The 144179-nt window shown below is 33.9% G+C and overlaps 10 protein-coding genes and 1 non-coding gene across 12 annotated transcripts in view; 7 read left to right on the forward strand and 4 right to left on the reverse strand.

Annotated features, from left to right (window-relative positions):
- The first annotated feature begins 8535 nt into the window (after positions 1–8535).
- On the forward strand, positions 8536–21547 carry LOC134274386 (general transcription and DNA repair factor IIH helicase subunit XPB-like). The gene is made up of 21 exons (XM_062756667.1): positions 8536–8714; positions 10999–11079; positions 11750–11868; positions 12516–12596; positions 12702–12857; positions 12974–13048; positions 13315–13422; positions 13672–13871; positions 14024–14095; positions 14404–14510; positions 16129–16232; positions 16490–16562; positions 16735–16854; positions 17435–17637; positions 17722–17787; positions 17920–18056; positions 18297–18393; positions 18549–18666; positions 20147–20295; positions 20558–20674; positions 21110–21547. Exons 1-21 carry the CDS (start codon positions 8687–8689, stop codon positions 21242–21244), a joined length of 2346 nt encoding a protein of 781 aa, XP_062612651.1. The 5' UTR covers positions 8536–8686; the 3' UTR covers positions 21245–21547.
- Trnac-gca (transfer RNA cysteine (anticodon GCA)) lies at positions 11361–11433 on the forward strand. Its single transcript has one exon. It is a non-coding gene; the product is annotated as a tRNA-Cys (tRNA).
- Positions 21548–25223: 3676 nt separating the features above from the next.
- LOC134274382 (uncharacterized protein DDB_G0284459-like) lies at positions 25224–27568 on the reverse strand. The gene is made up of 2 exons (XM_062756664.1): positions 25982–27568; positions 25224–25377 (listed from the first exon to the last, which is right to left on the reverse strand). Exons 1-2 carry the CDS (start codon positions 27479–27481, stop codon positions 25372–25374), a joined length of 1506 nt encoding a protein of 501 aa, XP_062612648.1. The 5' UTR covers positions 27482–27568; the 3' UTR covers positions 25224–25371.
- Positions 27569–27992: 424 nt separating this feature from the next.
- Positions 27993–51636, forward strand: LOC134274388 (CCR4-NOT transcription complex subunit 2-like). Its single transcript, XM_062756675.1, has 18 exons — positions 27993–28127; positions 34738–34889; positions 35515–35550; positions 37726–37819; positions 38178–38270; positions 38498–38558; positions 38859–39027; positions 39859–39942; positions 40155–40264; positions 41029–41145; positions 41730–41834; positions 42055–42095; positions 43050–43161; positions 43948–44107; positions 44430–44491; positions 45652–45701; positions 48054–48154; positions 50938–51636. The coding sequence occupies exons 2-18, from the start codon at positions 34816–34818 to the stop codon at positions 51161–51163; spliced, it is 1695 nt and encodes a 564-aa protein (XP_062612659.1). The 5' UTR covers positions 27993–28127; positions 34738–34815; the 3' UTR covers positions 51164–51636.
- A 3833-nt stretch (positions 51637–55469) lies between these two features.
- On the reverse strand, positions 55470–56942 carry LOC134274375 (tachykinin-like peptides receptor 99D). Its single transcript, XM_062756658.1, has one exon. It carries the CDS (start codon positions 56821–56823, stop codon positions 55585–55587), a length of 1239 nt encoding a protein of 412 aa, XP_062612642.1. The 5' UTR covers positions 56824–56942; the 3' UTR covers positions 55470–55584.
- Positions 56943–69258: 12316 nt separating this feature from the next.
- On the forward strand, positions 69259–69684 carry LOC134274383 (octapeptide-repeat protein T2-like). Its single transcript, XM_062756665.1, has one exon. The coding sequence runs from the start codon at positions 69259–69261 to the stop codon at positions 69682–69684; it is 426 nt and encodes a 141-aa protein (XP_062612649.1).
- A 15592-nt stretch (positions 69685–85276) lies between these two features.
- LOC134274376 (uncharacterized) lies at positions 85277–87740 on the reverse strand. The gene is made up of 3 exons (XM_062756659.1): positions 87558–87740; positions 86198–86330; positions 85277–85566 (listed from the first exon to the last, which is right to left on the reverse strand). Exons 1-3 carry the CDS (start codon positions 87671–87673, stop codon positions 85465–85467), a joined length of 351 nt encoding a protein of 116 aa, XP_062612643.1. The 5' UTR covers positions 87674–87740; the 3' UTR covers positions 85277–85464.
- A 2557-nt stretch (positions 87741–90297) lies between these two features.
- On the forward strand, positions 90298–102644 carry LOC134274389 (uncharacterized). Its single transcript, XM_062756676.1, has 9 exons — positions 90298–90481; positions 90952–91989; positions 94802–95024; positions 98706–99101; positions 99457–100197; positions 100396–100665; positions 101019–101208; positions 101510–101849; positions 102309–102644. Exons 2-9 carry the CDS (start codon positions 90994–90996, stop codon positions 102531–102533), a joined length of 3381 nt encoding a protein of 1126 aa, XP_062612660.1. The 5' UTR covers positions 90298–90481; positions 90952–90993; the 3' UTR covers positions 102534–102644.
- A 4375-nt stretch (positions 102645–107019) lies between these two features.
- On the reverse strand, positions 107020–116376 carry LOC134274390 (rho GTPase-activating protein gacU-like). 2 transcript variants are annotated; one of them, XM_062756678.1, is made up of 7 exons: positions 116147–116376; positions 115346–115505; positions 113748–113831; positions 111283–111431; positions 110799–111091; positions 110355–110492; positions 107020–110102 (listed from the first exon to the last, which is right to left on the reverse strand). In XM_062756678.1, the coding sequence occupies exons 1-7, from the start codon at positions 116278–116280 to the stop codon at positions 107665–107667; spliced, it is 3396 nt and encodes a 1131-aa protein (XP_062612662.1). In that variant the 5' UTR covers positions 116281–116376; the 3' UTR covers positions 107020–107664. The 2 variants fall into 2 exon arrangements, with proteins under 2 accessions (XP_062612662.1, XP_062612661.1); XM_062756677.1 differs by having other exon boundaries at positions 113748–113837.
- Positions 116377–117407: 1031 nt separating this feature from the next.
- Positions 117408–121959, forward strand: LOC134274392 (tryptophan--tRNA ligase, mitochondrial-like). The gene is made up of 6 exons (XM_062756679.1): positions 117408–117452; positions 117938–118019; positions 118350–118430; positions 119716–119795; positions 120156–120274; positions 121481–121959. Exons 2-6 carry the CDS (start codon positions 117954–117956, stop codon positions 121927–121929), a joined length of 795 nt encoding a protein of 264 aa, XP_062612663.1. The 5' UTR covers positions 117408–117452; positions 117938–117953; the 3' UTR covers positions 121930–121959.
- Positions 121960–143257: 21298 nt separating this feature from the next.
- LOC134274385 (ficolin-2-like) overlaps positions 143258–144179 on the forward strand; it is an 11458-nt gene continuing 10536 nt past the window's right edge. Inside the window, exon 1 of the mRNA XM_062756666.1 lies at positions 143258–143416. Within this exon, the coding sequence (XP_062612650.1) occupies positions 143258–143416 (159 nt within the window). The remainder of the gene's footprint in view (positions 143417–144179) is intronic.

Here is a 144179-nt window from a genome sequence, read left to right on the forward strand (position 1 = left end):
AACAGATAGAAGACACTCAAGATCTGTTTATGTATAATTTATTAAAATAACGAAGAAAGAAAACATATAACGAAAATTTTTATAATTATTTAAGAAGTCAAACGTTAATAATCCGATCTATTCAGTCGAAGTCAGTTGTCATTAACGGCTTCGTCTTCAATGCCCTATCCTCCTTTCACGGTATGTATTTTGGTTTATTTACTGTTGTAGAAGTTAATACATATAATACTTAGCATCCATTGCCAATGTTATATTGTCAATTTTAAAATTTCTTCCAACCTAGTGGTGTATTCTTTTTATTTCATGCAAATATCTATAAGGTAGATGTTTTCTTACGATACGCTTTACGAGGTCTAATTGCCCATTGACACCTATGATGTTTCAGTACCACATGACCCCTATCTAATTAGTGGAGATTTTTAATCTGAAGACCCTACATTACGGACATATTATGGCTTAAATACGACAGTTTAAAACATTATTTTATAATTAAACGATAATTATATGTTACAAGAATATAATAGTGTTTAATTTTTAAGAAATTTCGTTGCGTGATAAAAACCCTTTAAGGGGGATGTACAAGCCATATTGGATCTAGTCTGGTGTAAAATAAGAAATACCAAGAATGCGCTTAATACTCCACTAAACTAGCCCAAAGTTACTCAAAGTGCGAATGCATTAATTACCTACTGTTAGAGACCAAAATTAGTAAACAATTAAGTTTATTTTGTTTTAATTAGGAGGAAATTAATCATGTTAGAACTGCGCAGCTACAGCATTTACGAGATGATAAATGCCTTGAAAATGGTGTAAGTTTGATTCATTGATAATATGGCTACAACCATTTGTTTCGCTTTTTTCTTGTCATTATCCATAATTCTTGAAAATTTGATTTTTCATATGGGTGTCTTCCTGAGGCAATGTGTTTATTTCGTCCGCCATTCCTCTGTCACACAGAGTTCGAATAACATTGATTTTATAATAAATGCGACCATAATAACATCAAGACAAGAAATTACTAAGTAATAATCAATAGGTTATATTACTTACTACTTTTATTTGTTGCATCGCATCATCTGATTAATGAAAAAACGCGATTTTAACCCCACTCCAGCAAATCGGGAAAAACTGTTCTGTTTACAGTTCGAGTTTCCTCGATAAAATTATTCCACTGAGCACGTGGTTGGCATGTGCATATATCTGCTGTGGATAGATCCGTTTATTACCATGATTATATTTAATTTTTCATGGAACAAGTCTTGATAATTTGTTGGTTTCTTTAAAACTCAAGAAAAAAGATATAAATGTCCTAAACATATGTGTTTACGGCGGGTCTTTTTTCTGTGGCGACAGAAGTTATTTTCAAATGGGGCACTGCAAGGAGGATGCTTAGCATTTAATTTGAAAATGTTAAACAATATGCGGTGCATGAAAAACAAATTGTAATTACATGTCTTACATTCGAAAATTGGTACATATGTATATATATTGTTTAGAAGTTATATAGAAAAAAAATAGGCAGTTATAGGATTTCCTTCAGGCACCTCACATAAATAGCTAGATTGTTTGCAATGACCAACACATTGTATGGAGTAATGTTTGGACATAAAAACGCATCATGTCTCATTATGTTGACAACGTTGTAAGCTCTCGCTCATTGAACATACGAAGCTTGATAAAATATATTAAGTTGTTTCTTTGAAATTTAGAAGCGAGTACAATGTTTGCAAAGAAAGGTCCATTGCATATGCTAAGTCTATCATTGCAAAAAAAAGTGAGAGCCCCCCCCCCCGAAAATCCTATGTTTGTTTTTCAAAATAGTGCAAAAGATTAAAAAATTTTGCATTACTAAGTACGTGATGGAATATGTACTAGCCTTATAAGACCACTTGTTATAAAATATTTGGTTGCCCTCTCTCCCGATCTACTGCCTGGTCCAAATGGCCCGACTCTTTTCTTTTTTTTTTTTTTTTTTTTTACATCCCATTAAATGATATTTTTTTCTTTTTCTTCCGTCAACAATTATGTTTGAATTTTAAGGAATTTCTTTCTCACCTATAAATACGGACCCAATAATTTTTCCCTGAGTTTAGAGGACCACCAAACGTCATTTTAAAGATGGTATAAAATATCTAATTATGTTGATTTTTTTCTTTGTAAAATTTTAATTTTGACAATATGGGCAAATAGAATTTTCGTCACAAGTACCTGCATGACGTCATTTTCAGACTGTGACATCACAAACAAGGAACAAAACATCAGCATGCTATTTATAGAACTTGTGTTTGGCTATGTTTCTAATCTGAATTGTGGTTTTGTAGATATAGAGATAGTTCGAACTTTTTGATCACCCCTCGTACTAGTAGGTATTAAAACAAGGTCATTCATATCGATTATATGTGTCTTATTTCTTTTGTGTTTCATAGGTGATAATTAAAATTTTGATAGATGATATACTAGTAAGTTATCTATGGCAAACTTACAAACTCTTAATTTTTAACTATGATGGTGCTTATTTTTCCATACCTGGAATCAAAGACTTTAAGATTTTTTTTTATATCAATACGTACACTATTTAACAACTGTTCGATAATAATACTAAATAAATTACTTCAAGCAACACTATAACATCTTTCCTCTTTTAAAAGTGTTCATATTATTTGAAATATTTTGCAACTGTAATTCTCTTCTACATTTAAAGATAGTTATGTCCCTCCATATTAAGAAGAGGTCTGGAAAACAAAATTCTGTGCTAAAAATAGACCACGTGCTGCTATCAATGAACTACTTTCATGGTTCTTTGCACTCTTTTTGAAGACAACGGTGCCTTGTTTTGAACTTTAAATTATCATTTAAAAGTGCAAAATTTAGACATTTTCTCAACAAATGGTTGTAGAGAGAACATTAATGCACAGTTTGCATATTTTTATGGATTTTTTAAGGCTCTGCTGAATTCTGTAGCTGCGCAGTTCTAAAGAGCATATCAAAAGCATTTTTCTGCAAAAGTATAGATTATATATACACACAACATGCATTCAGTTATGCATATTTATTGTATCTTTATCATAAGGACTTAAAATTTGATCAAAATATAATGTATTTTAGCCATTTGAAGAAATGTTTACATTTTGTTCTCACTTCACTAAAGGTGGCCGGACATCCCCCTTAAGTTTTCTGAAAATATTGGGATAGAAAGGAAAAATATTGTTATGATATTAAAATGTACATATTGATCAAAATACTTTGAAATAGACTGATAAATATAAAATTTAAATGAAAATTGTCCTGGATACTTGCAAATTTTTTAACATAGGCCTCCATATGATATTACATTGCAATTGGGTTTTAATTTTGAAGCAAACTTGGATATTTTAGACAAAAGTCAAGAAAAATTAAGTGGTATTTATATTTCATCCTCTTTGATTTTCTTGTTTTGGTGTGACATCAATTTATCACATTCACACGGTACTATAAAATTATTTTTAAAAAAACTCATATTTTTTTATATAGTTGGTATGGAATTCCATATACATGTATTAAGACAGACAAGTGCTTACTGCAAACTGCCACTGTTCAAAGATGACATTGCCTATTTTGTTTTCTTTAATATATTTAATTGATTAAACCTTAAATGCAGAGTCAATAATAACATAAATTAGCGGATTCGGGAAATTTTTAACAGTGGGGGAAGGGAAGGAATAAATAGGAGGAAAGAGTATTAATTCCCTTTAGATACAATATATCTAATTCCCACATTAATTGCCAGCAAATAATTCAATTTTTTCCGTGGGGTGTATAAAAGGCTTGTACAGTGCAGGGAACTAATTTTGTTACATAAACCAGCATCAGGATCAGCATAAGTAGGATCAGGATAGAACTAGCATCAGCATCAGCATTTAAAAAAACAGCATTACTTGGATCAGCATCAGCAAGGAAAGGATAGAACTAGCATTGACCAAAGTGAAAACAGATAAAGGAAAGTCATTTAATACAAATTACAAATAAAAACTACCCCAAAAATTATTTTTAATGGCTTAAAATAGTGATGCTGTTTTTGAATTATCCACTTCCGGCAGGATAATCCTACTTCTGGTAGCATTACTAGCATTGACCTAGTTTCAAATCAGCATCAGGATAAGGATCAAACCAGGATCAGGATAAGGATAACTAGCATCAAAATCAGCAAGCAAAGGAAGCATCAAAATCAGCAAGCATAGCACCAAAATCAGCATTGATGCTGTAACAAAATTATTTCTCTGCACTGTATACGTCAGAATACGGGGCAATATTTTAGTAGGATGTTGTATCCCGCTGAAAGTGGGGGATATTTAGTAATTTCGGTCTGTCTGTCCGTCTAGCTGTTGTCCTGTCTGTGCGTAACGCTTTCGTTTCCACGCGATATCTCGAGAGGCATTTGAGTTTTGCAATGAAATTTAACACAATAACTCTCCATGGGCTAAAGAAGATCTATGTAGATGTTATGGTCAAAATGTCAAAGGTCAAGGACACAAATCAAAAACTTCTGTCTGTTCGGTGGAGTGAGGGAGAGATGAGTGAGAGTTTAGTGAGAAGGAGAGTGGGAGGAGAAATTGAGGGTGAGAGAGTGAGGAGAGAGAGAGTGGGGAGAGAGAGAAAGGAGAGAGAGAGTGGGGAGAGAGAGAAAGGAGAGAGATCGAGAGAGAGCGGGGTTAAAGAGAATGGATGACATTGGGGGAGAGTGGTGGGGAAGTATACCTATAAAAATTGTAAAAATAAAACAAGTATATACTGACAAAACGTCAGAAATACTCAAGCTGTAGAAAGTCAAATAGGAAGTATCATTATATCCTAAAATGGTTTTAAGATGAGGGCTACATATTGAGTTCAATCCTCTGTTGAATAAACTACATGACTGTATACATGAAACAACATTCATATATTGAATTTTATTAGAAAAAAAACATTATTAATCGTACTTACAATGTAATTACTTTTTAAGATGAATTTACGTGACACACTTTCAGGAATATTTTATAGAGCATAGTAACGTTTCCGTTTCTTAATGAAATATTTTATGTAGACATTTAGTATACATGTACTTCAAACTATATACGTTTTTGTATTTTTTGCTTAATGACGTACATCTCATTCAATACATACATCAATTAAGATAGCTTGCTAAAAGCCTGTAGAAAAGTTTTTCAAAGTGAAAGGGGGGGGGCTCCAGGCTCTAAAAAATCCACGTGACTACGGGTTCATCCATCGTTGCAAACCACGGACAAAATGTACGATCCTCTCCTACTTCGGACCGTGGCTTGAGACGATGGGGTTCATCTGTCTGAGCGGCATGTCCAATGCATATTCGGTACGAACCAAAAGAAGTATATAATTTCCGGTACCAAAGCTTAATACGAGAATTTAACATTGATTTTGTGCTTGTATTTTACTGTCTCTCAAATTACACATCATTTGCAGGCCCGTGAAAAGCAATTTCAGTTGGGGGGTACAGCCATACATTTTCTGGCCATGCATCGTAGAATTTGTTAACGATGGGGTAACCTGCGTCACCTTTCAGAGTCTGCAGTGGACTCGTCCAAGGATGCTTTGTAGGCGACTGTAAAAAGTTACCTGAGATTCATGTATGCAAAGGAAAGCGTGAAATCTCTGTATAGAAACTGTTGCGGCTGCGACGCTTCACTCATTGTTCATTCGACATAGAAAATAATCCGCTATTTAACACTTATATCTTTGAATATACAGACGTTTTCATGATAAGCTTCATTTTTGTTTCTAGAAATATTTTTATCTACAAAAATAATATATTTTTGTAATTTTAAACTGAGTAATTCGATGACCTAGCATCGTTTTAGATAACTCAAGCCCCTCTAGGGCTTGAGTAAAATCAAGCCCCTCTAGGGCTTGAGTAAAAAAAAGTTTTTTTAAGTAAAACAAAGCAAAACAAAATGTACTGATCAAAATCTGGAATAGGGGTGGAGTGGGGATGGACCGCGGAGACCCCAAACACAAAAACAGATCGTTATGCACCACTAGGCTATACACACACAACTCATTTGAAGAGTTCAAATACTTCAGTAAAGTCTGGAACTGTGTACTACAGCTACATTTTAATGTTTACACTTTTTCCAAATCAAGTTTGGATTTTTGTATATCTTACTTTGCATTATACAAGAATTTTCATCGATTGATATTTTCGTCTCCGTTGATAGTGGCCCTGGGAGAATGTCAATTTCGGTCTGTCTGTCCGTCTGTATTTCTGTCAAAAAGTCAAAGGTAAAGGTCATAAATTAATACAAGCTTACAGTTTTCAGAGAATTTTTGTCCCCCGCTTAAGGTCAAGATCTAGTAAATAAAAGGTGCCTACAGATTTATCAAATCTGAGAAATAAATTCCTTTATTGATGCTTTACAACTTTAGCTGGTCAAATAAGGTGTTTCGGGGCATAATTTGTAGGTAAACAAGATGTAAAACTGTATTTTAAACTGCCATTTTCAATGAAAAATTAAGAAAACCAGTCATTAATATGGGAGTTTTTGTCATATTCGACAAAGGAAATGTATCAAGATTGCCTACAGTCTCTCAGAAAACGGTAATTAATATGTTCATGGCCTCTTCTTTAAATCAATATCAAATTTAATATAGGTATCCGGAATACTTTTCATATGATTTCAAATTTAATGTCATGAAAATACTCTATTTTTCACATAATTCTGCTAAAGCCGTAAAGTACGGGAAAAAGAAAGTTGAAATTGATTATGACGTCATAATGGATCTAGCAACAAAAAATTAGTCTAAAGTTATTTACTAGATCTTGACCTTAAGGAGAAAGAAGAGCATGCGCAGTTCGGGGGAGGGGCCGGGAATCGGACCCCCTGCATTTGTAGAATTATTAAATGTAAACATGAATATTGAAGGAAATAAAAAAAAAGTACCAATGTGGATATAAAGATTTGATTGCTTATTCTTTATTAAGTGTATAGAAGATTCTTTTCATATTGAATAATTATCACACTGTAATGATGATTTTATGATTTTGTACAAACCAGATCTATATTTAGACGTCATAATTTTTTTTTCATTTCAGCTTGTATTTATTACTAAATGATAGTATTTAGCATGAAACATATGGAGATAACGAACGGTATTCAAGATATTAAAAGTCCATAAAACAATATTGTCTTTTATTAATTTTCAATCTGAAGTTGAAAATGATTACTATACAAAATAGGAGCACACAAAGCAAACACGGGCCTCCAAAACAAACGAAGAAGTTATGACGTGTACAAACTATTATTATTGTGTGATAAATATTTTATATTTTATACTAATATAGGATCTTTTAAAGAATAAGCAGTAAAATCTTAATACCTATATTCAAATTGGCATTTTTTGTTTATTTCGGTACATGCATATGATTATTCTGGAAATCCTCGGACCCCCCCCCCCCCCCCTCCACCCCACCTTCTGAGTATCCTTCCCTGTTTCCTTCAGCGGGGGACACAAATTCTCTGAATCAGCTAGTTGGTATGAACATTTATATTCAGATATATACTTATAAAAATCGTAAAGGCTTTCTATTGTATATAAAAACAGTTGATCTCAGGCAAAGAAAAACAATTCAGTGCGGGGAGGGGGGGGGGGCAATCCAACATAATTCCCTTGACAAGGAATAAAAAAGGTCACAGACGTTTTTATTGATGGAGAAAGGTATGCCCATCACCACTATAACCACGAATGCACGAATGTTTACATTTACATGAAACATGGCTAATGTATTAATTGATATCAATTTTACACTCGGCAAAAGTAATATCTTATTATAACTTTCAGTAATATTTCTAGTATAAAAACATATACCAACAAGTGTTATTCAAGACCATTCAAAAAGTTTGGTCTTTTGTCGTATGTACCCCCCCCCCCCTTTTCGATCCGCGTCCAAAAAAGCTACCATATCATTTGCCTGCGGCGAAATGCAGAAATTAAATGTTTTGTTTTTAAGAGGAAATACACCTTCTTCCTATTTACTCCTCCCTTGCCTTTACAGTTTAAAAATTCGCCCAAAGTTTAATCATATATAATTATTTCTCAGTATAGAAACTGAATCAGCGAATTGGCATGTACATGTACATGTATATCAACAAATGAATTCTTTAATTAATTTTAATGGAAACATTATTATTCATTTTAAAAAAAATGGTTTTCTGACTCTTTTTGCTCTTCTTTACGTGTTTTATTATGATAGTCATGCGACGCAGCGTACTATGAAATAATTGGTGGCAAATTTTAAACCCCATAATTATGACCTTATTTGCAAATAAAACAATTTTGACATTTTCTTTTTAAAAAGTATGCAAAAATCATATTGAAAAAATATTAGTGTTCAGAGTTAATATCAATCTTTCCATGCTAAAACTATATTTCAAAAGACATTTTTTGGAGACCCAGTTCAATTTACATCCTCCCATCCTCCTTGAAATCGGGTTTGGTTTTAAAGTAAATACGTCGGGTACGTCATTTCAATATTACAATTGGAAAACACCGCGGAGTCCATGGGCATGATCATGGGCATGGATGAGCAGAATATTATTGCCTTTTTCCTCGATAAAGACGAGTTTTTCTTTTGATTATCTTTTATAAAGTGATGTAAGAAACAATTGTTGCTTATGGAGACGACTTAAAACCAGGGAGAATGGGAAAGAAGGACAAGAAGGATCGAGGTAACTCGTGAAATATTCGTGAATGAAAAAAGTGCTGAATAGTGATAATTTCACCCACCAGTATATTCGTCGGTGATGAAAAAAATATGTTTGTGATAATTTTACTGAATGGAAATGACAAAAGTTCTATAATAATACACCACCAAACCGATATTCGACAACAGGCTTGTCATGATTATGATACAAGTATCCTTTGTATATTAGTTATTCCTAATGTTAAAATTCATAAGGTTTAATTTAACGACGATAGCCTAGTATGTGATTCATCTACAAAAGAAAAGATAGTGGATAGCTCTGTTGGAGATAGATGTCTTGTTTGGAAGGTCCAAGTTTGCCCTCTCCGTAACAGATTCAAAAGTCTAAGCAATGAGTGACAGTCTAGTGGAACAATAGCTAATGTATTGGCAGTGTCTATATGCACGACCGTCGTGCACTTACTTTTTCAACGGCTATTCGCACGACCGTCGTGTACATAATTTTTCAGTGACTATTTGCACGACCGTCGTGTATATAATTTTTCAGTGTCTATTTGCACGACCGTCGTGTTTATATATAATATTTATCAGCTGTTCGCAAGACCATTATATTTCTTATTATGGCGTTCGTTTTTTCGTACCCAGTTAAGTTCGGCACGCAGTAATTAAAGCCCCAAAAGCCTTTTGGTAAGAAAACATCGCAAAAACTTTCTTTCATGATGTTAATTTATACAATAAAATGACATTTAGGTCCAATGGACAGATCATTGTAATGTAAATCTGTTTCTTTTAGAACTACCCATGTATTTGTATATATATAAACAAGTCATTTTAATAAAATATTGACTTACTATTTTGGTAGGCCTGGGTTTACCCTTTCCACCTCAACCCTTATCCCAACAATTAACACGAGCCAGGGCGCATTTGATAAGCATTTTCACCTACTCTAGTACTGAATTCTTAATACACACTTTTATAACGGTAAACCAAAAACTTGTCATAAAACCTTAGTTTTATACTGTTATACTCGTGAAATCTCAAATTAAACAATTATATTGATATTTAAATGTTAATAGTTCCCTTAAAATGCTATTTATAAAAATCATCAAGTTTTTATGGAGTATGTAGTAAATATTGACGTATGTATCTCAATGATGATAAACTGTTGATAAAGACCACATGTGCTTCCCAACCCCACCCCACCCCCCTCCCCAACCATGTTCTGTACTATTTTTCTATGACATATTTACAAAGTATTACTTCTAAAAAAAAATCAAAAATTTAAGCTAAAACTTGCCTTTTATAAAAATCCATACCCTCTGATACCGAAGCAGAAGTGTTTTAGTATCAGAGGGTATGAATTTTTATTCCCCCGTCCCGTCCCCAAGCACCTGTGATAAAGACGACCTTTAATCAGAAAAAAAAAACACATTTGAATAATTTTGTGTATGGCGGCACTTTATTTTGGTTGAAGGTGGCTTCATCTTAAAAATGGTGAAAAAAATTTTTTCCCAATTTTTCTTCTCCTATTTTAAGATTTGGTATAAGATTCTTTCTTGATTAAATTTATCCATCCAATATCGATGACTTCATGGTGTGATTGCTGAAATTGTGATTCCAAATTTTATTTGAAGATTTTTTAAGTTGTGTATTTTTTTTTCTATGATTTCTTTACTACTTTTAAGAAATATATAAGATGTCATTTCAAGAGTTTCATTGTTATACCTGGGTGATCCGTTATTTTTGGAAGTGCATATTGTCGTTTACTAATTATTGAATTAGAAATCCAATTAATGAGTACACGACAATTAATAAAAGACAATATTATTAAGTCATGAATTTGAGCAGGCATATGATATAACATATAACATTTTATCTTAAAGTTAATAAATAAATAAAAAAAAAACAAAATGTGATATATTTAAAATATAACGTGAGATGTTGCGCGCTGAAATCGGCGCGAATCGTCCTGGTGCGAACCATCTCGGTGCGAAACAGAATCGGTGCGAGACATCCCGGATTCGTGTATACAATATTATCGTCGTGTGCAAATCTCTGGCATATGCGATTGCAATTTGCACGACGGTCGTGTAAATAGATTTTTTTGTAACCTATGTGCACGACGGTCGTGTATATATCTCAGCAATTTGCATTAGCTATTCGCACGACGGTCGTGTAAATAGAGTTTCTTTACTATGCGCACGACGGTCGTGTATATATCATCGGCCTAATGTATTAGAAGAAACACAATAAAGTACAATATGATGAGTGATTTTTAGTGGTCTTCAATGGTTTTCTTTATTTTACAGAAGAGCGAAGATCAAAGAAAGCCAAGGTTGAGTATGAGGAGTATGTGGAAGAAGAATCAAATGATGCCGACCCGTCAGCAGGTACGTCTAGGACTGCATGAGGAAGGCTGAGTTTATAAATATTACTAAATTAAGTCCAGAAGTTCAGCCTACAGCCATTGTGTAGCCTTTAAACAGTAGGAAGTGTCATGATTGACTGTAATCTAAGAACAGATAAGCTCTTCTATAAGGGGTAAAGGAAATAAAGCTAATAGATTTGACCTGTTCATCAAGATATGATCTTTCCAGCTTCTAAAGTTTAAGCCACCTAGTTAGCTGAAAGGTGATAGAAGTGTGGCGGTCAGTCGGGTTCGATCGCCAGTGGCCAGATAGCTCAGTTGGTAGAGCACCTGACCGCAGTTTCAGGGGGCCCGGGTTCGAATCCCGGTCTGGTCCGCTGCATTTTCTCCTCTCTCGTTACAGAAGATATGCAGGATTGTAATCCCCCAATTTTTCAATCTTTTTAGTGACAGCTCAGTTTAATGAATTGTATAGTTTTATTCTGTATGAGTTTTGAGTCTGTAAAAAGGTACTTAAAAACATTAAATATGCAGTGTATTACTGCGAGGCTTTTTTTTCTTTTTTCTTTTTGGTGAAAATTGATATTTTTCATTGTGTACCCATTCATAAATGTTCAATTTTTCAAAATTGTTAAGTATTCTGTAAAATTTTTGTTTTTGTTCTTGATTTAAAACATTTATAAATTCTTCAGTTCCTGAGGCTGCTACTCGTTCAGTAGATGATGCAGGTAAAGAAGATGAATTTGGTGCCAAGGACTACAGATCTGAACTGGCACTAAAGCCAGACCACAGCTCCAGACCCCTGTTTGTGGTAAATTAGAGAGCTTTACACTCAGTTTCTTTAATCCCTAGAAGTAAATTTTGCCGTAAAAGTGCTACTAAGTCTTAGTATATTTGTACTGTGTTATCTCAAATACTGACATCTCAAATACCATGGAAATGTCTCAGAGATTTAAAAGAAGCAACTGCTAATTCTTTTAGTGTTTTATCCTCGGATATCTGAAATCATTGGAAATCTAAAATGTTTTATTTTGATCCAATCCAATACAAATAAATTGACTGTCTATTACATCTAGTAAAATGGAAAAAAAGAACTGTGAAGTTTGAAAATATCAACATAATCAATTCTCCTTCTCTTTTTAAGTACTTTTTTTGCATGAACATGTGCATCTTCAAATATTGTGAAACCTTGTATTGGAATTTGATATTTGTTGATTCTTGAGATTCAGATATTAATGAATTAATGTCATCCACAGAATGTTAAAATCACAAAGTATTTCTCAGACTCTCAGTTCTTTTCTTCAACAGTGTAGTTATATTTTTTTTTTCATTTAATCCACCAAAGTTTCACCCATTTATAATAAGTGGTCTTACATCCATTCTTTTTAACTTCTATAATATTATTTAATTTATTGCTATGTATTATGCAGATGATGAATCATTGTTATTTTCTTTCAGGCACCCAATGGTCATATATTTCTGGAGTCATTTTCTCCAGTATACAAACATGCCCATGACTTCCTAATTGCCATCTCAGAGGTAGGTTTGAATGAATTAGGAATCAACAGAAGGTACAAATGTACGTACATTTATAAAAATAAAAGAACATTTATCCTCTTATCTGATAATGACTTGATTTTTCAGCCTGTGTGTCGACCTGAGTTTATACACGAGTATAAGTTGACGGCCTACTCTCTGTATGCTGCGGTGTCGGTCGGCCTGGAAACCAATGACATCATAGAATACCTCCGACGACTTTGTAAAACATCGCTACCTAAAGGAATAGAGGAATTTATACAGGTACCAGCACTGAATAGGCAGCAATTGTTTTACAAATTGGTGTTGATATATCCATACCAGTTGTAAGGAATAATTTTATTTTCAGATTCTTTACTTCCTTTTAAATATTTTTTTAGCTGTGCACCTTGAGTTATGGGAAAGTAAAGCTGGTGCTGAAACATAACAAGTATTATGTGGAGAGCCAGCACCCAGTAAGTATCACAGTGGATAGTTAAAAAAAATATCTGGCATAAAAAATTAGCTTTTCTTGTATTTATCAACCATAGATTAAGAATATTGATTGTAAGTGTTATTAAACAATTAACAAAGAACTATAAATTCATTCACTTTATGGTTAAATTTTAATTTTTTTTCATTCATTTTTTATAAAGCTTATACATACAAGGCATGGGTTCTCTGTGTTACTTCTTTTAGGAAGAGATGCAGCTAGTCATGTGATCTCTGTTACTATTTTTAGGAGGTGATCCAGATTCTCCTGAAGGACCCAGTCATACAGGAGTGTAGATTCAGGGTAGATGAGACTGAATTACTTACTGACAAAGTGTCCTCAAAGTCTGCTCTACAGGTCAGTGCTAATGATACTGAGGAGAATTTTCTGTGAAAATTGTATTCACTTGAGTTCAAGAAATTTTTTTTAATTTTTGAAATGTTTAAATTGAGATAATTAGTACACCTGAGCCAATCGCACATTTGATGGATAGGCATAAAAAAGATTTAGCTATTGAAAATTAGAGGACTTGTGTGCTTATTGATTCAGTTATAATAATGCTAATGGTATAGTTCAAATGATGGTTATATCCTCCCAACTGTTTAGCTGGCCAAACCTGGACCCAGTACCTCCTCTAGTGCCCCAGCAGAAGGGGGGACGAAACCTGAGGAGGCACCAGAGGAGGAGGTGCCGGACGATATCTACGCTTACTACGACAAGATGGACAAAGACGAAGATGAGGAGGAGGACACCAAAACCGTGTCATTCGAGGTCAAACAGGAGAAAATAGAGGTCATACAGAAAAGGTCAGGGGTCAATATTTTGAAATTATTAGATTTTCTTGTATTTTAAAGCAAAGTTTGAATAGAAGTATAAGATCTTTAAAGTAGAATGCATTTGAATCTTTTTTATATTTAAAGAAAGATAGAATACAGTATATTTGCTTTTGATTTTTCAGATGTATAGAACTAGAGTATCCACTACTGGCAGAATATGACTTCAAGAATGACACAGTCAATCCAGACATCAAGTAAAAAAAAACTATTCCTTAGTAATATCTCATCTAGTAAAAATTTTTTAATTTCAACAATATTTTATTCACAGATGTAAAAGTGAAAAGGATTTGGCAGCAGGCCTCTCCCTAGTAAAAAAATCTTTATGATATCGAAAATACCGGTATTAAAGAAGTCAAATAAGATTCAGTGTGACATTAATTCTAAATAATAACTGGGTTTTTTTCAAGAAAATAAGTGTTAATTAAAATAAAATTTTATTTAACAAATTTGAAAACAAAATTAGTTTATGGAATCTGTAAATATTGTGGGTTTTTTTTTCCAGCATTGATTTGAAACCGTCCACGGTCCTGAGGCCGTACCAAGAGAAGAGCTTAAGAAAGATGTTTGGAAACGGTAGAGCCCGCTCAGGAGTCATTGTACTACCCTGTGGTAAAGTATCAAAGAATATACAGGTAAACTTCGGTATCTCGACATCGGATATGTCGACAACCTGGGATATGTCGACATCCCTCCGCGGTCCCGGCATTATTTACTATATAAATGATTTGCAAAAACTCTGATATGTCGACCTCGGTAATGTCGACTACCCCGCTTATCTCGACGTATTTCACAGGCCCAAGAGCTAAATTTACCTGGTATATGTCGACATCGGGACAATTTTCTGCTCTACTTAACCTAATTGTTTGTCAGATGGTCGCTCGTCAAGCACGGACGACTCCGTGTATCTCGACGTCGTCAGAAATTCACACCTTTCACACCCATGTTTTGATTACATACTGCTCCGTATGTTTGTAGAGGAATCCCAAGCCCCCTCGGCGTCTTTAATACGTTAATTATTTAATGTTCAGCTTGGGTAATTTCATTGATAAATCTTCTCAATTCTGCATAAATGCAGGGACCTTTACACTAGTATATAGGTCCCATGTAAATGTAAAACCGTCAATTCATTTATGTCGAAATCTGACAAAACTTAAAACATGTTATAAAAGAACAAGTTACTGAATTATAATGAACAATATACACATTGAATTTAAATTAAAATAGAAATTGTGGTAAAAATGCATTCAACAGGAATCAACAGGAATCAATCAAATCTACGACATGCACGACTATTGCATCAGCCTATATGGATGCATAAAGCTTGTTATTTGCGCAATTCGAATTAAATTTGGTTTCAAAATGAAAGGAAAATAAATGATGAATGATTATGAAATTAAAAAAAAAGTGAAATGAAACAATTTTAAAAATATACGCGTTAATTTTTTCCGTATCTCGGAAGTCGACATTGTACCGTTCCGGTTTCGAGTTTACAGAGCGGATTTTGTATCCTGTTCTGACAGCGCTAGTGGCACGCGGATCGAATCCTGGATGGAAAACGGTTTTTAAAAAATGAAATTTCGATAAAAAAGAAAGCAGTTTGTAAATAATATTTGTTAATAACTTTTAGATTTTCTAATAAATATAGAGGGATGGCTGAAATAAATGAGCTACAGTCTAATTGAAGACATGTAGGTACCTGTAGTTACACGTATGTCCAGTTTAGGTTAACTTATGGTTTTACAGTTAAATTAAGGACGTCGAGTCTCAACTCTGATATCTCGACACCTCGGATATCTCGACATTTTCCGACTGTCCCGTCGATGTCGAGATAACGAAGTTTACCTGTATTATTATTTTTGTGTAAAGTCTAGCTATCTTAAGCTTTATATAAAACGAACCAAAGCTTAAATTTTTTATTCAGTTTGATATGTAGTGTTTCATGCTTACATGTACATGTAATTGTTATGTAAAAGCAACCAATGTACAAAGAAATACTGCTGCCTTAATTCTGATGAGAAAAAGGTTCTCTATATTTTAGTTTTTATTATGTCTATGTGATGAATTATCCATTAAGTTTATGTACACTTGTAGCTATATTTACACTAAATACACATATACCAATTTGAAAAGGTGCTTGTAATACCTACATACATATTTACTGGTATATTACATGCATGCCTGTTATAGCTAACATATATATAATGCTGGTACATTGTATATAACACAGGTGCTGGTAAGACTCTGGTGGGGGTGACAGCTGCCTGTACTGTGAGGAAGAGAACCATATGTCTGGCCACGTCAGGGGTCGCCGTGGAGCAATGGAAACAACAGGTAAACCCAGCACAAACAGAGAATGGCTGAAACTGTTAGGTACTTGTATGTCCATTTATTCATGAAAGCCATAACAATGTTCATTGGGAATTTGAAAGGATTCTTCTGAATGTGAAAGAAAAATTCTTTTTGGGTGTTTAATCACAAGAAAAAAAATCTCTATAAGGTTTCTCTTCAAGACGAAATATTTATTTACATGTAAAATGTACATTACAAGATATGAGGATGTAAAAACAATATGATGTATTTTTTGTTAGTTTAAGATGTGGTCTACAGCTGATGACAGCATTATATGTAGGTTCACATCAGATGCTAAGGACAAACCAATAGGTAAGTGAGCTATATTCACTTGTCAATTCAAGTGCTTAGATATTGGGCTCAGTCAAATTCTTTTGAATCTACTGATGGATACACAATGAATCTGTCAAACACAAGTCTGACATTATTTTACTAGATTAATGATGTTAAATGCAATGACTTAAATTTTTATTTTGGTGATCAGGGTCATCTATACTCATCAGTACCTATTCTATGTTGGCCCATTCCACCAAACGCTCCTGGGAGGCAGAAAAAGTCATGGAGTGGATGCAGAGTCAGGAATGGGGAATCATGATCCTTGATGGTAAGTGAAATCACAAATTTTTGTGGGGGTTAATTTTCGTTGTTTTTGAGGCCCACGAATTCATGTCCACCACGAAATGTAAAAATGTTACATAAGTACTCAATAATTCTTGATCCACAAAATCAAATCCCAACGAACCAAGAAATTTTCCTCAAACCACAAAAATTTGACCATACGAAAAATACGTGATTTTACAGTAAGTGAATTCTGATGAAATCAGAAAATTTGGGTAAAACACAAAGTTAACTTGAAACCTACTCACCATTAATCAGGGTTAGACATATAATTGTTCTCAAGCCAGAGTGTCTCTTTTAAGTGTGTGGTTTGCAGATTATGCTTAAAAACACTTAAAGGTTACTCTGGAACAAAAAAATTATTGTTAGAGAATATCTGTGGACTTTTATGCTTTTTAAGGCAATTTGTTTTCTTATTATCTTACATTTCTCTTATTTCCTTACATTTGAAATATTTCAGTTTTAGTTCTAAAGACGTACTTAAAAATCTTAGGTCGCATGTATTTCTCATATTTAAACACATACATAAAAATATCACATCATATGTATTGCTTGTGTATTAACAGAGGTGCAGACAATACCTGCCCGTATGTTCAGAAGAGTCCTGACTATTGTGAATGCCCACTGTAAGCTGGGACTGACCGCCACGTTGGTACGAGAGGACGATAAAATAGCAGACCTTAACTTTCTGATTGGTCCAAAGCTGTACGAGGCAAATTGGATGGAACTGCAGAATAATGGATATATTGCTAGAGTACAGTGTGCAGAGGTAGGAAGAAAGACTTGTAGAAGTTTACAAAGGGATAATAACCTAGTTTCTTAAATATTTAACATTTTCATGTGTGTGTTTTAGGTGTGGTGTCCTATGGCCCCAGAATTTTACAGAGAGTATCTCAATACCAAGTCTCAGAAGAAATTGGTGAGAATATTCAAATTTTTCACTAACATAAAGCTTAAAAATTTGTGCCATTAGTATAGTGTACATATTAATAAGTAAATGTATATCCCAACTTTTTACAATTATAAAACATGAAGTAATTTTGTCTTTTAGTTGCTGGCAGTGGTTAATCCTAACAAGTTCCGAATGTGCCAGTTTCTCATAAGATACCATGAAAGACGTAATGACAAAATCATCGTCTTCTCAGACAATGTCTTCGCTCTGAAGAGCTATGCCATTAAACTAAATAAGTAAGTAGTACTGTCTATGTTCTTATATTTGTCAGTCTATATAGCCTGCTTATATGAATAAAATTACAAAGAACTGGATGGAAAATGTATAGAAATAATACATGTGTATCAGAACAAAGAGTTCTGTGTTTTCAAAAAAATTCTGAAAAGAAGCTAGTTGTAAGATGTTTTCCTAACAGCCCCCTCTGGCAAACTTTATTGTTAACTTATTAAATATGTTTATAAAATATGATTTTTCAGGCCATACTTATATGGGCCAACTTCACAAGGGGAGAGAATGCAGATCTTGCAGAACTTTGTCCATAATCCAAAAGTCAACACCATTTTTGTCTCTAAGGTGCGATACCAGTCTTATGCAGAATTTATAAATTTTAACTGTATTTTTGATAGGCAGCTTGATGAAATATTTCAAATATAGCATGCGCTAGGAAGAGACTGAGCGTGTAATGATTCAATCATATAAGGCTCAATCTTTGTTTAAATTCTTTGCAGGTGGCTGACACCTCATTTGATCTCCCAGAGGCCAATGTATTAATCCAGATTTCTGCCCATGGGGGCTCTCGGAGACAGGAGGCCCAGAGGATGGGGCGAATTCTGAGGGCCAAAAAAGGTACAATATAGAATTCTAATGAGTGGGGCAGAATTCTTTATTACATTTATTAGCTCACCTGAGCCGAAGGCTCAAGTGAGCTTTTCTGATCACATTTTGTCCGTCGTCCGTCCGTACATGTTGTCCGTCCGTCTGTCTGTCCGTCTGTAAACTTTTCACATTTTCAACTTCTTCTCAAGAACCACTGGACCAATTTTGACCAAACTTGGTACAAAGTATCCTTGGGTGAAGGGAAATTTAAATTGTTAAAATGAAGGGCCAAGTCCCCTCAAAAGGGGAGATAATCAAGAAAAGACAAAAATAGGGTGGGGTCATTAAAAAATCTTCTTCTCAAGAACCACTGGGCCAGAAAAGCTGAAAGTTATGTAGAAGCATCCTGGGTTAGTGTAGATTCTAAATTATACAAATCATGACCCCTGGGGGTAGGGCGGGGCCACAATGGGGAATCAAATTTTTACATAGAAATATATAGGAAAAATTTTTGAAAATCTTCTTCTCAAGAACCACTGGCCCAGAAAAGCTGAAACTTATGCAGAAGCATCCTGGGTTAGTGTAGATTCTAAATTGTACAAATCATGACCCCCGGGGGTAGGGCTGGGCCACAATGGGGAATCAAAATTTTACATAGAAATAAATAGGAAAAATCTTTGAAAATCTTCTTCTAAAGAACCAATGGGCCAGAAAAGCGGAAACTTATGTGGAAGCATCCTGGAGTAGTGTAGATTTTAAATTGTTCAAATCCTGACCCCGGGGGTAGGGCTGGGCCACAATGAAGAATCAAAGTTTTACATAGAAATATATGGGAAAAATCTTTGAAAATCTTCTTCTCAAGAACCACTGGGCCATAAGAGCTGAAACTTATTTGGAAGAATCATGGGGTAGTGTAGATTTTAAATTGTTCAAATCCTGACCCCCGGGGGTAGGGCGGGGCCACAATGGGGAATCAAATTTTTACATAGAATTATGTGGGAAAAATCTTTGAAAATCTTCTTCTCAAGAACCACTGGTCCAGAAAAGCTGAAATTTTTGTGGAAGCATCCTGGGTTAGTGCAGATTGTAAATTATTCAAATCATGACCCCCGGGGGTAGGGCGGGGCCACAATAGGGAATCAAAGTTTTACTTAGAAATATATAGGAAAAATATTTGAAAATCTTCTTCTCAAGAACCACTGGGCCAGAAAGCTGAAACTTTTGTGCACTTGGAAGCATCCTGGGGTAGTGTAGATTTCAAAATGTCTAAATTATGATCAGTGGGGTAGGGTGAGGTCGCAATATGTATTAAAAGGGAGAAATCTGGTAAAGAACAGAATGGTCAAGGCTTCTCAGGTGAGCGATGTGGCCCATGGGCCTCTTGTTGGTTTTGTTACATATATCTACCATATGTAAAAAAAAAATTTAAAATGTGGTATACTTGTATCTTATGTAGCAACTGTAATGGAGACTTGAAAACATATTTTAAACTGTTGTATACTTTTGGTAGGAGCTGTAGCTGAAGAATACAATGCCTTTTTCTATTCCCTGGTTTCACAAGACACAATGGAGATGCATTTCTCATTGAAAAGACAGAGATTTTTGGTGAATCAGGGCTATGCTTACAAAGTCATCACAAAGCTTGAAGGCATGGATAAGGTAATTTTATTTAAATTTAAAATTAAATGATATATTCATCAGGTATCCTCTTAAAATGTTCTTCTCAAAAGTAGATCCAATAATATGAGAACAAAATCAATTTTATGCAGCATGCCTGTACTTCAATCAATCTGTTTCAAGCTGTGAAGTTTATTAAACTGCATGAGTCTTGTACTTAGAACTATAAGAAATTAAGCATTACAAAGAAACGGGGGGAGAATCAGTTATTTTTTTGCTGACAAAACTTATTGTATTTAATTAGGAGAATCTGGCATATGATACAAAGGAGGAACAGGCTCAGTTGTTACAGAAAGTGTGTGCTGCCACAGAACAGGACGCAGAGGAGGAGAGAATAGCCGGGGAGGGGGGATTCTCACAGGTAACAGCCATCGGGGGGAGTGAGGTTATTACCTGTAATAGCCTGAGAGGGTGGTGGGGAGGGAGGATTCTCACAGGTAACAGCCATCAGGGGGAGTAAGTTGATAAACTGTAATAGTCAGGGAGGGAGGATTCTCACAGGTAACAGCCATCAGGGGGAGTCAGGTTATCACCTGTAATAGCCAGGGAGGGATGATTCTAACATGTAACAGTCTTGAGAGGAGGGGGTGTAAGTTTCTCAACTCTAATAGCCATTACAAAGTGAGTGGGGGAGAATTCTCACATGTAACAGCCATGAGGGGAGTATATTTCTCAATTGTAATAGCCAGGAGAGGATGGCTGGGGAGGGAGGATTCTCACAGGTGTCCATATTCTCCATGTGTTTTGACATACACAAACTGTCATTAATTTTTATCCCTCTTTTCTCCATTGTTAGGTGAGCAGGAAAGTTGGCAGCATGTCCTCAATGTCAGGAGCAGACGACAGCCTCTATATGGAGTTCAAAGGTAAAAGGTCAGCCTTACCTAGCAGCCATGCCCACCCACTGTTCAAACGCTTCAGGAAAACTTGACAACAGACTCAGGACTGAAGATTGTTAAACTTTGTTAAACTGGTACACCTTGAAGTTTTTAGGAAAGAAATCAAACAGAGGATTGTTGTTCTGTTGTAGTTGTGAACAATATTTAGGTTCAATAATTCTTTCAAAAATGAGGAATAAAAGATTGATGCTGTATCGTGGATAATCTTATATGAGGAAAATGTGATTTCATATGATTATGTGTATGTGCCAATTACAATTGATATTTACAAGTACATTTTGCTAAATTCATGATTTATAATTGCAACGATACATACAGACATGATGGAGAAAGTTAAATTCCAATTTTAATGAACAGCATATTATTCATTAATCACGTAATGAACATCTTATTCAGAAATCATGGTATTAAACATTGAATTCATATCTGGTGTTTAGGTTGTTGTTTTTTTTTAGATCATTTTTATACAAAGGTAATTGGAAAGATCTTTAAAATATCTTCTCAAGAACAGCACAGATAGGATAAGTCATTTGAATTGCCAGCATCCCTTATTTATATGGCAATATACAAGATACCATTATTGTCTGAATGGGGTATGGTTAATAATGTAAGCACACGTTACACAAGTTACATGTACATGTGTGTATGATCAATTTCTGAAAAGAGACAAGCTATTGACAAATAAGGCGACAATACAAGGATATCATGGATCTTGTTTCAAGTCAACACTTCACAAATTCTCTGTTTAATGTAATGATGCTGTTGGCAACTACATGTACAATTTATCAATAAGTTTATAGATGGCTGACATAGGTTTTGCCTTTATTTTAACTCTAAATTGTCTTTGGAGTTTTCCCTTTACCCTGTCATTACAAAGTGCATGCAGAAGTGACCAATCAACAGGGGATGCTGGCTTCTTCAGGGTGCCTGATCCCACCTGTAAGGTCCATGTTTTCTCTGCCTACAATTTGTATTGTTTTGTAAAGGAACTTTCAGCATGACGACTTTGTTATATACAAAAGCATCCTCAGATAGTGTATAGATTCGTGTTTGTACACATCACATCCCATGGGGGGTAGGGCATGACCACAAAATAAATAAATCTTTTAACAAAGCGATGTATAGGAATTTTTGTTTTGTTTTGAAAAAGCCATGGTTAGTTAAATAAATACAGAAGCATCTTTTAAATAATGTAGTTTCAAGGTTGTTTAACAATTGGAACCATTTTTACATGTATATTTAATTTTTTCAGTAGTGATCTCTGCTTTTATGAAGTTAAAAGTCTCAGGTGGGAAATGCGACCCATGAGTCTCTTTATGTATTTCAAAATTGATATCTCAAACTTACGTTTCTGGGTTTTTTTTTCTTGGACACACCAATATATTAGGAGGATTGGATAAAGAGGACATACTGTGTAGACAAGAGAAAAAATTACAAGACAGTTTATGTATATTAATTTTTTTTATTGGTGTCAGATAGGACATTTTATTCCAAAAAATAAATTATGCTACAGAAATGTGAGTATCATATAAAACCCCTAAAAATGTAGCACCATTCACAATATCAGGTTTTTTTTTATCTAAAATGTAAACACCATAACTATTAAAAAGGAAGTTACATGTACATGTACTAAAATTACAACAATTTTAAGTACAATAACTTTATTATAAATGTTAAAAATATTGCATAACCATTTAATTACATTTGGTGACACTTAAGTTTCACTTAAACACTTTGAAACATTTGTGTTGTACATTACAAATTTTATTTTTACAAGTTGTCTTGCATCATGCAGATTCAATCAATGTGATTGTACAACTGTAAGCTGACATTTAAAAAATCCACTTGTACATATATATGTATAATAGATTATCTCTGAAATGTGACACCTTGTGTCAGCATACACTAACCAAAAAAAACTGGCCTAAAGAAAAAAAACTCCCTTGATCTTTATTCTAGGGTTCAATACATGGTTTGTTAATACCTCGCCAACACTGAAGGTACTTTACATAGTAAAAAAAAAATATATTGTTTTTTTTTTTGTTTTTTTTTGGTATATCTTATTAGTTTTTATAGAAGGTTTTTTTTATTTTATAATTTTTTGAATATTTTTTGTGTATCTTTAATTTTTTTTGTTTGTTTTTTTTTTCTATAAAAATACACTTTTTCACACAATTCCACACACCCTTACAAACTCAACTCACATATTTACATATTTAACTTAATATTTTATATTTTTTATTTGCATTTTGTGTATCTTGTTATTTTTTTAGAATTTTTTTATCTTAATTTTTTTATAATTTTTTTCATTATTTTGCATATCTTGTGATTTTTTTTTTTACTTTTCCTTTTTTTTTATTAATACACATTCATACAAACATTCATACTCCCTCTTATCCAAACACTCACACCCTTTTCAAACACCTAAAAGTTTACAATAAAAGCATAAATTTTAAATTTAAAAAAAAAAATGAAAGAAAAAAATTTATGCACCTTTTTCACCAGTCACCTCACCCCCCCCCTCCCCCTTCCCTTTTTCATCCAGCTCTCCTATATATAAATGTATATTTATTTAGGGCAATACAACAAAATTCATTTCAGCAAAGAGCTTTACAAGCAAAGTTTTTTCCACAGACCCAATTACATTTTGTATTTGCTTCTTTGCCATTTTATCGGAGGGATAGAGGGGGGGGGGCTAGGTGGATTTTAACAGTCGGTTTTTCGCATATGAAGAAATTCAATATGTCATACTGAATTTACTGGTTTCCAGCAGCCGCTAAGAAACACATTTTTTTCACGAATCTACCATACTGGCATGTACCGACATTGTTGTGCGAGAGACACAAAATCAATTGCTGACACAAGAAAAATCCACAAAAGGTACATATATAAACACATAAAATACGTAAAAAATAAATCCAATATATAATGCTTTGGGGACTTAAATAATCGGTTCTTCGCATAATGAAGAAATTCAATATGTCATACTGAATTTACCGGTTTCCAGCAGACGCTAAGAAACGCGTGTTTTTACGAATCTGCCATTCTGACATGTACCGACATTGTTGTGCGGCAGTAACAAACACAATTTACACACACAAGAAAAATCAAAAAGCACAAAAGATATACATAAACACATGAAATACGAAAAAAAAACCAAAAAAAAAACAAAACAATATATAGCGATATTTTGTGTTTGCATGAAGAAATTAAATATCTCAAATCTGTACATTTCGGTTTCCAGCAGCCGCTAGGAAACGCTATAACAAGTTCATTGACATGAAAAATTAATGAATGAAATTGCACATGTACCACAGTGGCAAAACAAATTATCAATAAAAAAAAACAGATATATATGTACTGCTGTAAGCACATGAAATACGTAAAAAATAAATCCAATATAATGCTGGAGGATTTAAATATACTTCAATTAAGAAACAAAACAATTTCGGTTTGCGCATGAACTACGTGTTTTAAATTTGATTGAATTACAAATAGCCATACTGACATGTACATTGTTGTAGAAACAAAAAAATTAAAGTGACACAATAAAAAAAAAAAAAAATACAAAAATATATTTACACTTAAATTTTCACACATAATTAAACAAAATTAATTAACAGGATAATCGCTGTAAAATACAAAAAATATTTTCTCCACCAGCTTAAAATGTGTAAAATCGTGTAAAAAATTTTCAGTAATTAAACGTTCAATACACAAACACCAACAAAGCTATAAAAAAAAAGATATTTAAAAAAATGTAAGTGGCTCTAAATTTTTCTAGATATAAAGTGTTGTTACCCATTTAAAAAATACTTAAAATATAAAATACATTTTCATATACTTCTAAAAATAAGAGGCAGAGAACAAAAGGAAAATTTTACATAACAATTGAAGGGATGTTGAACAGGCAAGTGGTTTAAAATTTAAAGGCATTAAAAATCCATAAGAAGTAGATGAATAAGAGATGCAGTAAAACCAAAATCAGAAGTTTAACACATTTGAGCATCCTATAAATATATAAATTGCGTCCATCTAGCCGTAGAGCTGACTAGGAAATGTTCAGTCTGCAGTAAAAACAGGAGCGGATCAAGGAATTTCATCTGTGTGCTATTGGACAAATTGTTGACTGTGTGTTGAAATTATGCCTGCTACTGACCTAGTTCTGAAAATATTTATTAATAAAATATAGCCATATAAACAAGAAATGATAGCAAACATGTATTTATAAAATAAGAATATATAATCTGTTTAGAGTCATACTTTTATTTTTAAAATTTATGAGAAATTAGTAAATATATAGTTCCTTTAGATACTCATATTTACATGTATTCATAAGAATACATGACAAAGATTGTTACCTTTGACATTAAAATTCATGAAAAATATTATTTGTATATTTAAAATTCAGATTGCGCAAAAAAACATGCATGTACAGAAAAATAAGTCTTCTGTGTGGCGTAGTGGTAATTAAGAGCGTCTGTTCTATAGTGCCGCGTATTCCTTATGTCGCGGGTTCGAATACACTGCCGGATGTGAAGACCGGTCCGTCGAACGAGACCGTATAAACCGAGGTCCCGTATATGTCGCAGTAGATGCAGGCTCAGTGCACTGCGCTCTCATTTAAGTGTAGATATTTCTCCATCGGCAAGTGGTGGCGTCTCAATAATAGTGAAAACGTCCTCGAAAGTGGTGTTAAACACTAACAACATCATTGTTATATTTAAAAACAAGCTTCTTGTAATTTATGAATAATGTAGTTTGCTTACCTTGCCCCTTCCTCTGCGCTTGCCCTCTTCCTTGTCCTCATCGTAATCTCTGCCCTGGTCCCTGTGATCTCTGCCCTGATCCCTGTGATCTCTGCCCTGATCCCTGTTATCTCTGCCCTGATCCCTGTCCCGTCTCCTCTGCTCCTCCTGGTTCCTCTGGTACTGCGCGAATCTCTCCAGAGCGTCATGTTCGGGGAGCCTCAGCCCTGGCATAGTAAGCTGGGGACGCAGGCTGTAGCTGCCGCTAGAAAAGCTCCTGGTGTTTCCGCAGATATCGGTGGTCTGCAGGGTCCTGACGCCGCGCGCTGCTTTGGGCCGCTTGTTGATGTCGTAGGGCTTATCGCTGGGTTGAGTCTGCTGAGGCTGGGATTCAAACAACCTGTCTACATCTCGGTTGAATTCGCGCACACAGCTTTGCAGATTGCTCATTACGGCCGGTGCACTGGTGCGAGATTCAAGCGGCGGCTTGCGGGGGCCCTTAGCTGCTTTTGGGCGGATTTTCACATCACGAGTATCGATGACGTAGGAAGGGCGGTGGAAGGGTTTATTTTCAGCGGCCAGAAGTGCCATTTCTATCTCCTTCCTGGTCTGCTCACGGGAATTCCCATACATCTTGGGACTGCTCCAAGTGGATGGGCCAGCACCGGCATCCATTGGGATGTCATAGCTTGTAGAAGCTTGACCACTGGCACTTGTTCCTGCTCCCTCCACACTGTTCCTGTCTTTACCGCTATCCCATGCCCTTGCAGACTCCTGCTTGAGATCTCTTGTTGCAGATCCATTGCAGTAGCTTTTGTTTGCCGCTTCACAGGCGTTGCTCCTCTCGACATTTCCGCTGCTAGTCTTCCTTGAAGTTCCCGGCTCAGCTGTTACACTGATGTCTTCCTCGGAAGGAATGGCGCCAATGCAGACAACTCGTGAAGAATCAACTCGATAGCTTGGGTCGTTGGACTTCAGCTTCTTCTCGTGGCTCGGCTTCTCCGGTGGCGGTTTGTAGTTGATGCGGCTTTCTCCAGACCTGCTGTTTTCTTTAGGCATGTTTCCCTGTTCTGCCTTGGACTTGCGGCGTTGTTTTTTCGGACGGGGCTGATCGAAAGCTGGGTCATCTCGTTTAGTGGTGGAAGTAGTAGTACTAACAGTTTTCTTTTTCCTACTCTCTTCAAAAATGTCGATCATCCCTGTGATAGACACATCAGAATATGTCCTAGTGGGTAAAGGAAGCTGAGGAGTTTTCTTCTCTTGGTTACCATCAGGCCCGTTATTCTCAACTTGAGCATTCACTGAGGCGGCCTCCTCCTGGTTTCCATCAGGTCCGCTATCCACAACTTGAACAGCCACTGAGACGGTCGCTTCGTCCGCCCCCTGTTGTGGCCCTGGATCCTGATTTTCTCTTCTTCGGTCATTTCTTCGAAAAAATTCAATGATTCTTTCCTTGATAGTACGTCGCCTTTGGCGAATTTCCACAATGGGCACTGCCTCGGTTGAGCAAGTGCATCCCATTGTGGAAGTACTTCCGTAAAATGTTTTTATCTGGTTATAAACGCTCTTTCCTTGTTACAATGGAATCAACAAACTAGATAATTCGTTTTTCCCGAAATGCCTACTCGTCTGTGACGTTTCTGTTCTATGACGTCACAATGAAAGTAAATATTCATACTCGAGGTTAAAAATATATTCCACAATAAAAAAAAGTACCCATCTACTTCATACCCAACTTAGATAAACTTAGTACATGTATGAATCTTAAAAAAGAATGGGAAAATTTTTTTACAGACTCGATACAAAATTATTTTAGAGTATTTAACGCGTACATACTTTTTATGGAATATTCGTTAATAAATGCATTTGATAATTTCAAATAGATATTTTAATGCAAGTAAAACAATTTAAAAAATGAAGTATATGATAAGTATAGTAATTATCTGGGGAAAACACGAAAAAACGTTTTGTCTTTCAGGGAAAAAAGATCTTGTCCCTTTTTCAGTTTTGATTCTAACATTTAGAATTTTAACTGTTTCATACCTTCCAGCGAAAAAGAGTTCCACTGAAAATCTGAGAAAAGCCAGTTACAAAAGTGCTAGTTTTTTTGCCATTATTGTTTGACTTTCACCATGTAGTTTCACTAATTGTTATTATTCGTTCATGGGTAAGTAAAAAAATATGCGAATATGACTGCTTTGAAGTTTTTTGCAAGAAATATCGGGTTCTTTTCCATGAAAGGTCAAGGACTTAAATATGGTTGAAGCTATTTAAAGTAAGTTGTACTATTTGTTCTGTGATACAGAAAATGCACGACGAGTTTTGATTTAATATTTGAAAGTATATTTATTTTATTCAACATTTATTTAAATGTTATTCGATTGAGTTTTCAGATGATCCGTGTAATACACGATCGTTGATTAAATGGACCTATTCTAAATCATGTTCACACTGGTCAGTTTGGAGCCAATAACCCAAATTGGATATGAAACTTAGTAAATAAAACTAGAATAAAGTCATTGACATTTGATATAATAGATCTTTGAACATCAGAATGGATCACACTGCATTAAAAACAGCAACTTTTGTATTATCTAATTCCTTTATGTTTACAGTTTAGGACATTGTTTATCATGTTTTATCCCACAAACATCAAGTGAATGGAAATCAATAAATGTAAAAAGCTTAAAACTATTATATTCATTGCTTATTTTAGATTTGCGTTACATGAAAGAAGATTAATTTTCTTTATTAGGCCAAAATAAAAAATAGACTTGTTTCCTGCTACCCGACCTACCTATTTTTTTGCACCCGACCCTAAAGTTTTTTTTAGCTTTTGGGGAAAAAATTCAAAATTTTAGGAATTTCATGTTTCAAAAGTGAAAAAAAATATACTCAAGTTGTATTACATGAAATATATTTATAAAATATGGACTTACATGAAATTCCACTTGAGTTGTGCATCAAAAGGTATGGAATTTCATTTTAAAAGATATCTACCTAGCTACAGTACCGACCGGACACAACCTAACAGAAAGCGAACCCGGAGCAGACCCCGGGTTCGCTCTCTGGGTTCGCTCCGGGTTCGCTTGGGGTCCGCTAGGGCTGACCCCGAGCGAACCCGGAGCGGACCCAAAGCGAATCCGTAGCGGACCCCGAGCGAACCCGAAGCGGGCCCAGAGAGCGAACCCAAATTTCAGTAGCGGTCCCAGAGAGCGAACGCGGGTTCGGTATTTCTGTATAGAGCTGTCAATCAGGATTAGCGATTAACCAATCAGCGCATCAACCAATCAAAATAGCATATTGATCTGTCGATTGGGATATAAGATTGAACGTGTTGATTTAATTCGATATAAATCCAAACACAGTACATACAAGCAAAATGTGTGAATGTGCTGTGTAAATCTATTATGAAAATTAAAATATTATTTAATATTTATTTATTTTAATTCTCCGGGTTGTTTTTTATATTTATATATTTATTTTCTTATTTTATAAACGCAATTAATTAATTATATGTTTTAAATTTCCACGTAGAATTAAACATGAATATTTACGTTTTTATTTTCTTTATTTTTTTATACCAGTATTTAAAGTCCATTTGGTAAATAAATTGGGTAAATACATCAGTCAATGCATAAAAATGGAAATCAATTGAAATTACAATTTTTACTGACAAAAAGAGGATAAAAGAAATATGGTTGGTCTTCGATAATTATTGTAAAATTTCATTATCTCAAGATACTAACAGTTCAGGAATATTAAAGTACCCAATATTTAAGTATAAATAGATACAGGAAACATCAAGACGAAAGAGAGAGAGAGAGAGAGAGAGAGAGATCATAACTGTGAATTCTCATCATTAGACTTGATTCTGATAATAAAGCCTGATGACTTTTACTTAAATTTCTATGAGTCATCCTCCCAATACTGTACTCAAGTTGTTTTCTATAAGACTGTTGCAGCAATTTTTTTTTTTCAAAAAATATACATGTACAGGAAGATGTATATAAAGCACAAAAAATGACCAACAGTTTTCGGGACGCTCTGTCCCTTCCTCAGGATAAAGAAAAAAGTTAAAAAGTCATAAGAACAAAGGAAAAAGAGAAACCAAAAACAACTAGTACTACTACTAAACACTATATCTATTTACATAGTTACATAGTTGAATTGGAAATTTATATAAACACTATTAAAGAAAGAAATCCGGACAGCTATGAAATACGTCTGGTTTATCGGGGTGTACTCAGGTGAAGTGCGATTTACATAATTGAACGAATTAATTACGCTAATTAATCACGACATTTAGTAAATCGTACATTGTTTCATTCTCTCAAAATGGCGTAACTATACTTGACAAAGAACAATCAGAGAAATATAATATAGAAGGGATATTTTAACATGTGAATTATGATCTATTATAAATTTTGAAATGTTTTAGGACTAATTATTTTTGAAAAAATAATTAATAAAGGCGTAAGCAATACATAGTTATGTGGGTTGTTCGAAAGTTGGTAACGCAAACTAACTGTAGAGTTACAGTAAATTGAAAGAATAATCTTGTTAAGTATCATCAGGAATTGGGTCTAATTCACGTTCATTCTGGTGAAGTCATTCAGATTGTTAATACCATTAGGGCAGAATGACTTCAATCTGTGCACCCAGAAGGAAGATTTTCATATACACGCATTTTTTTTTCATGTCCAAGAAGATAAAGATAATTAAGAAGATCAATCATTTTGATGTAAATTTTGAATAATTTAACGAAATACGTAAATTGAGAAATCATAAATAAAATAATTAAATAAGGCCATATAAAATTAATCTTTAGATTCTCATCCCCGCCCGCCCCTCTCAAAATGTCCCGCCCCGATGTTTCTTATTTTGATTTTAGGGTATTTTCATGTATTTTTATTCAGTAAGAATTTGGGTCAAAGTGTAAGAGTTATCTCCCGTCTGTATTAAAAGTCGCGTGTCGCTATTTATATAGCAAAAACGCCATGTGAAGAATGGAGAAAAATCGGCAATAAAAGCAGTTTAAATGTGTAAGGAAAAGATAATTTGTCAGTTTAGAGAAGGCAGAGAAGAAAAAATAGCATAAACACATATAGATACCATCACTGGCAGGAGCAAGTATGTAGAGAGATTGTAACTAAGTAAAAATATACGAGGAAAGTCAAGTTATATATAACGATCTCCAGCTGTGTGACTTAGCTTTGAAATAAAAAAAAAATCTACAACATCGTAGACAGACTTAAGAGAAGGCCTAGATTTTTCAGTAGAATAATTATTAGAACATTTATATAGCTTATGCAAAATAAGAAGTCACACATACACAATTTATTGGTATCCCCACCTCATTTTGTTCAGGGTGTGCCGTCTAATGTGTACTTGATAATTTGTTAATTAATATACACCTATTTACTGGCTATGAGGACAATAGCAAGTTTATCGTTCCCCAAGACAGCAAACTATTTCCCGAGGCGCAGCCGAGGGAAATAGTTTGCTGTCGAGGGGGACGATAAACTTGCTATTGTCCGAATAGTCAGTAAATAGGTGTTTTATTATACCGATGCTGACTTAACTTTTGTTAACTTTTGGGAGTCCAGGGTACACACAATTATGATTTGCCATATTATACCGATGCTGACTTAACTTTTGTTACGTCATAATATATACGCGTCACAATCCGAATAAAACCAGAAGTTTTCCGAGATGAAAAGCGAGGGAAATAGAATGCTGCCGGTGAATAGTTTGATGACTATTTCACCATGGGCAGATAGCACAAAAACTATTTCACGGTAGAGGCTGTTTGGAAAAAATAGCATGTTTATTTGTCATGTTTTTATATTGAACAAATTCACAGAGGTATAATAACAATAAATATTTAACTTTTAAAGCAAAAAATTTCTTTAAATATTTAAAAGAATATGAAAAGAATTAAATCTATTCATATTTGCATTAAGGTAATGAAAAAAAATGTGTACGGGGCGTCCATTTGTTTTGTTGATACTTAGGCCTATATATAAATTAACAATTATAAAAAATAAAAAATAAAATCCGCCCACCCGCCCCAATTTTTTTGCAAATTAGGATGAGAATCTAAAGATTAATTTTACCTGGCCTAATTAGAATTTTTAAAGACAATGTGTGTGTGAAATAGGGGGCATATATTAAAATATTCTTATCGGGTCGGGAGAACAATTATTATTTGCCCTTTTCTTTATTCTGAAAAAAAAAATCATACTCGATCCAAAGTTCTGACCGTGAAAAAGATCTAATATACAGTGTAATTTTTTTTTAGAAAATGTCCAGTAAATATCTATTACGAACTTTTAATGTGTAACTGCTATAAATGAAATCTAAATATATCAGATGTACAAAAGTTTACATGTAATTTATAGATGCGATATCATAATTCACGTGTTAAGCAAACATTTAAACTACGATTTAGCAAAACGTAAGGAATAACAAATGTATTTTTAAACTATATAAAGCATACATTTAAAAGGTATTTAGTTTAGATTTATTTCGTCAGTTTCACTTGTACACCATTCGATACACTGAAAATCAATTCAACACTCTTTTCTTCCTCTTCTTTTTTGTTTTCTCATTTTAACTTAAGAAAAATAAATGCCTTATAACCCGCTGTTAAATTAGTTTGAATTTCTCGGGATCGAGAAATCAAGGAAATCAATTATTCATCTACATGTAAATCTACGTCGAATTTACAGTTGGATTTTAGAAAATTTATCAATGTTCTCCATTATATCACTGTTTACATGTACAGTGTACGTGTCCGCATCGTCGCATAAACAACTATGATCGATCCACAATACCATTACTGTATTGGAATATACAAGGGGCGGGGCTTACTGGCGGTGAGATTAAAGCAGGGTCCGCTTCACGCATCAGTGCGTAAAGCGGTCCCAGGAAGCGAACGCCGGGTTCGCTCTAGCGGACCCAGAGCTGACCCCGAGCGAACGCAAAGCGCACCCGGAGCGGTCCCAAAATTTCTGAAAGCGGACCCCGAGCGAACCCGGGAAGCGAACCCGGAGTCCGCTTCGGGTTCGCTCTGGTGTTAGGTTGTGTCCGGTCGGTACTGTATGGCATGTTTAATTTGGTTTTGTAGTAGTTCATATCCAAAAAATACCATTGGAAAAATTAAATAAAATTAAAAAATAAAATAATTTTCCTACCTACCTACCCTATTTTTTTCTGGCTGGTAGCAGGAAACAAGACTATTATTTTTTTTGGCCTTATATTGATTATATTTATGTATTAATATGTATAAATTAGGGATGTCAAATCGGTCAGTTTTCAATACTCGGTTACTCGGACGTTTTTCCGATCAAGTACCCGGGTACTCGGTAAAAGTGTAAATAAATATGAACAAGTAAATTGAAGACTGTCATTGTAAACTCTTGAAGAAATAAAACCAGATGCACTGATAGGAGGCTTACCCGTAAATGTATTTCTGTTGTAATAACGATGAGCACTTCGTGCCCGACAAAGTTTAATATAACAGTTTTTTAAATTCAATTTATTTATTAGATAAACACAAGAAATAAAATCATAAGTTGTTCAAGTTGTTTTTGTTTAAAAAAAATAATCTGCTCCATAACTGTAATGTAACTCTTTGTCGCGTTTGACGACCAGGTATCAGTCGTCATAATCCGAGATTCCTCTGACTCTAACCCCTGCTTTTATATTGTGACTTGCGCAGGGGAGAGACTCTCTCCCCTGCACAAGTCATAATATAAATGCAGGGGTTAGAGTCAGAGGAATCTTGGATTACAGTCGTCAGAGCTACGAACAGTATCAACTTGAACTTGATCAAGTTCTCCTAACAGAGATGATTGACGATTTTAGTACACTTGTTCGATCCGAGATTTATATAGTACTGTATTACGGGACGGTATTTTGTAGTTTGATGCAACGATGGACATCAGTTTTTTTTAAAGCCTTTGCCTTCAACCAGTTTTATTGGCATGTAATCAAACACAACCACATCAACAATCGCACGTGTAATATCATCCGCTCTTTCCCCGAGAATTTACGGCTTCTCGGAGAATTGACAAATTTTTTAATTATCTAATTTATTTAAACATAATGGATCTTAAACGATGTTCAGTTAAAACAAATAATTAAAGCCAAACAAAAAATAAGGGAAGAAGGCAGTCGAAGGTGAGAAAAGCCAGGTACCCCAGGTACTTGGTCACGATAATTACTGTATAAACACTGCCACAGGCGATAATGGTCATTTAGAGTCGTAGTAAACCCTAATTACTGTATGTACAAGTGAAATGAGCATTTTAAGTTTTTAAACAGATTGTTTAATGCATTAATAAATAAGATTAGAAATATTCAAAAATATACATCCGAGTAACCGAGTACCGATTTTAGTATTCGATACTCGGACGTTCGATCGAGTACCTGGTTAACCGGGTACTCGTTGACATCCCTAATATAAATATTAGATGTTTATATTTACATGATTATATTTTTTGTTTTGCATTGAAAAATTACATTCAGGATTTAATGTTGAATATAAAACTGTAAGACTACTATTGGACATACTCATAACTTGTTGTTGATTTCTGGTTTTCAGATAGATAGGATAATTCAATATTGGAGTTATTGTTGCTTTGAATTGATTAAAATCAAGTTTTGTCCAATTTTGAAATATGATTTTCTTCAAGTTCTTGCCTGTTCATGACTTAAAAGAAGACATTCAGATGCCTATTTGAAGTAATCTTACAATATTATAATTTCAGTTGTACCTGTTTAAGTTTTGTCACATTTGAAGAACATCGCCAACGCAGACTTGGGATAAAAACCATCAACACGTCTTAATGATACCAGACGAGCAAGCAATGGCGTTCCGTAATCCCCTGGAAAACACTAACATGTCCTCAGGAATAGGGCAGTAAGTCGCTTAGTTAAAATATGTTTCAGTTTGGGAAAAAAACAGTAGATGCAGTGATTATTTTCTGGATATAATGAATAAAATCAGGTTTGGATAGTGAATATAAATCTATTGTTTTTAAATTAGGGACTGGTAAGCCACTAAAGGTGAAATGTTAAGCATCCTTAATGATACATACTTCATATGTAATTTTGTTATGGTTCGATTATTTTTGATACCTTTTGAAAGAAAAACCAAATTCAAAGTTGTGTTTAGTCTAAATTATTTTGAAACTAAAAGTTGTAATTTGATATACATGGAAATTGACTAAAAGAATTTGATTTGCATGGATTGACTCACTGAATAATTCTACAATTTAACTATTAGTCCTAAAAAAATCACATTTTTAAGCTCTATTCATCATCATTTATTTATGATACAGTATGTTTTTTCCAATGCCAAACCAGACTAAATATAGATCCCGAAGGAAAAATGAACCAGATGCAAAACCAGAATATTTTGAACCAATATTACAAATTGACATAACTTACACACAATTATGTACTTAGAACATGTAGAAAAAGTTACTGTAGTGATGCAAGAAAATAGAAAATCTGTAGTAGTAATGTTATGATTTATTATTTAGAAGGTTTATGACTGACCAATTATCGTGGAACACACAGTAAGTATACACTCCGCCCTCTCAGTTTGATTCTGTCACAGTTACAGGGTTGTCCAAAATCCACAAGCATTCTCTGATAGGTATAGTTATAGGGTGAGCTTAAAATAAATGAAAGAGGAGTTTATAAATTAATGACCAATCATGAATAAGTTGTAGAGGAATGTACCTAGAATTTTTGTCATGTTGGCAGGTTATTCTATCAAATCATGATTATGTCTTATTCATATATGTCTTAATACATTACATACATTATATAGTATATATATACAAACATGCACAGTTATAGGATTGCCCCAAAATTAGCATTCTGACATGTTTGCATAGGTAGCCTAAATTAGAAAAATTTCTTTTCATATGAATTATTTACAATATTTACAATCAGTTTTTCCATCAGAATTCCTCTTATTAGCTGAAAAAATTTTGAAATTAATTTCTATTTTTTTAAATTTTGTTTAGAGTTGAAGTGTATGATTTTTTTTTTTTCATGATGTTTTTGACCAACTATTCATTGCAGAAGTTCTCAACATTTGATTGAATTCATCATCTTTTTTCTTTTCATGAATGTCAAAATTTTGTGAAATTCTTTTATAGTTGTATGAAACATAGAGACTACACTTTTCAGATTTAGTATTTTAGATTTTCTATTCCTTTATAAGACATCTCTGTCATGTTTATAAAAGTTGAAAGCTTATAACTATTCTATGATATACATGATTGTATATATGAATTCAATTTTATATTGTCTGAAGCAAATTTATTTCTTTTTACAATAAAACAATGTATACCACACACTGCATTTTGAAAATCAATTAGAAGTCACAAATACTGATTGATATACACATTTGCATGCTGTTTAGACAATAGATATTCTGTGACAATTTCAAACTTGGAACTAGGCAAGAAAAACATGCTTTTTCTGGTTCATTTTGTGCAAAAGAGTTGCATGTTTCATCCTGTTCATTTTTCATTGCATGCACTTTTGCCCAGGGGAGAGAACTGCTCATGAGACTGCTCATGTCATAATGTTGCACAATACCGACCCTACCTCTTGGTATCCCGTATATAGTTATGTTGACCCCGTCTGACCCAGTGATTTTGTTATATTTTGTTAAAAAAGTGAAATCATTATAATTCAATCAACTTAATTTATAGATTTGCCTAATTTCATACATTTGCAAAGAAGAGATTTATAGAAAAGCTATTTCATGGGCATCATTTTTTGAGAAAAATATGATTGCCTTTCAAATCAATTATCATTGAGATTGAATACTTGTGTATAAATATCATAATTATATCAGCAAAATTCACAAAAAAATGAACAACCTTAAGAAATATGATGATTTCATAGTCCATGTTATACTATACGTTTTAAAACTATATGTTATATTTATTATATTTATACTCATTTGAGTGGCATATCTCGATCAAAATCAAGACCACAGAGAGTGACCTTCTCAGTTTACCATGTTTACTTTTGAAATTGACAATTGACAAGTCCTTAGCAATTAAAAAGAGGAAAATATATTTTATCATTTATTACATATACTGTAAACGTATTACATTTGGCAGAGTATTCTTTTTAGTGCTTTTGGCAGAGTGAAAATCCCGCTAATTCAAGTACAAAGCTTAAAGTCTTGTACAAATACACATAAATAGGAACACTGAGGAATGCGCTACATCAAATCTATGCTAACTTGTCCAAAAATCAATTTCCGCCAAATATCGTACACACTAAATATAATACATTTACAGTAAGTGTAAATTGTGCACCCACAGGCATTTAATGAATTGATTTTGATATATTTTTTAAAGGTAAGTAGTCAGACCAGTAGCTAGAATCTACTGGTCAATTACATGTGTCTGAAATTTTTGGCATGGCCAGATTTTGAATTGCTCAGCTAGTTTTTCAGAGGAGTATAGTGCTACTGGGTATGTGCCAACATCTGCACATAATTTTCCTCATTTTTTTTAACGTTTACTGCATGTCATATATTGACTGTGACTTATCTCGGTCAATATTGTTTGTGTTCAGTTGTCTTGGAGAGACTTTTTAGAAAATTGATGTTTAGTTGCATTAGAAAGTAAAGGGAAAAAAGTTTTCATTTAAAAGATACAGGTTTCAGGATAAAAATTGAGAAAAATCAGACGAAAAAAGATTTTGATTGTCTATTTCAGGTACGGCTTGAGCCGGAAGGGGACAGGGGAATTATCCCCAGGGTCCAGAAAGATTCTGGGTCAACAAATGCCCCCAGGGCCACCAAAGCAAAATGTGAGTTGCATACACTTTCATACACCTTGCAAAGAAAGAAAGATCACCTTAAACTTATTTAAACACCAAATTAAGGCAAATTTTTCCTTGAAGTCTATGTAGCATTGTGTGAACATTCCTGTGCTGTGAATTTGGAATTCAGCATGATGATTTTATTTTACTATGTTCAAGATTTATAATTTTTCCATGAAATAAAATATGTGTTAAATATAGGGCTGTCAGATCACATAATAATTTAATGAAGAATCTTTTACAAAACACAAAGATAGCATGGAATAAAAACCAACTGATTGGTTCGATTTTAGCACTAGAGAATTAAATTGACTAAAAGTATAAGCAAAGATTTGACTGTTTTCAGATTCTTGCACTTAACATTGATGATGATGGAGAACTAGATCTTGGACAGGGTGCCATGTCAAATTCTGCCAAAGTGTTTCGGCCCGATAGAGATGTAAGAATATCATGTTTACCATTAGATTCCAGCCAATATTTAGAATGTTGTTTATGTTTCTTTGAATTTACCTTTGGAATATTTGTTATAGAATATGTTGGATTTACAATTCATGTTGATTTTAAATCAGAATTTCACATCTAATAGAAGTTTTAAACAATTTTAATAAACTTTGTTTTTTTCGTATCTTGGCATTGTTACATTGTTGAGTGATATTTTTTCTATAGATGATGTCTCAATCTCCTTCACAGCTGACAGGATTCGGCCCGTCCAACTTCTACTCACAAGGTAGGTCCTACTTTCACTTTTAGATTGCATAAATTAGAATCATAGCAATGTCTCTGATTTATTTTTCTGCAATTTCTTGGTTGATAAAATTCCGAATAAAAATTTTAAAAATGGTTAAAAAAGGCTTTATGGACGAAGAATACAAGGGACATAACTCTTCATGTGACCAAATGTTTAAAGAATCTACTTCAGTAAAAGGAGGAAGTGGTCACTTATTAAGACATGTTCTTTATTTTTTGTAAACATATAAATGACAAAATACCATGCACCATGTTTATGCTTTCTGTTTTGTTGACACAGGTGGAAGTTCAGGCCTGGGTACCAATGCTAACCTGGGAGGAAACTTTGCGGCCCTACCTCAGAGAGGGGCAGTGTCAGGGCCCCAGTTCAGGGGCAACAGCTCCACCCCCACAAGTATGAACCTGCCCTATAACCTACAGCAACCACAGCAGCAGCCCTCACCCAGCAGGTAATGTCAATAAATCAGGTACAGCCCTCACCCAGCAGGTAATGTCAGTCAACCAGTAAATGTCAGTCAACCAGTAAATGTCAGTCATCCATGGAATATCAGTCAATCAGTTTATGTCAGTCAACCAGATAATAACATACGTGTAATTTGAAAACAGCCAAGCTGATTTCATCCTTGCAATGCCAAGTGTCCTGATTTAACACATTGCCACTGGATACCTGGCATATTTCTTTCAATTTTCATGAGTTGCTTCTCTCATTAATTAGCACCAATCAAATTAATATGGTTTGATAAGGATTCAGTTGACATCAAATTTCAGACAAAAAGTCGTCCTCCCAAGCCAGGGGTTCTGAGTTAACACTATGCCTTTGGATTCCTGACATATGTCATTCAAAAATCGTGGACTTGCTTTTCTCATTAAGTAGCACCAATCCAATTAAAGCTCTCATAAATAGTTACAAAATAGTAAACAAAAACGATTCAGTTGATACCTCAAATGCACATGTTACACATTGTCTATCAAAGAATGGCTTCATGCGATTGGCTGAGGGATAAGAAAACTAATCATGTTTTGCTATTTTTCCAACAGACTTTGCTACAGTCAGTCCATGAAATATTGAATGAAATATGCCAGAGGTCGAATGGCAACGTGTTAACTCAGGATCCCTGGTATTCTAGGATGAGCTGATTCTATTTTTCAATTATCATAATGTGTATTCAACTAGTCATATCAATGATTTGTTTTATTTTACACATTATAAACTCTATGTTAAATTTTAAGACTAAGTTTATCAAGTATTGTTGTCACTTATGTATATATATTTTTTACAGAAGTATGATATCTGCCATTGGAGGTCAAAGAAATGTCATGTCTCAGAGTCAAACAAGTCAGTCCATGCCTAAATTACAGAACAGGTAAGTTACAGAATGCATGCATTACATAAAGATTAAATTACAGAACATTAAAGTTACATGGTCATAACAAGAGTCAGATAGAGGTCCAAATGAATTTGTCATTGTTGAATGCAGAGTCAAACTTTGTCAAATATTTGTAGTCTGAGTTGTTCTAGACATTTTGTCTGAGCCTGTGTGATTTGTCCTGAGACTGATGTTACTTGTCATTTCAGTGGTCCTATGTCCAGTATTAACAACAACTTTGTGTTTGGTCAGAGTGGTAACCGCCAGAGCAAGTACTCCACAGTGTATAACAACCCCGAACAGAAGTTCATGAACATGTGTAAGTATGACCCAGAATCATGAACATGTGTAAGTAAAGCCCTGAACAGAAATTCATGAACATGTGTAAGTATGACCCAGAATCATGAACATGTGTAAGTACGACCCTGAACAGAAGTTGAATTGATAACAATTCTCAAGTTACAGTACACTTGATGATATCCTTGCTGACTTTGAGCGTGTTTCTATTTCGACAGTATTTGGTAAAGATACTGATGTACCGTATAAGTAGAATTTTTAGCGAGGATTTAATTTTGGCATTATTAGCGAGGGTGCTGACATCGCTAAAATTGAATATCGCTAAAAATTAATAGCTTATTATTTGTAATAGATTCTTTAGTAAGCATTTTAAAATCGCTAAAATTACTTATCGCTAAAAATAAAATGCCAGATTTTAGGTAGAAATCGCTAAATTTTCCACTTATACGGTATGTCTTAACTTTACGTTTCTGTTTTGACATGTGTAAGTAAAACTGAGAATATTCATGAACATATGTTAAAACAACCTAGAAGTTCATGAACATGTAAAAGTACAACCCAGCTGTTCATGAACATGTGTAAGTTTAACCCTGAACAGAGGTGGAATTAAAAACAATTCTCAAGTTACAATGCACTTGATGATATCCTTGCTGACTTTGAGCGTGTTTCTATTTTGACAGTATTTGGTAAAGATACTGATGTATGTCTTAACTTTACATTTCTATTTTGACAGTATTTGGTAAAGATATTGATGTATGTGTTAACTTTACGTTTCTGTTTTGACAGTATTTGGTACAGATGCTGATCAGCCCGGTTTAGATTTGTCTGAGTTCCCCACACTGGGAAACAGGAACCTTCCCTCCACGCCGATTTCTTCTGTCAGAAATTACGGTCAGTATGGTGGTAGGTGTAAATATGTGTCCATTACAGGGGGTCAAGGTCACTTTGGCATTGATAAATTTGGGGCTTGGAATAATATACAATGTATTTATATTAAAAGAGAAAGAGAATATTTGGAGACGAGAATGAGGATTTTAATTTATTGTTATTTAACCTTTTTTTCAAACTGGAGCTGCCAAGGTGACAATTTTGTGGATCATGAAAAATTTTAAAGGTTATTTTACTGCCAAAATGACCCATCCTTCTGTTATTAAACAAGTCTCCAAGATTCATTTATGTGCTAAAAGAAAGCTGCTCTTTTGTATGATAATTTGATTGTAGGATCTTAGTTTAAAAGAACTCATTGTATGCCATATCCTAAGGATTAAATGTTTTAGAATTATTTTCTTTCAATAAAAAGGTAAAATGATTGGCAGACATTTTTGTATTGATTTGTTAAGTCCAAGATGTTATCATTGAAATACTACAGAGCAACAAATATTTAATTTAACAGAGATTTTAGAACTAGGAACTGTGAGAATCATTGAAAATGTAAACATAACTTCACCCTGTGTACTATTGGTATCTTGAGTTTTGTTGTCTTGTAGTCGGTATGGTTAGTAAACCTGTTGCGGAGACTGCCCCTGAGTTCCAGATCCAGCAGGAGGACTTCCCCGCCCTCCCCGGGGCTCCTGAGTTCCAGATCCAGCAGGGTGTGATGGAAATCCGTATTGGGCCCCGCCCTCCCCGGGGCTCAGAGTAAGACTGAATATATTTGTGTGTCTGTACTTTGTTTTAATCTTAATGCATGTAAAGTTTTCCTTCTATTGAGATTGATAAAGGCTGCAAAAGAATTGCACTTATATTTACATAGCATCTCATAGATTTTCATAACAGTTGTGATACCTTTGGTCTCCCTGTTATTTTTTTCAGATCCACCCTCAAGTGTATCAAATGACACAGCCAGGAAAACGGTGAGTCCATATTTCATATTTATATAACAATGGTGTGTAAAGAACAAGGTACGGTTTCAATACAAATATTGCCCTGTGATTTTCTTAAACTTGAAACTGATGTAAAAAATGAAAGCTCATGCTTTCTGAAGTATTAAAATACCAAGCAGAAAAATCAAACAAATCGTTTTTCTCACATGCATTGCTAAATGCTAATTGTGATGTCATAAACATGTGCATTTTTCCTTTATTCTCTTAAAAAGTTGCAGAAGATAGCAATTTTCACTGGAATTTTCCTTCAGATAATACTGTCCACAGGCATCGCCCAGAAAGATTTTGAGATATGTGATTTTTTTTTAAATTTTACACAACATATCCAAAAAATAAAGTGGGCAACGGCTGTGGACACTTTTTTCTGATGGAAAATTACTCTTGAAATGGGTCATTTTGAGGCTTGTCTGTTAAAAATAGAGAAATGCATCAAATTACTGACTTCATATTCCCAGAATGGTACTTCATACCATATTCTTTTCTGATCTATCATAGTCATAAACTCAACTAATACTAGAGCCAGTTTCAAAATTTGTTGACAAATTTTTAGGGCACAATAAAGCTAAAACTGTACCTTCTTTAGTTAATGTATATTATGTATTTCTTAGTCAAATAAATTTTCTTTGATCAGAATAAGGTCCAGCAACAAGCTATATATACAGTAGGGAAGTTAAGAATTATGTTTTCATTCAATAACTTAATTTACATAGAACTGCATATATATTTGTACATGAAAACTGCAGGCAATTAATATTCTGTCCTAGGTAAAATAATTAGGCACCTTTATATTTTAGATTTTGTCAAGTTTTTGCATGATTCTCAGTGACAATAGCAGTCTTCAGTCATTTTGTTTCCTCATGAAGTACTTATTGTTGCCATTATGTAAGATTGACCAAAAAAATTCAAATTCAAATTTTTTTTCAGCCTACAAGTGCTTCATCCTCATCGTCAACAAATGAACAAATTTTGAAAGATGGGAAATTTCCCGGCGACAAGGCGAACCAATCAAAACAAGGCATACAAACACATGCAGATGGTTAGTTGGACTTAGTTACAGTGAATAAACACTGTGTTTTAAAGTTGATTTATATGAAATCATAAGACATTTTTGTAGAGAATTCTATCTAAAAATACTGTATTCGTATGTCATAATTAATAATTAGAGCATTATACAAATGTACTACAAAACATTACAAAAAATAAAGTTTGCAGACATTTACAGAGTATTACAGATATTAACATTGATTTTCCATGGACTATTTGTATAAAAATCAGTTCAAGTTGCATATATTTCTTTAATACTTGTAATTAATTTTAATTCACTCAGGTAGAATTTGAAATGTAATTTTACTCTCAAAAATATTCACTATTGAACAAATGGTTAGAAGTCTGCTATAAATTTTTGTGCAAGAAATATCCACAAGTTTCACATCATACATTAACTTGCAAATAATAATTGCTGTGAAACTTTCTTTTCTTTGTATTCTTAAAGAATCTTCCTGAGTTGTGAAAAATAATCATTGTGGATGGACTTCAAAATGACAAAAATCACAAAAGATAACACAATTAATACATGTAGTTGGTTTACAGTACTGTATACAGGGCTATTTTCGCCCCATGTTTTTTTCGCCCTTTCACACTTGCAAACAATTTTGCCCTGTCTTAAATTCGCCCAATATCAATTCTGTTTAAGATACTATTCTGCTTTAATTGAATTTGCCCCTATTTAAATTCACCCACCTTTGAGTAGGGCAAAAATAAAATGTGGGGCAAAATTTTCCCTGTGTACAGTATTTAGAAGTGTGATTTTCTTTGTGTTTAGGTATGGTGTCCAATATTCCCTCGGGGATGGTTACGGACCAGTTTGGAGTGGCCGGTCTGCTGTCCTTCATCCGAGCGGCCAATGAAAACGACCACAATCTCATCGCCCTGGCCCCTGGGATCGATCTCACAACGTTAGGGTTAAATCTCAACTCACCCGAGTAAGTAAATGACACTACTCTTAGTTAAATACATGTGCTGTTTAACATTGAAATTTTTACCTGTTTTATTTTCACCTTCATTACTCTTAGCACAAGTGGAAGAATTTTTTAAAAATGGCATATTAAAAGAAAAGCGCATAATACCTTTCACAGAAGTGTGATCAATAGATAACAGAAAGGGGAAAAAATAGTTTGCAAATTTTTAAGGGCAAAAATGATAAGAGCAAAAAAACCTCTGTACAGGACAAATAAAACATTGCTATTATTACTTAGGTCCATGTTGCTGTTTATTTACCCAAGTCCTTTATTTTTTGTTTTACAGAAGTCTGTACAAGACATTTCAGTCGCCCTGGGCAGATTCTCCCTGTCGACCTCAAGATATAGGTCTGTATGCTAGTCCTCCTTAACACCTTTATAGCTCACCTGAGTCAAAGGCTCAAGTGAGCTCTTCTGGTCAAAATAAATGTAATAATGTTCGGTAAATGTTACAATTGTCCAGTAAATTTTGAATATTTACAGGACAATTGTCCGACAAATTTTTGGCTGGTTTCGGGAACTCTGAAAACTTGTCCAATTTCTTCAAATCATGTTTTGGGGGCTAGTTTGATAACAATATTGTCCTCTCCAAATTAGAGGCTTGAAAAATAGATGTGATCTTAAATCAATAGTTATGTATTTAGTTTCTAACCAGTAATATGATAAGTGACACTTATATAAGAAAGAGGAAATGTTTTTTTTTGTACATTTACAAGGAAATAAATTACATTTGATAATACCACTGGTATCATGCATCAGTGATCACCGAACGATAAAATTGTTTTTTTTATGTTTGTTTTTGTTTTAATGGTGAGATCACCCATCATAACTGTCATTTTGTACTTTCAGTGAAAAAAATTATTTTGAGATGATGAGAGAAATGAAATCGTAAATAGTTTGTTATAACGAGTGATGTCACCAGTCAGTTCAGTTCACACCGTTCTATTACTTCCTTGATTAAAAAGATCAGATATTTCCATTAAGTTGGGCAATAATTATTGGTTTTATTAGTACCATGTGATAAGTACGATAATGCAATTATAAGGCACTTGTATTAAAAGTCCTAACTTATTGTTGTCACATTCCATCAGTTTAAAGTAGAACGCTTATAACACACATTTTAGATAGGATTTGATAATGGTCATTTCCATCATAATTTTAATTATTTTTAAATTCCCAGTGTAATGATAAAAAGATATGAATTTTTTCATACTTGGTATCAACTATCAGTTATTTTTTGTTCCAAAATCTGGGTCATTATGCGAAATATAGGTCACTTCAGTATGGTTAAATTGTTTTAATTTTTTTGAAAAAAATTAAATGATAATAAACTATTTTAAAAGAAAGTGATTTGGTACAAATTTTGTTTTTATTTTAAATATCAGGTCAAATAATAAGTTTACTTCAAATACAACAGATTTTTATATGCCAAAGTTCTATGTATGATGCATTAGTCAAATGAAAAAATGAATTACTTTATGTATTTTTTTCCTTTCTTTCTGTCTTAGATTATCATGTGCCATCAGAGTACTTAACAAACATATTCCTTAGAGACAAGGTATGTATTATAATACTTCATAATACTTATTAATGGATATTTTACAGTTTTTAAACATACTGTGTTTTTTTTTCATATTTCTCAGCATCTTATTTCAAACTTTTTGAGGATAAAACTATAATTCTGAACATATCTTCCAATGCCTATCATGTTATGTTTCCCATGCAGTTATTTTTGAATTGTAATATTGTAATAAAGTGTTTTTTAGCCGTATCTGTCAACATGTCCTTCATTCTAAGTATGTTACTTTGAATTCCATGATAGCATCATAATGTTTTTAGCTCACCTGAGCCGAAGGCTCAAGTGAGCTTTTCTGATCACATTTTTCTGTGTCCGTCCGATTGTGCATGGAAGATGGTTTTAGTGTGTCCGTATTGTACGTCTGTAAACTTTTCACATTTTTGACTTCTTCTCAAGAACCACTGGGCTAATTTTGACCAAACTTAGTACAAAGCATTCTTGGGTGAATGGGAATTTAAATTGTTCAAATGAAGGGACATATCCCCTCGCAAGGGGAGATAATCAAGAAAAGACAAAAATAGGGTTGGGTCATTAAAAAATCTTCTTCTCAAGAACCACTGGGCCAGTAAAGCTAAAGTTTTCGGTGTAAACTTATGTGGAAGCATCCTTGGGTAGTGTAGATTCTAAATTGTTCAAATCATGCCCCCCCCGGGGAAGGGCGGGGCCACAATGGGGAATCAAAGTTTTATATAGAAATATATAGGAAAAATCTTTGAAAATCTTCTTCTCAAGAACCACTGGGCCAGAAAAGCTGAAACTTATGTGGAAGCATCCTGGTATAGTGTAGATTCTAAATTGTTCAAATCATGACCCCCGGGGAAGGGTGGGGCCACAATGGGGAATCAAAGTTTTATATAGAAATATATAGGTAAAATCTTTGAAAATCTTCTTCTCAAGAACCACTGGGCCAGAAAAGCTGAATGTTATGTGGAAGCATCCTGGTATAATGTAGATTCTAAATTGTTCAAATAATGACCCCCGGGGGAAGGGTGGGGCCACAATGGGGAATCAAAGTTTTATATAGAAATATATAGGAAAAATCTTTGAAAATCTACTTCTGAAGAACCACTGGGCCAGAAAAGCTGAAACTTATGTGGAAGCATATTGGTATAATATAGATTCTAAATTGTTCAAATAATGAACCCCGGGGGAAGGGTGGGGCCACAATAGGGAATCAAAGTTTTATATAGAAATATATAGGAATAATCTTTGAAAATCTTCTTCTCAAGAACCACTGGGCCAGAAAAGCTGAAACTTATGTGGAAGCATCCTGGTGTAGTGTAGATTCTAAATTGTTCAAATCATGACCCCCGGGGGAAGGGCTGGGCCACAATGGGGTATCAAAGTTTTACATAGAAATATATAGGAAAAATCTTTGAAAATCTTCTTCTCAAGGCCCACTGGGCCAGAAAAGCTGAAACTTATGTGGAAGCATCCTGGTATAATGTAGATTCTAAATTGTTCAAATAATGAAAGGGTGGGGCCACAATGGGGAATCAAAGTTTTATATAGAAATATATAGGTAAAATCTTTGAAATTCTTCTTCTCAAGAACCACTGGGCCAGAAAAAGTGAATCTTATGTGGAAGCATTCTGGGGTAGTGTAGCTTATATAAATTGTAGGAATCATGACCCCCAAGGGCGGGGCCACAATGGGGAATCAAAGTTTTACATAGAAATATATAGGAAAAAATCTTTGAAAATTTTTTTCTCAGGAACCACTGGGCCAAAAAATTGCTTTTAAAAATATGTGCCCATGGAAGGATCAAGGGGTAGTGTAGATTTCAAAATGTCTAAATTATGATCAGTGGGGTAGGGTGGGGATGCATTATGTATAACAAGGATTAAAAAAGCTTCTCAGGTGAGCGATGTGGCCCATGGGCCTCTTGTTAAAAGCAGTTTTTTTTTTGTTTTCAAAAAAACATATTCATTTACATTACCAGTTTGAGCTGGTACTATTTCCAGCTGGAAAGGAAATATACACAACAAGCTGATCCTTATATATACATTTTTAAAAGTGAAGTACATGTATTGAAAAAAATCACATTAACTTGATTAGTTTATTTTATTTAAAGTAGGGATGCATAGTACATGTAATGGAATACAGGATTGCTAATTGGTTAACCTAAGACATATATATGTTAATCTATTAATTATCAACTGAAAATAAACATTTTTGGACATTTAATGGAGCTCTACACATTAACATAAGAACATCCCAAAAAATAAATAAATGCTATAAGTTGAAAACATTCTGAAACTTCATGGACATATATTTTATTTCAATAAGACAAAAAATCACTGGAATTTCTGTTTTTTTCTTTTTTTCCAGCTTGCACCAATCAAACTGAATCGTTATGGGGAAGACGTACTTTTCTTTCTTTTTTATATGAATGGCAATGACTTCATACAACTGGCCGCAGCAGCAGAGCTGTAAGTCTTGATTTTTTTTAAGAAAATGATTTGTTCTTAATTTACAACATAAAAAGCATTCTATCTGATAAAACCATTTAATATCGGTATTTATATTAAATTTCTAAAAATGTATTTATCAGTCACTGTAGTGGATTTTATGTCAATATACATGCCCAGTTGTCAGGCAGTCAGTTCAGTTCCACTTTCATTACTTTATTTATTTAAAACTTCATGTTATGTTGTCTTAGTTCTGTTGAATTTATATATTGGGTGAAGGGGATTAATGTGAGGGCAACGCCCTAATTCAAGGGGAGATAATTGGGAATTAATGGAAATTTGGGGGTATCTTTTAAAAATCTTCTTCTCAAGAACTACTGTGCCAGGAAAGATGAAACTTATGGGGAAATATCCTCAGGTAGTCTAGATTCAAATTTGTTAAAATCATGACCCCCGGGGGTAGGGCGGGGCCACAATGGCCGACCAAAGTTTTACATAGAAATACATAGGAAAATTCTTTAAAAATCATCTTCTGAAGAATAACAATGCCATAATTGATCATATTTATATGGAAGCATCCTCAGGTAGTGCAGATTCAAGTTTGTTCATTTCTTGACCCCTGGGGGTATGGCGGGGCCACAATGGGCAATCAAAGTTTTACATAGACATATATAGGAAAATTCTTTAAAAATTATCTTATCAAGAAAAGCAAAGCCATGATTGGTTATGGGACTACTTTTGGATATAAACTATTCAATACTGTATACAGGGAAATTTTCGCCCCCGTTTTATTTTCGCCCCTTTCGCCCTACCCTCATTTGGTGGAATTTAAAACGGGGCCAATTCAAAGAATACAGTATAATTTCTTAAACAAAACTATGACTGGGCGAATTTAAAACGGGGCAAAATTGTTTGTAATTGTGAAAGGGCAAAAATAAGACGCGGCGAAAATAACCCTGTATACAGTAATAATCCAATTTCTACTTTTTCCCCAGCAACAGTGCTCAGATGAGCGATGTGGCCCATGGGCCTCTTGTTTATTGACCTGGTCAATCGGTGTAATTTTATTTACAATACCCAAATAAAAGTCATAGTAAAGGTTCAATTATCTCTTACTTCACATCATCACCGATCTTTTTCAACCAATGACCCTTGTTTAAAATATATACACATGTATTACACTGATTACCATCTTTTCAGCTGTCAAAATCATGTCGACTGGATTGTAAAACGAAAGTAGAATGGATACATTGTCCCAATCAGTATTATATATAAGAAAAACGGAAATAAAAAAAAAGAGGCGGGGGTATAAAATTACATGAATCTAGGAATATATTTATTATGGCCTAATGGCAATCTTTCGTATAATTATGAATTCACACTTACAGCAGAGTAGGTATTCCCCATGGCTCTCACTCCATTGGTTTTAGAACGTATTGTTAGCTTTCTTTAAGGATATGAAGATAATGAAGAATTACATTATTAATGATTAAAATTTGTTTAATCCTAGCACATTGCTATAAGTTTGTTTTACTGGAAGTTCCTAATAACCAAGTTTTACCGCTTGTGATTTGTCCTTGTCAAAGAAAGAATTAAAAAAATATTTTAATTTTATTATTAAAATTTCTAATAGTGTATTTATCAGTCACTTTAGTGGATTTTATGTCAGTATGCATACCCAGTTGTCAGGCAGTCAGTACAGTTCTAATTTCATTATTTATTTCAAGCATCATGGTATGTTGTCTTACATGTAGTTCTCGACTGTTGAATTTATTATATATCTAGGTCAGTGTGACACTTGTATCTGTAGGTCAGGATTAAGGAACTTAAAATGTTCTGACATAGTTAGGGAAGGAAATTTTTTTTAGAAATTCCAACACTACTATTTAGGTACATATGTATTGTTTTCAATGAAATGTTGATGACATTTAAATTATAAATAAATCTTTGCAGTATGAAAGATGACTAGCAGTTCTTGACAATGGTGCCTCTTTCAAAATTGTGATTCTATCCAGTTTTTCACTATTATTTTTGTAAAAATGAGAATGACAGCAAAAGTGAGCCTTTTTTTATCCCTAAAGCAGGGTTCGACACTAACGGTAGCCCGCTGGCCCGGGACAACTGAATATTGAGGTCGGGCTACTAAACATGCCTTTAAACTTGCCCTGCAGGACTACTAAGATTTTTACCAAATACTCACTCATGAGCAACAGAAATAATTATCAGTTACACACAATGTACCTGATAATTGTTAAATCTATTTTTTTCAAACATGTTTTATCAACAAAATTATTATTTTTGTAAGTCAAAATGAAAACTTTAAAGGTGATTTGAAATACCATAAATGATTATAAATGTTGACCTTTTTAAACAGTAAAATGTCTTAGGTACAATCATAGAGTGACATATAATTCTTATCTAAAATACAGCCAGAATGCAGGATTTGGCATCTCTATTTTCAAAATTTCCCGGGGGAACCCCCTCCCGCACCTACCCCCTCGTCGCTTCTCGACTCAGCCACTAGCCTCCGGCTGCTGGACAACAAATACATGAACAGGGCTAGTAGAAATTAGAAATGGCTAGCCCTGCTGACAACTATGGTCTTAAAGTTAGTGTCGATCCCCGCCTAAAGTCTGATGATTAGTACTAACTACATTAGTACTATGTTTAAGTTAACAAAAAATGACTGAAAACACACTAACAGTGTACAATAGTTATACAAAGAGAGAATATAAATATATTGGACATGCATCATAAGTTCATTTATTTCTTAATGATTAAGAATTGTTCTTTTTGCAATGTAGGTACACTCGAGACTGGCGCTATCACAAGGAAGAGCGGGTGTGGATCACAAGAGCCCCAGGGGTGGAACCCGTTATGAAGGCAACAACTTATGAGAGAGGAACCTATTACTTCTTTGACGTACAGAACTGGAGAAGGGTTGCAAAGGAATTCCATTTGGAGTATGATAAATTAGAGGAGAGACCAACCCTACCTAACACAATGCAGCATAATGCAAGCCAGCAGTAGGTCACATGACAGGAAGTGAACTTTATCATGTGACAGGAAGTGAAGTCTGACCCATATAGACAGCAGAAAACAGTGGCCTCTGATATTTACTCTTTTCTTGAGAATTTTTTGCACATTGCTTGTCCTTTCTTCGTTAGCTTTGATATTATTTATTATACTGAGATTTAAAAAAAAATCTAAATTTCAAATTCTCATACAGTGTACAATGACTCTAAAATAATGAATTTTTTATGTTAAAAATCAATGTTTTCCCTTATCTTAAATATACTCTAGGCTTGGATATATATAGGGGAGGTCGGGGGTGTTTTAATGTGCATTGTTTCTAAAACTGAAAAGCTAGCAATTGAGGTATTTATTATTCATTGTTTGATTTTCCTAAAACCACTGTGTATGTTGTATATCTGGGCCATTGTGTGACTATGGTCAAGTGCAATCTGTTTCATTGTAAATAAAGCATTGTCATTGTCAAGTAATACAGTATTTGTTCTTTATGCAAAGTAGTTCTGATGGCCAGCATGCATATGAATGGAGTACACTGTACATGTACATCTTAAGGAAGCAAAAATCAGAGGATCTGGTGTAAACCACTTGTATTCAGGGTCTATCATTAATACATTCAACTATGAACACTTGTTGATTGTTAATATAATTTTAAACCAGGAATGTTCAACGTACAAGTATTCCTGATAATAGTATTGGCCATTATAGTGTTAAAATTGAGTGTGATTTTTTTTAAAATAATGGTGTAGTTTTAAAAATCATCATCTGATCACTTTGATTTGATTAAAGTATTCAATAGACATAATAAATTTTTCTTTTTGAAAATTGTATATGCCAGGTTTATTGACTATTAGCGATGTCATAGGTATTACAGTTGCTAGCAAAATATGCGAACTTCAACAGTTAAAAAAGAAATGTAGCTTTAGTGTTGTCAAATAACGCCGCTCATATGTAGAACGACATAGATCCCTCAATAATTAGTTGAGATTATTATTTTTTCGGCAATGGATCCACTCACAGTCCTTCTACACTATAAAATATTTTTTGCTTTAAAAAAATTTGAAAATGTACGTCAAAGCTTGAGAATGACAAAATAAGTACATGTAATAGGTTTACATATGCCAATCAAATTCCGGTTTTCTCGGGATACACAAGCTTGTAAATTTGTGGCAAGGTTTGAGAGGAAAGAGGGTTGTAGTTTTAATAATAGTGCATTAGATAACCACAGAATTGACAAGATATTCAGTGTTCACTTTTAAGCTGAAATAAGCAAAAATGATATATATATATATATACATATATAATATAATAATAAAAAAAAATAAAATGGAAGGACTAAAATAAGCACTTTATTCATTTACCCGCATTTATGTTGAGATTTATATAGAAGTAGATATTTATTTTCTGAATTAAAATCTGAGTATGGATTTATTTTTAATAAACTGTTTTTATCGTCAAGTAGGCGTTCATTGATGATAATTTTTTAGAAATCTGTTAGGCAATCTAGATCCGTTGGAAGCAATATTTGTAGCTATACATATCAAACATGAAAATTATCCACAAATATTTATTTTTTTAGTAAAATTCTGCCCCCGCCCAATAAAATCAACACTTCTATGTAGTAGTGAATTTAATTTTTTTAATAAACGTCAATATGCGTTCATCGAATGATTTTTATTACTTTATTATCTTTAAAAATTATTTATAGATTGACTTTTTTTTCAAGATATATCAGGTATTAATTAACAGCTAGAAGTATTAGTGTATTTTCATTCATGTAATTTCTGTACTTCTATATACACATGTACTGTAAATGTTCACAATACACACATATATTTGTATGTAACTAACTTTGTACTGGATTATTTTGTAAAAAAATTGTTTGTGCGATAAAAAATGAACATTTTTTGCACAAATACATTGTATATGGAAAAATTGTTACAATAATGATAAACTGATTAAGGTGGTCCTCATATTGAAAATGTGTGTTCTCTATTATTTTATAGACAAATAAATTAAAATTTGATTTCAATGAATTTTAAAATGGTATGATTGCTGGACATAAAGACATAATAATGTTAGACGAATTGAAAATTTTTTTTTTATATCTATGCCATTTTTTTTTCTCTACGCATTTTTCCTAAGTTTTCTTTTTTTTTTATTTTATAATACGTGTATACATAATGTAAGATATATATAATACAACTTTGCACCTTGAAAATATCTCGGGAAAAACAATCCTGCTGTCTTGTTTTATTTTTAATAATAATGTCTTGTTTTATATATTTTCATGTAACAAACTTGCAACATGAAAATGCTACTCCACAAAGCATTGCTATTACAATTGTGCATGTATTTTGATCTTGAATGCGCTATGACTCTTTACTCGGCAAAAACTTTTATTTGAAAACTAATAATTTTTTGTATGGATCCAAGCAATTAAAATCTTGAGTATCATTTTCATTTTTTAAGATCTCCACTTTGACCACAACATGTACCCTATATACACACTTCTGATAAAGAGTGCCGTTTGTCATTGACCTTGCCTTTATGGACTCCAGTATTTCTCTGAAAGATTTTAATTTCGTGTCTTTAAAAAATCAAATAAAATCAATTTGGTGAGAATTTGAAAATTGAGATTTTATATAAAGTACACCTTATAATTTTAGACGAATTTGAAAATTTGTCGAAGAAAAAGTATATCCTTCGCTTTAATTTGTTCACCCATCTTCTTTTTTAATTTTCACCCACCAATATCATATATGTTTGTTCATTGATCAAAGTAGGAAAAAGAAGGCGCTATAAGTTTGGTACAATTCACACAGTTTAAGTACATATATTTTCATCTTTGATCATGTATTAAAAATTTCTTGAAATAACTTCCTCTGTATGTAGTATATAAATAAACAGTGTATCTTTCCTGGAATCACTATTGTAACGCTTTATGTTTATAATTAGTATAACCCTAAAAAAGAAATATGCTCAGATAAATTAAATTCTATACCTTAAAGCTAGGAACTTCTTTTCAAAATTTACTTCAAATTTAAACTTTTTTGCATGTTATTTATTGATTTATTAAACATTCCATTCATTTGTTAAAAAAATTCATGCTGATTTTGTGGCTCTTGTTTCATCAATGTGGAAGTACATATAGATTAATTTTTCTTCCATGAACAATTCAAAGCTTCCATTAATTCAATTTAAATACTAGTTACTTGCCGTGACATTTTCAATTTATACGTGCTTAACATTATTGGCCTCTTTCTTGGAGTTGACGAGTTTCATTAAATAAAAAAAAAAACGTTATAGTGAAAGACCCCTGCAATACTTTTAATGTTTATGTAAGTATTGAATTGCACACTTAACTTGTTTGTCAATAATTAACCTCGGTTTAAAAATTGTACATACGTAGAGCATGCTCTTGCGTATCGAATCAACTGCGATAAATTATAAACTCCGTATGCAGGTGATGAAGGTATAGTGCTGCATAAGTAAGGGTAGTTGACGATTGAAAAGTAAAAATCACGTTTATCATAGAACTTGGTAGTTAGATTACCATTAATGTCTTTTTCAAGTAAAATATCCAAATATGAAACAGAAGTGTCAGACTCTGTGGTATCTTTTATCTCAAGTTCACCAGGATATATCGTACCGACATAAGAATGGAAATTACCGTTGTTAATTGACAAAAGGTCCTCCATATATCTACATGTCGAGTTGAATGCCACATCAAATGTTTTCTTCTGTTCATATATATAAGATTTTGGACAAATTAATTCTGCTTCATATGAAAACAAAAAATAGGTCTGCTGAAAACGGGGCGCAATTGGTACCCATGGGAATCCCAATAAATTTTTGGAAGACCTGGTCAATTTGACAGTAAGTTGAATGACTTAAAATGGCCGCATGCTTAACATTTTTTCAAAAGTTTAACTACATGCACGGCTCAAAACCTATGATAACATGCAGCTTTGTCATAGTTAATGAATTTTCTACAAGTCTGTTCGTTAAATGAAAAAAAAACCTTCCACGTTCCGGTTAATATAATTCAAAATATTTAAATTACGCAGAGCACTATACTCTTCTTTTAAGAAGGCATTTTAAGTATTCAGTCTACTAGAGGGTATAGTATATTTAAAAAAAAACTACAAAGAACCAACCCTCTTATCAAATAAATTCTGAATCAGCTTTGTTTCTGTGGTGACAATCAAAAATTATTGGAAAATAGAAACATTCAAGGAAATTTTTATGAATTTTACAAAACAAAATCTTTCAACAAATACAAGTTAACGAATATGTATACTTTTACATCTATCACTGATACCAATTATTTATATAATAAGGTACAGTCATGGACAAAGACGTCTTATTCTACAAAATACGCTATATGATTTCAGAAACTGTTATTCTAAGTAAAACAATTAAAATTCGACTTTTTTGCAGGAACAGCAGATCTTTTTGGGTTTCATGATAATACTGTTACAAATAGCCTTGACCTCTCGTCTGAAGGTCAAGTCGAAATATCCGTAAATAAAAGGATTAACAATGTTATTGATAAGGTGAATACGTGGTAGAGACAAAACGAGATTGTACACCTCGAAGTCTGAATCACCAATAAAATATCTTCGAAATCTCCTGCTCTCCATGTAAGCGTATAAAAATATAAAAGTTGGTAAATTTGTAATGGCGTAAACTATAACGACAACCAAAAACATAACTGTGAATCTGTTTCTGGCATTAGTCCATGCCTTTTGTTTTCGACCACGTGGTTTACGAGCTCTGATTTGATTGGTGACGTTTCGAGACTGGACGTCACTTGACTCCGCAATATCTGTGCTAGGGACGGCGCTCTCGTCTTGTGACGTGTTTTCGGAGGTAAATGTCGTTCCTTTGCTATCAGAAACACCAGCCTTGTATTCCACTGGGCGTGATTCCCTGTTCTCTCGATATTTCTGGTAGATTATTTTCCCCATCGGAACGTAAAGAAAAATCATCGCCACCATGTTTCCAAGCTGTACAATAAACAAAAAATTATAGAAAAGCTTCCAGAGCATATTGTTGTCTTTTGCCGTTGCACACTGGTTGTAATGTATACTTTTGTTTTGCAAATGAGGAGGCAAATCCATGACGTCAGCAAATTCAGTTGTGTTTAACCATCCTTGACGAACTCCCGACAAATGAAGAAATGGCAAGCATGAAATAATGGAAACGACCGTTATGATTAACAGGGCTGCACGCTTCCAAAACAGCGTCATCTGCTGGTGGTGGGGGCAGCAAATTTTTAAATACCTGTTGACAGAGATCACGAGTAACATCAACACCGAGACTGCGTTTGTCGACCAGGCAGAAAAAGTCGACAGTCGACACCCGACATCTGAAAAGAAAGTGAGTCGATGAAAGTCGAAGAAAAGGAAAACAAATGATCCAACCGCACACGCAATAAGATCCGCCAGCGCTAAATGGGGCATGAAATAGCGGCCTTTTAGTTGCTTGGTCTTTCTTTTATAAAGATTCCAATAGGCAAGAAGAACGAATACATTTCCTATGATACCAATAACTACGATTGCTATGGTCACAGCGGACGTTTGCGCGCCCCTTTTAGCAAACAAGGTATTCATTTCCTCCAAAAGCTGAGTATGCGTATAGTTTCCTAAATTCATGATTGTGTCCAAAGTCTACAGAAAAGTCAAATATATGTAAAGGTTTACTTCCAATCTTTCATGTAGCAGGTATCGATCGTGATTGATCGTATTGGAAAATATAAATGTATCTTATTGAACCAGGATGTGATTTATTGGGAACAAACTAGTGACTTTTTTCCTTCCTTATGTATCCTGGAGATGAATAGTATTCCGCGGGTTTTGAGTATGCGTGCATGTGTGCTAATGTAAAGTGAGGACCCTCGTACTAGATCGCACCAATAAGGAAGAAAGTCATTGAAATGTAGATCTCTTGCAGATATATAAAAAATCATTTCGTTTATCTTGCTAAGCAATTAATGATTTTCTTCTAAAAAATTAATCTTGATCTACACCATGCATCCCTGGGATGGTGGTTTGGAGACTGTTATATACTGAGTATATACTAGCAAGCAAGACAACAGTATTCCCAGATCCAAATTTCACATACTGAACAGGCCAAATTCGGCGATAAAAGTTTGACATCAAAATATTATAATTTTTGAATGCTTCTTTCAATTAAGATCAAGGGCATGCTATACATATTAACAATTTCTAAAACGAGATAATTTTTTGACAAACAAGTTGATAAAACGACAGGGACTTGCTCCCGGCGTGTAATAATTATTTATTAAAAAATCATATACCGTAATAATGAAACTGTGTAGTTTTATTATTACGGTATTTGATTTTTTAATAAATAATTATTACACGCCGGGAGCAAGTCCCTGTGATAAAACAATAATATCTCGTTTAAAGTCATCATTCCGTAAGTTCTAGGGTCGATACAATGATGTCAGCAAATGCTATTTATTATTGAGCCAAATGCTGACTGGCGTTTTTCATAGTAATTTTAGTCCATTATCTATATACTGAATTTATGAAAGATTTTTTCATTATTTCCTGATCATGACAAGGAGCAAACGGTGGGTGTGACCGGTCGGCAGGGGATGCTCACTCCTCCATGGCACCTGGTCCCACCTCTGATGTTTTGGAGGTCCGAGTTTACGCTTCTCCTATCTTGCATTGTTTTATAGACTTTTGATACTATTCGTTATCTCCATATATTCCAATTAGTCAAAGCATCCTAAAGTACTTATAGTTAAAACTAATTTTGGATTTCTTGGGGAGAAGATTTTTCCTACTGTGTATACTCCTATATTAAAACTTTGATCGTCCATTGTGGCCACATTCTCCCCCGGGGGGTCATGATTTTAATAAACTCACTTGAGCCTTCGGCTCGGGTGAACTAAAAGGGAAAATAGGAAGAAATCGTCTCAAGAGTGACAATACAACACAAAATCATGCATATTTAAAAGAGTAAGTTTTTGGAGAATGTTCTTATATATTCCGAGGTAAAATTTTTGTCTATTGTGGCCAAAGATCCTATCCTGGGAGGCAATATTGAACAAATTATAACTCAAGTATCACAGTATGCTTTTATATAAATTTAGACATGGCTTGGCTCCCTTGGAAGATTATATTTTTTTATATAATATATTCTTATGTAAAATATAAAATTTATTGTGGAAATAAAATAAAAATCAGCAGGGTCAGTGTCACTCAGAAGCTACACTACACTACACTACACTATCAGAGGATGCTTCAACGTGAGTTTCATCTTTCCTGGTCCAGTGATTCTTTAAAAGAAGCCATTTATTTCCTTAAAATCCTTGCTATCACCTACTATGTAATTGTAAAGTATTTATATTGCCAACAAACATTTTTTTTTAAAACGGAACCCAGAGTAAGGTAGTTACCAGGAAATTTATTGTTTGAAAAAATGCTTCACCTGACACCATCTGATATACGTAAAGCTTTATGCAAACTTTAATCCCTTCACCTAAGGATACTTTATGGCAAGTTTTCAAAGAAATTGGCCGCTGTGGTGTCTTTGAAGAAGTATGAAAATGTGAAAAGTTGACAACAAGTCTGTTGTGTCAAATACTAGTATGACGAACGCCCTTTCATATTATGTCATTGAAGAGTTAATGTCACAAAAGTTTTTTGGGGTGTTTTGGAAAAAAAAAAATAGTTCAAAAATGGAGATCCAGGTCAAGCAGTGACAATACAACACAAAATCATGCATATTTAAAAGAGTAAGTTATGTGGAATTATTGTTACTTTGCGCTCCGAGGTTAAATTTTGGTCGAAGTCAAAGATCAGGATCCTGAAGGCAATATTGATCGCATTATAACTCAAGTATCACAGTGTTTTGTAGACTTAAATTTAGACTTAAAAGCTCCCTTGGGATTATATTTTGTTACGTTTACTATATGTAGTAAGGATATAAAATTTAAGACGAAAATAAAATAAAAATCAGCAGGGTCAGTGTCACTCAGAAACTCAGGTAAGCATTCTGGCCCGAGGGCATCTTGTTTCTGGTCAGTCCCATCCCCTTCTCTAACGTCAGATGTGACCCGTCGTTAATTACAACAAAACTCTCCCCCAGCCCTTCTTATTTTCTATCCCTCTTGTAATTGTAAAGTATTTATAGTGCCAACAAACATATTTTTGTTTTAAAACTTTATTTCAAAGTGTGTAGTTACCAGGAAATTTATTGTTTAAAAAAAATACTTCACCTGACACCATCTGATATACGTAAAGTCAGGATTCTATTGCGTCTCATTTTGGTATGAGAACATTTCATTCTTAACAAGGAAATTCAAAGAATTGTGGAACCCCGCTTTCGGTGTCTTTGTGGGTATATGTCATTATTTAGATAGTGTATATATTATATATATCAAATACTAGTACTATATATTTCAAAAACCTATGACAAGAAGTCAGAAAATGCCACCAATATATATACACAAGGTAATGCTCTGTCACAATAAAATATGAAAGCCCTATTTCTTCTAAATCAAAAGTCATAAGGATCATTCCTTTTTTGAAAAGTAGGCTAAATTTCAAGGTCAGGGTCACGAGGTCAAAATCTAAAGTTAAGAAAGGACTTTCACTGGTAATAGGTCAAACGTCAAGGTCAAGGTAAGGGGTAAAAAGTTGTAGTGTATTCAGAAAGGTCTGGTCATGAGTAATAAACATGTATAATATAATATGAAAGTCCTGTTTCTTCCCATTCAGTGGCGTAGTGCTCATCGTTTTTGAAAGTGGGGGGGGGGGGGGGGGGGGGGGGTATTTACCTATTTGGGGTAATTTTTTTTACATTCCTGGAAAAGTTGACAAGCAAAAAAAAAGGTGCCCAAAGTCGAAAATCCTATTTCGGGGGGGGGGGGGGGCCTTTGTTAACTTTCAAAGTGTCAGCTACTTTCAGAGGAATTCATAATATTTATTTCGGTACATCACAAAAATGTATCTGCAACCTGGGGATTTCAATTAAGATTTCCTATAGTGTAAGTAAGGCTTGGAAAAAAAATGGGGCAGCCCCCCATAAACCATAAACACAGTGACTTCGCCCCTGCCATTCAAAAGATATGACCAAGGTTAAGGTTCTTGTGGCAGACGGATAGACTAGCAGACTTACAGACGAATGGGATTTTAAAATGTCCCATCACTTTCACGAAACGGGGGACAAAAAAATGATAAGATGTGACTTTCAGATCACATCCTAATGGAAAATGTTAAGAAACAGTTGCATTGGACCTGTATATACAATGTTCTCGATGAAATTAGCATATAGATTAATATATAAGTTTTTCTAAATAAATGTATTAATTCATGTAAGGGGAAATATGCACTTTAAATTAGTTACATTTTTTGTGCCTTTGTAATCAAGTTTGGAGTTAAATATTTGTTGTGCTGTCCATCTGCCTGTTTGTTTGCAAAAAAAAAAAAATAACCTTGACCATAAATTTTGAGTGGGTGCATATGGTTCTATGGTGGTTTGAATCTATGACATTTCCCTTTATTAAGTTGTATTGAGTTGGGGCGAGATTCACATTTGTACTGTATAATTCCTCTTAACAGCCCCTGCCCCTTTACATGTAAGCGCCTCCTAGAGCTTTTTCAATTTTCAGGAAATAGCCCCCGCCCTCCCCCTCGTATAGTGATTAAAATCATCTAGACTCGTATCAAAAGTCTGCCAAAATGTGAAGAAAGTGAAAATAAAACTTGTCTAATAATAATATCCAATTTCTTGATGGAAAATGATAAACATTTAACAAACATGCAATTTGAGTGGATTATCTTCATTTTAAGTAGAGTCAGACATTATTTTAGTGGTTCTTTGAATTAATTAAAGAATGAATTTCAAGGTAAGTAAAACCATTTTAAAGGTAAAACTGGGTTAGAATAATTTATTTGTGACTATTATAAACCGCAATAGCGGTTTATAAAAAAGCGTAAACTGTTCCAACAGTTTATAAATTATAAATTTTTGTGCCTTTTAAATACATTCCTTATAATTTAATTTTCATTCATTTAATTTATGAAAAAAATTAATTGTACAAACAAAATGACTTCAATTTGTACAAAATTTGAATGTAACGTCAGGCGGATTAATACGTTTCTGACCCAAGTCACTGTGACATAGACAACCCATTTTATACAATATAAAATAATTTTTTATCCAATCAAATACAGCGTTACAACTAGAATTAAATTATTTTTTTTTTTCAAAAGATTTTTTTTGAGTTAAAATAGTATTTTAAAAATTTTACCAAAATAACCATAATGTTCAATTGGCACAATTTTCTTAGCACTCGGAGCGGTTAATAGAGATTATATGGTATTAATATTTTACTCAACCTTCAATGGGTATAGATATTTTTGACTTTGACCTAAGAGTTTGAGTTTTGAAAACTTTAATCTTGGTCATAACTTTTGAACAGTTAGCACTAAGGGCTTTCATACATGTATATCACAGGTGTGTTCTAAGTGACAAGGCCTTCATTTGGATATCAACAATTTTAATCTTTTGACATTGACCTTTGAAGTTTGACTTGCATCTGAGAAACATCAACCCTCACTATTATCTACCATATGTGGGAGCATCAGTTGTTTCACAAACACGTCTTGTTTTATGCTTAATATTGTTTATTCTTATTATAGGGCTATAGTGACTACTACATCTGAATCCATCTATATCAACACTGCAATATGAAATGAATAACGGATCCATAACTACCGGGTATGCATGTGTTATATTTCTCCACATAAGACCACTACTACATTTGGTGCTGTAGTTGGTTGCTGATGATGGACGGTGCCGCCTTAACATAGGGTAAAGCAGTTAGCTCAGATGAATGATGGTCAACTTCTAATGTCAACAGTGAGAGTTTTGTGCTGGCTGACATTAGCCTTTAGAAGTACAATAGTAATGAAGACTGTGATCTGTGATTTTATATTATAATGATTTCTGAGTGCAGTAACTCTGTGGTGATTCAATTGGAATTATTCCACCAGCGATTGGTAAGAAAGTCTACCATACAGCACTTGTTTACCTAACCAGTATATAGTTAAGAATAATATACCCCTGCTTGAAAAGTGGGAGGGTATTTAATACACGTATATAGCTATAGGGATTCAGATGTCTGTATGTTGGTCTGTCTGTCTTTTTGTATTATTATCTACTCTTAATAGACGTACATGTAAATTGAAAACAATGGACGTACATGTAAATTGAAAAACAAAACATTTGTGCCCTGTTCTTGATGGTAATAGATACATAGTTTTAAAATTCAGATTCTTATACTAACATCTTTGCACTGCACTGCATGATACATATGTGTATATTATTTGACAACTGCTGACTGGACTGAACAGATGTTGACAAAGCTTAACTGGTAGCTGTGGGAGAATGCACATAATAGGTACAGGTAATTAAATTTGCACTCTTAGTCATACATGTACATTTTATATGATAGGTATATTAATTAGAAAGCACAAAATTCTTTTTGTTTATATGGATGCCTTATGAACACCTTTCAATCATTGTTTCTCTCTATAGTGAATACAAATAGACTTAATATTGAAGTGAACTAGAGTTATTGCCCTTTATTCAGAGTAATCAGTTATTAAGGTGGGAATTATATACATATATAAAAAGTGATTTCTTTGTGCTTTCTATTAACGTTTCTTAACTTAGGGCAGTGATTTATAAATAGACATTATTAATAAATATATGTTTGTATGTTGATCAAGTGAAAAATAGTAGGTGTGTGACAACAATAAGACCATATATTACATGTCTCTTAATATATTTTATATCAAAGTACATATAAACTTTTTTTGGGGGGGGATTTTAGCTGCTCACTATATAGAGAGTAGATTTGAGTAAGACATTTAATTATTTCATCATTAATTTTATTGTGTATATTATATATATGCATTTTGTTGTCATTGCCTTTTAAACATCTTTCAATTGTTGTTTTTCTCTATTTTGTATACAAATAGACTAAATTGAAGTGAACTAGAGTTATTGCCCTTTATTCAGAGTAATCAGTTATTAAGGAGGAATGCCATGCCAACTTTTATTTTATAGATCTCTGAGTCATCCTTTTTAATACAATGGTTTCAGCATTGAAAGACCAATATTAGCTCTTAATTATTTTCTATAATTTTTTTGTATCAATTCTTTCAAAGAAAATTAAAAAAATTAATACTATCAATTTAAAAGTTGGCTGTAAATGAATGCATCATATTCATGAATATCTAATAAAATATGTAAAGAAAGGCAAGATGGACTATTTGATTAAAAAAAAATATATTTATGAAAATAAAACACATAATTAGGCCATCAATACAAAATGATTTGTTTGATGTTAAAGAAACTCATTACCCAATCAGTTCAGCACTTTGAAAATTTTTTTTTTAGTTTTTGCTAGAATGCTTTTTAATTGAAAATTTATAAATCAATATAACTATCCAGTGTGTAATGAAAATGTTAAAAAATTTCTGAGTCTGTGATTTACATGACAGGTATCATTTTGCACAATTCTGTAAAGCAGAAAAAAAATCCTACCATTTTTGAGATTTTGATTATCGCTACTTTGTCACTTTTGCTACATATAAAAGTATATATTACTGCTACATGTATATTGACTCATTCATTAGCAACATACTAATATACAAGCACAATTCCTTGCTCATTAGAGGAGAAAAATTAGAAAAAAGTCAGGATGAGTTTTTTTTTTTAAAATTCAAAATCTATTTTATTTAATAAAACACTTTTAAAAATATAAAAATAAAATCAAATACTGTAGATAAAACCCACAGACATAAAATTCTTCTGATTAGAATTCTTAATCAAAATTGTACTTCACTACATAGTTTACTTACATGTATAGTGAATTCTGTCGATTGAAAATCATATTCCGTACCATCCCTTGCTGATTTTATACATGTACGAGGGTTGTTAGAAAAATTCGTTGACACATTGATTTACAGAAAATCTATTGTGTTCTGTGAAGTGTTTTTTTAAAATTTTTATTAGTATGAAAAAAAATCAGGTCCGTTTACTAAAATATAGAAAATTTACAAAGATTATTATTGTGTGGCTAATTGATGTGACAATCATATTTCAATCCCCTTAAGTTTTATCAGAGTTCTAAATATCTTTCAATCTTTAGACTTTTCTTATTTTTTTTCGACTTAAAAATTTTTTTATCTAAAAATTTACTTTTATCTATAATGTCTTTTTGCTGTTTACGGATATTTTATTAGATCTTAAAATAAGGAATCAGCGCAGTAAAGGGAAATCAATGCAAAACCCATTGGTGCTACGTCCTTGCAGTAAGCATTATAAGCAGGGTAATGCAATATCACAGGAGCTGATCATTGAAAATGTTAATCCTTGAAAATCATACTGTATATATAAAATCTACTGCCTTTGGAATACTTTTGTCCTTTGTACGTAAAGGCAATTTCAGAAGCATATAGAGGCATATAAGTCTCTATTTAGACATTTTCCTGTATGCACACATGATTTTTAGTAGCTCAGTATAAATTGTTATAAAACAGTCATATGTCCTCCAATTTATTTCAAAATTTCGTCAAGTGACGTTTCATGAATACTGTGGAAAAATATCATTAGTCCCTTTGCGCTACAACTGTGCAATTTTTAATATCAATAAAATGTATATGTAAAGTTAACGTGCGAAAACAAAGCATGCTCCGTGAAGCATGCTTAATCAAAATAAAATAGCTGTGTATTTTTTAAGGGTCACCGGAAACCACCAAATTTTTTACGTATATTATTGGAAAATGGGTAAAAATTTTATGCCATCAACATTTCATAAAAATAGACCTTGTCTGAGAACTTTTTCAAAATGCTACGTATGTAGGGGTTTTGAGTTGATGTTTTAATTTTTTTTAAAATGGCACAAAAATTGAGAAAATGTAGCAGTAATGAGTTAAAATTTTTGGCGATGTAGAGGCAATGTTGATCTCTCCTTGAAAATGAAACAAATACATATTTAAAGATGGCCATGTATTTATGAATATTTTTTTTAAACCTACAGTTAAATTACCGCAAAACTAGTCGCAACTGAGGAGAACATCTTTGTCAATCTTTTTTTTTTAAATTGAAGTAAAAACGTAAAGTTCTAGAGAAATTAATTATTTTAAGATATGGATCTAACCTGTTCAAAATAAAACTGATCCCAATCAAAATTAACACAAAATGAATAAAATACTAATTTATTGTCTCCTTCATGCATTTACAATTAAGAAATCTTTTTGATTGTCAAGGTCAATTATATTTTAACCATTTTTGCACCTAATCAAACTAGTATTCTTGATAAAATGATTTTATTTCCATATGATAATTGTACAATTTTGGTTGAGATTGATTTAATTTTGATCGGAATTGGCCAAAATTTAGAAAAATATTTTCTCTAAAATTTGTCGATTTTGTTTGAATTTCTTTTATACAAATGATTAACTAACATGTTTTCCCAAATTGTGACTGGTTTTGTGAATATTTTATCCACAACTTTAAAGAAAATTTACAAATAATGTGTTTTATTTTCATAATTATAAAATATTTTTTTTAGTTATAAAAAATAGGTATCTACACAGCTTTTCTTTACATATTTTATTAGATATTCATTTAATGCATTCATTTACAGCAAAATTTTAAATCCAAAGCATCTAATTTGAACATTAATTATTTTCTTCATTTTATTTGGAAAAGTACAAGAAAAAAAGTCATATTAATATTTAAAATAATTAAGCTATTATCAGCCTTTCAATGCTCAAACCATACTTAATTAGGGATGTCTTAAAGATCTATTTGATAAAATGTTGGTGTGGCATTCCTCCTTAATTTTTTAAAAGATTTTTTGACATTTCTTTGATTTTGTTTCATTCTGAGCCAACTTTAATTTTTTTTAGCTCTACTGGTCAGAAGCCAGAAGAGTTTATGCGATTGTATTGTGTCTGTCCTTCTGTCTGTCTGTATAGCTGTCTGTCCATCTGTTTGTCTGTAAACAACTTTTCAAAATGCTACTCCTCCTACAGTTTTGGTCTGATTTCAATATAACTTGGCACACATGTAGTCTACACAAAGATACAGAATGTACATAATTCTATGTATTGGTTTTTGATTTTGATAAATGGTGTTTTAATGGTGTTGCTGTGGTTATCAAAATTAGGAATTTATATTAAATATTTTCAAAATGCCAATCAGACAATATATCTGATTTCAATATAACTTGGACTAAGAAGTAATTTACACTGGAAAATACATAATTCTGTATATCGGTTTTTGATTTCAATAAATCCATAATTTTGATATATCTGTGAAATACTTTGAAAATGCTACTCATCCTACAGTTTTTGTCTGATTTTGAATACATGTATAAATTGATTGGCACACAAGTAGACTTCATAATGTTATGTATCTGATTTTGATTTTGATTAATGTTGTTGCCATGGTTACTTAAAATAGAAATTTCTTTAAAATACTTAAAAAGTGCTACTCCTCTTACAGTCTTGAACTAATTTCAATATAACTTAGCACACAGTAATTTTAAATACAATAATTCATTTTTATTTTGATTGCTGTTGCAAAAATGGTTACTAAATATACAAATTTCTGTAACTAAAATTTATAAAAAAAATATTTTTTTTTAAAAGCTTTTCCTACAGTTGTAGTCTTATTGCAATATATTGCCACAAAAAGAGACTTAATCATGGATCATTATCCTATTTATTGCTGTTGTAAAGTTTCTATTCCCAACTGCTACTTTTCTCTTCCTTTCTTATAAATACAAACCAGTAGCACTTCATTTATTTTTGATTTTGTTCTCAATCAGAATTATAATGATTGGTATTTGGTAAAATAATTTACATGTAACTGATAAAAAAATACTTTTTATGTATTTTAAATTTTTTGAATATGTTTTTTAATTTTTTTTTGGGGGGGGGGGGGAAATTCCACCTCAGGGAAAAGTTAAAACTTTTACCTAAAAAGTCTGCTTTTTTCAAGGACAGAGTGAAACACATAGAATGTGGTTTTGAAAGATGGGATAGAACAAGATCTAGATAAGATAGATAAAGTCTGGCCCAGACCTTCTAAGGCAGATAAAGTTTATAGGCTCCTACCACTGCTTCATCAAAGACTTCACAAAGATAACAAAGCCATTTAATGCTAGTTAAAAGCATGCTAGTAAGCATATAAATATTTGTTAGAGAAGTATATATAAGATAGGAGAGATCAAATTGCTAAATGGGAAGTAGTATTCTGTGATGTTTAAATTTATTCTCCTTAGAATTGGGGAGAGAGTACATTTTTATTTTTGGGGATCTTCTAAAAGGTAAAATGGGGAGTAAAATGATAAAAATGGGATCTTTTCATAATAATTTTAGAGTTTTTAGATCTTATTTATATTTATATTTAGAGAGAGTGTGGGAGAGAGTGGGGAGAGAGAGGGAGAGGGTGGGGAGTGAGAGAGGGAGTGGGGAGAGAGGGAGAGTGAGGGAGTGGGGAGAATGGGAGAGAGAGAGAGGGAGTGGAGAGAGAGAATGAGGAGGGAGAGAGAGGGAGAGAGTGGGGGAGAGAGGGAGGGAGAGAGAGAGAGGGATGGAGTGGGGAGAAGAGGGAGAGAGTGGGGTGTGAGAGAGGGAGTGGGGAGAAAGGGAGAGAGAGTGGGGAGAGAGGGACAGAGAGAGAATGGGGAGTGAGAGGGAGGGAGTGAGGAGAGAGAGAGTGGGGTAGTGGAAAGAGTGGGGAGTGAGATGGAGGGAGAGAGAGAGAGAGAGAGTGAGAGAGAGAGTGGGGAGTGAGAGGGATGGAGTGGAGAGAGAGAGAGAGAGAGAGAGAGAGAGAGAGAGAGTGAGAGAGAGAGAGAGAGAGAGAGAGAGAGAGAGAGAGAGAGAGAGAGAGAGGAGAGAGGGATGGAGAGAGGTGAGACTTATTGAGAGTTAGAGTTAGTGACTGACGAGTGTTGGAGAGAGTAGGAGTGAGAGAAGAGAGAGTGAGAAAGAGGGAGTGAGAGAGTGAGAGGAGAGGAAATGGGGAGAGAGAGAGAGAGAAGAGTGGGGAGAGAGAGGGAGGGAGAGTTGGGAAAGAGGAGAGAGAGAGAATGGAGAGTGAGAGGGAGAGAGGGAGATAGAGTGGGGAGAGAGGGAGAGAGGGAGAGAGAGAGGGGGTGTGGGGAGAAAGAGAGAGGGAGTGGGGAGAGAGAGAGGAGGGAGTGAGGAGAGAGAGAGAGAGGTAGTGGGGAGAGAGAGAGAAGGAGGGAGTGGGGAGAGAGGGAGTGGGAAGAGAGTTTGGAGTGAGAGGGAGGGAGTGGAGAGAGAGAGGGAGTGAGAGGGAGGGAGTGGAGAGAGAGAGGGAGAGAGATTGGGGAGTGAGAGGGAGGGAGTGAGGAGAGAGGGAGAGAGAGAGTGGGGAGAGAGGGAGAAAAATTGGGGAGTGAGAGGGAGGGAGTGGGGAGAGAGGTAGTGAGAGAGGGATTGGGAGAGAGAGTGGAGAGAGAGAGAGAGAGAGTGGGGAGAGAGGGAAAGAGAGAGAGAGAGAATGGGGAGTGAGAGAGGAGTGAGGAGAGAGGGAATGAGAGAGAGAGAGAGGGAGTGGGGGAGAGGGAGAGGGAATGCAGAGAGAGGGAGTGGGGAGAGAGTGGGAGGGAGTGGGGAGAGAGAGAGAGTTAATGAGTGGGGAGTGAGAGAGAGAGTGGGAGAGAGAGAGAGAGGGAAGAGAGAGAGAGAGAGAGAAAGGAGTGAGAGGGATGGAGTGAGGTGAGACTTATTCATACAAGTTAGTGTGACGAGTGTTGGAGAGAGTAGGAGTGAGAGAACGGGGAGTGAAAGGGAGGGAGTGGGGTGTTAGAGGGAGGAAGTGGGGAGAGAGGGAGAGAGAGAGAGTGGGGAATGAGAGAGGGAGAGAGAGAGAGAGAGAGTGTGGAGAGAGGGAGGGAGTGGAGAGAGAGGGAGAGAGGGAGAGAGAGAGAAAGAGGGAGTGGGGAGAGAGAGAGAGAGGGAGAGAGGGAGAGAGAGTTGGGGAGAGAGGGAGTTATGGGGAGAGAGAGGGAGAGAGAGAGGGAGAGGAGAGAGAGGGTGTGGGAGAGAGAGGGAATTGGGAGAGAGAGGAAGTTGGGAGAGAAGAGTTGGGAGAGAGGACGAGTTGGGGAGAAAAAGGGAGGGAGTAGAGAGAGAGGGAAGGAGAAGAGAGAGAGAGAGAGGGTGTGTAGAGAGAGGGAGGGAGTGGGGAGAAAGAGGAAAGGAGGAGCGAGAGAGAGAGGGAGTGAGAAGAGAGATAGAAAGGGAAGAGATGGAGTGGTGAGAGAGAGGGGAGTAAGAAGAGAGGGTGAGGGAGTGGAGAGAGAGAGAGAGGGTATGAGGGTAGACGGGGATAGAGAGAGTGTCGTGAGAGAGGGAGGGAGTGGAGAAAGAGAGATGGAGGGAGTGGGGAGAAAGTGTGTGAAGAGAGAGAGAGAGTGAGAGAAGGAGTAGGCAGAGAGAGAGAGATGGAGTGGGAAGGGAGGAGGGAGAAGAGAGAGTTAGTGAGAAGAGAGAGGGGGAGTGAGGAAAGAAAGAAAGAGTGGGGAGAGAGAGGAGTGAGGAGAGAAAGGGAGTGGGGAGAGAGGGAAGGATTGTGGAGAGAGATACATGTACATGTATACAAGATATACTTTAGAGCTGATTTACGATGTTTGGCACTTTCCAGAAAGCAGTCAAGATTTAAACTTTCACAGCGATACCTTCCTCAAGATCAAACAGGAGGCTTCAGGATTTCCACCCGAGTGTCATACGGAAGGACAATAGCAAGATTACATTTGTCAAGTAATAAAGAAGGAATCCGAATGGACCTGCTCAGTTATGAGGAAAATCCAGTACGAAGAACGATAGCCAATCTCTTTTTAAATTAATTTTGAAGAAAATTTGCTCAACGACCTAAAACTCTATACTTGACCGATTGATTGTAAATTGTTTAACATCCCTCTCGAGAATTTTTTTACTCATAAGGAGACGTCACCGTATGCCGGTAAGGGCTTCAAATTTAGACATATACTGGCACTCAGGGCAATTGAGCATTCTTTATCTACGCTTTTAACAGGTTTGGGACCAATAGCCCAAATGGGATATAATGGTCCGTTTGGGAAATAATATTCTGAATGGGCTATAAATTTAAAATTGAGTGACCAGGTTCATGTTTTTGAGCATGTGTAAACTCGACTAACTATAAGCCCTACCTGGGCCAAACTTGCATGGGTGATGCATATTCCAAAGTAACTATATGCCCTGCCTGAACCAAACTTGCATGGATGATGCATCAAAGGATGGACACTACCAGACTTGATTCGGATGTTGGATCTGACCTATATTTTTCAGATGAGTGACCAAGTTATTCACAAAAAACTATAAGCCATATCTTGACCAAACTTGAATGGATGATGCATCCAACGATGGACACGACCAGACTTGATTCAGATGCTGGATCTGGCCTACATTTTTTAGATGAGTGACTTACAAGAAATAATAAGCCCTACATGGACCAAACTTGCGTGGATGATGCATCTGAGGATGGACAATCGAGACTTCTTTCTGATACTAGACATGACCTACACTTTCCAGGTAAGCTTCGTAATCTTTGATTACCTATGTTTGAAATATACTATATATTTTTACTGTTTTTCCTACTATAGTGCAAGTTAAGAAATATACTGGATAAAAGCAGATCCCCGATATTTTGCTTGAGAAAATTACGAGGCCTACGAGAAAATCGCCCATCTATATTTATCATATATTCATGTTCATGTAAAAATAAATTGCAACAATTGTGAAAATCTCAATTTTATACCTCATTTTACATGTTACATGTATAATATCACGAAACAACTGTTTGATTACAACTCATTACATTACAGTACAGGTTGTTTGGAAAAAGTGTAAATTTTACAGATTAAAGTGTAAATTTAACAGATTAAAGTGTAAATTTTACAGATTAAAGTGTAAAAGTGATGCCCGAGATTATTTCAACATTAATTTTGAGACTTTAAATACCTGGGTAACGTATTTAAGGGGTATCATTCCTATTGTAGCTAAGGATTGGATATAGGAAATCTTTTCAAAAGTGACAATACCCGTTAATACCCTTCCCCGCAGTCACGCATTTTAACGCATATACCATTTCCTATTTCTAACACAAAATCACGCATTTACCGTTTCCCCACAATCACGCATTTTCACGCACTTTAAAAAGTTCATTTTATCTTCAATTTATTGCCAAATTCCAACTATTTTATACTTGCTTGAATCTCATGAAATAAGAAAAGTTATTTTCTAACTAAAATATTATTTCAGAATATTATTTACGCTAAACTTTAGAGAAGTTTGTACCCCGCTATAAAGTGCTTGCGGGGAAATGGTAAAGTAATATTTCTATGACGCGAGGATTCAATGTATGTTGCATAGCAATTCCAAAAGTTGTAAAGAGTTAAAGCACATACAAAATATAAAAGAAAAGCATATCTAAGTTATGTTGAATCAGTTTATTCCAACGGTCAAGAGGTGCGTATCATAACCTGTATGTTTTAAAAATTGTCGTAAACGCTATACTCGTTACCACTACAAAAAGGTTGCATTACCGCTACATTAATTATAATACTTTACCGCTACATTGCCTCTTTCGTTAGTCAGAGACTTGTTCATGTATAAGTTCTAGGGATGTCAAAATATATATTTTCCTTAGTCGAACATTCGATTGCATTATTCGAACGATAGTCGACTATTCGGAACATTTTTTTCATAATAAAATCTTGATTTCCGTTTTACTTTTGTTTGCATAGACTATGCAAGAGTTATCCTTCTTTGGTGTTTGCATAACGTGTGCTTTTGACAGATATTCACAGGCACTTGACTTGTAGCTATTATGTTTACATGAAATTATATTTATTTAGTTTTAATATGCATCAAAAACTACCAGCAAATATTTTTAAACTCATATAAATAAAATACGATAAACACAGCATCTACACGTCAGGTGCCCGTGTGACATTGTTAATACCGCGATTACCGTTACTTTAAAACAGCTAAATGCCCTAGCTTACAACACTACAAAGTATGCGTGTTTTTATTAAAGTAATTATCAAATTATCAAAACGTGTCTCGGCTACCGTGTGTGAACCTTTGAACATTACTAAAATAACAATATTATGGATACATGGAATGTAATGACTAAATAACTGTGTTTTCATTATAATTTTAGAAACAAAACCCAGCACAGTGATTCATAATTTATCAGAAAAACAGTAGTTATTGACAATTATCAGATTATAGAAGAACATTAAATTAATAACCATTTATACATTGATAATGAAAAATCAACAGTTTTTGTTCAGAAAAATAATTTTGTCTACAATTTTTTCATAAACAGATAAATTTGTAATCAAGTGTTATCGCTCTTTTTTATCGTATTTTATTTAGTCGATAGTCGGTCGCATTATTCGATAGTCGGTCCTTTCGACTGACAGTCGAATAGTCGACTATTCGTTGACATCCCTAATAAGTTCATAAAAATTTCAACATGCACACACATACATGCATGAGACATCCCTTTGCTCACCACGGGATGTTGATAAGATTTTGAACAGGGTGTTTTTTTTAAAAAATTCTTTATCATAAATTGATTTTATTCAATACAATATTAGAAGTTTTAAATTAAAATATTTAGATCTTTAAAGGTCATTTTCTTCTCGATCTGTACTGCCTGACGTTCAGAAATCTCTTAAATGAATCATAATGAAAAGATCTTACAATTCTGTGGCATTGCTGGCTGACTCGATATGATTGATTGATTGATTGTATACTGTTTAACGTCCCTCTCCAGAATATTTCACTGATATGGAGACGTCACCATTGCCGGTGAAGGGCTGCAAATTTAGGCCTATGCTTGGCACTTACGGCTGCTGAGCAAGGAGTGATCTTTATCGTGCCACACCTGCTGTGACACGGGGCCTCGGTTTATACGGACTCATCCGAAGAACCACGGGGGTATGTACATCGGTAATAGCTGACTCGATATGTACATCGGTAATGGCTATTATTCGGTGATTGTGAAATGTCTTATTGATAAAATATAGCGGTAATGATTATCCAAAAAATTACAAAAAATGTAGAAGTAAAGAGCTGAACTTTTTCATAATGTAGCAGAAATGTTGACCTCCCGATGTGGCCAAAGTTAGAGATCAGATCATGTTGAAAGTTTTGGTTTAACACTGATGCAAGTAATGTGGATTAAACTTGGATTAAATCATAACTCTCTTTCGGATATATTTTGGTATACAATATAGTAAAAAATTATGAAATTAAAGAAAATTTCAAGGTCAGCTGCTAAAATAAAATACATGTACATGTATTTGGATATAACGAACAGTAGTCATGCAAGCTCAAAAGTCCATAAAACAATACAAATTAATAGCAGAGAATACAATAACCTCCAATACATCAGAGGTGGGATCAGATGCCATGAGGAGGAGTGGGCATCCATTGCCGACCGATCACACCCACCATGTGCTCCTTGTTTTGATTGGGAAATAGCTGAGAAATCCGTCTTCAATGCAGTGTCTAAAAACAGTCAAACAATTTGTATGAAAAACGTCTAATTCAACATTTGACTCAATGATAAATTGCAAGTTGATGAGAGTGCTATTGTATCGACCATATAACATACGGAATGATGTTTGTAAACAAAACTGCTGATATTCTTGTTTCATGTACTTGTTTGTCAATAATTTACCTCTTTTTTAAAACTGTACATACGTAGAGCAGGGTCAGTGTAACTCATGTGAGCGTACTAGCCCAATGGGCATCTTGTTCCAGCTGATCAGTCCTCAGGCACGTAGCAACGGGGGGGGGGGGGGGGCTAGGGGGGGGGCCTGCCCCCCCCCCCCACTTTTTTACCCAACATTACCTTTACTATAGAAAATGTCCATGGAAAAGATGGTTCCCCCCCCACTTTTTACCACAGTGTATTTAATAGGAAATATAGGAAAGAATTGGAAGTGAAAGGAAGTTGGCCTTGAAAAAAGTTGGCTACCCCCCACCCCCCTCCACACACACACACACACACCACGAAATAGGATTTTTGAGTTTGGACAACTTTTAATTTTCCGTTTTTTTTTTTTTGTTTGTTTTTTTTTTGGCCTGTCAACTTTTTCAGGCAAGTAAAAAAAATTTTCTCTGGTTGGCCCCCACTATCAAAAACGATGCTACGTGCCTGGTCCTTTCCACCTCCCTAACGACAGAATGATGGGACTTGCCTTTAATTTAAACGAAACAAAGTTCTCCACCCCCTTCTTATTTTCTTTCCCTTGTGTAATTCATATATTTAAAGTGCCTACAAACATATTTTTTAAAAACGGAAGCGAAAGTAGGATGGATTTCCTGGAAATTAAACGAGTAAAGAATGCTTCATCTGAAACCGTCAGCTATACGGTATAGTCAGGATTCTATTGCGTCTCATTTCGGAATAAAAACATTTCATTCTAAAACACGAATAGGAGAAACCCTTGATGATTTACTGCTTAAGAGAACAACGTTAGATTCTATTCCAACGATAACTGTGTGTAGTCGCAATGGTTTGACGTATACATCAGACAATAGAAGACTCTGGGTTTTCAGAAAACTAGAAGAACTTGGTGAATGTGAAACAATAACGGTACGTTTTGGATATATTCAGCCATACAAATTCACAACATACAGCTCTGGAATCTCAGTCCAAGTCCGTGGAGATCCTGGGGGCAGTGCTTGGAGAACTTGGAATAAAGCCAAGATGAGTGCAGCACCACCTAGTTACGAAGGGAATGGTTCACTCAGATACAGGACAGGCGTGGTAAGACGAGAAGAGCCTAAAAGTAGATACGAACAGCTATGTGAAAAAGCTTTATATTCAAAAGGCAACGCTCAGGTTGGTCCATATTCTATTGTTGCTCCAGTTCCTGTTATTAAACTTACTCCTAAAGATGTGGGATTCTATCAAAAGCGTTATGAAGTATACGGAAAAGACCTTGGTGAAAGATTAGATGAATTGCTTCAAAAAAGTTCACCAAAGTTTTCCTGCCCTTTAGATGTTTTTGAAGTCAATGACCGTTATTACACAAGTGATTGTGACCAATTATGGCTTTCAAGGACTCTGGAAAAATTTGGAAAAACAGTGGACATAAAAGTCATAATAAAAAGCAGACCCTCTTATCCTATGGCTTACTCAACATTGTTAAATTTACTAAGCGATTCTTTGAAAATCTCTGCACCTATTGGAGGTGTTTACTGGAAGAAAACGGAGAACATCTTGAAATTGCCAACTTTAGAGGATAAATACGTGTTGGTTTCTAGTATACACTTCACTGTTCCAGCTATATCTGACGTATATGAGGGAGATTCTATTGCCAAAGTTCTTGTTCACAGTTTCGCAACGACAACAATTCCACGAAGAATAAGGGTTATTGAGCACAGTGGAAATTTTTACGCCCTCGACAACGAAATTTTGTGGGTTGTGAAAGAAATGGAGAAAATTAAGGGAAGTTTGGAAGTTTTCGTCGAAGTAAAGATGCGTATGGACAGTGTGCTTTTCAGCAGTTTTACTTCAGACAAAATTAGAAAGGTAGATATATCAGTATCATCTGATAGACATCAGACGAGGAAAATTTTATCATTCAATACATAAAAAAGGTTTCTGTGTAAACTAGTAATAATACTCTGGTTACAATTTATTTAGTGAAAGATTTTTTGTTTTTGTTATATATAATTTGCTTTGTTTTGTTCTGTTTTTGTGGTTTGGCAGGACCATGAAATTAAATGATTAACGTGTTGTAAACTTTGCTAATGGAAAAACAGTTTATGATATCACAGACCAGCATTGTAACCTAGCCACGGAATCTGACGTGTATGAAAATTAATAAATATTAAATAAACTTATATATACCCCGTTTTGGCAGTGGAAAGTATATACTCATAGATTAAAATACATTACAGTATCAGTTAAAACGAAGTTTATCATCATGAATTATATGTATGGTTACAAGAGACCCAGCCTATTATTTGCCGATTCCTTTATATAATGTGGGAAATATGTCATGCATACTAGAGTATACGTGATGCATTCTGAGCATCCCCATGCAAATAAAAAATTGCTTGTTTTTAATGGGTTATTTTTTAAAGTCATTAGTATTCGCCTTACATGAACGAATATATCATTTTTTACTACCGTATTAGTAGAGTTTTCAGCGAGAATTTAATGTTGGCAATAATAGCGAGGTTGTTAAGATCGCCATAAAATTGAATACGGCTAAAAATTAATTGCAATTCTTGCTTAATAGCTTCTTTAGTGAGTATTTTTAAATCGCTAAAATTATTTACCGCTAAAAATAATATTTACCAATTTTTATGGAAAAATCGCTATAAATTTGCGTCTCCCTAGAATTTCCACATATACGGTATAAGAAAGTATTTTTGCTTGTTAAAGTTTCGTTAATTTATTTCTTTATATAAAAAAGCTGTTATTTGGGATCGTTGTTGAGTTTTAGCAATGCCAGAATTTTATCATGCTTGTAACTTTAGTCCATTACATTAACTGGTATCTGATTTGCAGCACATTTGTGGATATTCCTTCTATATGTCTATTTTGTATTTATACAAATTACAAACACATTTACTTGTTTTTTTAAAATAAATATCATAATAAAAAAACCTAATTTTTAGATCTATATATCTATTGAAATACGACATACATTCGGGACAGTCTGAGTTGGTTTGTCAAAAGACAGCTTGCAAATACCATTTAATTACCGGTTAAGTGCAGAAGATTTTGAAAAGGTGTCTGTCACACTTGAAAAATAACTGGACACTGCTATTAAGAAATAAATAACAAGTTTATCAACTTCAATGAGAATTGAAGTGGGTCGGTCACGTTGTCAAATCCTGTGAAGGCCGAAGGCCTTCTCAGAAGATTTGATCACGTACCGACCCACTTCAATTCCCATTGAAGTTTATAAACTTGTTATTTATTACTTATATATACATTTGAGACAGACAATTGAATATTTTAGAATTTAAATTATTGCACTAACCGTCCGTCGTAGATTTTGAAAAATGACGCAAGGTGTAAATCGGCTTGCATGGCGGTTACGCTTCAAATTCATTAGTCTAAGGAATCTATTTCGAAGGGAATATTTTGTGAAAAGCTACTTGTGATCAGTAATAGTGAACAGATGGTTGTCTGGGAATATTTTATTCGTGAAAATGATAATCGATGCTGAAAAGACACAAAAAACACGTCCGAAGTTTGATGATAAAAAGTTGGAGGAATTTCGGTCGCTGGAAAGGGATGGATGGATCCGATGGACTGAGACACTTGTCCGAGCCAGTTAATTTGCAATTTGATAAAAAATATTCCACGGTTTCAGTAACTAAAGGCATACTTATCGTAAAACACTGATAAACAGTAACACGGAGACACTGGCCGCAGGCGACAGCTTTATATTGAACTACGAAAACACCGAGATGTTTGGCAGCTGTTCATGGCATGATTGCTATGATATTTTCCAACAGATTTACACATTTATCGTGAGTAAAATTTAAAGATAATATAAAAGTTTATCATGAAAATTTAACCAAAGGTCTATCCAAAAAATAAGGATGAACGTTAGAGACTGTGCAGCTGACAAAAGTGAAGAAAAATGTAAACAAACGCTAGGCTCCTAATTTTCTCTATGTACACAGGTTGAATCGATAGCCCAAAAACTGTATGAAATACTTGTTTACATTTAAAATAAAATAATTATCATTTTACTTGCTTATTTTATTCATGTTTATACACGAAAAGCAAGTAGAGCAGGTCATTTTATAATTTATGTACCGGTAGATATTATTGCGCCATGTGATTAGGTCACGTATTGACCTCTGACCTCTGACAAACTTCATACAGAATTGAAGATATTTTCTCTCTGTATGTTTATATAATGGAGAGATACCACAAATGTATATATTTCTTCTTATAATATTGGGATAATCACCTCATTTCCACACCTTCTACATCACTGAAATTTTTTTTAGACTTTCATACAAACTTCTAACATAGTGCCATCGTGCACCTCCTATTATTCATCAATTTTCTATTGTAGATTTAAAATTGTGGTTTTCAATATCATAACATGGACACTGTTATATTCTTTCTGTAACTCCCATAGCACTGAATATAAACATTTAATTAAATAGACTTAATTTCATAGAATTTTTATAACATAGCGCCATTGCACACCTTCTATCGACATTTACGATTTCTCATACCAAAACTTGGGACTTTGTAATTGACATCCATGTATCCAATAACCTAGAACCAATGCTCATTTTCTGACAGGGGAGACAACAGGTTTTTGTTGATAATCTGTTGCATCATTTTTAGACTTAAAATATCCAAAACGCGATGGGCCAAAAATGAGTCTTCGTTAGCCTATCTTATCCTTTTATATTTATACCCCACGCAACAAGCTGCGTGAGGTATAATTTTTTGATCCGTCCGGCTGGCCGTCCTGTTTTTAATGTCAGCGAAACTCCTCATAAACCACTTCACAGAATTTAGTCAAACTTTGCAGATATTTAGGACACAATGTGTAGATGTGCATAATACCAGGAAATTCCGGTTCCTTTAATTTTTCGGGAATTTCCGCACTTTTATACTTCAATTTTTGGCATACCTTAAATATAGAGATGAATAGTTTGTCAGCGCAACTACTCTAAAACTGCTGCACTGAATTTTGTCAAACTTTGCAGATATTTAGGACACAATGTTTAGATGTGAAAATTACCAGGGAATTCCGATTCCATTTTTTCGAGAATTTCCACACTTTTTAACTCAGATTTTTGGCTATACCTTGAATATAGAAATTAACAGTTTAACAGCTGAACAGAATTTGGTCAAACTTTGCAGATATTTAAGAAACAATGTGTAGATGTGCATTTTACCAGGAAAACCCAACTTTAGTGTATGGGGATTTCCGTGTCTATTTATAGATCAGCGGAAGGTTTAAATAAGTAACATTCTGATCATGATTGACTTAATTTGCGTTTAAGCGTTTTCTATTCATCATAGAAATTATAAATCATTTAAATAACACGTCTAATCAATGATTTCCTAATCATTTTGATATTTTACGGAGCAACAATGCTTATCTTGTATACATGTACTTACATGTAATGAGGTTTTTGTACTTACTTCTCATTATAGAAATACCTCTACTTCGTATTGCTTGTCATTACAATACGAAAGATGTCATTCCTTCAAGACATTTCTTTTCTTATTTAGTTTGTATACAGGTGTCTCATTATATCGCGGTACTAAATTCTTTTGAATAAAAAGTGTAATTTCTAATTTTTGTTTTAACTTACACCAAATGATAATTGTAATTCAAACTTTGGCCTAACTTTATTTTCCGAGCTTGCATCGTTTAATTTGTGGTCTATTTTTAAAACAGGAAGTCTTATTTACCTCCTAAATCGGAGAGTCTCATTGTATCGCGGTATGGAAATACATGGAAACTTGTAAATGATACAGACTTCAATTTTTATTTTTGAATTTACGATGTAATTCTACATGAAAAAGTGAACAATTGTATATTCTAAAGACTTTTAAAATATGAAATTTATTATGATTTTTACGAGATTATAATTCTAATGGTCTAAATATAATTTAAAGGAGACAGGAAATCAGAAAATTTCGTTTTATTTTTTTTCAACAGGATGTTCCATACTTCTTAATCACCGAAAATAATAAACATTCAAACAACATTCATAATGTCTATCAACAAAAAGAAAATAGACTATGTATCAACATTTTTGCGATATACCGCGATACAATGAAACCCGCGATATAATGAGAATTGAGTATATATATATTTTTTCTTGTTTTGTTTTTTCGCACACTTATTTTTCTAGTAATTGTGCGGATTTGGTTCTGTGTTTAGTATTCTTCTATGTATATCCGGTTTTATACAGATTTCCACGACCCATGGCTTTGCTCGCTATCTTCCTTGAATATATTCTTATTTTTGACACCAGTGATTGAATTTGTGAATAGTATATCTAAGCCATGGATAGTAAGTAGTTTTTTATTTATCCCTTTGTATGTCGCCAACTGCAGTGATAAATATTCTTATATTCATTATCATGTCACTGTGGTTCGCATTCTTCTAATACTTGGATGCATTGAAACAAACCCAGGTCCTTCAAATAATATGAGACTTAGTTCATTGAAAATAGCACACAACAATGTGTGCAGCTTATTACCAAAACTTGATATTATAACTGCAGAACTATCACATTTTGATATTGTAACAATTAGTGAAACACATCTTGATAACAGCATAGAAAATGAGGTATTAGCAATAAATGGATTTCATCCACCTATTCGTCTAGACAGAAATAGGCATGGAGGAGGAGTTGCAATGTATATATCCAATGAACTTGCATTTTATGAGCGTAAAGATTTAAATACTATTAATTTAGAAATCTTATGGTCAGAGGTACATGTTATTAAGAAAAAAATTCTTGTTGGTGTATTGTATAGGCCACCCAATTCACTAGCAGACTATTGGGACAGTTTTTGCTCCAATATTGAAAAGGTACTGGAATGTAATTTACCAGTCATTCTATTAGGAGATTTTAATGTCAATGTTTTGATAGATCAAAGTTCACAGTTTAAACTTCTCTTACAAAGGTTTGGTCTCTCGAATTTGATTCATGAACCTACTAATTTCACTCGAAGTGTGGGTACATGCATAGATCTAATCATTACCAACAACACTGGTATAATTAATGAGAGTTTTGTCTATCCCCCATGTTGTAGTAGTCATTCTGTAACTGGAGTGGAAGTTAAGTTTCATATATTGAAACAGTATGCTTATAAAAGAGAGATAAGGGACTATAAAAGTGCTAATTATAAAGGTCTTAATGATGAATTAAATGCAACTGATTGGGACACTGAAGTCTTTAATTCTAATAACATCAATGAGATAAATACAAATTTTGTAAACAAAATAAATGCATGCATTAAAAAACATATCCCAACAAAAACCATAACAATCCGTCCCAGAGATAAGGCATTTATGAATAATTCTATTAGAAAACTAATGAGGAAAAGAAATCGTATACACAAGAAAGCAGTGAAAACTCAAAACCCTCAACACTGGGAACACTACCGCATTTTAAGAAACAAAGTAATTGATGAAATTAGAGCTTCACGAGATAGACTCAACCAAAAACTTTCAGACCAAATAGATAAATCTATACCCCCTGGAAAATGGTGGAGAATAGTTAAATCTTTATCCAAACAAAATAATAAAAGCAAACCACCACCACCTTTAAAGTCCTCAAATTATACATACTTTCATCCTATTGAAAAAGCTAACTTACTCAATGAATATTTTGCTGGAGTTTCAACCCTTTACAATGAACCTGAGGTACCATTACATGGACCGGGACCACCATTGAACTTTTCACTTGATGATTTTGTTATCACAGAGCAGGAAGTATTGGATCAGCTCCAAGTTATAAATGTTACTAAACCTCCAGGTCCTGACTGTATGTCACCTTTGATTCTTAAAAATATAACTAACTCGATAGTAAAACCCCTTACCAAACTATACAATTATTCACTTACTACTGGGCAACTTCCAGACATTTGGAAAAATTCACAAATTACTCCCATCTATAAGAATAAAGGAAGTGCACAAGATGTTAATAATTATCGGCCAATATCAATAACCTCAGTTGTATGTAAAATCTTAGAAAAAATCATATTCAAGCACTTGTATAATTATTGTCTTGAAAATAATTTAATTAATAAATATCAATCTGGATTTCAACCAGGTGATTTCACAACTAATCAGTTATTAGAAATATATCACACAATAATATCTAGTCTTGATAAAGGTAAAGATATTAGATTTGTCTTTTGTGACATTTCAAAAGCATTTGATAGAGTATGGCATAAAGGTATCCTTTATAAACTAAAATATTATGGTATATCAGAACAAATTGTTAATTGGATTGAGAATTACTTGTCTGATAGAACTCAAAAAGTAGTTCTTGATGGCTTTTCATCAACTACTAGAGCTACCAATTCAGGTGTCCCTCAAGGGTCAGTCCTTGGTCCCTTTTTATTCTTATTGTATATTAATGACATATCTGAAAAATTATCATGTCCTGTAAGGCTTTTTGCAGATGACACCTCTCTTTATGTCATAGTTGATGATGATATTATTAATTCTGCAAACATATTAACTAAGGATCTTGGACAAATAAGACAGTGGTCTAATATATGGGCAGTAGAATTCAATCCTTGTAAAACAGTCAATCTAGATTTTAGCAGGAAAAATATTTGCCATCCAAAAATTAAGTTTGGTGAAGATGGGCCCACTATTACAGGGATGTGATTGGCAGAGGAAGAAAAAGGAGGAAATGAAATCAGTCGGGGGTCTGGGGCAGCGCCCTGCTGGGGGGGCCCAGGGGGGCGAAGCCCCCCGGAAGCTCATGGGATTTCACATATTTTAGAGCTTAAAATTTAATATCTAAAGATATCTGAGAAGCATTTTTTGACCAAGAAAAATGAAACTAAATTAACATTTAAATCCTTGATTTAATTATTATCATGCAATTTCAATTGACAAATTATTGTTTTAATTTTCTTTTTTTCGACCAAAGCCTTGAGAATTTGTAATCTTGCTTGATTGGCCTGCTGCTTTACATGGGCTTGCAGATCTTTTTGTGCTTCTGCTTGAATATTGTTAGCTTAGCTTTTTTCTTCACTTGTGTTTTTCAATTGCAGCTTATTAATTCTTTCCATTTCATCATTGATTTCTCTGAAATTTCCATTACTGCATTTAACTTGTACACATGAGTCCAACCAGTCCCAACAAAATTTATTTTTAACACTTTTGTCAATAATAGACACATCCACTTCTGCCCATGCTCTCCATGTTTTCATCCAGTCTTATTCAATTATGCGCTTTAAACCTTCCAATAATTGACTTCTCGTAAAACGTTTTAAAGACCGACTTAGGTTATCTACACCTGACTTTGGTAAAACTAGATCCCATACCTTCACACACAGGAAAAACGATAAAACATTTATTTTTTGCTGTTGATATTTATTTAATACATCATCAACATTTTTTACTATACTGATAATTATCACTATCAATCAAAATGCCGATTTTGATAAATATAGTACCTATACACCCCCCCCCCCCCCCTTATTTTCTCATTGGATTTGCATTGATCTCAAAAATGATCATAATTGACTTTCAAATTCGCGGAAATCCGCTTTTCCGCGGAAAAATCACATCCCTGCTATTAAAAATGTTGAAACACATACTCATTTTGGAATAAGATTTCAACAAGATGGTAATTGGAGATCCCACATACTTGATATTCATGCTAAAGCATGTAATCGCTTAAAAATATCTTAAGAATGTTAAAACACACACTTAAGAGGGATGCTTTGATAAAAATATATTTTGCTTTTATTCGTCCTGTTCTTGAATATTCAGATATTGTATGGGATAATTGTACAGAAAGAGATGCAAAATTACTTGAAGATGTTCAAGTTGCAGCTGCACGAATAATAACCGGTTTAAGAATCAATTCATCAAGATCAAAGCTTTATGAAGAGCTTGGCTGGGATACTCTTGAAATAAGAAGAAAAATACATAAACTAGTGTTATTTTATAAAATAGTGTATGGATTAGCACCCCAGTATTTGCAAGATTTATTACAACAATGCATTCTTCCAGATAATTCTTATCCCTTAAGGAATCAGGACAATCTTACATTTCATATTCCACAAGCCAAAACAACTTCATTCATGAAAAGTTTCCTCCCTTCAACTATAAGACTTTGGAATAATTTACCATTTAATATCCGAAACCTTTCTTCACTTACATCATTCAAGACTGCCATAAAGAATATATACTGCATAAAACCTAAGAAATATTACAATTATGGAAGTCGTAAAATGAATATATTGCATTGTCAGTTGCGAAATAATGCTAGTAATTTAAATGCTGACTTATTTAATCATTTTTTAAAGGAAGATAAAAGTTGTGACATGTGCGGGTTTAATTCAGAAACATCATATCACTATTTTATGAATTGTCCAAAATACTGTATGCAAAGACAGAACCTAATACAAAACTTTAATACTTTGCAATTACCAATGCCTTTATGTTTACAACTTATTCTAAATGGAGACAATAATCTTACATACAACCAAAATATTGCAATATTTAAACTTGTTCAAGAATTTATTGCAACTACAAAGAGATTTGCATGATATTCTACCTGCTTTTGTTTTTCAATTGTCAAATCACAGAACCAAAACCTATTTATGTTTTCTTATTCATTTTTTTTTTAAATTTATACAATTATTAATATAATTGCCAGTCATATATGTTAAAATATAAATTTAAATTATATTATCAGCTCATATATTTCTTTTTTTATTGGTTCTCCTTAATATGCCTTTTCATATACATTTCTACTGAATATATGCATGTACATATGTATATATTTATATTTTTCAATGTTATATTAATAATATTTACTTGTACATGTATGATTTTGACCTTGTATTGTGGAAAGGACTTATATAGGCAGTGCCTGCTGTCCAATCCAATTATGTTTATCATAATAAAATATTGTTTAAATTAAAACCCAATTCCTTAATTTTTCCCAGGAATTTCAGCACTTTTCAACTTAGATTTTTGGCCATACCTGGAATATAGAGATGAACAGTTTGCCTTAAACCATGCACTGCACAGAAGTTCATCAAACATTGCAGATATTTAGGACAAATATGTAGATGTGCATATTACCGGGAAATTCCGAGTCCTTTATTTTTTCATGGATTTTCAGCACTTTGAGTTTTTGGAGAGCGTGGAGAATGTGAGTTTGCTCACTTTTTCTTTCATTTTAAATTGCCGACTCCAATTCCAAATTTTAATCAATACCATGAAAAATAAAACCGAGAATGTATTATTCAAATATTTTTTTTATTTGGATGAATTTCTCACCCACACAGTACATGTAATGTGCATTATGTACTTAATAATAACATCACTTCAAGAAAACCAAGCACATTTTGTGAAGATTTTCCCATTTCTTTCATATCAATAGAAGTTTTTAAAGTTTTTATGTACAATAACAAGGAGAGGTAAGCATCAGTGACAGCTAGCTGGATTCCTCTGGTTTTAGCAGACCCTCCTCATCAGGGGGTATACCTAGCTCCTCGTCCGTCCACTGGGAGGCGTCAGGAAGTGAGTGATGACCGCCCTAAAACAGACAGGAAATAGTGTACAGACTATACAGCTAGCATGGATTTAGTAAACTCATGCTTACAGTTACCAACAGTACTTTTAAGAAATTTTATATCACACAATGCACAAAAGTATAAATCAAAGTGGAATATATAACACTTTACTAAAGTGCAGCTGTAACAAATACATTTTCATTGCCCTTATGAATAACTTTACCCAAATTTAAGAGCAATCATGTTTAAATCACTAGGACTAAAGATATTTTCATGATTTTTACTTTATTCATCATTCAGTATTTGCTTCCACTCAAAGTTTTTGATATTATTCCAGACCACATAGATTTATTGAGGTTAGATTTAATACATTTTTTTTCAAGAGGGAAAAGATACCGGTATGGTTTTAACCAACATGTACCAGTCTTGACATGAGTAAACTTGAACCCACTTTACCCTTATTTTAGTAAGATTCTCCAAGACTGAAGATTTTGTCCCAACATCTCTTCCAAAGACATGTCAGAGCAAAATTTTTATCGTCAACAAATCTCGATCAACTTTACTCATAAAACATGCATTGTTCATTGTTGCTGAAGAGAAGAAGATAAAAATAATAGGATCTAGGCCTTCATTTTCCAGTAAATCAATACATACTGTCCAGTGATCAAAATGTGCGATCATAAAGTAAGAGATCCGAGTAAATCCGACCAGGAGTAATACGTTCCCTAAAATCCACATAACATCATTAGGGGCCGGTCGTCCAATGGATACCTTGTACGTCCTCTCTCTGAAAGAAAATGCATATCATGTGTAACAGAGTTTAAAAGTGGCTATGTGTTGTATATAGTGAGGACACGCTCCTACTAGCACTAGCTAATGGGTTAACCCTTTAGCTCAGTTGGTAGAGTGTTGGATGTTAAATCTGAGGGTTGTAGGTTTAAGCCACAGTGTGGACAACCCCTAGCTAATTGGTCATACATGAACAAAATGTACTAAACATCAAGACTCATTACCCTAGTTTTGAACTATAATCTTCTCCTAAGCTACACAGCTGCCCCTCACCAAAGGAAACTGTTTGTTCAGTAAATTTTTGCCATTACTGTACGGTCAAACCAAGGAATTCTTTTACTTCAGTGGTCACTGGTGAGAAGCCACTGCAGTAAAACTTCTGCTCCATGACCAATGAAAAGTTGAAATGAAAAGTTGAAAACAGCTTTTTGTTTCCCTTATCATCACTCAATGACACAATGTTCTCAATCACAGGTGCTTGCTCCAAGCGTGACATGTACTTTTAATTTTTATTTAATAATTATAAAACGACAGAGTTTCATCGTCGGAAACCCACGGTTGGTCTCGCAGGTAAGAGAAGCGATGCAAAAGTTTTTACTTCTACTATTTAATAGCAGACTACTGTATATGTTTTTTTAATACATATTACAATTCTCTGGTAAGCTTGGACTTTCAGCAAGGCATGGCATTCTCGGTGCAATGTAATTAGCATCTGTCAAATGGCGAAAAGAACTTTAAATTGTTGTTGACAACAATTAGCCAACTTACTTTATGCCATGCTAGAACTTTTAATTGGCTTTTTGCTACACTATTTGACATTCCGCTGAATTTCTATCATAATATGTATAATTCAACAGTGAAGGAATTTAGCTGGTAAATTTCAGAAGCTAATAAGTTACATCGAGAATTCCAAGCCTAACTGAAAGTCCAAGCTTAACTATCCTAACATTCTTACACGCCAGGAACAAGTCCTTGTGTTCTCAATGTAGGGTGTTTGCACTCAACTTCATGCTTGGCATGACTAACACCACAATTCACTGTCATGTTTTTTTTTTTTATCTCATTCTCCCTTTTATGCACTGTGAATTTATACATTATATGGGCATAAGTATTGACCATGGGCATTGGAAGTCAATGTTAATATAAAAAAGTATTTACATTAACTTCTTCTATATTCCAGTGCCTGAAGTTATCCCCCTCTCGATGACCTATTTTCTTCACCTACCCAAGAGGAAGTCCTCGGGGATGTGAGCCTCCTAGACGGGCAGACGACGTGTGGATATTCCTGCGTGGACTCTGCACACAAAGCCGGGCCAAACTGGACACCAGCCGCCGCGACATCTTGATGTTATTGTTGTGTCTCCTCCACAAGGACACTTTCCTTTACTAGTTCTCACGCCGACAGGGAACTAGTTTGGAAAAGTGAACAAAACAAGTATAACCGGATAAATTTGGAAAATGTTTTCTGGCGCTTCATTTTCCATAGCATATATAGCTCATTGAAAAAAAATCCTAATTTGGACCCAAAATGCCGGTAACATATATTTTTTAGCTCACCTGAGCCAAAGGCTCAAGTGAGCTTTTCTGTTCACAATTTGACCGTTGTCTGTCGTCGTTGTCGTTGTAGTCGTCGTCGTCGTTTTTGTTGTAAACTTTTCACATTTTCATCTTCTTCTCAAGAACCACTGGGCCAATTTCAACCAAACTTGTCATAAAGTATCCTTAGTTGAAGGGGATTTAGATTTGTTCAAATGAAGGGCCCTTTTCCAAGGAGAGATAATTATAAAATAGAAAAAAATTAATGTCATTTAATTAACAACTTCTCAACAACCACTGGACCAGGAAAGATGAAACTCATGTGGAATCATCCTCAGATAGTGTAGATTCAAGTTTCTTCAAATCATGACCCCAGAGGGTAGGGTGGGGCCAAAATGGCCGATCAAAGTGTTACATAGGAATATATTGGAAAAATCTTTAAAAATCTTTTTCTCAAGAACCACTGGGCCAGGAAAGATGAAACTCGTGTGGAATCATCCTCAGGTAGTGTAGATTCAAGTTTGTTCAAATCATGACCCCATAGGGTAGGGTGGGGCCAAAATGGTTGATAAAAGTTTTACATAAAAATATATAGGAAAAACTTTTAAAATCTTTTCAAGTACTTCAAATCTATGCTTAGTTATATTTATAGGGAATCATCCTCAGGAAGTGTAAGTTCTAGTTCGCTCAAATCATGACCCACTTGGGGGTTAAAATTCAACCCCCCCCCAGTCAACTTGATCTAATATGTGCTTTTTCCTAGCCAATTGCTCAGGTGAGCGATATGGCCCCTGGGCCTCTTGTTTCATTCTAAAATGAAAATGTCTATCCAGCTTTTCTTTACATATTTTTAAAGTCATTCTTATTCTGTATTTTCACAGGAGTCGGCAGTTTTACCAATAAACTAAGAATAAAGTCAAAATCAGTAAAACCTTAGCCACGAGCTTCGCTTACGAAGTGATTTTTTTTTTAGTTCGGCAAATGTTTAACCATATATAAATTTAAAGTACATTATATTTGCAAATAAATCTTTTTTCCGAAGAAAAAAAATGCAAATAAAATTCTGGTGTGGCATTCCTCCTTAACATTGCCCATACTTTTGATTTCTTTGAACTAGGGATGGTATCGCGAATTGAAAAAATTTCGTTTCGTATCGCGATATATCACGATTTTTTCCAAAGTATCATATTTTTACAAGCAATTTTTACAATGATTTTAAATAAATAGTCAATGTTTTTCTTAAAAATATGCTAGAAAAACAAAATTTCACTTTTTATGCACATAAAATTAATCATGTCTGGAAGGTAAGATGCCGTTCTTTTCACCTTTTACAACATTTTTTAGTTTTTCTGTAATTGTAATTTGAAAGATTGAACAAATAAATGAATTATTTCTGGACTCTATAATATGTACCTAAATACCGGGTTCAAGGTCTTGGTATCACGATACGTATCACGCAACAAGAAATCGCGATATACATGTACCAGTATACCGATAAAATCGCACATCCCTACTTTGAGCTATAGCTTTCATATTTCACATGTGCATTCCTTGTGATACTTTGGATACAAACATATTTGACCTCTTGAACTTGGAGTTTTACCCAAGTTTGCAAGATGATAGCATACAACTGTAACGCTTCTATGGCAAAGATTTTAAGCATTTCTAGACAAACTGATATTAAGATTTCAATGCATTTCCTGGGTATTTCTTGTAATTTTTGTATATACCAATGTTTATATATTCTGAAAGCAGATATTGTGTAGTTTCTGAAAATGATTATAAAAATATCATTTCAGTTGCCATGGCAACGAAATACACCATAATCATGATGGAATTTCCATTTATTCAAGAATGAGTCTCATTCTAATTCTTTTGCTTAGTTAATAGATTTAAAAAAATATTTTATTGTTATGTTGAAAATTATGAGCATGTACAATTTTTTTACAAACCAATTTTAAGTATTTTGGGGAATTGGGTGGGGTTGGGAGGTAATCACCAGAATAAATAAAAGCATTTTTACGTATGTTACTCCCGAATTGATTTCGATAATGGCAAAATTGCTCAAATAGTGCGCAAAGTTTAGATTAAGCTAGTAAAAAACTAGTACAACCAACGGTGCAAGATGGTAAGCGTGCTAAAGAAAAGGACACTTAGGATTTTTATTGGTAGGGTTCGAACCTTTTTTGATAAATTTAATAATGAGATCTTTTCTATTAATGCTAAATTCACAATATAAGCATGATTTTTTTTCCTTTGAATGAAACAGGCACTATAAGCAAAAGAGGGACAACTCTTTTTTTCTAGAATTTTCAATTTTATCCGATCTCAAATTTTCTTCTGTTTTTGTAAATCGATCGAAAAATACCATTATCAGAAAGATAACACAATAGATAACAATAACATTTAGAGACTTTATGTTTTCGAAATATTTATTTCCACTCTCATTGAATTTTAAGCTATTTAGATAACCGTTCATTAGTCCGATGAAAAATTCGAAACCTCGGTTTATTTACTAATTATCAAAATATGGCTTCCTTGGCAACAGCAGGTGCTTTGTAAACGGAGCTAAAGAAATCTTTTGGTTTGAGATGGAATTAAGCATACATTAAGGTAAGTTTGACATGCAGTTAACGTGCCAGAGAATTAGAACTGTCATTAATTTTGCTACACAATTATAAAATTGTTGTTTTATGAAATATTTTCAATTTTGATGTGATAATTGTAACTTAATCAAGAACACGGTGTACAGCTAGGTATACACACGTGTTATCGTTTAAATAGATGACAAAAATAAACAAGAAACTGTAATTAATGTCTAATATTATAATTTAACCTGTATATATATACCTTGATAAATAACCTTATAAAATGATGTTAAAATGCCACCATAAAAACCTCCCCCGACTGTTATTACAGGTGTAATTCTCATGTAAATTTTTATATTTATATAAACTGTAACCCCAAATTTCCACTTTTCAATGACAGTAATCAATTAATTAATATAGTTACCAAAAGTATGTAAGTAGAATACACTTAGGACTTTGGTTATGTATACATACATTAATTATTTTTTGCTGTAGGGAGAGAATAAGGTTTTGCAATCAACAAAGTCTCAGAAAAAAATGGCCAACCCACTGATTCCAAAAATCAAAGGCATCCCTACCATCTTTGGTGAGGTCCTTGAGAGAAATGTCACATTTTGTGTGGACACCTCTGGAAGTATGTACAAGAGCATGGATGTCGTAAAAGAACATCTGGTGGAAACTTTACTAAAACAGGCCAACAAGTCAACAAACTGCATGTTCAACATTATCGAGTTTAATTCAGACGTTACCCAGTGGGCGGACAAAATGGTGAAATGTACGCCAGAGACCGTGGCTGTTGCAGCCAACTGGGTGAAAAATCTTAGTGCTAAGACTGGAACCAATACCCAGGGGGCCTTGTTGACAGCTCTGTCTGACAATAACTGTGAAGCTGTTTACTTAGTGACCGATGGACTCCCTGATCAACATCCTCAAGACATTCTGGATCAGGTCGGATTATCCGGTCACAACCGACCTATTCACTGCATATACCTGTGTTCTGAGGATTCTCCAGATGAGATAGCAATAGAATTTCTGGAAGATCTAGCCGTGGAGTCATTTGGATCCTTTCACATCGTCACGCTCACTGTTCACGGATGTGTTGAACGCATCACACCCATCTACCGTGCTGACCATGCTCATGAGAGAATAATTAGAACAATGAATGGAACAATCCACAATTCCACCAAAAATTGTGGAGTATCCACCACCCTGTTGGTGGATCCTGAGGAAAGCCTTCGATTAACCCCTCGTGTGTCCATGCTCACCCATCCCCTCCCTGTCTTTGACCCACTGTGTTACCCATATGGGGACACATGGAAAAACTGGTTCTTCCACCCCTATAGGTATTATTTTCCACATGGGTGGAGCCGATACAGGCCTGCCAAGGGTTGGCTTAAGGCTCAAGACCAGATGTTAAATTCTGTGGAATCTTCGGCCGTTTCCCCAGCAGCGGGGGCATTGCTGATCGGAAAGAGAGTTCTGGCCAGGCGGATTGATGATGGGTATTTTTACATGGGGACAGTTCAGAGTCAGGTAATTTGATTTCATCCTATACTGCAGTTTGATTTCTTCAGTTCTTAGTTTACACATGTATTTATGGTTTTTCCTCATATTTAGTTACTACCTAAAAATTGTATTTGAATTTGATATTTATGGTTATTACCAGTACTTTGAATTTCCACATATTAATTAATCTTTTTATTAGGAAGGTCTATAACTAGAATTTCATAATTTTTTTCACTCCCAATTATATGATTAAAAGACACTTATTAAATTACCTGAGTTTAAATTAATTATGTTGTGCATCTTGCATATTCCATATTATTTTTTTAATTTTTAAATGATGTATACATGTATCACAGTGATCATAATCAAAAACTAGCCTTTATCCATTCAAAATTCAACTAGACTTCCAATTTTATCTCCACTGAATTAGGAAAAGTTTATTTGAACACTTTAAATTATAGTCCTAGAACTTCATTGTGTAATTTCCACCCAGACTTACTCAGGTACTGAGTGTTAAATGCACTCTGGAGTTAGAGCAGGGTTTATTAAAGATTTATGATAAAACCCCTCTACTCCATCGTAAAATCAATTATTCAGTTCCCCATAGACCCTGCTTTATCACAAATTATAGGTATCTTAATTTAAGTGTAGCCTATTTGACTAAAAATCTATTACCTGGTATAATGGTTACAACTTCAAAGATAGATGTTTATATCCTTGTAAATAATATCATAATTATAATTGTTCAACATAATTTATCAAGATGAAATTATGTCTTAAAATTATATTGATTTTTTTTGTAAAACCACTCCCTCTTCTTTTTAAAAAAACCAAATCAGGTATCATTTGAGAAAATCCACCAATGCTGTGAAGGCTGAAATTGCTCAGAAATAACTGCAATGGGCATGGGATATCATGCCATTTCATTGATTTTCAGTAATGTAATTATTACATAGGAAAATAGGAAATATTCTGGATACACTTCTGACAAGAGCTGACAGATATTAATTTATATTAATCTAATTAAAACCATTCCAATCTATTAATTGCATACTTGTGCAATATTGCTCATGGTAAAATAAATGGTCTGCAATTTCCTATAAATTGTATGAATTGAACTGTGTGCAACCTGTAATTCATATAAATCCAATGCTAACCCGCTAGATTATTTGGATTAATATTACTAGACCACAATTGTGGTTAAAAATTAGCTAGATTACATTGTTATTATGATAGCTAGGAAATCAAATGGAGAAAGTAAGACATTATGCTGAAATGAAAAGTGTTCCAAATGCCCTCAAGTTAATCATTCAGATTCTAATTCTTTACTCTTAAAGTGTTATTTAATAAATAAATTGATGTATATCCAAAACTATAATCTAGAGGCAGATATTATATACGAATTGCAAATGAATTTAAGATATATACAGAATTACCCATAAGTTAAGGCCTTAATTTGGGTATCACAAAAGCCTATAAGTAATAAGGGTATAAGAAAACCATTGACAAGTCATATACTGTAACAGTGGAGCCTCAAGGATTTATTTTCTGGATATATGTGAAGCATCTGGATACCTGAATCACCTGTCCAATTAAACTTAGTCCAGACAAAATAACATTAAAAAATTTTTATGGAAAAATGTGATGATAAAGACTGTATACAATTATACATGTGAAACTATACGGAAAAATGGAAAAAAAGTTAGAAAATTTCCATAAAATGTAAGTTTTGATTCATTTGTAAAAGTATTTATTTGCAACTTTTTTGTAGAAAAGAGGTGAAGATGTAAGTTCTAAGTACAGACAAACACACAAATAATGGCTGTTGGGTTCTTCCTTTCTCAGTAGTTCTCCCTTTAAGCTAGATTTCTCTCATTAGTAATTCATTCTACTGGATATGGATAGCTTATATGCATGTTTATGACTATATGTTTTTTTAAACATTTTTTTTTCAATTTATTTTCTTAATATTCAAAGTCAGTGTAAGACATTATTAACTATTTGTCTTTAGAATTCACTCCATATTGATGTCTAGGTATGCAAGTTAGCTCTTGAAATTATTATGTTTATAATTTATACTAATAAAATGTATTCCATACACAAATCTGCACTCTATTTGACGATATATAATTAAAATTTTCATACTATGCTCCATCACCTGGGTTTACATACATGTATAGATCTGAATTTCTTTAGTGCATGATCATGTAATTATAATTACAGCACGTAATGATTATACATATTATACATATTATATATTGTATTTAACAACTTATCATATACACTGTACATGTATATCTATTGAAAAAAAACTGAATTATGAAATCAGAGGTTTTTTTTCTTCATGATTGGTATTTATCTGTTTCTTTATAAAATATCAAATATTGAAAATAAAAGTGCCAGGACTACATTCATATATCAGCAGGAACCTAACGGCATTCTGACTATACAGGGTTATCTTGATGCACTCTCATTATTCAAATTTTAATTAAGCTATCCAGTTTTTGAGTATTTTTCTGCAATAAAGCATATTTTAAGTTGGGAATGTTACAATTTTAAGCTTTAAAGTTCCGAGACCATATATAAAATACTGTAAACTACATCTTACAAATATGCCCAAATCATCAAAACAAAAAATCAAAACATCTTATGAATATACCCCGGTATACGGAAGTTCTCTTATGCAGTTATTAATGTTTGATGGACAAGGGATAGACAGTTGCAGTTTACTAGCTGCTATAAGTATATCAGAATGAATGATTGAAAAATATTTAAATCAATTTCTTGGAATATATGTACACAAGAAGAGCTTTAAAATTTTTATTTCTTATTTTTTCAGATTTTGTCAGATAAATTCTTGGTTGCATTTGGTCCATGCAAGCATGGGAAATACACAGACACCAAATACCAAGATACGTTTATATTTGACATCATCGATTATGAGGACGCAAAACGTCATGCCATTCAGACCGGGGACAAGGTACTGGCTACCTGGGAGCCCGAGGGGGAGAGATTTTGCCCCGGGGTAGTCATTGAGGGACAGGAAAGGAGACAAGTGGATGGTAAGAGGTCATTTTTATCAACATTTGTTTTTCTTTCTTACATACTTAATGCATTCAAATCTTGTACAATATTATGTGAATATTCTCTTTCAACCCTCTCTCTCTCTCTCTTCTCATTTCTAAATAAGCTATTTCTCTCTAAGATACTATTAATCTCTCTCTCATCTCTCTCTAAACTCTCTCTCTCCTCTCTCTTTCTCTCATCATCTCTCTTCTCTCTCTCTTTCTCTCTTCATCTCTCCTTTCTCTCTCTCTCCTCTCTCTCTTTCTCTCATCATCTCTCCTTTCTCTCTCTCTCTCTCTCCTCTCTCTCTCTCTCTCTCTCTCTCTCTCTCTCTCTCTCTCTCTCTCTCTCTCTCTCTCTCTCTCTCTCTCTCTCTCTCTTTCTCTCTCTCTCTCTCTCTCTCTCTCTCTCTCTCTCTCTCTCTCTCTCTCTGTCCTCTCTCTCTCTCTCTCTCTCTCTCTCTCTCTCTCTCTCTCTCTCTCTCTCTCTCTCACTCCTCTTTCTCTCTCTCTGTCTCTCACCCACTCTCTCTGTCCTCTCTCTCCTCTCTCTCTTTCTCTCTCCTATCTCTTTCTCTCTCACCCACTCTCTCTCTCTCTCTCTCCTCTCTCTCCCCCTTTTCTCTTTCCTCTCTCTCTCTCTTTCCTCTCTTTCTCCTCTCTCTTTCTCCTCTCCTTCCTCTGTTTCCCTCTCTCCTGGGTCTCTTCCTCTCTTTTTTCTCTCTCTCTTTCCCCCTCTCTCTCCTCTCTCTTTCCTCACTTTCCTTTGTTTCCTCTCTCTCCTGGCAGTCTCTCTCTCTCTCTCTCTCCTCTCTCTCTTTCTCGTTCTCTCTCTCTCTTTCCTTTTAGAGTCTCTCCTCTCTTTCTCCCCTCCCTCCCTCTCTCTCTCTCTCTCTCTCTGCTCTCTTCCCTCTCAATCTCTCTTGCCTCTCTCAGTCTCTCTCTCTCTCTCGCTTACACTGAGGCTCCTTCTCTTGACAATTAAGCTGTTAACTAGGTACGAAATGTTTTAAAAGTCCCACTACACCAGTTCTGATCAACAGATAACTATATAACCACTTGTATGTGACAAAGCTCGAGAGGATTGGGAAAATTATTGATCCTTTTAAAGTTTGTAAAACTGTACCATTAAAGAAAAAATCACATTGAATGTTTGCTTAGGCCAAACAAAAAAATATCTTTGTTTACTGTTACATGCTGAAATAAAATAGGGTCGGTAGGTAGGAATTTTTTTTTATTTTATTGAATTTTTTTATACACAAATTCACATCTTTGTGAATTTTTGGTTATATTACAAAACAAATTTACCAGTTTATTGTTTTTCTAATAAAGTTGCCTTACTTTTGTTTGGCTTGAAATATATATTTCTTTTGCCAGCTGCCATTACCAAACTTCAGAAAATTTTGGTTTTGTGCAATTAAAAAAAAAATCAAAACTAGCCCACATGCTTTGTTAACAGCAATAAAGTTACTATTGTTTGGAAGTTAAAACTTGAGCATTTTGTCCAAATATATGTTGCAAAAAATTATAAAAACAAATATTGTAAAAAGATCATTGTTGAGAAAGTCAGAGTCCTAAGCCATCCCTTTTAAATTTGAAGTTTAAAAATTTTAAGATATCTTTTTTCTTTTCTGAACATATTATACTAGTGTAGCTTTATCTAAAATGAAGCAAAATCATTTTATTTTCATTTCAAACCATTAAATACAATTGATATATATTAAAGTTTAACCACATAACACTTTGCTATATAGCTTGTCTTCCGGGGAAATCCGTATATAGCAATTCGGAAAGAGACCCCTGCATGTTAATTTACCATTAAAACAAGTTTATATGCTAACGTTTTCAGTTTTTGAAGAAAAGTTATCCGTCCTATATGAAAAAAAATGAATCGTTTTTTAATTAAATCATTTTAACCATATAGTTTGACATAGTATCTTCAAAATGGATAAGGTTATGCCCCTCCCCCCGGGTAATTTAAGAACAGTTGGAGCATGCTGCAATGGAAAATTTTTATTAGTTGGAAATTAAATAGCAAAACAATGAGTGAAAATACCGTTTGTATTTCTCATGTACTATATGCATAATTTTGATTTTTACTACCCAAAAAACGGTAGCACCGGGCATCAGACGATGCTAGTTGCACACCCCTGCAACTGCCGCGCAATGGTTAGCAAATTACAACGAACTCGTTGGTGTATAAATATTGAACTCGCTGCCGGTTTTGTTTTTTGTACTTTCAATTTCGATTTGAAAGATGAATGTAAAAGTTAAACTGACCGTGCCAATAACTATATGGATTTTTATGACGTCGGCCCGAAAAAAAAGTTTAAGGCAGAAAATTGAAAAATTAGGGCCCGGGTTTGCTGACCTAGTTTTAACCGTAAACAAACATAATTTTTTGTTACGCCTTATAAGTATTCTTGTCAGGTTGTATTTAGCTTGTTTCATTGGTCAATATTTGCCGACATGTCATGCATATATTTGTTCTGTAAACTGTAGGCTAACAATATCGAACTGTTTTTGACGACATCTATAAAACATCAGCTTGGAAACGTCCATTTTTTTTTTTGACTAACAAGAAGTTTTTGATTCCTAGGGTATCTTTGTGTTAATTTTTGCTTAGGAATTCTTATCTCTTTTGTTTCTTGCAGTTTAAGGCAAAATTTAACAGTTTATTGTTTTATGACAAATATAATAACTTATATTTAAAGTTCCCCTCCAACACAATATGATAGCAGTAATTATCATTCAAAGTATATATAAATAAATCTTTTATCTACAAATACCATTACAAACTTCAGAAAATTTTTAAATTCGTTTTCATTAAGCTTAAGAGCTAGCAAAAATTTTGTGACAACTTTTGTCTCACACATGCAAAATTTCCACTGCTGAATTTGCAAATATGTCACTATGACTATTTCTGTAATTCATTAAAATAAATCATCCTTGATTTATATTTTATCATTGTATCAATAAACCTTGAAAAAAGCATGTTCAATGACATATACTTGAAACATTTTGACAATATTATTATTTTAATAAACTAGTAATTAATCAAGATCTTTCCATAAAGTAACTGTCAGCATTTTCGGGACTAATTTATAATTACACAAGAGTAGATCAGAATGGAGAAGAGGTCTCAAAAAAAGATCTTATCTACATTTAAACATCCACGATTTCAATGTGCATTGAAGTGCCGACATTATCTTTTAGAAATTTTATTAAATTCCAGAAGTCTGTTGTCAAAGTCTGGGTGGGAACTGAAGGGGTTCTAAGGGAATAATGTTTTTGCTAAACTCCACAGACATTTCATTTGTGCAGGTGTGCATTTGTGCAAATAGAGAATTGAAAATGCATGAAGTTTGTTTGCTTTAAAATTTTAAAATTAGTGACTGAATTGAAACATTATTTTTGAAAATTCTCTCTTACAAAAGGTGTTCAGTTTACTTATTAAATTATCTTGAAAAAAATTATGTATAGACATGTAGACTGTTTTAAGTATAAAAATTGTGATACTTTAAACATACATTGTATGAGCAAAATTATTCCCCTTCAACTGATTTGCACAAACATACAAATTGTTTAATTTTTGTGTGTTAGCAAGGACAATGAAATGGGAGGGCATACAGTTCACTTTATTTAAATACTAAGTCAGCATTATTCTTCTATTTGAAGGGCCTGATGATAGACAAATCACAGTAACCTTTGCAAATGGCAAAACTGAAAAAGTTCCTATGGATGTTGCCATATGGACTCCGGAACAAGTCTACGAACGACTGACATTGGAACTGAAAATGCCAAAGGAAGCCAGACTTTCCCTCCAGAATCAGGAACCCAATTACCCTAAGGAGAATTTGGATGGGTACCCCACCTCTGGACCCAGGGCTGACCCTTCAGACTACCCCCCACCCCACCCCTTTCATTTCCAGCATGACCCAGTTTTCATGGATTGTCACCCCTGGGGAAATGGTTACATCCCGGTCTACCCCCAAATACAAAGACAACCTGGTGAAACTATGTTACAATCAAGGTCAACGGTGAAGAGCGAGGATATTAATAAACTAGTACCAGGTATATTTGAATAAAGTTGAAATATAGTTGAACAGAAATTAGGAAAGTTACAAATTTTCCTTTTATTATGCACTCATTCACTCACACTTACACACACAAACATACAGCCCTCTATTTTTGTTGTGAAGGGATTATAAAAATATGTTTAAGTATGAAACTGTAAATTTAAGCTCTTTCACTGAATATGCTATTTGATTATTATTAAAAATAGTTAAAACTTCAAATATTAGATTGATATGATTTAATCAGTGAACTCATGATCAGTTACAGAATTTTTATTGTTTTTGATTTATTTCATTCTTAATCTCAAGCATCTAAAGCAGTCTTTTACTGTAATTTTCAATGTTTTATCAAGGCACCAGTATCACGCAAAAGGAGCTAAATGAGAGAGTTGTATCTCAGCTGATGGAGCACAAACTCCTCCTGGACGAAAGACAAACAGAGAAAGACAACAAGGAAGTGGAGGAGGAAGCCAGGAGGAAAGAAGAGGAAAGGAGGAAAGAGGAAGAGAGGATTCTCAGGCAGGAGAAGATGAGGATGATGGAGATGGAAATGAGGAAGAGAGAACAAGACATGAGGCTTAGAGAGGAGGTGGATAGAAGAAGGGCTGAAGATGAGATGCTGGCACAGAAACTCAGAGATGAGTATGAACTGCAGAAGAGGGAGGCAGAGGCCGAATACCAGAGGAAGAAGGAGGAGGAGATTCAAAGGATGAGGGAGGCAGAGGAGTCACTGAGGATAAAGCAGGAAGGGTGTGCCATGGAGGAGAGGAAAGTGGAAGAAAGGAAAGTGGAAGAAGCAGTGAGGAGTGAGGTGGAACATTTGAATCAAGAGAAGGAAGATTTAGAGAGATCCATCCTGGAAGACAGACGCAAAATTTTAGAGAGAGAAAGAGACCAGCATAGAATGAGACTGGAGGAAATAGAGAGAGAGATTGAGGAGGAGAGAGTGAGGCTACTGAGGAAGAGAGACAAGCAGGAGGAAAACATGTTGAGGAAGTCTGTCACTTTTGAGGACCAGCTCAATGAACACGACCTTGAAGTGGATCATGAGAGAAGGCTGTTAAATGGGTCACGGCCTCTTTCTGATGATGAAGGTGATTATTGAAAAATTTACTTCAAATGTAATTAAGATTGAAACCTGAATTTAAACATTTCTATTTAATGTTTTTAAGAATTAACTTGTATTATAGTATATGTTTATGAAAAATCATTAAAATTGTTTTACCTGTATACCATTGTGCATACATCTTCACATGCATGTATTTATAGCCATAATGCATCTTTCCTTGTAGAAAAATACAGGGAGGATTTTAATTTTGACAAATTTGTAAATGAGAAGGGATATAGATGCAACCATTCCGCCTTTGCACCACCTAGAAAATTAGCAAACTTCATGAGGCGACGCCCACGTTCAGCCGAGTCACGCAGACCAGAGTGGAAGAAATACTGGTCAACAAATAGCATCCCAGACATCATAGAGCCACCCAACCACGGAGCGTTCCGGGAGACAGCACTTAATGCTCCGCTAGAGGCCAGGGACCTCCGCAGATATCCTTATGCCTGTAAGTCCCATTCCCAACCTTGCATTAGCTATTAAATAATGTTACATTATTTATGTTGAAATATTTACTGATCAAATTGAAATTAAATACAAAGCAACAATTTTTGTGTTGTGCATTTGTAAGTAAATAGTAATGGAATTGGAATTATGTACATAGTTAAGATATTGATCATTGAAAAGGCATATAATTTGCTTATTTAATCTCATAATTTAAAAAAATGGAGTGAAGCTTAACAAATATTTCACAAAAAAATGAGCTATATGTATTAGTGTCCTATTATGTAAGACAAAGCTCAAATGGAAACTTGATATAAAAGTGTAAATATTTTTTAAGGTTTTTGAAAATTTATGTAGGTGAATGGACCTCCCCGGTATATAAATATGTAGATCCCTATGCCAAGAGCAAGTGTACATCTACAGTTGAACAGTTAATGCGAACCCCTAAACCCCCGGAGGGAGGGTACCAGCCAGCCCCACCCCTAGACATCAGGGTGACCAGACCCATGTCTGCTGACGCAAAGGAGGCCGCAAGGAGAGAATACAGGTATAGACTTCTCAGCTTGCTATATTCTTTTATTTTTAAACAAGACACTTAGAAGGTGCTTTGAGTGTGTTTTTTTTGTGGGGGGGGATGTACTAAAGGCTAAGGATAATCATCTTTTTGCTAAAAATATCAAGATCACTTTAAGTAATTTACAGCTTCATAATAAGTTTTAGTTGATGAATTCAGTGAATGTTGACAAGAAAATTTATACATGTACGTTTATGTACATGTGTTGGTTTCAATAATGACATACTCAATAAATTTGTGTTGAATTAATCATTAATATTTTTTATTTCAACAGAAGGGTAAAAGTAGCTCAAAGAAACCACAAATGGAATGAACGCCTCCGCAACGAACAACTAATGAAGGAAATAATGCAGGACAACCACAGGGAACGGATCCTAGCGCAAATGGAGCGTGACCGCCAACGACTCAAAAAAGAAAAAGAAACTGTTGAACAAGCTCAAAAGGCAAAGAGATATGTGTCAGCAGAACTCCGAGCCAAGATGGAAAAACGAGAACTAGAGAACAAGAAAAGGGAGCAGAACCGAATCGAGGCGATGCGTCAGAGGAGAGAACAAAGAGAGGCAGCAACGGCGGAAAAACAGGCGGAGGAGGAGAAAATCGCAGAAATGAGAAAGGTGGCTGGATCTAAGATTTTCATCATTGATAATTAATGCAAAATATGAGAGAAATGGGTGGATCTAATATTTCCTTCTCTTGCTTTATTGCAAGATGTAGAGTTGTTGAATATTGAGTTCACTTTTTATAGTGCGTCATCAGTTCAGGCAGGAATATTTGCATTAAATGCAACACCACATATTAAAGTCCTGCTTTGAGAAATGATTCGGTCAAATTGAGGTGACTAAGAAAAGTAATCTAAGTCATATGCTTAAAAAAATTATTTGTATAGTTATAGAAATGCCTAAGTACTTCATGAAAGGCATGACCAAGTAATTTGACTTGTAGAAAAAAAATTGCTATCAATGCAATTCAAATTTGTGTGAATGCAAGTACAAAAGAAACAAATCATTTGAAAAAAAATAAGAAATTTTTAAAATAAATTGACAGAAAATCAGTAATTTTTTTTTCTTGTACAGGAAGCGAGAATCCAGAGGTCTCAGCAGCGTTGGGATAACGTTCACAGTCGACTGCAGCAGGAGGAGGCCGAGAATCAGGTACAAGGGGAGAGAATCCGCAACGCTAAAATCAACCGCATCGAACACTTCCAGAAGTTAGAGGCCGAGGGGCAACAGCGAAAGGACGTGAGGATCAAAGTGTCTGACCAGCATCTTGCGTTACTACGGTCACAGGTACTGCCGTGAGAGGGCATGTGATTAATTAATTAGAAAATTAATTATCATAAAATCATAGGATTTTTAAAATTAAATTTGAATCAATTTAGAAATACAAAATCCATTGTAAATTGTTTCCTAGAAATTCTACTTTTTAAATTTTTACTTGACTATACAAAAATTCATTGACAAAAAAGACTGAAGCATTGTACTTTTATAGTTATTTTATGTAATAAATTTGTTATGTACATCACTTTTATGTACTAAATTATGCTTATGTGCTAAGCTTGGTCTATTTGGGGGTTATTAGCAGAAAAAAAAGGGGTGATTTTAATACTATCACTCAAACACTGTAATCAAATGTTTACTTTAAAAATTCCATAAGACTTCGAATTTTCAGGTACATCAAAATAATGAAATCAAATTATAGACTTTGTTTTTTCATGTGACGGCTAAGAAAATGTTAAACATGCTTGTTTTGTCAAATCTAGAATTTTTAGAGATTTTTTAAACAACTAATTATGTAATATTATTCCAATTCAGAATTTAAATTATAATTTTTAAAATTTCTAAAAAGTCTGAAAAATATTTCATGCAATATAAACTTGGCTTTATATATTTTCACTTAAAATAAGACATTTACCACTGTGTTTCTGTATTGGATTTTATATTGAAAAAAATTAGTACATGTACATGTATGTGAATTTCACCTTCACCAAATTACCTACACAATCAGATTTTGAATTTGTTGTCATGGTGTCAATTTCACATCAACTAAATATTGAATGTGTATAAAGATATTTGTAAACTAAAAATGCTTCTAGATTTAGATTCGCTGATTGATATAATGCAGGATTTTTTCTCAAAGTTTTGTACACGTAGAAAAATGGAATAGGTGGGTTTATTAATAATTATAAGTACATTTTTTTTATTGTACAATTAGTTTAATTTTTTTGAAATACATGTATTTGCAATGAGCTAGTCTATAGGTAATGAATTTAATTCATTTGTCTCTTTTTTATATAGACAGATATTAATTCAACTCATATTTCTTTAGACTGAATTTATCATTATTATTTTTTTTCCAAATTCTTCACCACTGCTTCTATTTTAATTACAGGTAATCACAAATTTCTTGCAAAATATAAAAAAAAAACAAATATATGAAAACAGCTAGCTAGCAGCTGAATAAAAATCTATAGCTGTTTATGATTTTCTTCCCCCTATTAAATAGAAAAGAATATACAACATGCACTTCCAAAGTCAGAATGGATGGAGGCAGCATTTAAAGGGGAATAACTCTTATTCAGCTTTCTTTGCAGTATCTTCATACTAGTATTTCGGTCAATGGATTAGTTTTATTTTTTCTCTAATAGCTAAGGGAAGTATTAAAATACAATAGTAAATTTTCAGTATTATTGTACATGTTATCTTGATTATATACTTGTTGCTCAAACACTAATAATGATGTCATTTGCAAATTGTTTGTTACCTATATTGATAGGCAGAGATGTATAAAAATCAAGTATTCATAAACACTGTGTTATGTTTCTACTTTGGGAAGAGGGTTTTAGAAATGCAAGCCAATTTATATATTTTATTAGCTTCTTTCTGATAAAAATCTAAGTTTTTTTTGATGTTTCCTTTTTTCTCTCCTGGGTATAAGAGACCACCATTTACAGTGTAATGATATTTTTCTATATTCTTTGAAAAAATCAAGATATTTTGTATGTTATTTGAAAATTCTTGACTTACCAGTACTTTTCTGGAATTATCTATAAATTTATTGTATGCTCATATGGATTGGTTAATACCCAAATTATATGTCAATATTATTTATGTTTTTCTTAACATTTTTAAATGATCATACAACCTTGTACATTAATTATGAAAAACAATTTTAAGCAAGATCGCTTTTTTCTCGTTTTTCACCTTTGTTTGTTTGTCTGTCAGTAGGCATTGTGTTCTGTTAAGACTGTGATAATCCGTGTATAATATTTATCTTCTGTTGTTGAATCTGTTTTTAGTCAGGAGAGAGTCATGTAGTTTTTTGTTTGCAATGAAACAATATTAATATTTTTGCTTTTATTAGTTGTTCAGGAGAAGATGAATAAAGTCATAAGGTAGAAATATGTCTCTTGTTTTTTTTTAAATGGGAAGATATTTTTTTTTTGCCGATACAGAATTTAATTTCTAGTTTTAATGTTTTATATATTCTTTTCTTCATAATACAGGTGCAATTTACGATGCAAGATTTTTTGTGCACTTTTGGGGAGAATTTCTCCACTTTCTAGCATTCATAGTCAAATATATCAGTATATAACACATCTTTGTGAATTTTCAGCTATCTAACATAATTTTAATCAAGCGAGTTTATCACTTGTAGAGACGACTATAAAGGGTTTGGAGATGGATAAAATATACAGAGCTAAAAAATGTGCCTAGAATTAGGGAGTGAAAGATAGTTGACTGACCAATGCTAGAAAGTGGAGAAATTCTCCCCAAAAGTCAAAAAAATGGATGTTATGGTCAAAGACAAATATATTAGACTGATATCTTATGACTAGGGGCTAATAGAACTTTGTTCTGGGTTGTGTCTTTGAGGGCGAAGACAGATAATCAGATAAGCCATAAATTTTCTCCTTTCCTTCTACACATCAAACTAATTGTAGATTTTTTAAATTACAATGTATCAGTAAACTTTAAAATGCACAAATAATGTGCAGGTGAAAAAACTAAAAAAAGTTGTATGAGCTAGGGGAAAGCATTATTTTCTTATTTTGGGGTCGCCTGCATGATGCAGTGATTAAAGCGCCTGCTCTAGAGTCGCTGATCCTTACAATGCGGGTTCAAATTTCACTGTGGGACAAGGAAGACCGGTCCTTCGGATGAGACCGTATAAACCAAGGTCCTGTGTTGTAGAAGGTGCTGGCATGAAAAAGATCCTTCCCTGCTCATTCCTCAGTGCCGAGTATAGGACAAAATTTGCAGCTCTCCACAGGCAAGTGGTGGTGTCTCCATATGAGTGAATTTTATCGAGACGGACGTTAAGCAATATACAATCAATCAATCAAATTTTGGGCTACTGGGTTTGGAATTCTTAATGAAAATAACATTAAATATAGGGCGCATAACTCTTGCCTGGATAGTAGTAATTTTGGGGGGATTAAAAGCTTGCAAGTCCATAATTGATTTATTATAATCGTGTATTGTAACAATAAAACAAAACTAAAAGCTACAAAAAACTTAATAATTCGGGTTTGCTTAAAATGTCCCAATTAAAACAAATATATGTGTAACAAGTACATGCAGTTTGAATCATATATCATATGGCCTAACTAAAAAAAAAATTCATGATTGTTGTTAAACAGAAATATATAATAATATAATTATGCACAAAATTTCTATATTTTTTTTCTTTGGAAGAAATAAAGAGGAAGAATGTCATTACAGTAATGCCCTTTTTATAAACATTTCTCGCTCCCCAGTAAATTAAGTATAAGTGCTATATGTACATGGAATGGCTGATGAACAATTCTCAGAAAATTGAAAATTGAGGATTTCTTTCACAGGAATGATAAAATAGGCTTAATACATGCATACAACCAAATCAATCAACTTTCTTTCTACAGCATATTCAGCATTTTACAAAAAGCATTATGCAGGTTTTATTGCAAATATTTTATGAAATTGCTTTTCAATAGGCAAGACTTAGTAACTAAAAACATTTAAAAAGGCACGGTACCAATTACAGTAATAGAAACTACAGTATAACCCCATTATGTATTACATTACATTTTGTTATTACATGTACCAGCTTGTTGATATCAAAGAATTACTGTAAACAGGGATATTTTTGCCTGTTTTATTTTCACTCTTTTGCACTTGGGAACAATTTTGCCCCATTACAAATTCCCCAAGTCACAGTTCAGTTTAAAAATTCATACTGTTTTCTTTGAATTCACCCTCATTTCAATTTGCCCATCTGTGATTATAGGGCCAAAGAGGCAAAAATAAAAGGGGACAAAAATTTCCCTGTATACAGTATAGGAATAAGCAAATAATCAGAAATTATTTGATAATTATTTTATGAATAATAATCAGAACTTAATTGGAGAATAATCCAATTTAAAAAAAAATTATCAAATATTAATCACAAAATCCAATTATATTCTAATATATATTAATATTCAGATAATAATATAATTTTAATAAATTCATGGTATTAAATGCCTAATATGCAGTATAATATATATATTTTATTTAATCACAAACAGTTCATAATAAACAGTATATATATATTTTTTATTTAATCACAAACTGTTCATAGTAAACAAATAAATTATGCAAAATTCAATCAAGAAATGCCCTCTTTCAGTCTTTACAACTTTTTCATATTACCATTTTTTAAAAAGTTTACCTCAGAAAATTTTTTTATATAATTTTTTTGCAATTTTTAAAAATAACTCAACAATAAGAAAATGTAAACTTGTTTTAAAAATAAAGTTTACAGATTTGCAAAATAAAATCGACATAAAAATTTCCAGATTTACGGTATATTGTTAATCAGTTTTTCCTCCTGGTATTTGAAAATTAAGGCTTATTTCTTCACACAAGAAACCTATTGACAACTACATGTAATTGTTCATAATACTAGTAACACTGGATCAAAAGAAATAAAAACAATCTCTGAAAGGTGTGTAAAAATTTTGATACAATGCTTCATAAAAAACTCATACAAAATCGAAAACTTCAAACCCAGTTCATCTACAAAATTCTATGAAAACAAAATTACCCTGGTAATGATGTTAAAATTATATTTACACATAATATCCCATGCAAGTAAATGATTAAAAACATTAACAAACAAGCAAACAAATAAAAAATGCCAACTACATGATATTAACAACCTAAAACACAACCGATTAATACAATTAATCTATATCGAAAATATTTATTTTCTTCCTTCATTCTTTCAGAGTCAACCACACAACACATATTGTTTCTGACTGTACAAACCTTCCCATATCTCTTAGAATTACCCTTCTCACTTCTCCCTTGGTGCTGCCCAAATTCATGCTTCTATTCCAGAAAACTTGTGACTATATCTCTATTGCAATCATTTGAAGGTCATAAGAAGTCCATTAATATACTGCTATAATTAATCATCGATTATGATCACTGCCTCAGCCTCTTTTTGGTTTCTTAGCTCCGCCTCCTCTCCTTCAGGCTCCGCCCTCTCTTGCTTCACCGTTGCCATGGTTTCTGAGGAAACGAATTCCAAATTGCTATCATCACTCTCTACAATCTCCACTATGCCAGGAACGTTGACCTCTGAACTCTGGGGATTGTCCATCTGATTGGATGTATCTGGACTGACTCTGTTGACCCGATCTGAAGTAGAGGCTACAGAATTCCCTGACGTCTCTCCCTCAACAATGATTGGCTTTTTATCTATGCTTTCCTCTAATGAAATATTTTTACTCCCAGAGATAGTTAAAACTTGGTTTGCACTGGAGAATAATATCTTACAATCAACAGCTTTCCCCTGGGAATCTCGCAAGTTTGACAAATGACTGATCAGCAGACGCAGGGTTTCCTCTGTGTTTGGTGTTTGTGGGTTATTAGATGAAGTAGACGGCCTCTCAGCATTGGAAGATTTATCCCCTATTTCTATGTTAGAAGAGCTATTTCCCCTCTCCGGAATGGAGGAGTCATTAACACTCTCTAGGCTTGTGGAATTTTTTCCCCTCTCAATATTATTCCCCCTTTCTATATTGGTAGAGTTATCCCCCATCTCTCTGTTAGTAGAGCTATTTCCCCTTTGTGTAATGGAAGAGTTATTCCCCTTTTCTAGGCTAGAAGAGCTATCTCCCTTCTCTGTAGTGGAAGAGTTAGTTCCCCTCTCTGTATTGGAAGAGTTATTTCCAATGTCTACAAAAGAAGAGCTAAATGTATTCCCCCTTTCTGTAGTGCTGGAGCAGTTATTCTCACTTTCAAAGTTTATGGAACTATTCCCCCTCTCTATATTGGAGGAGTTATCCCCCCTCTCTGTAATGGAGGAATCATTTTCCCTCTCTTCACTACTACTCTGAGTGACAGTGCTTTCTATGACTGGGGAATCTGAGGAAACATCTGCTCCCTCCTCACCCTCATGAGCTCCTAGATCCTCCGTATCAATATTCTCAGCATCGGTCCTCACGTCCGTGATTTTGAATAGTGAGGAAGCACCTTGGTTCTCATCACCAAAATCTTCCAGATCCTCAGTAATATTGTCCTCAGTATTTCTACTTGTGTCCTTGATTGGGGAAAGTGAGGAAGCACAAGGTCCTCTGTCCTCACCACCAAAAGTTCCTAGACAATCTGTATTATTGTCCTCAGCATTAGTCCTTCTGTCCAAGATTGGGGATATTGAAGAAGAACCTCTGTTCTCATCACCAAAAGCTTCAAGATCTTCTGTATTGTTGTCCTCACCACTGGTCCTCAAGTCCTCTCCCTCTAAATTTTCAATTCGAACCTCTGGAGGAGAAAATTCCTCCCTACTAACATCCTCCCCAGCAGACAGAGGAGACTTGGATGTTGAACGTTCCCTCACTCCCGCTTCACTCTGCCTCCCAGCCATTTCTCCTTTCTCTTCAGGCCCTCCATTGTTATTCTCATTGTCTTTCAATTTTTCTGCATCGTCTTTCCAGGTCACCATCTGAATCTTTGCTTTCTTCCTGACAGGTTTATCATTTAACTCTCTCCCCTCCTTGTAAATTGTTCTTTTTAGTTTGCTTACATTTTCTGTGGAGGAAGCTGAAGAACAAGTTCTTTTTTCTGAGTTGGTCAATTTTACTGCATCAGTTAGCTTGATGAATGGAATCCTAACTTGTGGAAAGAGTGCACTAGAAGATTTAAGAGTCCTAATATTTTCTATTGCAGCACTCTCTTCAGATTCGGAGCTGGATGAGCTTTCCTGCAGTTTTGATGTTGATGGCGTTGACTTTTTGATTTTTTGCTGTGCCTTGGACTTTTCCTTACCTGGATTTGGATTATCAGTGGACTCAAGTCCACTCTTTGATTGTCTACTTTCCTGTGATTTTTTTGAGCTGGTGGAAGACCTGATATTTTCTTCTTCATCATCCTCTGAATCACTTTCACTTTCCACATTTTGTCTTCTATTGAGAAAGATTTTCTTTCCTGATGAGAACATCCTACCTTTGAACAAAACACTATAACCTTTTGTAGACCCTGTTTGTGGAGTTAAACTTTTTGATGAATCAGATTGCTGAGGTAAGCTCTTTGTTGACCCAGAATGTTGAGCAGAAACCACATTTTCCTGTATTGTTTTTGATGTCACTTTTGCTGGCTCCTTGATTTTAGGAGGAATGTATGGCATATACTTGGGTTTGTTTCTGAGGCGTGCATTGCGGATAATTGCACTCTTTTCTAGGCCATACATAGCTTTTTTGACTGGCACATTGGCATCATCATCATCATCTGAACTTGAATCAGCCTCTTGTACCTCAACACTAGGCACTACTTCAACAGCAGCCTTTGGCACATCTTTAGGTTTACTTCTGGGACTGGATCTGTTTTTCTTTCTCCATGGTGTCACTGAAGAGAAAAAAAACACATGTAAAAGATCTGAAATAACATAAGTAGACATAAAGGCACGAGTTTAATTTACTAGATAAAATTAATCATTATCATGCCTAACTAAAAGTAGATTGGACAGGATGCATCCCAGTATTAGAGATACTGAGGGTTAATTATTTTCATCAAATAAAATGTGGATAAATGATTGGCACTTCCAATTCACTTTGACAATTTCGACTTATGTGGTATATTCAAGTTGATAAATATTACCAGATTTCAGGGTATTGGATTTTCCGTAGGATTTCATTTCCAGACTCCTTAACCATACAATTAGTTTGGCAAACTCTTGACGGCGCATACAGACCCTGGCTAAAACTTCCTCAATGGCTGACCTAGCTTCAGCAAGCACTGAATGAAATATAACGTTAACATGATTATGAAAAAAAAATCAAAAACTTAACAAATATATTAATTTGAACAAGAAACTTAAGGGTTAAAATATGTCCTTTGAGTATGATCTTACATTGAGTATGTTTCATGTAAATTCTACCCTGTTTTCTGTTACAACATTTATCAAGGTTATGCAAATGATAATTTTATAATTTAAAGATTTGTCATTTAGTCTAAAATCATAAAAGAAATGGGTAAATTGAGAGCATTTGGCTCAATTGAGCACTTTATAGAAATTATATATTACAAAAAAACAATAAGTACGTGTAAGCTTCTTTGCAGTCCCTTGATGCCCCTTGTTAGCTGCTCGATTTCCATCCGAGTTTGCCGTTCTCTCAGAGAGCAGGTGCTGCAGCTTTGGTTTGTTCTTCAGGATCTCAGCAAATTTCCACCTTTTCTTTGGCAGCCATTTGCCTTTCGCATCTCGGAAATGTTGACTGGGGATTTTCTTTAGCGTTGCCATATCCACTTTTTTAGGGTTCACCACCAGGGGTTTCTTATCATGCTTATCTTGCACCGCTTCTTGCTTCACTTCTGGTTTATTTTCTTTTTCAAATCTAAAATTAGGATTTTTATGCATCAACTAGATAATATATTACACTATTCTCCCTCATCAGAGAGAAAAGAAGAGCCATGGACCACTACGCTCACCAGTGACCTGAATCACTATCGTCCTGCTATTATTTATCATATATAAGCAATAAACATTTTATAAGAAAGTAAAAGTTGGGCTCCTCTAACACAGTACCTTTCTTTGAGAAGTTGGTGAACAGGCGGTATTGCGTTGACGGCCTTGGCGATATTCTCTGGTTCTCCACGGGTCAGCTGATATAACAGCGGGAGAAACGGAGGCTTGATTTTACGGACTTCTTTCACTTCCTCATAATCCACATGGACCTGTTAATGCAATACAGTAAAATCTTAATTTAACTGGCCTGTGTACTGAACTGTTTTGCTGTAAATTCTGTTTTTATTTTCATTGATCCATATTTTTGTGTTGTGAATAACAGTAAAACTTGTTTAATACGAACACGGATATAGCAAACGCAGCACAGTTAAGGTTACAAAAAGGAGGCGGAGCCTAATTTGTACGGGAAAACTTGACTATGACATCATACACAATATACGTCATACAACATTTCTTTAAAATACCACAAAATGAGTTGATCTGCTAATTTAACCAGTAACAAACCATCAAACTACATAAAAACTTACTATAGCGTGCTGTTTTGTCGATAGTTAAATCCCACATAACAAGTTATAAACCAGTCACTGATCGCAATACACTTGTCAATATGACGTCATTTCTTACAACGTGACGTAGTTTGTATACAGTGAGAGACAGATCAAGCAATATTTTCTCAACAAAATATGTATTCTCTAATAAAATAAAATAATATTTACAGATATTCTATTGGTCAATAACTTGAATTTAATGTCTTCTTCACTATTTTATTAATATATTTTCTGTACATCGCGTATTTAATTGACACTGCCGTATATTTGTATGCAAGTACATCGGAAGGTAATGTGGGGGGTCTTAATAAATCGATCTAGTGCAAGGGCATACACTCTATGAATAAAAGTAAGCTTTAACATTTCAACTCTAGAACTATTAAGGTATCTGAAAAGTGCTGCGATCCTGATGAAATCCTAAAAACAATTTAATTACATCAATATTTCATGCCGCTGACCAGCAAAAAATATAGCATTCGGTCATACAAGTATAATTTTAACAATGAAATTGCAGAATTTAGACAGGATCGCAGCACGTTTTAGACACTACAATGTGTGTTGAAAATATTTATATGCTTAACTTGGAAAATTAACTTGGTTATGCCCTTGCACTAGTGATATTTATATGTAACATCAATACTGCGAGTCAATGTGCTAAAATCGCGTGACTGCCGCATCACGTGACTAGTCTAAATATAAAATATAATCGTCCTCGATATCTAGTTGTTAATCATAATTACTATTATCCGATATAAATAATGTACTAAAAATAATCGCCATCCCGATTACGAATACATTTTTAAATACAAAATTTAGTCGATATTTCCATTGCGCACCTTAACTGTACTGCGAATTCACAGATATAGCAAAGTTTTTCTGGGTCCCCGACAAAATTCTTAACAAATCTGTGTAAAAATTTCATGGTTAAAGCGAACTCTGATATAATAAATTTGCGAATATAGCAGACTAATTTTGAGTCCTGTTGATGTTAAATATAATGTTTACATCTTTTATAACTAACTTTCAAAGATCTTAAAATATAATTAATTGAACAACTTTATTTCAGCATTTGTATATAAAATTCAATTCCTATTGAAACCTTGGTTAACAATAGTATGTTTTGAAATATTTTTTCCCCTAAAGTATTTGGTAGTAATACTTGAAGGAAAACATGCATACAGCAAATTTGCTATATATTATTATTCGAATTCGTTATACAGATATAATGAATTACGGATATAGCGAATTAAATTTACAGGTTCCCAGGAACCGAGTTTACCGTATTATGATTTTTACACTTTACAGGGATTTATCTAGCTATTTTGTTTTACTACCCTTTTATATGTAAAGGGGAAAAATAGTCTGAGGCTATGGAGAGGGCTAGGCCCCCTGGAAAATTTTTAAATAAATGGAGCAAAATCCTGCATTCTTAGAGCTTCTGAGGGTCATTTGTAGATCTTTACAAAGGCCACAAAAACTTCTCTTTTTTGAAAAATATTAATAAATAACAAAAAAAAAAAAAAAAAAAAAAATTAAACTAGGTCAGTACTTCATTTAATTTTTTCTCTGAATATCTATCACAAATCAATTCTCCTGTTTTCATGTTTCACTACTAACATTGTTTTTGTTGTTACTCCATTCTTCCGATCTATAGTGATATAATCTCCGTCTTACTCATCTACACTTTTCTTTTTAACTCCGCAATCGCATACATATCTTTTGACATCATGGACTAGGCACATGTTTAACAATCAATATCAAATAGAAGCTTGAATAATCTATTCTTTCTTTTAAAAGCGTTTGAATGACTAGAAAGGTAAATTAAGATTTATATGGGTTTTGATTGCTTATTGCTTGTGAAATGTAGTCATGGTATTGACTATCGTTGCTGACAGCCACATTGTTCTGAAGGTGAAATGACAAATGAAGACGTCCATTCTTTCTTGCCGCGGCATTATGAATTTACACATATTTTACCTCTACTTTGGCGTCCAGTGGCCATGTTGTTCCCTTATAGAACTGAGGTAGCTTGGACTGTTCATCACTGTCCTCACTCTCGGACTCCTCCTGTAAAATTTACAAAATTTTATCAAACTTTTTAATGGTTTTATCATGTTTATATTTTAGTAATCAAACTTCTAAATTACTCTTAGTCTTGGGAAAAAACTTAATGGAAAACATCATAAAATTACATGTATCACTTCTTTTAAACATAAATTTTCAGTTTGACGAAAAATCTTGGAGATCATGATAAATATATAATTAACAGATCTATATATATGTTAAGTGTATTGTAGATAAGGAGAAATAATGTATATATACAAATACAAATACAAATATTTTATTGGCACAAACACAATTACAGTAATTGGTAAGGCCCATAGAAAACATAGTGATAAGTATGAAAATACAGTAGAACACAACCAGGATACAAACAATTGGTGTAGCAAATTATGTATTGTAATTATCAAATATAATACATAGATTTTACAATATAGTTATTCATTCTAAAGTATTTTTTCTTATATCAGATATTTGACATAAAAATGATGATAATATTTTAAGAACCTTTTTTGATCAATACTTTTAACAATTTGTCATTATTATCAATTGTTTGGTTAAAGTGAAAGTGGATAATTTTGTTTTGAATATTTTTCTCTGTGCTTCGTATTTTGGTAGGGATTGACTATACTTGCTGACAGCCACATTGCATTGAGGGTAAAATGGTACTCGGTTACTCGGATGTATATTTTTGAATATTTCTAAGGTTATTTATTAATGCATTAATCAATCTGTTTTAAAAGGTTATATACTCATTGCACTTATACATACAGTAATTAGGGTTTTCTACTCGTTATCGCCCGTGACAGTGTTTATACAGTAATTATCGTGACCAAGCACCTGTTACCTGGGGCTGTCTTCTATCCTTATTTTTTGATTTTCTTTAATTATTTGTTTTCACTGAACATCGTTTAAGGTCTGTTATGATTAAATAAACTAGATAATTTTGTCAATTCTCCGAGAAGCCATAAATTCTCGGGAAAAGGGACAGATGACTACACGCGCGACTGTTGACATGGTTGTTTGATTACATGCCAATACATGTACAAATAGTTGAAGGCAAAGGCTTTAAAAAACTTTTTGCTAAAAGTACAAAATACCGTCGTGATACTATAAAATCTAGGATCGAAAAGTATACAAAAACCGTAAATACTTGAACTTGGTCAAAATCAAATCGACTGATATATAATTGAACAAAGAGTTACATTACAATTATCTAGATTATTTTTTTTTAAACAAAAACAAAAAAACGATTTTATTTCTAGTGTTTATTGATAAATAAATTGAACTTTAAAAAATGTTGTATTAAAGATCATGTTACAACAAAAATATATAAACCTCCTAACAGAGCATGTGGTTTTATTTCTACAAGTGTTTATGTTTTTTATTCATCAATTTACTTGTTCATATTTATTTACACTTTTGCAGATAAGGAGAAATTAAAATTGTGACATCCCTATATTTTGGACATAGCAAAATGAATATCAATATCAAAATAAAAATCTGGATGTTACCTTTTTTATTTTCTTTTTCTTTACAGAATCATTACTCTGTGCTTTGTCTTTCCTCCTCTTTTGCTGGTTTGTTTTACTTTTTCCTGAAGATTTTCCCCCAGCTGAGTCATCCTGATCTAGGACTGAAGCTTTTGTACGAGCCATTTTGACAGTGGATGCCCTGTGAATTGAAACAAATGTGTCCAAATATGTTAACATTTATCCTTATGATACATATGTAATATAGCATAAAATATTGACTTGGGTTTGTGCAGTATCACCCCTGAATATGGTAAAAATGAAAAGCGTCAGTAACTCAGTATTTACATTAAACACAAAAAGAAATAAAATTGTACAATACCATGTACATTGAACTTAAAATATTTTTGCCATTAGAGGATATTGAAAAGATTGAGCTTTATCTATCTTGTGGAATCAGCAAATATCAATCATAAATATGACTTAAATATGCGATTTTTGTCCACTGCAGAAAAAATTTAATATACCGATGGTGCTTACATGACAATGAGTTAAAAACTGTTGTTTACATATATTTACTTTGGATTATCGTATTATTTTCTGAGTTAACTCAATATTGTTTTATGTTATTTTACGCGCGTATTACAGTGTTTTTCTGTCAATTGTCAAAGGTGTGAAAACAAACGAAAGAGTTTAAGAAACGACACCGATGTAGCGTAAAGATTTTGATTCGATTGCAATTAGTTAAATTATGGTGAAAAAATAGAATCATTATCTGCAAAAATATTCCTACATGTCTTATTTAATGAGATATATAGATTTTATGAATGTAGATATATTTACCTTTTCAAAATTCCCTTTCTTGAAAGTGAAAGTAGAAAGTTATGATCTTCATCACTGAAATGTTTGTCATCTATGTTCGACATACTTAAGCGTTTTGATAACACTGACGTGCAAGTTCGGAAAGTAAACAACATGTCGCTGGTACACAGGACAAACTCAATGCTGTTTAGAAATGTGTTTTGCGCCAGGTTTGCAAATCTAAGGAGGATGACATCCAAGCGGCGACACAGAGAGGTACAACTGTAGTTACCAAGGTTACATATGATCACTCAGTGCCGATGTATTATGAAACTTTGAAAACAGATTCCGTAGTATATCTAGGCCTAGTTTCTGATTGTATCATACTTACGCGTATAACATCACCAGATGTCTGCACTGCAGTGATTTGTTAGGGGTCATACCCCCCCCCCCTCCCTCCTTCCAAAAAATCACACTCTAACTTCATTGAATGTAAAGATGATATATTAATTTTACTACCATTAAGATTTACAACTCTATCTCTCCAAGAATTCAGTTGACAGGAAGCGATTCTATTTTTTATAAAATACAACTGCTGTAGTTTTGAGTATTTGTAGATAGAATGTTCTTTCGTTTTTATATGATAAATGAGCTACAGAATCGGCTTGTCCCGAGATTATTCTAACCAAATACCCTTATATTGTTGAAAATTGTGTGCATTGATCCTACATTCCTTAAGCAATAACTAATCAAAGTTAAATGTCATTAATTTTTAAATTGGAATAATATTTCAATACTTTACAAAATCTGTATATCAAATCATAACACGATTACACCTTGAAGCTCCATCACCAGCCTAATGGTTAATTTAAGACGGCATGACCTCTAAAAATTAGTTGTAAATATTTATAACTTGGTAAAAAAGCAAAAAAAATAACTTTTTGTAATCATTTGGGTATGTTCTATCTGATTTGTAGAGTGTACTATAGTTTTGATGAGGAAGTTCAATTAATTAAAAACAACGATGTTTAAAGAAGCAATTCTGGGATTCTTCTGGAATGAAAATGACAACCATGTTTAACTGCCTGCACTACAGGTATCCCTCACCTGGGTAACTACCTGGGGGTCATCAAACTGTGGGCCAAGCTTCAAGGACTTTTTTTTAACCCCCCCCCCTTTCAAAAGCGATGCTACGTCACTACAATATCAGCGGTTTTCGTAAGAGACTTAACATGACTAAATCAATTTGTACTTATTAAAAAGTGATTAAATATGTATAACATACATAGAAAATTTATGTGGTGGATCTACACGCCATCACGGTCAGGCAGGACCCAAAGGAGTTCAGGTCAGTGTTTAAAAAGAAAAAAAGGACACAAAGTAATTCAGATCAGTTTCACCACCCTAATGGTTAATTTAAGATGGCATGACCTCTGAAAATTAGTTGTAAATATTTATAACTTGGTAAAAAAGCAAAAAAAGCCAATCTCTGATTTGTAGAGTGTACCTGATGAGGAAGTTCGAGTATTCTCTGGAATTCAACCCACAGGACCCATCAAAAAGAATTCAGGTCAGTGTTTATCACGGTCAGGCAGGACCCAAAGGAAAGGTAAAAAAGAAGACCCAAAGTAATTCAGATCAGTTTAAATGTGAGACAGGATCCAAAGTAATTCAGGTCATTACCGTCAATGTATAACTTGGACATGAATTTCAGAGAGGAAATTCCTAAATCCTTGTTGGGAAACAAGCATATTTACCTTCAATGCTGATATACTGATTAAGGATTTGTGTTGCCTTCAGTGATTTTCAGCCTCCACTTTTCTGTATTTCTAGGGAGAACATTTACAAGATGGTGGCCTGTCTGCTGGCTTGTGGAATAGACCCAGAGAAGTCTGTCTTATTTTTACAATCACAGGTAAATATCTGGTTTTGAGTTAGTGGTTTATTTATTGGATCTGTAATTAACTGTTCTTAATATGTTTATAGTAGGAATATTGTGAAAAGTTGCACTTTCTGTTGTGTGTCAAAGAATTTAAGAAAGTAAAGATATAATTCATATTGTAGCATAATTATTCAAAAAATAAATTTATTGGTGTTATCAAACATTTTAAAATGTAAAACTGCTGATTATTTAAATTTTCTAGATTAAAGATACAGGTAATTCGTACTTGACTGCAGCTTAACATGTTTGTCATGTATTGAAAGTCAGATATGTTTTTTTTTCACACTTAAGAATCTGTTGTAGGTGCGACAACACACTGAGCTCTGCTGGATTCTGAGTTGCATCACGACCAACGCTAGACTTAAACTTTTACCTCAGTGGAAAGTAAGTCAAAACACAGTTAAACACCAGTATGTGAAACTCAGCCAAAAAGTCCCCAGATACAGTGAATTCAGTATGTCAAACTTAGCCAAAAATATGCCCCCATAAACAGTAAAACCAGTATGTGAAACTTGGCCAAAAAGGCCCCAAAATACAATCAAACATCAGTAAGTGAAACTCAGCCAAAAATACCCTAAAATACAGTCAAACATCAGTATGTCAAACTCAGCCAAAAATATCTCCCAAAATAAAGTCAAACATCAGTATGTCAAAAAGGCATCAAAATACAGTCAAACATCAGTATGTCAAAGTCAGTAAAAAGGGTGTCTAAATACAGTCAAACATTACGTATATTAATTTTCAAACTCAGTTAAAAAGACCTTAAAATATCTAGTAGATCTGATCCAAAAATATAATCAGTATTTATGAGAGAAGCTCTGGAGATAAGTTGAATTGGAACAGAAACTGTACTTGGGAAGTACCCTTACATTGGCATATCCTTGGTGTTCAACATGAGCACTGTCTAATCTATTGAATACTGGATGAAATTCAAGCTAATATGTTCTATTTCCACTATTGAAGAGTTATAGTTCTTAGTGCGCTCTTTTGTGAAAAAGTTGGATTATGTACAAATCTCACGGGATTTCTGGGACAAACGTAACACAAACATGTAAACAACATGTTGAATGTCGATGAACAAATCCAAACAAAATGCTTATGAAATATTTTATTGTTGTGGACTTTATTTAAATCAAGAGTAGAGATGACAAGGATATTAATTTACATCATTGGTGATCGTACGTATCTATTTATCGCAATGGTACATTTAAAGACAATACACATACCTCGGAAATGTCGTATTTTTATTAATGGATGACAAAGTTAGGGTTTTCACTCTCTTCCATATGTCTTTTAGTTCTTCTATTCTTTAGTTAGAATGACACATACATTTAACATTTAAAATTTGATCGAGACTGGCATGTTTTGTATTATACGCAACGCCATGCTGTCCCAGTCAGACAACCAAACGCGTCTCTAATTCTGAAGAGTTCACTAATGGAAATACAACCTATTGATTTTTGGCATATCAAAATAGATGCTTAAATATTTTAAAAGGAAATTAACATATATCTGTTTTAGATGATTTTTCGCATGGATTTTCTAATATAATACTATCAAGAGCCATATGATACTCAGTCTGAAACAATGATGCAATTACTTGCCAGGGTGGCTTTCTAAGATTTTTCTTGTTTGACTGATTTAATTTTGTTTTTGTTTCTTTTTTCAGGAGAAATCTAACACAAAGAACCCCAGTGTTGGCTTATTCACTTATCCTGTTCTCCAGGCAGCAGATGTTTTACTGTACAAGTAAGACAGAAAATTCAAACCTGAGGCTTTCCAGATTTAAGAAAATACAGAAATTCTGCATTTTCATATAAAAAAAAAATTAAGACAATTTATCCAATAAAGATTAGTTTGCAAGTCTAATATGTATTTTTAACGGTATAATGTCTCCAATATTTTTTTTTGGAATTTTACAATTGGTAACATTGATACAAAGTTTAGCCAATATGTTAATTTTGAAGAGTAATACCCCTTTGCAAGACATCTTTTTCTTCTAAAGTTTGGTATTGCCTAGCCATTTCTGAAAAACTCAAATCCTGAGTTAATCTTGATACTCTTTGATGTGTTATTGATCTAAATTTCTCGTTAATAAACAATTTTTAGATCCACCCTTGTTCCTATTGGAGAGGACCAGAGACAACATTTGGACCTGTGTGAGGATTTAGCCATATCATTCAATAATAAATTTGGGAAAGTCTTCAGAGTCCCAAAAATGTTACTTGGTAAGTGTATGGTATCTCATACTGGTGTGCTTAGTGTTTAGGCCATGCAAAGTTAATTACTTGGTTCTCAGGCCTTTTTCTCGAGAAATATGATGAGGGAGGGAGGCATTTTTTTTTCTTTTTATTGCCCCCAAAACATGATGAGGCAGCTTTTTACATTGTACAAAACCTCAAAAAATAATGAGGGAGGTGATTTGGTGTTTATATTTTATTGATTTAGCAATAAAAAGGGTCAATGAGGCAGCCTTGGAAGAGATGAGGGAGGGCCTGAGAACCAAGAAATTAATTTTTTTTTGCCTTATGAGGCATGATATCAGTTATGTTACAGTTGATTAATTTTTAATGAAATGAACATGACATAAAACAACATACAGTCTAATATCAATCAACTGACAAAGAGGTTTAAACATTTATAGGCATTTTTAATGGCTTTCATTTTATGTTTTCAAAATTTATGATCATTGTTAAAATAAAGATCTATTGACAAAGAAAATTAACACATCACATACCAAATAGCATGATTAATATGTGTGTACATAAATCAACCTATTCAAAATTTGATGAAATCACTGGGTATTGAGTAGTCATCATAATCATAAATAACTCAGACTAAGCACCACACATGTACATGTTTGTGCCATGTATTATTTCAGGATTTATTTTTGGTATTCTTGAAGTAGTGCATTCAATTTGGTTTCAGCCTCAAAAGCTGCTATAATATGAAGCTTTCTCTTTAAGTATACATAAAGTTTGTCTAAAACAAGAGTCGCCTAACGTCTGCTCAGGAGTCGTGAAATAAGGAGTTGATCCTTATGTCGCGGGTTGGAATGGTACTGTGGGATGTGGAGACTGGTCCTTCAAATGAGACCAAGGTCCCGTGTCGCAGTAGGTGCTGGCACGATAAAGATCCCTCCCTGCTCAATGGCCCTGAGTGCTGAGTATAGGACAAAATTTGCAGTACACCAGCATACGGTGGTGTCTCCATCTGAGTGAAAAATTCTCGAGAGTGACGATAAACAATATACAATCAATCAATCAGTCTAAAACAAGAAGCCTTTCAGCCATAGAACCACTTTAATCACAATGTCTTAGCTATGGAAAAAGATTTTTGGGAATTGTTTTCAATTATTTCATGTAAAAAAATTAAGTCTTAGAATTATATGAGCTAAAAAAATTCATAAGTCCTTACATTTTTTTGTTTTCTAGGTGACTCTGCAAAGATAAAGAGTCTGCGCTTTCCAGAAAACAAAATGAGTAAATCGGACAAAAGTCCAAAAGGGCGAATAGACCTAACAGATTCCAATGATGACATAGCATCTAAAATCAAACTAGCCGTCACAGACTTTACCACACACATTTCTTATGACAAGGAAAATCGCCCAGGTGTGACCAATCTAATTAATATTCATTCTGCTTGCACGGGGGAAACGCCAGAGGAAATTTGTGAAACATATTCAACTTTGACAACTGCTGAATATAAGGTACTTTTAGCAGATATTGTGATCAGTGAAATTCAGCCAATCAGAGAGAGGATTTTATGGTTGCTTAGTGACAAGTCACATCTTCAGAGCGTTTTAAGACAGGGACAGGAAGTAGCATCTGTGTTAGCAGAGGACACAATGAAGGATGTTAGAAATCTTGTAGGTTTTATGTGATGAATAATAAATTTTATTTAAAAAGTGTTCACATTAATTATATTTGTATTTTTTTTTACACATATAGTCAACGTAAATAGGAATATTCAAAGACTGGGCAAAATTTAGATTTAAAAAAAAATCATGTTTTTAACAATTTTAAAACATGAAGATTTTGAGAGGGTTTTGATGAATGAACTTAAATTAGATTTAGAAATTGAAAATGTTAACAAAATCAAAAAGGAAAAAAAAATAAATATTACATAGATTAACTTATGTAGTTTAGATTTATTAATAGTTGAGGGGCCTTGTGGCAAAGGATGACTGCACTATAAACTTAGGACATATGAATGTTTCTGATACATGTCATTGTTATTTATCTAGTTTAATTATAGACCCATGCTATTGATGTTAGCTCCACCTCTCATGTGTAATAATGTACAGTATATAAGGTGACATTTGGTACCCCTTTAGGAAACCTCTGTTTATTATAATTGTGATTATCCACATTTCAACAATTAACTTTAAGGTGATTAAACAAAAAATAGAAGTACATATACATGTAAATGTATGCAATTTTTACACTGTAATGCATTACATATGACAAGTAGTCATTCAATAATAAAAAACATTGGAATCCAAAGTAATTAACACAGGAAAGCTTTCACATACGCCACAAGAGGGGTGACAGTAGAACGTTTTCCTGAATTTTCTCTATTTTGTTGGATATTTGTCAAATTTCAGATATTATTCACCTCAGGAAACATAGAGCACAAGCTTGCCTATCTGAAATTTTAATACAAAAGATGCATCTGCTAGTATAGGAAAAATATAAAGGTAGATAGGCAAGCATGTATTCTAATATGTTTCCTTAAACAAAATGTGCCATAAGATTGATGAACAGTTGCATTAAAATGAGAAAATTCAGAAATTGCCATGTTTTCTGATCTGCCTGTGGCCTCTCTGTAATAGATCCTACTCATTTTGTGACAGGGGTGACAAGTGGTTTTCTATCGATACACTTTACAGATACCCGAAACGAGGGACATAAAAGGGGCCTAGCCTATCTTGTCCTTTCTTCAAAAAAAAAAATCAAGCTGTTTTTCAATATTTTGTACAGGCCACAACCTCTGATTTAAAATGTTTCATTATGCAATAAATGTACTTTATCAGGAAATTTTACTCGAAGTTTTATATTTTAGATCGTGGGATGGGTTCAAATTATTGAGGGTACCCGGTGCTCAATTGCACAGAGTTCATAAACTGTACTTATGCTATATAAAATTAAAGAACAATGCGATTTCACAAAGCCTGTTTTTTCTGTACCTGCATGTACTCCCAGGTTGATCTTTTAAAAGGAAACAAAAGCACGAAGACTCTATTTTATATTTAAGTTTGAAATGGTATATTGGGACGTGATCTGTTAATTCTTAGGGGTATATATCAATTGATTTTTTAACGTTTAGAGATTTTAAATATGTTGACATATTCTGAATTATTCATTTTTAACAGTTGGAACAGATAGGTTCTGTTCTATAGTTTCTTTTTTTTACTTGCAATTGAAGTAAACATTAATACTGATTATTATTAAAGAATTTGGTATTTTACCGTTTCCACAAATTGTTCATCCATTTTGTTTTGAGGATCATTTATCTATAAAGTATTTATGAACTTCGAGAACAACAATTCATATTAAAGTCGCATTCAATCATCACTTACCATTTATTATAAGCTGTTCTACGAGGGCAATTCAACGTTTAAAACATACATGTTATTGTAAGTATAACTTATTCTATATTTATCTTACATGAGTAAAAAATGGCATTAAATGAAGGCAAACAAAGATTGTGCTTTCTCTAAGGAATGATCTTGATAGCCATTTTTCTTAAAGTGAAAAAAAATTATGCCTAGCAAATTTTAATGATGCATAAAATAGCTAATAAATGCAATTAACATACAGATGATTCTGTTTACTCTCAAGATCAACAGAATCAATAAGTCTTTCAACATGTTTGATTAAAATAAATAAATCAATTGATGTGGAGTAATTTTATAACATTTTAAATTTGATGTCTCTCTATACTAGAAATATCACTGTTTCTTTATTGTCTCTTGGTCACCAATTATAATGTATGTTTACCAAAACCCCGCTATCTTGCTTAGGGTAAATTCATTCTTTATAGCAAATTGTTGTTCACGACACAGAAGGTTTGCCCTATTCTTTAAAGATTTTCATACTGTGAATTTAATTAACTAGTTTTCGTGGGTGTTTAATTTTCGTGCTTCTCAATGTATGAAGACACCCACTAAATCGTTCATGCTTAAAATTATCACGCAAGCCAATCGATTGAGCAGTTCCCATGAAATTGGAATAGAAACGTAACAGGTCACAATGAGGCCAATGACATGTAAATACCCGTAAATAGTGCAGAAAACGGTCGGTGTTTTGTACTTTTTTTTTCAAAATGTTTACCCCAAGCGCAGGCTTGCCCAAAATAAATTCTCTTTAAATATGACAAATTTCTATCAGTTATACACCCATCTGTCCCTTTGAGAAATTTGGACAACAATGCTTTCACCATGTAATCCAACTTAAAAAATCAGAATAACTTTGAATACTATTGTATCAATGGGGATTCGTAAATTGTGCACAGTGACCCCTCTTACAAAACACAGCCTCGACTCTGTAATTTTTTCTGACTTTCTGACAAATTGTGATATAGACTTAGAAGAATTGCTTCATTAATCTCATGGGGCTACTTTATTTTTGCGCGATTTACCGGGGCCGGGTTACGTTTTGTTAGTGCAATCATTGTTTTGATCATGCAGAATTAATGGATCAACTAAACTGTCAACCATTATCAGCTCTAGAAGCCGTGTAGTTTTGACTATTTTATCATTTGTAGCCTAAATGAATGAAGTGAAGCTGTGATTTTTCTCTAGTGGGAAAGATTTTGTGAGACGTCAGCTGCTATTTCTGCCCTCGTAAGCCATTTAAATTTCCTAAAAAAGTTTTGTAGTTTTATTTTTAAAAATGATTCATTGTAAAACAGACAATCGCTAAATTTTATCTGTTTGAATTATAATTACTTAATATTCAATTTTTTCTTTTTCAGAGTGAAGATAGAAATGGAAAATTCAAGCGTAACTTTTCCTAATAATAACACTTTTACTGGCCACTCAGTGAATCTTACTGGAAAAGACGGTTCTAAAAACAATGCCGCAATTGCTGATTCATTTCAGTGTATGGAAAATGCTTCTTTATTGAATGTTCATTACTGGGACAAACACGTATTTAGCTTTGGAACCATGCTGTTCTTGATTGGGTTTATTGGAAATATCACTACCCTATTGGTAATCATCAAAACTAAAACACTACACACCCCGACCTACACCGCAATTGCCTGCTTGGCATTTGCAGACGTTTTGGCCCTTACGTCACGCTATATTATGGTTTTACCCGATCCTGTAAGCGTATTTTTTAAAATTCCCCCAAGGCAATCTGTATTTGATATTTTCACTTTTCTTTTCCTACACGCCGCTAACTTCCATACGGCACATATTTCATATATCCGCTATATTTTTATTTCAATGCCTCTGAAAAGTCTTAAAATGAGTTCTAGAAAAATTATGAAGCACTGTCAGATAATATGGATATTTTCATTTATAATGACTGGAGTATATAGTGTGCAACAAATACTATTCCTAGAAAATATTTTGTCTGAACGTGCAAAAAACTGGAGTGAATTGGCGTTTGCTATTTATATAGCGGGCGTCCCTTTTATTTTGATAGTTTATTTCCATTTGAGAAAAGTTTGTCATTTACGCAAACTACCAGTATCAGAAAGACAAAATGGAGTAAGAATCGTTCATTCAATGTCAGTAATGCTTCTTATCATTATTTTGACTTATATGATCACGATTAGCTATCCTCTTCTTTACACCATACTCGATGCTTTACATTTGACGAACAAGTGCACCGGATTTTTGTCGTCCGTAGAATTTCATGAATTATTTGATTTATTTCTTTTATGTAATAACAGCCTTAATCCTTTGATATATTTCCTTTTTTCGCCTCCGATAGCAAGACTATTTTTGAGAGTACGAAATTGTTTTCGTTCACTATATTAACTTTAAAGAAATACTCTATCACAGGGACTTGCTCCTGGCGTGTAAAAAAATCAATTAAAAAAAACGATATACTATAAACTACACCTCGTTTGTTTTTTTTTAATAGATATTTTTTACACGCCAGGTGCAAGTCCCTGTGACTTTATAACTTCGCTGCAGAACTGTAGTGTTATGGTTTTATATACATGTATTAGTCTTTGACCATACCGCTATAGATCCAGTATAATTCAAGAAAGCCTTTACGGATTTTTTGCGCACTGTTTGGGAGAATTTCTTCACTTTCCAACATTGGTAAGTCGTCTACCTTTCCTCGTCTAATTCCAGACGCCCCTTGGGGTTCCGGGTTAGAATAGGTCCTCAGTACCTCCTTGCAATTGCTTGTCGTAAAAGGCGACTAAATGGGGCGGTCCTTCGGATGAGACCGTATTAACCGAGGTCCCATGTCGCAGCAGGTGTGGCACGATAAAGATCCCTCCCTGCTCAAAGGCCGTAAGTGCCGAGCATAGGCCTAAATTTGCAGCCCTTCACCGGCGATGGTGGCGTCTCCATATCAGTGAAATATTCTGGAGAGGGACGTTAAACAATATACAATCAATCAATCAATCTTTTCCAGACACGTTATAGACTTGCTCAAGTCTCTATGTTTTAGTGCTCCTTATTTTTGATGATGACAAACTATGTTTGATAACATTACATGTAGCTATGACCAGGGGCGTAGCTAGGACTATTGTAACGTGTAGGCCGAAGAATGAAACCGAAGGTTTCACCGAGGCGCGAAGCGCCGAGGGGGGGTAGGTGCGGGAGGGGGTCGCCCCCTCCCGCTGGGGGGGTTCGGGGGGTCACCCCCGAGAAATTTTTGAAATATTAGGACTCATTTGCACTACTCTGAGCATCAAAAATATTGAAATAGACATTAAATTTTGTATTACAAATATCTTTAAAATGATGTAATTTTAAAGAATTTTTGTACCAGATTTTGCACGCATAGTCATGACATGTGGTATTACGTGTTGTATTAAAAATGACTTGTGCATGTAATATGAAATTGATAGGATTTAGTGTAAGATTTTAAAAAGATTATCCACAAAATTTTATCATTTTTTATTGCTTTAAAATTCAAATTCTCCTTCAAATGAAATTGATTTTTCTGTTTTTCACAGCAACAAAATTGTCAATTACAGCATCAATGTCAACTGGCATATGACGTTGTACATGCAACAGAGAAAGATTGGACATCCTTTCGTCTCCCATAGTTGTTCTCAAATAATTTTTAACTCTACGCATCGCACTAAACGAACGCTCACTAGAGGCCGAGGATACTGGCATGGTCAAGAAAATGGACAGAACGCAGAAAATGCCAGGATAAATGTCTTTGTTGGTTTTATTCAGGAGATCGATGATTTTATTCGGTCCTGTATCGGTACCAGCAAGATTCCATCTAATCCTCCATCTTGTTATTTCATCCACAAACTCTACTTTGCTAGTGAGGTCTGACTTATAGGCGTTGTACAGACGATCTGTAACATCCGCTGTAAGGTCTTGCAGTTTGGCTGGTAGCAAATACGAAATTAAAAATCTCTCTTCGTTCTTTGTTACTCGACTAGATATTTCGTTTACCAGGTGATCTAAAAAGACGAGATACAACGAAACTCTCCAGTAATCCGACGGGTTGTTTAGGGGATGATTTTCTCTGTGTTGTTGACGTCCTGCTCTTCTTGGAACGCATGGCTGCAAGTCATGCTCTGCAGCTATTTCAGTTGCCCTGCCATACAATGCATCCCAAACACTAATGTCGTTTCTTTCATCAGTTAATCTCCTGATAACGACTTTGGCCTCTGTTACTGCTTCTAAAAGGTCTATGTCCTTTTTTTGAAGATAGTTTGTTAAGGCTACTGTAGAGCTCAAAACGTGTTCCGCTACAACTAGTGCAATGATAAATTCAAATCTCAAAATAGCAGCTAGTATTGCGATGCCTTCTCATCTTTAGCATCTTCAAGTGATTGGAGGGCAGCAACGACCACGGGGAAAGCTGAGCGGAAGGTGAACAGTGAATCTGCTCGACTTGACCAACGCGTTTCGCACAGTGTTCTGAGTTTTGTTCGTCGGTCCATCTGCTCCTGTACGTCATCGTTTTCAGCCAGTTCGTCGGAGAATGCTTTCAAACGCTTTGCAGAATAATCAAAACAAAATGCCACATCCTGCACTGTTGACATCATGTTTCGAATGCACATAACCTTGCTGCTGTGTATCAATGCAAGATTCAGCGAGTGTGCTTTGCAGTGAACATAAGAAGCCTCGGGAACAACTTGAAGTATCCTGGCCTGGACGCCACTGTATTTCCCCGACATGTTAGCAGCTCCATCGTAGCACTGAGCTCGTAGATTCTGAATATTCAGGTTCAATTCAGCAAGAAAATCAATGATGATATTGGAAACTGCCATACCTTTCACACTCTCTGCATATTTAAAGCCAACAAACTCTTCTCGTATCTCAAGACAACCATCGATACTATCAAGAAACCTAATGCACAAAGACATCTGTTCTTTTGTAGAGGAATCGGTACATTCGTCAGCAATAATGCCCAAAAACTTAGAATTCCTGCAAGAATCCACAATGTTTTTGCGCACCTGGTTTCCAAGCAGATTGATTAGTTCATTTTGGATATCAGGGGATAAGTAGGTAGAGCGTGACGCGTGGCAAGGTGGTCGCTTAAGACGGGGTCTCTCTTGGCAAATTCAGAAAGGATGGCAATGAAGTTACTCTTATCTTCAGTGTGTCCCCTTATAGGGATGTTCTGCCTACCACATAGTAATAGCACTTCGATAATTGTCTTAAGTATATGTCTATTTCTCTCAGTATGTTTTTTGTGGCTTGATGATAGCATGCTCACAACGGTATCTCCCTTCCCTTCACTTACTCGTACAAATTCTTCCCCCGCCGTTACACAACCCTTATGAAATGCTAAATTTTCATGGCGCCGCGCAAGTGATAGCAGATTTTTCCAGTCTGTCATTGGACTGGATAAGAACGATTTTTCTTTCGAATCAGCATTGCCAAATAAGAAACAGTACGCACAAAACACAGAGTCGGTGGAAATAGAATAGCGCATCCAATGATGGTCTTTCAACCAAGATGGTTGGAATCGCCGAGATTTGGTACCAAAGGACCTGTAAAATTTAAATATAGCCAGCATTCAGGTACACTCATCCAACTCTCAATTTTCTTTGTGCAAACCACCAACAATGCTTATTATTTTACGTTCGGTACTTGGGACTTGGATCAATATTCCATCCCTCCTCTAATCAGCTAATTTCATTTCTTCTTTTTTTGTTTTTTTTATTTCTTTTTTTTTAAATCTGGGATTGACTTTTTTTGTATTTAAGCCCCAAAAAATTATTTATTGTCTCTGACATGGATTATTAAAGTTATGTAATCAGCAAATCTTATCAACATTTTTTAAACCAAATTTGACAAAGACAAAAAAAGGGGTGGTTGATTTAAATCTATATTGCAAGTACAAGAAAAATTAAATGTGTCTATCCAATATCAATATAAATAAATGATGAAATTGATAATTTGATGTGTGACTTGTTTTTATATGACTGCTTTATGTACAAATATCTACAATTCAAATGATAACATAATAAAGGAAAACCAATGTAAAGTACTATGCAACCCTGTCAATGTAATTCATGCTAGAAGGACACATGTATATGAGTTTTTACCTTAATAAGGTGGGAATAGGGGGTGGGGGTCTTGATCCATGTCACAAGTGTCTGAGGACTAAATATCAAAGATCAAAGGTAATATTTAGAATGAAAATAATTTTCTACTTTCTTATAGTTTGTAGATGTGTATCTGAACAATGATCTTGGTAAATAAATTCATTGTTTACTGATATTTAGGTACGAAGCTAAAGCAGCAAATATTGTGTTCAAAGCAACACGGACTGTCACAGAGAGAGCTCGCACATAATTAGATAAAGTTTAATTAGATTAATGGGATTCAACATACCTTTTATTAGTATTTACGTATATGCAAAGAAAGGTATGTTGAATCCCATAAATATATTATCATAAGGCCTAAATTAGAATATTGTTTGTTTCCCCTTTCCGACTCAGCATTGTGACCTAAGGGTCGGTAGGTAGGAAAAATATTTTATTTTTTTTCCAACAACAATTATTAGATATCAGACAATAAAGTTCAATCATTTGTAATTTTTTGATTAAGTTTAAATTTGTTTATCAATGTTTAATAGCAAATATATTAGACACATCCACCGAGTTCAGGTATGATAGGAATGAAATCATTTAAAAAATATTTTTTCCTCAGATGAGGCAATAAAATTTTTTGAGTCGCGGCGATTTTGGTGGGTCGGTGGGTAAGGGGAAACAAACGATATTTTATTTTAGGCCTAGTAGTAAACATTACAAGAATTATATTTGTTAAAATTGAACCCTGTACGTACTAGATCTATAGGATATTTTGAATCTTGTCATTAACACATTGTTAACGTCGCTATTTTATATCTAAAACAGTTGTAAAGTTATAGTCTAAGGTTAGCCCGTTTTGGTTCAATTTCAAATGAAATACGATGTTAGGCCTACGTCAGCATGCACCACCCCTAAATGAATGCGTTAACATGTTCAGGCGCGGATCTAAAGGGGGGGGGGTTGAGGGGCCCCCCCTGGAATTTGCGGAATAGCAAAATAGAGAATGTAGAGTAACTAAAAAATGACCTCTGACCCCCCCCCCCCCACTGGAATTTGTGGATTACAAAAAATTATTCGTTTGCCACCCCGGAATATATTGGTAAAAGGTGGAAGGAAGAGGGGTATGTAATTGACGTAGCGAGTAGCAAAAACTCTTCTCTCTCTCACACCCCCACCCCCACCCTCCGATTAGGATTTTGAGAATTTTGGAAAGAGTTACTGTCCTTTGAAAAAGTACTAGCCCCCCCCCCCCCCCCCCCCGAATTAATATTTTGAGAATTTGGGGTTTGGGAAGACCATCTTTTATTTCATTAAATGAGTTGTGGAGAGGAAAAGGTCTAGGGTAGAATTTTTTGGACAGAATTGGACCCCCCCCCCCCCCCCCGGAAAAAAAAATCTTGGATCCGCGCCTGATCTTTATAGGCCCTTAGGCCTTAAATAACAAGTACTCCGCTCGCACGGTGTCGGCACCATCAGCATATTTCACAAATTTTAGAAGACTGTAAGGTTTCTTCATGGGCCCACTCGATTGGGACCCTTCTTATTCCAGAATAACCATTCTGTTTGCTCGATTGGTTTGGTAGGGTAGACTTAGAAGGCCTTCTCAGCCTTCCACGTCAAAGATGGAAGGATAGCTGAAGGATAGCATTCTAATATGGCGTCAAGCGGTTTGGTGAAAACTTGGGGGATTTTTATTATTGTAAATAAACCAAATTTAAACAAAATACAGTTGCAAAAAAATATTTTTATCATGTATGAAGGGTAATTCTGTTGAGAAGCATTTTTTTCTGTTATGTAATTGCAGTTAAATCAACCATTTAACACAGTTTCATAATTTACCATGTAATATGGGGTGCAGATTTGAGCCGTAAATAGGTCCCTGATTTGACCATAATTATTTCTTTTTTTTTTTTACATGCTCTTTAATATTCTTCTGTCTCAGACACTTGATGTTTTAAACCTTTCTTTACATAAATAATTAAAAAAAAAAAATTCCCAATACTATTATATTTAACTAATTTTTCCACTAGCTCTTACTTATCTCAAGTTTCCCTTTCGAACTAACATTTAATGCTTTAAAAAAAAACGGATTTAAATTCTTGAAATTCAACAACTGCAGTAATTCAAAACATTGCAGATAATATTCCTTCCTAATCAATATCCTTCTGAACACTCGATTTAGACATACATATTCCAACCCTTCCAACATTCCCCTCTGCTTCTAGAAGGGTCCCAATCGAGTTGGCCCCTTGTGTTCATATTGTAGTATGTACTAACCTTGACGGAAATTCAAAGTCATGCTGATGCCATTTAGATTTGAGAATTTCCACTTTGCAGTGATCTGAAATTTGGTGTTTTGACTCGGGAATAATTTTACCAAGATCTGGATAGGTAGGCACATCACTGTTATTTATGGCACTGTTGCTGTCATTAGATACAGATTTTGGTCTACACACTGAATTTAAATTTTTCCGGGTGATAAACTTATCCATGACTTAAATAATCAATTAAACGCTTGACGTGTATGTACTAATTCTCTATTACGACAAGCACCTTAATGTCATGTAGGAACATTATAAAAAGAAAAGGTCAGACGAATAATAATTTTATATCCGATTTTAAAACCTGTATGTATGAACATTGGGCCTAAATTATTTTTTGCAAAAATTTATGGGCTTTTTTTTTTTTTTTTTTTTTTTGTTAAAATTTTTGGGCACGTGCCTACTCGAGCCTAACGTAGCTACGCCCCTGATGACAAAGAGCAGTCAGCAAAACAAGTAAGAATAAAGAATTTTAAAAAAGTATATATAATAATAACAAACAATATTAACATAGAGACTTAAGCACATCTAGACACATCTAGACACATTACTAAACCAATTTGTATATTGTATCCTCCTGACAACCTTTTATATAGTCGTTTCTCTCTGCAAGCGATAAAGTGGAATGGTCTATTTATTGGCTAACATAAAATTCAATTCAAGCGAGTTTATTGCTTGTAGTTACGACTGTTAAGAGTTGGGAGGTGGATGAAAATACATGTATACAGAATTACTTATAAATGTGTCTAGATCGAGTTTTGTAGGGAAAGGTAGATAATTTATCGAATTTGGAGAAAGTGGAGAAACTATCCCAACACTGCGCAAAAAATCCTGCGCCGTGAATTACACATTTTTTGCATTACGGGGTTAGAAGCATTATGGTAATAGACTAATACACTTTAGTATATTACCATAACCGCTTCAGTTCTGCAGCTAGCCTAATATGATTTAAAAATGTCACAATTAAGGATTATTGCAATTACTTGCAAATACCAGCAATGTTCAAATTGAAATTAAAGAATCCATAATAATTTTTCTATAATAATTCAAAAAGTTTTGAAAGTATGACCTAATAAACCAAAATTATAAGAACAACTATTATTATAAAGTTTTTTGTCTAAAAAGGTAATCAATCAAACGTCCTATTGAAGAACATTTCCTTGATATCCTCGAAAACAAAATGTTATTTACAATTAAGGATTACTTTATGTGTTCAGCTGAACCTTTGAAATTCCTAATAAGGACAAAGATGATTGAGTAACTGAAACGGTGTACCGAATAGTTATTTTTGTTTGGAACTGATTTCATGCATTCACCATCACATTGTATTGAAATAAAATGAGTTTAGAATGACATTGTATAGTTTTTCTTATTTGTTATACCAACGTAGCTGCAGAACTGTAGCATTATGGTTTTATATTGCATTGAAATACAATGAGTATAGAATTACGTTGTATTTGTTCTTACTTGTTTTACCAACGCATCTTATGCAATTTCATTGAATGCATTGAAAAGAAAGACAAAAGCAAGCAGCAATTACTCGTACCAGGGGGTATAGAGAACGACGAATCACAATATTTATTTAACACAGAGGCTTATTCCCCGAATGGCTACTAAGAAAAAACAACAAGTAATTATCACACTCAATTAAGGGGCCCTCTAAGGGGTACAGGTAGACTCGACTTCAAGATTATAAGAACTTAGGTAGACTTACCTGTATGAAAAATCTACCAGAATTTAAATAAAATAAAATCGATTTTTAATTCAATTTTTTTTATTTGAGCACTAGTATGAATAAATATTTTGATACATATTTTTAAATAAAAATTTTACTAGCATATTTAAATATAATAAAACATTAACATATTAAAAACTATAAATTATCTTGAAGTTCTATTGTTTAGCAGCACTGATTTTCACATTATAAATTAAATAGCACTGTTTTACTTTCATATCACACATATTTACAATATTTACAAGTCATTTAGTTTTCAGGTTTCATCACCACTAAGGATCACTATCCAAGGTGAAGTTCAGAAGCAGAGTCCGTGTAGGTCATAAGATCAATGATGCCATGTTGATACCTTTCTTTCAGTAACTGCAATCTTCTCTTGATGGTTGCATACTTTTTCGCTGGAGGTCTGATGCTTCCGCCTGCTTCCCTCTGAATCTTTTGGATCTCTTTGGCATTCTGTATGTCTCTGAACATTTTCACCACGACGAAGAAGTTGGGATGTGCATGCTGTGCCATTCTCTTGAGTTTTCCATGCCATCCTTCCAGGCTGTTGTTGGTCCGTGGTCCCTCCGTTCCGAAATGATTCCACAGAAGTGTCACCATTCACCCACTGTTCTGTTACATAGTCTGTAAATGATTCTGTAGCTTGTGTGAGGTCAGCTTCTTCTCTGTCTTCTAGGTCTCTGAACCAAACGTCTTCAATACAGCCAAGGGGAACTAGGGGAAGAACTGCTGCTCGTCTAACCAAAGTCTTTACGTTGTCGTCATCTTTGTAGGGAATCTGTAGTCCTGTCTGTTGAGCTTTTCGCCAAATAGCTTGGGTGAAGTGGAAAAAACAACCCTTGGTTGTTACGCCCCGAAACACTTCTCTGATGGAGTTGTGGACTGCTGTCTCGAAGTCAGCTAGAGCACATGTGGGTAAAAACTGCAGGCCAAGGTCGTTCATTTTGTCTTGAAGAAGGGTGAAAATCTTGTATAGATGACTTGACTATTTCCTGGTAGCAGGGCATACACAACAGGTGTCATCACATCATCACTCAGAATATGGATGGTGTAGATCTGGTGGAATAGGCTGGGGCAGGTGTAGAATGTCCCGTCACAGAAAAATGTCTCTGAAGCTGCCAAGTCTCATAGATTGTCCGTTGTTGCGAATGCTAGGATCCTACTGTTGTGAACGGTGTCGTCTAGGAGAAGGAAGTTGTCCCCTGTCTCTGTTTCTGTCCATTTCCCTTCAAGTCGGATGTCAGCAGCTGTCTTTGGAAGTGGTGGAGTCTGTTTCCGGCGAGCTCTGTAAAGTGATGACTTGGCCGTGTTGAACGTTGGCAATCTCTCGATGACTTCTCTGCTGGCGTCATCCCACTCGTTGTCTCGTATTAAGATAGTTTTGCTTATTAAAATTTCAAAGTGAACTGATATCAATTATCAGGTGCTTCATCAATTTGCTTATTAACTTAGGAATTCCTTAAAAATCAAAGTGATCTGTTTTTATCTCGAATCGTCTATATTTATTATAAAAAATTAAACATAAACTTCTGTATTTTATAATGACTTAAAAGAATGTTTTCATAATTAAAAATGATAAATAAAGGAATTAAATTAGAAAAAATTTTATAGAAACAATTTATTTATCATACATAAATATGTTATTTTATGTGTTAATTTAATATTTAAAAGAGTTTGAAAATGTAGCACAAAAAGGGGACAATAGTTTGTAAATTCTCAATCAATACTATTGAATAGTTTGGGGAAAAAATTAAATAAAAAAATTATTTTTCTGAAATGTTAATTTTATCTATTTATATTTATCTATTTATTTATTTATTCAGTATATTTCTGAAAAAAAACCTCTTAATCAAAATAAAAGTGAATGAATATATCTGATTTTTAAATATTGCTTATCCAGGTAAACACAGGTAAATCTACCTGTACCCCTTAGAGGGCCTCTTAATTGAGTGTGATAATTACTTGTTGTTTTTGTTGAGTAGCCATTCGGGGAACACACCAACACAGAATATCCGTAATGTCAAGAAAATTAAATGTTTCCATCATTAGTTAATCAAGCAATTCAATTTCGAACAAATCTAACTTAAAGATTGCTCACAGATTAGTCTACCTATGTTGCATTTGGTTTGATTATTTTCAGGTTTTTTATTACTCGATTCATTTTTTTTCAAACAGAATTTGATACATTCTAACTAGTATTAATTTAAAAAAAGCTATTTGGAAAATAACATCGTTTTTTAATCTTTTTTCTTAGCAATAGTATTTTGTCTATTGTGTTAGTAATAAGGCATATCCCTGGTCGTTTAGATTATTGGAACACTGATCGCGATACCCTTTTCCTTGGTTGTTTGTATACCAAATAAACAAAAACTTTAATTTTTTTCTTTTAACATTTAAAAAAAAATCAGAACAAAGAAGACGGTACGGTTTGAGCTTTATTGTGCCCTTAAAATTTATTGTTCTTAAAAAGTTGTGAAATTGGCTTTAACAATAGTTGAGTAGATGAATATGATAAATCATTAAAGAATATGGCATGATGAAGAGCCTTTCTTGAAATATGACGTCATTAATTTGGTACATATTTAAGATAAATGCAGAAATGCTTCAAAATGACTCGTTTTTCTGCTAATTTTCCTTTAGAAAATAGTGTCTGCCACCGTCGCCCGCTTTGATTTTTGGATATATAGTGCAAACAGCTATGAAAAATCACATATCTCAAAATCTTTCCGGGCGACGGTTGCAGAGTATGTTTTCTAAAAGAAAATTCTACTGAAAATTGATGTCTTTTGCAACTTTTTAAGAAAATACGGGAAAATGCACAAGTTAATGACGTCACAATTAGTATTTAGGAGGTCATATGGGAGAAATGAGTTACGATTCTTACTGCCTGGAATTCCTATGATTCAAAAAGAATGAATTTTAATTTCTTATATCACTTTCATATTTTAGAAAGAAAAATACAGGGCTTAATTTGTATTGAAACTGTACCTTCTTCGAAAAATTCTTATAAAGCATCACGAGGATTTTAAAAATACATAAAATATTTATGAATATATGATATTCAATGGCCAAGCCATATCTTTTTATTCCCCCATGTTCGAAGATTCTGGGGTATGTAGTTTTTTTTTTCATGTTTGTCTGTCTGTCTATTTGTCCGCAAAAACTTTAACCTTTGCCATAACTGTTCATTAAGTGTAACGATGACTTTCAGATTTCACATGTGTATTCTTTGTGACAAGACCTCTCCTTGGCTACCAACAAATTTGCTTAATTTTGCCAATGACAACATGATATTTGTTTCCATTGCATTTGATAAATATTTTAACAAAGTACGAAAAATTCTCTTCTCATTCAACACCGGCCAGAATGGGAGTGGCTCGTACAATTTGGCCGTTGTTTGCGACGATGGTCTTTACCTGACACCGTGTTTACTTAGTAACAAGCGCCGAAAACAGTTTACACAGTGAATTGTTGACAGATTTTTACCGTTATTTCCCGATCACTTGAAGGAACACTGAGCAGATATGACCAGTCGGCAGGGATGCTCACTCCTTCACGACACCTGATCTCACCTTTGACATTCTAGAGATCGGTGTTTGCCCTGTACCTGACTTGTTGGAATGGACTTTTGAGCTTGAATACTATTCGTTATTTCCATTTTAATGGGAGGGGGTATTTGTGTTCAGAACCCCAGACTTGCAAGTTTGTAAACCAAACTTACAATCCTTAGTTTTATGGTCTTCAGCTGTACGTAGGTAATTCTGACACCCGAATATGTAATTTTGTCAAAACAATATGTTGATTTTGGGATTATAAGATGCATGAATATTTGCATTTCAGGTGTTGTAAACTTTCTTTTTCAGATGGAATATTGCCGTACTCTGAATAAAACATAGACTTGAAGACAAAATAAAAGTTTGTCGAATTTCGATAACAAGCTGAGTTGATGCAAACATCAAATCAGTCGCAAACACACATATCATTTTAGCATTTTATAGAATAATCTCAAAAATAAATTCAAAGGTCAAAATTAAATTATTTACCATGCATGGTACACTTTTTTTGGAAGCTGTTCCCTTGCTTAACTTTTTTCGGACCAAATTTTTATACTTTAATTTCCAATTCGTGGAAAGTAAAGAAAAAATTCACTGTGTCGCTTGTAGATGTAATTACTGATGTGTTAAAAACAAAATTAACTTCCTCTTAAAAAAACATGTAAAATTAATGAGTTATTTTAGGCAATGTAATTGTTTTTCGGAAAATCAATACTTTTTGCTTTTTTTATATTATGCACACCCACCTAGGGGAGGAGTTCATACAGCAACTAATTATAAGATCTTAAATTAATGAATATCTGCTGGAAAATGAAAAACAAATTGAAAATAATAACAACCTGTGAGAAAAGGTATAAAGCGAATTTATGGAAACTTTCATTTGTGACTTTTGTGTTTATTTCATCATTAAAGAATTATTTCATAGAAGAAGGTGGCACAACGGGGGATCAACGTTTAACAAAGGAATACAAAGGAAATCTTTAAAAATCATCTCAACCATATCAAAGCCATGATTAGTCATAGTAATGTGAAAGTATCCTCTGATAGTGAAATCAAGTTTCAGGTCAAGACCCCGGGGGCTGAGGTGGGACGATTTAACTTGAATCTACATTACCTGAAGATGCTACCCATAAATATAACCAATCATGTTTTTGTTGTTTTTGAGAAGATTTTTATCTTTTTCCTATGAATTACTATGTAAAACCTCGATCCCCCATTGAGGCCCCACCCTTCCCACAGGGGTCATGATTTAAACAAACTTGAAACTTCACTACCTGAGAATGCTTCAATATAAATACAGTGTATGGCCAATCATGGCTTTGTTATTCTTGAGATAGATATTTTCTCAATTTTTCCTTTTTTTCTTATACACGCCTTTCCTCAGGGGTCATGGTTTGAATAACCTTGAATTTACACTACCTGAGAATGCTTAATTATAAATTAGATCAATCATAGCTTTGTTGTTCTTCAGATGAAGATTTTGCGAAAGTTTCCCAATATATTCCTTTGTAGAATTTTGATCTCCTATGGGGACCCCGCCCTATCCCCGGGAACATGATTTGAACAAACTTAAAGCTACACTACCTGAAGATGCTTCCACATTACTTTCATCTTTCCTGACCCTGTTGTTCTTGAGAAGATTTTTCAAACATGCTACTAATTTTTCAATATTTCCTTATTATTATCGTGGCCCTTCATTTAAACAAACTTGAATCCCCTTCACTCAAGAATGATATTAATGTATAAAGTTTACCGACGGACAGACAAACAGCCTTTCGGACGGACGGACAAACGGACCACAGACAAACTGTGATCAGAAAAGCTCACTTGAGCTTTCAGCTCAGGTGAGCTAAAAATCTTTAAAATTTATGTTCCTGAGAACACCAAAGTTGTGATTGGTCACCATTCTCGGATAGTGTAGATTCAAGTTTGTTCAAATCATGACCCCGGGGGATAGAGTGGTGCCAAAATGGGGTATCAGAGTTTTAAATAGGAATACATGGGGAAAATCATTAAAATAATTTACGAAGTCATCAATTTTAAAGCATCATTAAAGTTGATAAAACAATCACCATCTGCCATTATATGTCATAAGAATTCAAAAGCATTCTTAGGAAGTGCAAAGAGACAAGAACGCGTTAGCTAATGTCAACAGGCCCTGTAAAATAAATAAAAAATAAAGTTTGCCTCTGCCAAGTTTTCATGTATATTTATAAAGTGTAAGATCCTAGGTCTTTGTATATGTAAACATTTGGGCGGATCCAAACGTCTCATGCTGCTATATGTAACATCCGAACCTTTGACGTATCCGAAAAACCAAAGATTTTCCACACCTTTCACACATTGCTGCCAAAATCTTAAGTAGACATATCTCAAGCAAATGCGATCTGTGCTCTTGAAGGGTCATTTTAAGTAAACTATAAAATATGATGATTATTGTTGTTATATTTATGAAATGTACATCATGAAGTCTTATCTATATAATTATTTTCATTTTATAACACCCCCCCCCCCCCGATTTTTATTTACTAACGTACTTGGCTCTTTAAGTTTGATAATGCACCAACCCTCCTCCCTCAGACCCACTTTTATAATATGTTTAGATTATTTAATACTGAACCGATTTTAACTTTTACCAAGCTAGTTGCTCAGGTGAGCGATGTGGCTCCCTGTGCCTCTTGTTTAATCACTAACAACAACTTATTTCTTGTATTTCACTTGAATCAAGATTTGAATGAATAAATGATTAACGGCGTTTTCTGAAATTAAAAACGATCAATTAAACAAAATATTAAACAAAATAAGATCTGCATACATGTATCTACATCTGTTTCTAAACATATTGCGAGATTTTGAAGAATTTCTTCATGCCATTGATTTTATGACCAGGTATGGATAAGTTTACAGCGTTTGATGAGTTTTCTGGACATGCATCGACTAAAAATAGACATACAAAGCAAAGACACTGGTTGTTTGTTCCGTTCTGAAGGTTGATAATTTCAAATAAAGGTGTACGAGTTTTAATGCCTTACTTATTATTTCAAGTTTATTCTGCACATATAAGCGTACTGTAAAAATTACGCCGCATCTATATTTTTCTAACAAAGTTTCTCTTTTGTATTTTAAAACAATGGTTATTCCTAAATTTCATTAGGATTTTTAAATCTATTGTGGTTTTGAAATGTTTTGATCAACTCAAGTTCAACTCAGTTCATTCGAAATGTGCATAAGTCGATAGTCAAACATGCATGTAATACTAGTAATCGTTGAAGTGTATCAAACCCATTGGGTTATATTTCGTTGCAATAAGAGAAGGCATCTGAAAGAAATACACATGTATGACGGAATATAGAGCTAGTTGGTTTGCAACAAGTCGTACACAAATAAAATTCGTGTTTTTAAGAATTCATCTCAGCTTTAATCTATTTACAGAATCGAACTTGACCCATATTTTTGTTTGATATTTTGAGCGTGTGCATTACAGGTAAAGAGATTAACCATCCGATATAATTTAAATTTTTAGATATGATATCTTAAGCTGTCAACTATCATTTGGCAAAGAAAAATTTCATGCATTTTAGTTTAAAAAATTGATTTTTTTTGTATATATTTATGTGGAACTCTCCTTCTAAAAGAGACCAAAACAGTCTTAAAATGGCCACAGCTCCCCAGACCTTTTAAGATCATACGCAACGTAGTTTGAACAATGATGGATTCTTCCCTGGAGGTGAAGAGTTCCACTAAATGAAGGACCTGTGTGTAATACTTTTAATGTCTATGTATAGATTTGTACACCTTTTCTAAAACAAATTCTGATGGAAAAAAAATCTGGAATTTACGTTTCGTATTTTTTGTATATTTTTCTTTGAATAAGGCAAACATTTTCATAATTTTATATCTTCCAAAAACCCCTGGTAATGCATGCTGATTTTTTGTCTATGAACATCTGATGGCACTGTAATCTTAAATTAAGAATATCTTTAAAAGTTATCAGTAGTTAAGGTATGTTGCGTATGTCCTTAAACGATTTGTAAAATATTTTAAAACCAGAAACCTCTCCTTAAAAGTAACATACAGTACGTAAATCAAACAAACAAGGATAAGTTTATTTGCTGTTAATTAATATAAGAGAACATTTCTATTAACAATTTACTTTTAAAAGGCGAAACTTAAAGATTTATTACAAAAAAAATCGAAAAAATTAATTATTTTGAACAAGTAGTCCGAGTTTTTATCCTATAAGCAAATAAACAGAGTATTTTTCTTTCACTGTAACGATCGATGCATTGTTTCTTTAAACCTCATAGGATTAAAGTACCGACTTCAATGTCATACTGAAAAGTCAAGCCCTTGTTTTCACTTTGAGACAAATTGCCTCGAATGGAATAAAAATCTAATAAACATTTGTTTTAATCATGTCAGGCACATAGTATTATTAAGAAGAAGGGGACCATTCAGGAAAAAAATACTTGAAAACTTATCTAAAAAATCGTAAAAAAAATATAGTAAAAAGGAAAATTTATGGACTTTTTCACAAGAAAAAATATTTTGATATATTGACATGGCAGGATGAGATCTTTCTTAAGTACTCTGATCAATTTGCTCATTAAATGATACCCCCCGCCTCCCGTATGATTATAATGACAAAGTCCATGTTTTGCTCTTGGAGACCCGAAATAAGTGTCAGATCAAAAAGTAAAATAAGAGGTTCACGATGGCATTATGTGATAAAGAATCAGTGAAAGTATCATTAAATTTATTTCAGTAGTATAGGAGTACTTGCGGATAAAATATGGGTACCCTTCAATATTATAGAAAAAAATGGCAGTGTCAATGTTTTGCACTGGAAAACCCAAAACATTTATCCGATCAAAATGTAAAATAGGAGAGGTGCACAATTGCAAAATGTAACAAAGATTAAAGTCTTATTAAATTTCAATCAGTGGTAAAAGAGGAGTTGCGGATAAGAAATAGCTAGGTACCCCAAAGCGTATCAGACAGACCGACGGACAGCTATACAGACAGACGGACGGACATCCCAATTACTATATACCCTCCCGCTTTTCAAGCGGGGGATATAATAAAAAGTGTGTGAAGATGGATCTGTTCATCAGCCTTTCAGAGAGCAGTTTGCAGTAATCACTCTTCCTCCTTCCACAACACCGTTGAAGTATCCCTAATTGTATAAAGTTTCCCATGGGAAAATATGCTATTATTAAATAAAAATGATACCTTATTTCTATTCAAACTATATTTATTTATAATTAATTTTATTTCTTAAAATACATAACGTCGACTGCGAAGTAAAGAAAACCTGTGTTATGAAAGACATTATTCTGTAAATGAAAATTCATTCCATTTGATTGAATCTTAAAAAACGTGATATAACCCCTCGAAAAGTTTAAGTTTTGAAATACAGAAAAATATTCTCAGTTCTTATTTCTAATACATTTTTCAACCTTTTCTGATAGAGTTTTGATGAGATTCAACTAATTTAAGAGAAAGAAATAAATTCAAAATTTTGACAATGAATATTGATTGTAGCGGTCATAATTGAACTCTTAAATGTTCTTAATGGTTTCCATAAATATTTAATCTGTTATATTTCAATATACACTTCGTTTGTGTTGCACGATAATTGATTGCCTTTAGTCAATAAACTAAGAAATTAAAATCATACAAAAGTAACTACGTGAAAGGAAAGACAAAGTTGAAATCATGTTGAAGATAATGGACTTAATTTCCCTCGTTTTGATGTTTTTTCTCTCCTTTTCTAAAATCTATGGCGCTGCTTTACTTTTCCACGAGACATTCACTCACACTGGAAACAATTTGTACAGTAAAGTGAGTCATGTCCTAACTGAGCATCCATCACCTCTTCTGGAAAATATTATGGGATTCTGTTCCCGAAAATGCATCCATGACCTGCAGTGTAATGGATTCGAACTCTGTGCCCTCAGCGGTGGATCTGAGACCTGCCGCTTGACTAACGGGGCTTCGAATGGGACGTTTGATTCACTGACTGGTGAACTCTGTAAATACTATCACATGGTATGATTTAAGTTTTGTTTGTTTCTCTAGAAAGGCAAATTATTTTGTTTTTAACATCACCTTGTTAGTCAAAAAATCAAAAATGTATTACAATTGATTGGATTTAGAAAGTATATTTCCTCTAACAGAATTCCAAATATATTTTCTTATCGAATACCACATTTGTAACAAAAATAAACTGAAAAAAAAAATCATAATCATAAGATCGCCAACTTATGAATATTAATTCTTGAAAAAATTCAGCTTCATGTATTTTACAGTTTTATTAACTTAACATCACAATGTTTATATTAATTTTCTTGTTAAAAATTTCTAACATGGCAAATGGAAAATAAACACATTAAATTGTTCTCTCTCTCTCTCTCTCTCTCTCTCTCTCTCTCTGACATTGATCTTCTACATTTTTACCTTATTTTGCCCCGAAAAGTTTAATTAAAAGGTCATACAAGTAGAGCTTTTCAAAAAAGCTTACCGTCTTTAGCAACAATTTAAAACAGTAAACAGGTCTATACTTAACAGGCCGTACAATTCTTTTGAATTTCTTGATTTGTATTTCTAAATTAGCTTTTTACGGGCATTAGCCCTACCACGGTTGTCGGTCATTTCCGTAAACTTTGACTGGCCGAGAGCTTTCGGCAAACCTCGGCTGATTCCCATTCACTCTTCAAACAAGAAAGGGGAAAAGAATAATAACAAATTGTAAAGCCTGCCAGCAATAACTATCAAATTTTATTTATAATGAAATTAAAGAGACCTTTTTATT

This window comes from Saccostrea cucullata, unplaced genomic scaffold, assembly GCF_032062105.1.
Source record: "Saccostrea cucullata isolate Sc308-1 unplaced genomic scaffold, CSIRO_AGI_Scuc_v1 ctg343, whole genome shotgun sequence".
NCBI classification, from domain to species: Eukaryota; Metazoa; Mollusca; class Bivalvia; order Ostreida; family Ostreidae; genus Saccostrea; species Saccostrea cuccullata.

What these genes read in the sequence shown, in the direction of transcription:
- LOC134274386 (XM_062756667.1), top strand. Translation starts at nt 8,687, where the DNA reads ATGGGAAAGAAGGACAAGAAGGATCGAG. An exon ending in GAAGGACAAGAAGGATCGAG is followed by an intron (nt 8,715 to 10,998) that starts GTAACTCGTGAA and finishes TTTATTTTACAG; the next exon opens with AAGAGCGAAGATCAAAGAAA. An exon ending in TCCTAATTGCCATCTCAGAG is followed by an intron (nt 12,597 to 12,701) that starts GTAGGTTTGAAT and finishes TTGATTTTTCAG; the next exon opens with CCTGTGTGTCGACCTGAGTT.
- LOC134274392 (XM_062756679.1), top strand. Translation starts at nt 117,954, where the DNA reads ATGGTGGCCTGTCTGCTGGCTTGTGGAATAGACCCAGAGAAGTCTGTC. An exon ending in TCTTATTTTTACAATCACAG is followed by an intron (nt 118,020 to 118,349) that starts GTAAATATCTGG and finishes AATCTGTTGTAG; the next exon opens with GTGCGACAACACACTGAGCT. An exon ending in GCAGATGTTTTACTGTACAA is followed by an intron (nt 119,796 to 120,155) that starts GTAAGACAGAAA and finishes AACAATTTTTAG; the next exon opens with ATCCACCCTTGTTCCTATTG.
- LOC134274382 (XM_062756664.1), bottom strand. Translation starts at nt 27,481, where the DNA reads ATGGGATGCACTTGCTCAACCGAGGCAGTGCCCATTGTGGAAATTCGC.
- LOC134274376 (XM_062756659.1), bottom strand. Translation starts at nt 87,673, where the DNA reads ATGTCGCGGCGGCTGGTGTCCAGTTTGGCCCGGCTTTGTGTGCAGAGT. An exon ending in CCCCGAGGACTTCCTCTTGG is followed by an intron (nt 86,331 to 87,557) that starts GTAGGTGAAGAA and finishes ATTTTCTTTCAG; the next exon opens with AGAGAGGACGTACAAGGTAT. An exon ending in CACATTTTGATCACTGGACA is followed by an intron (nt 85,567 to 86,197) that starts GTATGTATTGAT and finishes TGTCTGTTTTAG; the next exon opens with GGCGGTCATCACTCACTTCC.
- LOC134274388 (XM_062756675.1), top strand. Translation starts at nt 34,816, where the DNA reads ATGATACCAGACGAGCAAGCAATGGCGTTCCGTAATCCCCTGGAAAAC. An exon ending in ATGCCTAAATTACAGAACAG is followed by an intron (nt 39,943 to 40,154) that starts GTAAGTTACAGA and finishes TTGTCATTTCAG; the next exon opens with TGGTCCTATGTCCAGTATTA. An exon ending in TTAAATCTCAACTCACCCGA is followed by an intron (nt 44,108 to 44,429) that starts GTAAGTAAATGA and finishes TTTGTTTTACAG; the next exon opens with AAGTCTGTACAAGACATTTC.
- LOC134274383 (XM_062756665.1), top strand. Translation starts at nt 69,259, where the DNA reads ATGGGGAGAGAGAGGGAGAGAGAGAGGGAGAGGAGAGAGAGGGTGTGG.
- LOC134274375 (XM_062756658.1), bottom strand. Translation starts at nt 56,823, where the DNA reads ATGAATTTAGGAAACTATACGCATACTCAGCTTTTGGAGGAAATGAAT.
- LOC134274389 (XM_062756676.1), top strand. Translation starts at nt 90,994, where the DNA reads ATGGCCAACCCACTGATTCCAAAAATCAAAGGCATCCCTACCATCTTT. An exon ending in GGAAAGGAGACAAGTGGATG is followed by an intron (nt 95,025 to 98,705) that starts GTAAGAGGTCAT and finishes TTCTATTTGAAG; the next exon opens with GGCCTGATGATAGACAAATC. An exon ending in GCCGCAAGGAGAGAATACAG is followed by an intron (nt 101,209 to 101,509) that starts GTATAGACTTCT and finishes TTATTTCAACAG; the next exon opens with AAGGGTAAAAGTAGCTCAAA.
- LOC134274390 (XM_062756677.1), bottom strand. Translation starts at nt 116,280, where the DNA reads ATGTTGTTTACTTTCCGAACTTGCACGTCAGTGTTATCAAAACGCTTA. An exon ending in AGAAAAAGAAAATAAAAAAG is followed by an intron (nt 113,838 to 115,345) that starts GTAACATCCAGA and finishes TAAATTTTACAG; the next exon opens with GAGGAGTCCGAGAGTGAGGA. An exon ending in CACCAACTTCTCAAAGAAAG is followed by an intron (nt 111,092 to 111,282) that starts GTACTGTGTTAG and finishes TCCTAATTTTAG; the next exon opens with ATTTGAAAAAGAAAATAAAC.